This window comes from Lygodium microphyllum, chromosome 18 (assembly GCF_053477565.2).
Source record: "Lygodium microphyllum isolate KBCC chromosome 18, Lygodium_microphyllum_v1.1.10, whole genome shotgun sequence".
Classification (NCBI taxonomy): Eukaryota; Viridiplantae; Streptophyta; class Polypodiopsida; order Schizaeales; family Lygodiaceae; genus Lygodium; species Lygodium microphyllum.
The window spans coordinates 128,445,691-128,589,869 of NC_141152.1; positions in this window are offsets into that span (position 1 = coordinate 128,445,691).

Sequence of the window (144,179 nt, forward strand, 5' to 3'; positions counted from 1 at the left end):
CAACACAGCTCCTACAGTGAATTTCGAAGTGTCAATGTGCTCATGGAACGTGAGTGTCCAATCTGGGGCTCGTAGAATTGGTGCCAGTGTCAGAGTCTTTTTCAGTTCCTCATACTCACATTGGCATTCCTTGGTCCATCCAAATATGATCAACATCATTTATAGAGGTCTAGCAATCAATACATAGTTCAACACAACCCACCAATAATACCAAGTATGGCCTAAGAAGCACAAAATGCCCCTGTAATTAGTTGGGGCTGGATGATTGACAATGACCCTGATATTCAAGAAGTCTATGGCAATGCCATTCTTCAATATACATGCCCCAAGATGCATCTTTACTTTACCCAAAATTGGCACTTCAAGGGGTTTAGCGAGAGACGATATAGTCAACACCATTCAAAGACTTTGTGTAAGTGTTTCCTCCAAGTAGAGTGAACATACAGGTCATCTACAAAGGCCTCTAACTCCTTCCTAAGCATGTCTTTGAAAATAGTGCACATAAGTCGTTGGAAAGTAGCTGGTGTATTAGTCAACCCAAAAGGCATGACTATGTAGGTGAAGACGCCCCACTTAGTGGCGAATGCGGTCTTATGCATGTCATTAGGATGCACTTGCACCTGATTGTATCCAAAAAAAGCCATCCAAAAAATTGTAGGCCTCTATACTAACCACTCTCTCGAGCATGTGCTCGATGTACATCAAAGGTAGTTATCTCTCTTCCTAGCAGCGTTTACCTTCTTGTAATTGATGCACACTCTAATCTTTCCATTCTTTTTCAATACGACGACTATGGGCGAAACCCAGTTTGTGTGCTCAATTCTGTACATGAATCCTACCGTCATTAGCTTGTCAATTTCTTCCTTAACGATATGGGCATTCCTTGGATTCATGGGATATAGTCACTGCTTAATTGGCATTGCATCAAGTGTCATGAGTATGTTGTGAGTCACTACACTTAGGTCTACCCCTTTAAGCTCATCTAGGGACCAAGCAAAGACGTCTATATACCCTTGTTAGGAAGCAATGAGACACTTTCTCTTCCTCAGTCAAGTCATCGGCTATAAAATTAGGTCGGTTTGTCTCCCCTTCCTTGGCTAAATTAACCTCCTTGACCTTGGTGGGCCCTTTGATTGGTTCTCTTGCTTGCCCTTGTCATTTGACTCCCAGCAAAATCACTACCCTATCTCCTTTTTTGAATTTTGTGAATCGCTTTGGCAAGTCTTGCGGTTTTCGCTGCTCCTCTGCATGTGTTTCCTTAGGTAGCTTCCATCGTTCCTCCCTTAGCCATTAGTGCCTTAGGTGGATGGGTAGGTCCCCTTGGTACGTCTAGTCCTGGAAGGTTGAGGAATCTCAAGATCACTATCTAAGCTAACTTCCGACTTAGAATCAAACTCCCTGTCCTTGCTAAAAGAGGGAGTCTCTCCTGGTGGTCATAGTTTAGAAGGCAAAACAGTTTTCAACAGTGGTACGACACTTGGTTGGGCTAGGACTAAGTGCTCGTAGTCAATCATGCCTATATGATCTAACCAGGTTTGATTGCAATCCATGTGCATGACCCCTCTCTCAAAGCTAAAGGCATTCTGCTCGTGTGTTCTGGAGTCAACCTGTATTTGTTTGATTACACGTCCCTCAGTGTCGTATTCTATAGTGTCTATTTCCCTCTCACTCTCATCATTGAAGGAACAATAGTCTTCATATTTGTAGTCAGAGGTATCTTCATCCAACTACTCATCATCTCCCAAGTCGTGACACATCTCTTCTCGTTGGTCGTGTCAAGAATCGCGTGGTGGAAGGGGTTGCTCAAGATGCTGTGCCGAACACACACAGAATGCACAAGGAGAAGCTCACTCAAGAGACAAGAAGAGAGATGGAGGCCAAAACGTTTTCTTGCTGATTTCTTCTTCTTCTTCTTCTTCCACACACTTTACAATGTACACAAAGTATAGATAAGATACAACATAAAAGGAAAGTGGCCTACTAAGTCAAACAACGAATAACCGACTACACTAGTCGACTGGCGCTATAACTATGCCAACTGTAAATAGGTGTAACGACCTGAATATAATAAGTAATGAGTCAATGGCCATGTGAGATGCATAATGACCACCGACGTGCTAAGTGTAGACGTGTGGACCCATCTAACCAGGTGGTCCATCATCAATGTCTGCATGTGTTGAGCTTGTCATCTCAACACTCCCCCTCAAGCTCAACTGCATCTCTGCAACTCCAAGTAAGCTTCAAAACTTTTGAAGCTTCTCTGTACCCAATGCCTTCATGAAGATGTCAGCTATCTGATCTTGTGTGCTGACATACACCAAGTCAATATCACCTGCTAGTACCTTCTCTCTCACAAAGTGGTAGTGTATCTCAATATGTTTTGTCCTGGCATGGAACACAGGGTTCCTAGCCAACTGTATACTGCTCATGTTGTCACAATAAATGACAACTGGACCTTCCACTTGGACATCAAAATCAACCAATAGCTTTTGTAGCCATACTACCTCACATGCTGCAACAGCAGCATCTCTATACTCAGCCTCTGTACTCGACAAAGCAACTGTAGATTGCTTTTTGCTGCTCCATGCAACTGCTGCACTACCAAGAGAGAACATGTATCCGCTGGTAGATCTTCTATCAGACATACTACCAGCCCAATCTGCATCTGTGTATCCAAATACCTGTACATCTGTACCTGCCTCATAGAAAAGTCCATAATGTATTGTGGACTTCACATATCTCAATATGCGTTTGACTGCATCCAAATGTGGCTTTCTAGGTACTTGCATAAACTGACTCACAAGACCAACAACATAGCTCAAGTCTGGCCTTGTAATGGTCATGTAGATCAAACTCCCCACTATGCTCCTGAACATAGTAGGGTCTTCTATCTCATCCCCAACATCAGCACTCAGCTTTACATTCTGCTCCAACGGGACTGAAAGTGGTTTACATGCAGTCATACCATACTTGGACAACATATCCAAGCCATATTGTCTTTGGGACAGCCATATACCATCATCACATCTGATCACCTCAATGCCAAGGAAGTACCTTAGCTCACCTAGATCCTTCATCTCAAACTTCATCTTCAAACAGCCCTTGACTTCAGCAATCCCACTATCACTATCACATGTAATAATCAAGTCATCCACATAGATGACTATGATGACCAAACCTGCATCTGCCTTTCTCACATAAAGTGAGTGATCAGCATCAGAAACATAAAAACCAATATTGACAAGATACTCTCTAATCTTGTCAGACCATGCTCTAGGTGCTTGCTTGAGCCCATAGAGTGCCTTCTTCAACCTGCATGCATACATGGGATGCTCTAAATCTTCATAACCTGCTGGTTGATCCATATACACTTCTTCCTGCAAATCACCATGCAAGAAGGCATTCTTTACATCCATTTGCTACAACCTCCAACCTTTGGCTGCTGCCAAGGCAATCACACATCTAACAGTTGTCATCCTAGCAACTGGACTGAAGGTTTCATCATAATCTATGCCATATATTTGGGCATAGCCTTTTGCAACCAGCCTAGCTTTGTACCTGCTAATAGAACCATCTGCATTGTGCTTAATCTTATAAATCCACTTATATCCAATAGCTTTCTTTCCCTTTGGCAATGATACTAGATCCCAAGTCTTATTGGCCTCTAATGCATCTATCTCCTCATCCATTGCTGCATCCCAATGAGCATGACCAACAGCCTCCTCAAAACATGTGGGCTCAACATCCTCAACTAGTTTCACCATATAAGCATAATGGTGAGCTGCATAACCTTCAAAACGAAATCTTTTAACAGGGTATCTCACCCTGCTAGACCTACGTACCACTGGATCACTCAATGGAGTTTTTTCATTAATGCGTGCTCTCTGCACACCTCGAGTCCTCACTGAAGGAATGCCAAGCTCATCATCCAAGCTCTCTGAGCCACTGGAGTCTCCATCAAGAACTGCATCAATGCCTTCTGACACTTTATTCTTTCCTTTGTCTTTACCTGTAGTGGTACTAGATGCACCTGAAGATGTAGAGATACTCCTTAGTCTCCCAGACCAAGGACTACTAGATGATGTCTCTGGTCCACTAAGAGTCCGTGATTCTTGCTTTTCAGCCTGCACATGAGTATCATGATCATCATCAACATCCAATGCATCACCACTAGATGCATACCAATTGCTCATTTCATCAAAGATGACATTCCTGCTCACTCTGAACTTACATGTGACAGGGTTGTAACAGCGATACCCTTTCTGCTCTAAAGAGTATCCAATAAAGATACACTTTTCAGCCTTTGGATCTAGTTTCCTCCGCAACTCATCTGGCACATGAACATACGCAATGCAGCCAAACACTTTCAAGTGTGAAACATCAGGCTTCTTACCTGTAAAACATTCTTCGGGGGTCATACCATGAACTGCAGCTGTGGGAGTTCTGTTCATAATATAAACAGTAGTATGAACAGCCTTAGACAAAAAATGCTTAGGCATATTCTTTTCAGCCATCAAGGCGCGTGCAACTTTTGCAATATGCCTGTTTTTTCTTTCTGCAACCCCATTTTGCTGTGGGGTATACCTGCATGTGAACTGTCTCTTTATCCCATGAGACCTCAGAAAATCACTGAACTCATTTGAGAGGTACTCTCCCCCTCCATCTGACCTCAAGCACTTTACTTTCAAGCCTGTTTCTCTTTCAACTGCAACGTTGAAAGTTCTAAAGTGCTCAAACGCTTCACTCTTTTCCTTCATAAAATATACCCACAGCTTTCTAGAATAATCATCAATGAATGTGAAAAAGTATGAACTGCCTCCATGAGATACATTTTGTGTAGGCCCCCAAATGTCTGTATGCACAACATCAAGGATATTTCTGCTTACATCTCTATCATGTGAAAAAGGTTGTCTTGCCTGCTTACCAAACTGACATGCTTCATATACCTTCTGAAATTCTGCAACTCTAAATGTAGGCAAACCTATAACCAACCCTTTGGACTGCATTAGTTTCAGCCTTTGTACATTTGCATGTCCAATGCGTTTGTGCCAAATTTCAATGTTTGCAACAACACCTTTTCCTTTGGCATACATAGCAGCATTCATAGTAGGAATTCCAGCGTCCAGAGTAAACATACATCCAACTCTACTTCCCTTTGCTACCAACCTGCACTTGTCATTGAAATCTTCTACAAAGCAGCCCTTTGCATTAAATCTAACTTGCAGCCCTTGCTCTACCATTTGACCGACTGATACCAAGTTCTTTGTAATAGATGGCACATGTAATACATCTGAAAGACTCTTTGTCTTACCATCATGCAAGGACAAGGAAACTTTTCCAATGTGTGAAATTGGGTGGCATGAGTCATCACCCGTCTGCACATAACCTGCATTCTGCAAATTCTGCATCTCTTCAAACCATTCTGCATGGCTGGTCATATGATTGGATGCACTTGAATCAACATAGCAAACATAATTATGTGATCCCTTTCCTGTAACAGCATTCAATATATGCTGCATAATAAACAGACGTTCATTTTTGTCTTCATTCTGTCGTGAAGACGATGCATAGTTTCCTTGCTGCAACTTACCACTACGGATATCATCTTTCTTAGCATAACATTGGGCTGCAATATGACCTGTTTTGCCACAGTAGTGGCACACAATACCAGAGTTGTTAGAACCTCTATTCTGCCATCCACCTCTTTCTCTAAAGCTCCCCCTGCCTCTAAAGTTACCACGACCTCCTGAAACCTGCATATCGCCAAATTGCTGATTCAATCTATTTTGCTGGTTGTCACTACCACGTCCTGTACCACGGCCTCTTGAAGAGAACCTGCCACGTCCCCTTCGTGAACTGGAGTAGAAAGCTTGGACCTGTTCACCGCTTCTTTCAGATGTCTTACTCTGCATGTTGATCTCTTCAGTGATCATAAGGGAGACCAACTCATCGAAATCTGGAAATGGCTTTCTGACATATACGGAAGTTACAAAAGACTTCCAAGCCTTTTCATTGTTAAGTCCACCCAAGGTAGACGACACCAAATCATCATCATCGGGCATTGCATCAATTGCTGCCAAGGCATCTGCAATGCTCCTTACCTTCAATGCATACTCATTGATAGACATCTTCCCTTTCTTCAATGTATTCAACTCTTGCTTGAGTTGAATCTTTCGTGTCTTTGTATTTACAGAAAACATACTTTCAAGTATGGTCCAAGCTGCATATGCATTCTCTGCATTTCTAATGTGTCCCAACATATTATTGTCAATTACTGCAGACAACCAATACATGACGTTCTTGTCTTTTGCATTCCATTCCTTTCATGCCTTTGTCTCTTCTACAGTTGGAGGATCACTCACCTCCGGCTCCTTTTCTTCACCTGAAACGAACTCGTAGAGGCATTTTCCAATAAGAAAGTTCGTGACACGGAACTTCCATGAAGGGTAGTTTTTCTTGTCGAGCTTCTCAATGATGGGGCTTCCACTATTCTCTGCCATTATCACAAGAATAATACCAAACAACAAGCAAATCTTCTGCAACCCTCGACCTATAGTGCACAGCAATACACCAGACAGCCTTTTTCACTGTCTACTCAACAATACATGAAATCTGCAATCTCTTTGCAGATAAACCTTGTGTTTACTCACTGGTAAACACCTTTGAACTTACAGATCTGAAATCTATAACCTGCGCACCCACTTTTGGTCAATACAGTCGAAGTCACAGCGTACCTTGAAACTGCTGTCCGCAACCTTGCGGCTCTAAAACGGGCCCTGAAACGGCCTCAGATGCCCAAAATAACTGTGGGAAAGCCCTAAAGGACACATCTGCACAATACACAGCGCTCTTCGCGCACACCAAATCTCACTGCAATTTGAGATTTTTACTCTGCCCTGCTTCCGGTGCCTCCACAGGCACTATCTAAGAGAAAGAGTTGAAGGATGGGAGAGCTTCTTACTCGTGGCTTGCTTGCTCGAACCTTGCTTCTTCTCCTTTGCTTCAACCTTTGAAATCAGCCTCTCTCAATGGCGCGGCTCTGATACCATGTCAAGAATTGCGTGGTGGAAGGGGTTGCTCAAGATGCTGCAACGAACACACACAGAATGCACAAGGAGAAGCTCACTCAAGAGACAAGAAGAGAGATGGAGGCCAAAACGTTTTCTTGCTGATTTCTTCTTCTTCTTCCACACACTTTACAATGTACACAAAGTATAGATAAGATACAACATAAAAGGAAAATGGCCTACTAAGTCAAACAATGAATAACCGACTACACTAGTCGACTGGCGCTATAACTATGCCAGCTGTAAATAGGTGTAACAACCTGAATATAATAAGTAATGAGTCAGTGGCCATGTGAGATGCATAATGACCACCGACGTGCTAAGTGTAGACGTGTGGACCCATCTAACCAGGCGGTCCATCATCAATGTCCGCATGTGTTGAGCTTGTCATCTCAACAGGTTGGGGACTAAGGCCCAATTGTACATCAAGTTTAAATTGTGCACCTTGAACCATTGCCATTTAGGCTCATCTAGGAGATCATGGAGTGGCTTGAGATTCATTGCTGGATTGTTGGCTAACTCATTAGTCAGATATCCTAGGATCTTAAGGAGCTCTTGTTTATTGCTTGGGACTTGGAATGTGACAAGGTTGGGTCTTCCACGTAGGCTTCTAGCCATCATGCAAAGTGGTACAGAGGGTGTGTCCTTGGGATTTCTAATTGTCTTGATGTCTTGCTTGTACTACTCATTGTCAGAGAATGGCAGGTCAATTGTAGCAAGAACATGCATCAAATCTCGCTCGTCCTTAGGACATGGAACATACTTGGTTAAGGGCCTATAGGATTTCCTAATCTAGCCGTCGTCGCCCTTCAGCATGGTGGAGATGGCATCTAGGTAAACCGGCGTGGTCTTCAAGGTGCCCATCTCTACCCTTACAACCTTTGTTTAATTACCTAGAAAGATGAGACCGTTGTCCCAGTCTTCTATGACTCTCATGCTGCGCATCTAGGTTCGCGGATTAGTAGGATATCATAGTCCACTCCCTTCATGACTATAAACTCAACAGAGAATTGGACTCCTACAATCTTCACTGGACAATTTTTAATACACTGAATGGTTTCATCCTCATTCCGTTGGCCAGCGTGATGTTGAACCTAGCAGTCTCAACTGATGGGTTGCCCCAAGTTTAGAGTATTGCATGGCTTAGCATGCTAACTCCCGCTTCGATGTCTGCGATTCCCTTTCTTGTGACATCTCCCAAAGCTAAGAATGGCAGGACTGCATGCATCTCTGTGCCTTTCCGACATGCAAGGATTTAGGCATAGAGTGCAGTGTCAAACTCGGTATTTGCATTTCAACGTCATGCTTGTGCAAGTCTATGGCAATTGGCTCATTTGATTCTTTGATCCACTATTTCAGCTCTTCCTATAGTGTTGAATGCTGCCTAAGCAGATTGGCTAAGCTTAGAGACACAGGGGTGGTCAACAATGTATTAAGGAGGTTGCTAGCTACTTTTCTCTCTCATAACTTTGCGGTTCTTGGTCAATGGCCTTAACTAGTTTGTTGGCTCATAACGTTTAGACTTTGTCTAAGCGGCACTGCTTGAGGTGCCATCACATCCCTTGATTTTGGTCATGGAGGAGAGACTGGCATGCTTATACTTGAGAAATCATTGTTCTTGCCTTCTAGTATGGGATCATCATCTTTTAGGTGCTCTTGGGCTTTCTTCACCCACTCCTTCACTTTCTTGATGGATTTGAGTTAGCGCTTCGGGTTGGGGTACTCCCCAACCTTAGCACTTCCCTTTTGAGCCGTCCTTGGAGCCAACATTTCTGCCTCCACATCCGTGACTTTTTTTCCAGTAGGCAGTGTTGTGACACTTTCGGTTTTGAGCGTGACCTTAACGTCTGGCCTTTTTTTCCTCCATCTCTAACTCTTCTTTCTGATAAGGTTGCATCGAGATTGCTAGGCCTTGGAAATGATATGTCAGCCTGCTTTGTCTATGTGCGGGTCATGGTATGCAATGGGATAGGCATGGCCTCCCCATTGAGTGTCTTAACACAGAACAACCCCAATGGAATTGATGGCTCATTTGCCAAACTAGAGATGGATTCCATCTAAGGAAATCAACAAAGAGAGGAGTGACTCCACACTTAGCGCATCTTAGGTTAGCGTTATCTCTATTTTCTTGCTCCCTCTCGGGGTAGCATGAAGAAATGTGTCCTGGGTGATAGCAAGTCCAGCTCTTGGGTTTTCCCTCCTAGGCCTCTACCTCTCCCTCTACCTAATGCCATCACCAGTACTAGTCGATAATCCATAAGGACTACATTGCCTTCTTTGCCGTACAAAACATAAGCGTGTACATAAAGCTCATCACCGTTCGGCTCCTCCACATAATGGACTGAAGTGTCACTTAGTGGATGGGTTATGTAGGGTCTAGGTGGTCTAGGGATGCCTCTAGGGTTTTTCTCCATCCTAGGGATGGACAACTTAGTGTCATTAAGTGTTGGGAGGGCCAATGGGGCTCCCCTTCCAAAGAATTTTGGTGGTCTATTTGCAAGGTAGGTTGACTGTAAGGCTACGAGTATGGGAGTCTTCGAGGTAATACAATGCATAGCATCATGGCCAAACCTACCACAGTTAGCGCAAGGTCGTGACCTAAGGTCCTGACACTCGACTCACATGTGGTTTTCGCCACAATACATGCATTGGATGTGTGGGTGCATTGGTCATCTCATCATCCTTGCAATTTGGCTATGCTCATCTTCATCTCTACTAGCTCTTACCGTAAATCAGTGCCCTTCCCTTTATCCTGAGCACTTGAGCTTGATCTCTCGATTGGTGTTGAAGCTCTCTTGGAAATCCTAGCACTGGACTCTTCTTGATTAGAGCTCCTAGAGCTTTTCTCCTTGAGCTAGTCATCCATTCTAATAGCTTCCTCAAAGACCCTTGCCAGCATGTCTCGTTGCAGGCTTGAGTTGCCTACTAAGGCTATAGAGCTCTTCACTTTATATTCCGTTAATGAATACTGTGGAAATCGCTCTTTTGGTTGGTCTCTCGCCCATAGGGATTCTCTTGAAGAGGCTCCTCACATGGGTTACGTAATCTCAAATGCCATTTTTCTCTCTCTGCTTGACATTCATGAGTCGCACTAGCAGGTTGTTGGAGTATCCTAGTTCAGAAAATCTCTTAATGAAGAGATTTTTCAAGCCATTGAAATTGGATCACTCAGCAGCATCTAGACTCATGTACTAGGTCCTACCCTTATCGTCTAAGCAGAGACCAAAATCTTGCAAGTGCTTAGTGAGATCAGTGAGGCCGTTGGCCTCGCAGACCTATGCATACTATTCCATAAAGCTGTATGGGCCATCACTCGCTTGGTATTTGTCCGGCTGCTTTGCTACCACAGGATTTTTTAATTGGCTCTTAGAGCCTTGGTTGACTCCTAACCCTGCTAGTAGCAATGTTGCTAATGTTGTGGTGCTCTGCTCTGCTACCATGTTATCTAGCAGCCACTTTGTCAGAAACTCGCTCAGCGTGAGGTCTCCTTCTAGTGCTCTCTAACTCTTCATCCAATTTTTTCTTGCTAGGGCTAACACTCTCTGGATCTCTTGCATTTCCATGCTCTGGCATAAGCTCCTAGTCTCTACTGATCATGGTTGTACGCGACTATGCCTTGCAGAGCTTTAGGTGCTAGCTTTCTCTACTCCTCAAGATCCACTATGATGTCCTCTGCAGGTCTGCTACCACAGTATTCTAACCAGGTTTGAGCATCATATAACTACTGGATTGCCTCAAGAAAGTTTCCTAGGTCAAGTTCTTCGTTGCTCCTATGGCCTGAGCTACCCTCTTCCATGTCTAAGAGTTTCTATGCCAAGTTATTGATCAGGTTGATGAGGTCGAGTAGATCCACTTCACCATCAATAGTGTCAGTCCTTGCTACGTTATGCTTTTCAGTCGTGTTCTTGGCTTGGTCCTACCTTTGGGGATTCGAGATCTATGTCTTGGGACCTTCTCTTACTAGAGGGTTCCTTCAAGTTTTTATATCTGAGTGAATTCCTTGTTAATTACAAACAGTCCTCAACTTACCCTCACTTTGTGTGTGTGCGTACTCTTTTCCATGCATTATGCGCAATTCAGGCTTTTAGCTTTTCTTAAGCGTGTTTCGAGTGCTAAAATTAGAGTGAGTGAGAAAACTAAGTGTCTAAGCGTCTCTTGCACTTTCATTTATGGGTTTGGCATGATAGGATTGTACGTGTTAGAATATCAAGCTCCCACTACTCTTCAGTTAGTTTTCTTTATGTGTGTGACTGACATTAGCTAGATACAGTTGTACACGTGTGTGACATTCAATAAGTCGATGTAGTCAGTTAGTCTTGGTTAGTCATATCTATGTGTGTAAGTATCCTTTAGTGAGTATGACGGGAGAATATAGATGAAATAGAACATTGAGCTGAGGCTCATATTTTGCTCCACTCTATCTCTCTCCCTCTCTTTCAATATGGTATCAGAGCCATCATGGATGGGATCACTGAAGCATGGAGATGTGGAGGAGCTTAAGGAAAACTAAAGAAAAGGGTTTGCTAGAAACAGGCAGGCAGCTATTATTCTTCAAAGGTATGCATTTGCTTGTGTGAGGTTCTATGCTTCATGGCAGTGGTGGAGAATTGTCAAGGAGCTTTAGGGAGAATTCTTGAGCACATTTGAGTGCTCATCTTCATCAAAATCAACATGACCTACTGCTGCTTGATTAGCCCAGACCTGTGTGATGGCACTTGGCTGTATGTTGATGTCAAATCTTTGCAAATGATTGAAAACTTGGGCTGAAGCGTGTGTGGAGCCTTTGTGGAGTATCCTTGAGCAATACCTTGCTATTGTAAGCATCATTGCTTGACTAAGATCTCATCTAGGAGCTTGAATAATTGATTATAGATCTGAAATAATAGTGGTCTACTGTATACAGATAACCTACAGCATGTATGCACCTGTGATATGAGCTTGGAGCTTTCAAACTTGTTAAGGAGTACCATTGAAATATAGGTATACGCTGTGAAGTCATATGGACTTGATGTCATGCATTGGAGCTGGGATTTTATGTTGAAAAATATTCAGATCTAGAAAATTTTAATGGTTAGAAACTGTCATTGAATGTAGACAACAAGCATTGTCTCTTACTGAAGCATTACATGTCATTTTGGAGCTCCTGTCATTTGTATGACCTGACATATGTATGTTGAATGCTTGGAAGACAAAAGAGGGCATTGGATGCAACTGAAGATTGAAATTTGGAGATGAAACAAATGCCTTGACATCTACTTAGCTGGTCATTTATAGTAAATCCAATCTATGACTTGGATTCATGAAGACAGGATGTCTATAGTTACGTGAATGCTTATGTATTGAACCTATCACTTCAAAGTAAATGTATGACATGCTTTGAGGCTATTTTGGAGCTGGATAGACTTGGTTTTACTAAGCATTTGCTGATTAGAATATGTGAACATGAGGTTTGACACTTATACTTGGTGTCTATGCACTGATTTGTGCCTGTGTAGTCATGTTTGGACTGCTACATGTACTAGCAGATGACTGTAAAGGTTTGGGACATGTATGACATGTATATGACTTAGTGTTTGGCTTTGAATAAGCTATTGGTCATTGACAGTTTACAATGTTCAGATTACATATATGTACCGTGGAAGTAAGGTTGTATGTTACAAATTTGAAGCAACTACATAGCACATGTATTGACAAATGTACCTACAAGTGGGACCACATGTTTATGGATGTTTTTGAGCAGTTAAAGGGCTGAAATACCCTGGTTTTGACAGTCAAATATCATAAATAGTCAATAACTACAGTGAGTTAGGGACACTTGTTGGCTTGTAGGAAGTCAGGCATTTGACAAATATAGTCTACTCAACCATGGCTAATGCATAGGGCACCGACTATATTACCCAGATCGTTGGAGAGAAGTTGGATAATAAGAAATTTTCATTGTGGAAATTCAGGATGAATTTTTTAGTTGGTAGAGGTTATTGGGACTCATGTACATGTGATGAGGCTCAACTTAAAATGCCTGAAAGGAATCCAACAAATGATAAAAAAAGGGCTCGTAAGCTATGGATTGAGAGAGCATGCAAGGCGTTACATTTTTTTTCTTTATGTATATCAAATGCTATGGTTATAACGATTATTGGATGAAGTTTTCCAAAGGATGCATGTTTAGGAATAGCAGAAGCATTCAGGCCTACACTACAGAGATCAAGAACATAGGGGATTAACTTGCCACCATTGAATCTACAGTGTCTGAGGATGATATGATTACAGTGACATTGAATGGACTTGGCAAAGAGTATAAAGCATTTAATATATCTATTTCTGTGAGAGCTGAATCCCCTGATTGGGATGAGCTGATTGCTTTGCTGTTGCATGAGGAGGTTAAGCTTGGGCTGATTACAAGTTCTAGTACGTCTCAAAGCAAAGACACTATTCTTTACTCTAGCCAGTGTGGGAGAGGTGCCAGAGGCCATGGATCTTTTCAAGGTCGAGGAGATACTTGAAACACTTATGGATAGCAATAGCAAAATGCTTGGCATGGCATGAATACATAGGGTCAGCGTGGATTTGGCGGTTTTCGAGACAAGGGGAGATTCCCTAGAGGCGGAGGAGGATCCTAGCAGTCAAATGATCAGTCCAACAGGGACAAGGACTATCATTATTGCAACAGATATAGGCATATAGCCAAAGTTTGTCATAAGAAGCACACTGACATGAAGGCCAAGGGTAGACAACATGAAAATTATGCTTTATCTAGCGGAGTTCCTGATGATCTGGGTGACAAGTTGTTTGCCATGCAGCATGTGTCTAAGAATGCATCTAGGCAGAACAGGGATGAGAGATGGTACATTGATTTAGGAGCTTCAAATCATATGACACCCCATGGAGAATGGTTTGATGAGATGGTTGCAAGTTTGCATGGACATGTGTGTACTGGGGATGACACCCAACATACTATTGAGCATAAAGGAGTTGTACCTTTGTTGATGCTTGATAGCAAGAAAAAGAACCTACATGATGTACTACATATACCTAAAATAACCAAGAATATTTTGTCAGTTGGACAGATGGCAGAACAGACGGGATGTTGAGATATGGCATAAGCGGATTGACCATGTGAATGTACAAAAGATGAAATTTATGCAGCAAAAGGAGATTGTGCTTGGACTACCTAAGTTTAAGTATCATGACTTTGGACATGTATGTGATGCATGTCAGTTTGGAAAGCAGACATAGTTTCCATTTATGAGACATATACAAAATAGCTCACGACCCTTGCAGTTGGTACATTTAGATGTATGAGGTCTGTCTCATAATGCTTCGTTTGGTGGTGCTCATTATTATGTATCTTTCATTGATGATTTCAGCACTGTACACTTGGCTTTACATATAAGGATGATGTGTTTGATGCATTCAAGGACTTCAAGAAGCATGTTGAAAATGAGTTAAGCTATAAAATTTCATGTCTTAGATCAAATGGAAGTCTCTAATTACTTTGACAAGTACCTTGCTAAACATGGGATCAGAAGACAGTTAACTTGCAACTATACACCGCAATAAAATGGTGTAGCAAAAAGGAAAAATAGGGTACTGATGGAATCGGCAAGAGCTATGATGAATGAGAAGAGTTTTCCATTAGGAGAAATATGGACTCTCTTTTTTGCCCCTTAAGGGGTTTCTCTCACCTCTCTCTCTCTAAAAAGAGATTCCAAAATAATATTAGAATAAGAGATCTTCTACAATCAAGCAAATCTTGTATTTGTATTTTCAATAGATTTCACCTATTATTTTATTCTCAAACTATAGGATAAGGTCACTTTTTCTCAAAATCCTCATAACTTAAAAAATAAAATTCTATTTTTTGTAAAAACAAAGCCAATCATTAATATACGACTCTTTAATGCCCTCATGACTTTTCAACATGAAAATATATTAGAATCAGTCATTCTTGATTCTTAAAATGGCGGAAGTTAGAAAACGATATAAAATGATGTACACATCATATTTTAAGATTATTTTTTACCCAGAGAAACCTTATTGACTCGAGAATTTCCTTGTAAATTTTTATTATTTTTACACAAGTATATGTCTATTTCTAGGCATTTCTTCATTCCCTCTCAAAGCTCTAGTTTTGTCCAAAATTTTGTGCACTCTTCTCCTTCCCTCCAGAATATGGTTTCTTGCATATGAATTCTTCTAAAGCAATACTCAGTATATCTACAACACTCTCTACCCTGCTACAAGCAATCTCAGGAGTGGTTTTGATAGCATTTTCTGAAATCAAATAATCTCTATCTACAACACTCTCTACCCTGCTACAAGCAATCTCCCTCTTCAGTACTGTGCTATAAGATATCTTCCTCTTCAACACTCTATACTACAAGCAATCAAGTGATAATGGAGGTATCTTTATTTTTTAAATCTCTGTGATGTTATTATTCTTCATAGTTGTTTAATCCTTAAGTGTCAATTCATATATATATATATATAGAGAGAGAGAGAGAGGAGGGAGAAGAGAGAAGGGAGGGGAGAAGAGAGAGGACTGTGTGAGATGAACTAAGAAAATAAGTGATAGGGTGATAGAGAGGGTAGAAGATAAGATGATGTTATTGTTCTTCACTAGCCAAGCTTCTATATAAATGTGTTTAAATATCTTTGATCAATTCTGAGAGAGAGAAAGACAAAGAGAGAGAGAGAGAGAGAGAGAGAGAGAGAAAGAGAGAGAGAGAGAGAGAGAGAGAGAGAGAGAGAGAGAGAGAGTATTTTGGATAGAATAGCAGATAAGATTGGATGCTGTAACGTGTTCGCTTGTCCACTTGTGGGACACGTCTTAGCAGCCCATCGGGAGAGGAGTCTAGAAAGAGCCACCTGGCACTCACAAGGAATGCCATAGGATTTGTGATCTAGGTCTTCCCAAGTCTACCCCGAAGCGGAAGTATCCCGCCGTTCCCACTTAGGACCGACCTGAAGTCAGGGTTTATTTCCTATCAGCCAAGTCTCTAGGAAGTAGCTAGCATCGAGCTCTAGATGAACCACTTTGCGTAGGAACAGTAGAGTCAAAGCGGAATTATGCTGCACTTGGTTCATGGAGAATGGGAAACGAGAGGGATGTGAAGCTCAACCTCTCTACCCATAAGGCATAGTCCCTTTCCTCTCCCCTAAAACAACATAAATCGGGATTCTAACTCTACTGACTCTAGGTCTTCACAGTTTCGTTATTACGTCTTTTGAGAAAAGTTCCCAACTAACCGGAACCACCCTTCCATAGGATGGGGACCCAAGTCACGTCCACCGCACTTTCCTCGATAGCTTTAGTTGTCTTATTAGGTCCTACCACATTTATGTGTGACATTTAAAATCAGCTTCATTAATTAAGCCTTTTAGGGCACAGAGTTCGTTCACGTAATTTACAACACATGCACAAGAACAAAACAAGTAGTCATTTTATCAAACAAGTTCCTTAACTTATCTTTAAGTTAATCTTTGTCTCCTGCCCCTACAGGAGAATTATGTATCCCTTCTGTCCAACAGAAGTACCCGGTCCAAATCTCATGGCACCAAAATTTCCAACCTTTATCTAGAATAGGATCTTCCAACGTCCGAGACATTGGGCTCACGGGGATCTCCAACTCCATTCTAGATAGGAAAGGGGTGTCCAGAGCTCCACCTGACCCACAAGTGGTCTAGGAGTGAGATGCCATTTCCGTGGTTGGCCTTGTCACCACTCGACCATCGGCCTGTGAATCGAGCAGTGCCCTCTCGGGATAATCTGCGATGTGATCTTGGAGATGATCCACGCATGCAAAATATCCTTCCTTAATTAATCCAATTAAAATTCAAGCACAATCAAAGCAATCAGCCCTAATATCATATTCTAGAAAAGACAATCCTTTATTCCCATGGAAACTTGTCATTATAGACCCCTGCCATGCATTTGCCATCAACACAAGCCTTGGAATATTTATCCAAATCACAATGCAACAATCCCTTGATTGAAAGAAAAACATTTCAATCAACCAACAAAACTAATTGTATTTTTTCCAAACAATACAATAATACAATAATTCCATCGCATATTCACTCTCCCCCTTGGGGCCAAAGAGTAGAATTTACTTAATATTCTCTCCTTTAGCCTAAGGCATGTGCTAAAGGTTCCAATACTATACATGACATAAGTCCTATCATTCCAATGCAAATTAATCAATCTAGCAAGAGCATTTATACCTCTTCTCTAAGTGACAATTATCTTTTAGCATTTTTCTACTATGCAACAAGGTATTGGATATATGTAGGGTTCATATTGCTATGGTCAAGTTCTACAATATGTCTATGTAGGAATGTAGAGGCAAACTTAAGTTTGTCCTCAAACTTGATGAGAGTGAGATTTTTAAGGGCCAAAAATGTAATATTTCCGTATGTATATTAATCGACACTAAACCCCACACACCCTAGGAAAAAATGCAACCCAAATTAATCTCCCACTTCATAAAATGTTGGTTGTTAAGCGCTTACACCGCATGCGTGTCAATAAACTTTTAGCCGCATGGAGCATACGAGCCGAGGCTTGAAACCCATAGTTCCACACGGGAACACCCTTCACGGGAAAATGAAAAATGGATAATGGTTAAATTTTGTGCAATTTTTTTTATTATTAACCCCCTCCCCTCAGCCGATGCATGGCAGGGAGAGGGAGTGTGGGAAGAGCATGCGATGGAGTGGTGGAGTGGAGAAGCATGAGGGAGGGGAAGCATGCAAGCCAGCCACGTGGGAGGCTATTTCCCCCCCCTCTACCTATAAGACCTTCCCCACTAGAGCTTGGGAGGGAGGGAAAAGAGAGAGAGAGGCTGCCGAGCTGCCTGCCATCGCCGTCGTGTTGCCCACGTGCCGCCATCTGCTGCGTCACACAGCTGCCATTGTCCTCACCCCCCATCATCATTATCATCACCATCCTCGTCATCGACGTCCTCATCCTCCCAATTATCTTCTTCTCTCTCCACGTAAGCTTCTGTTCAGAAGCTTAGAAGCTTCTTTGGAAGCTTCCACTAAAGGCTTCCTTAAACCTTGTTTACACGTGCTCCCCTTGGTTTCAAAAACCAAACTCATAAGCCCCAATTTCTGCATGAGGAAAGAAGTATCGGTCTAATAGGCAGTTTCGGAGATCGAGAATAGGGGCAAGGAGAATTCGAGGAGTCCAAGTCCACTACATCATCGATTGCTCCAAAGCTAAAGATGTGAGGCGCACACGCGAGACCCTCCAACCCGAGTTCACGCGTGGACAACGCTCCGAACCTCAATTCCCAGGTTCTTAAAAGATGATTCCGCAGGGAAAGAATGCACTAGGCATGTCCAATTCTCGTAGGCAAGTTTAATCATGTTTGGAAATTTTAATTGGTCGCTGATGTACAAGAATTAGTCGCATGATGTGCATTTGAAATTGCTTGCACTTCCAAGTTGCAATCCTAAACGCATATTGCATAAAAGGTGGATTTGTCTAAATGCATCCTTGATTGCCTCACGAAAAAGAACATCACATAATGCATTTAGGTAATAATTTCCTAGTTGTGACTCATATGAGATAATCATTAGATGTTATCCAAGTGGTTGCAATGCATGAAAAGGATTTAAGTACCTTGCAAATAGCATGCGGTGATAATTACATCCTAGGTTTGGCTGAATGTCGGGGCTGAGTGTCGAAGGACGAATTAAATCGATAATGGTCTCATGGTAGTCATTCATGCATGGAATCTTTCCATCAAAGATTGTATTTAGGAAAGAATGCATATTTCCTATTAAAGCTTGAATTCAATGCATTAGACGAAGGGTTCATAGGCATAGTTCTTGATGTAAATCAACATAGGTTTTATACGAGTTAGCCGTAAATTGTCTATCATTATAGATTAGGCAAGGAAAGAAATTTTCATTTTACATTTTATAGTTGCATAGAAGGAAAAAGTCTATGAATCGCATATTTGCATGGAATGTTATATCTTGCAATTATTTACATCTTTTAGGACAAATATTAGCGTCTCTAAGAAAAGATCGCTTCTTGTTGCAAGACAAGTATATCTATTTAGGTAAATCACTTGTAATGGCATAATCCACATGGGCTTCATAAAAGCATAAATAGTTAGTACGACGAACACCTCAAAAATGCTAGGTAGGGTTAGTTACATTAAAATTTGTGCCTAGTATCACACTTGGGATGCCAAGTCAAGACTTCCAATCCCAAAGATCCTATCCACATTCACGAAATGTTAGGGTTAGTTAAACGCCCATGCAAGAACGATCTAGGGATTTACCCTAAGGATCAATTACCCAAATACTAGATCTCCATATGGAATTAGAAACCCTAGGGCCAAACATTGTCGGCCTACTAGGGTTAGGGTTGGGTTGGGTCAAGAGGACTCCCAAATCCTACATCTTGAGCCAAAGGTATTATTGACCAAGTAATACCATGTGATGGAAAAAATAATCCCCCAAGATAGGTGCAACACCTGTGCAACAAGTTGCAACGTCGCAGGGTTTTGTGTTTAAATCACAAAGTAGAATTGCCACCCCTTAAAACAAGGTTCGCGAGTTCTAAGTGCAAGTCTAACTTGCAAGAGGATGAGTAGTCATCTTGCTACATCATCCTTCCTTGAGGCTGATTTGCCAAGTTAGGGAAGTTATATACTTCCTAGCAAGAAATTGACCAATCAAGTTAGGGCAACAAGGTTGCCCATGATTTACTATCTTAGTTTAAGGAACCTAAGGTGTTTGTTAATTTGGGTCAGCAGGGTATAAACCCTAACCCAAGGATAAAAGGGTAAACAAGCTACAAAACCCTTGGGGATCTTGCCAAGTCACAATTGATCCCAGATCAAATGCTGGATGCATTCGGAGAGAAGGATTCACACCTTAGCAGTTGGCCAAGCAAACGACCATTGGATTGATTGTGTTTGTAAAGTTAGGAGCACTGTTTGTACTCCTTTGCTCAAGGAACTAAAGCTGGAAAAATAATTAATGCTTTAGGTTGAAGGCCTGGAGGGAGAGGCATCATCAAATACCCCCGACTATCTGCCTGACCCTAACCAAGGGGGTTGTTAGCCGCGCCGGGTATGTGGACCGAACCCACCGCGAGAGGTCTCTCCGTGGGTGCTACTTGGAGCAGGAGGACGCTTGGGTGCGAGGGGGGCTCTGCCATAAATCCCTTGCCTCCGGGTCTTGCACAGAAGGCCGACATGACTCGAGATTGGATCTCGAGTCCCACATACTAGTCTATGGGCGGAAACTTGGAATAGCGATCCCTAAGGATTGTTGGATTGCCTTCGGGTGGATTATGGAATTGCCTTCAAGCGGATTATGGAATAGCCTTCAGCTGGATTATATGATGTATTCCAAAGACTGATAAACAAAGATCTATTTTTGAAAAGGAACTTGCTTGATATTGTTTTTCTATGTCAGTGCTTAAGTTATGCGAAGAAACCGGTGATTAATTAGCTAATTAAGAAAGTTGTTTTTACTTGTCAAACTAAATGTGGTAGGTAATTAGATAACTAAAGCAACCTGAGGAAAGTGCAGTGGATGTGACCATGGGTCCGCCCTACGAAAGGGTGGTCCCGGTTGGCCAAGAACTTTTCTTAAGAAAGTTGACGACAAGGTAAACGATGACTTAGAATCTAAGTAGATAGAGTCCCAATTTACGCTATTTTAGGGGAACGGAATGGGACTATGCCTTACGGGCAGAGAGGTCGAGCTTTGCATCCTTCTCATTTCCCATTCTCCTTGAATATCTTGTGAGGTCTCACAGCTATCCACATGGTGGATATAGCTGTCGTCTAGCTCCAGTTTGATAATGGCCTGAGCCTTATCATCGTTCTTTTGCCAAGTGACAGTAAGATCCACATAACGAGGCTTCTTTTCTTTTCCAGTGGTAATGGCCCAGAGGCCCTTCTTCATCAGGATCAATTTGATGCGGGTCTTCCAGGTATGAAACCCGACTCCTTTGAAATGGGCAGTTGGAGAATCTTTGCCCACGTTCGACTTGAGAGACCATTAGCAAATTAGCTTCAAATGACTGAGAATAACTAGGAATGAGTTGATCTTTGTATGTGTCAAAAGACACAAGCAATGGCAGTGAAGTATCAAAATATACTAGTTTGAAATTTGATGTTTGTTGCTTGAGTTTGACTTGATGATCTTCAAAAACTCTTCATAGATTTCCCTCCTTGCTGATTTGATGGTTCAATACTTGCTAAAAACTTCAAATTAGAGTGGCCTTGGCTTGGTTTGTGGCAGGAGAGAGAAAATGAAGGAAAAATGAGCTTAAAGGTAAGTAGCTATGGCTGTCATGTCAAAGCAAGGACCAGCAACTGGTAAATGAGCTCCCATGCACTCCACAGGTTGAATCTGCTCAAACCAAAACTACACCCAGATTTGGAAAAATGCAAATGAAGTTGGAGATAGGGTCTAGTACTCAAACTGAGCTGAGAAGAGATGGAAAGGATTTGAGAGGAGTGAAAGGAGAGTTGAGCCATGCTCAACTGAACTCTGTTACCATGTGAAATACACGGGATCTAGAGCATGGCAGATGCGGAAGCTATGGAGGTTGAAAGAGGAAAAAGAAACTCATGAAGACATTGACCCTGATGACTACGACAAATTGTTACACAAGTGAATTAGGTTCCAAGATTGACACTTAGACTCATAAACACAATCTTGTGTATTGACAGTGACATGACACTTTACTGGAAAGAAAAGAGTACTATCATTACATTAGAAAAAGAGTGCAAGTACAATGCTTTATAGGAATTGAGTGGTGGTACTTTCTCCTACTGTGCATATGGGATTCTAGTCTTGAGCCCTCACTGCTTCTCACAAAGGGACTAAAGTAGGTGTGATTGCAAATATCTCAACAGCAACACATATGTTCCATGCCGGTATCCTCATTAAGTCCATTGTTCACTCTCTCTTGTCAACTAGTGGAATACATAGAAAATTCTTTGATGGACAACCCCAATCCTCTACCAAACAAAGGCCCCTCATATCCACATCTCTCTCATGGCTCTTCCATTTTGTACTCTCCTACTCTCAACTCATCCATCCAAGAATGTTCTTGCTCTTTGAGTCACTTTCAATACTACAATATTTATCCCCACTCTCAGTCTCTCCTCATGCATATTAAAATAGAGGACTCCCATCTTAGTTGAAACAACAATTGGCGAAGGCAATGCCCTTCATACTCTACATCTCAAGGCCCAAAAAGGCATTGTCCATGGCCTCTCTATTGAATTGTATTCTTCAACACATTTGGATGGTACTTTAGTGTCAAGAAAATGGCAAAAACTTGTCACTCTCTCAGTTAACAATGTAGATACACCTACTGTTCCTCTCATCAACTCTTATTGGATATTTCTACCAACCTTCAAGATTGCTTCTGCTTCTCTTACATCTCGATGTTCTATCCTATTTCCTTACATTTGTCACTCAGCATCTAGTCTTTATCTAAACTCTACTTCAATCTCAAGATCACATCCTTGTCCTTATCTCACACTCTCTCTATGGGCTCAATATCCTCATATTATAATGGCCACACACACACTCCACTTCACATGTGTGCCACTATCGCTTGAACAAATGCAATTGCACACACCCTTGGCTTCCTCCTACACATTTGGGATTCTCAAAATGTTTCCAGGTGCACATAAAAATAATATCTCCTTGAGTTTCTCATTTTCACATCACTATTTCTCAATATGCAATCGTGAATCCCTACACATGATGTTATCCTACCATCACATTCCATCCACACTATATTTAGTTATATCCAATCAATCCCAATCTATCAAATCATCATTTCTTTCTATCCTATCCTATCCTATCTTCCTCTTGCAATAATCTTGCTCTAATTGTATACCCAAATCTCAATCATTATTCTATGCTACATGGCAACAACCTCATCAACAATCAAAATTACTATCTCTTCTAATTTTCTCTCAATATCATCATGAAATGGTCTATCTACTGCATTATCCAAATCATTATCTAAAAATTGTATCTTTCTCAAATTGGCCAACTATTTTGGCCTTCCAAAGGAGGGAAAAAGAATGGATAAAGTACAAAGAAATACTTGTACACATTTGCACAAAGTACTTTGTATGGATAAAAGAGCACACTATTGACACTAAGTATGCTATTATTGAAGATGTGATACTCAACTCTTGGAGTCCTCTCAAAGACAATATGCTTGAAATTTCTCATCAACAACTTGCTATTTTACAGTTCCATATTCATCAACAACCTTCCCAAAGATCATGTCACAAGCACCTTATCAATCTCTATCTTACTATGGTATCTAGTGACATTGGGATCATATTTCCATCTAGAAACATGCTCTCACCATTATTTTACTCCAAAACTATCAAGCTCCAATTGAAACACATCATCTATCTACATGATGAACCCAAAGTCTATCATGAAGCAAACTATGGCGATCGGCTCTTCATCAAGGTATCCATTAACCAAAGCCCCAAGATCTTCATCATCAACTTACATTCCTTAAATCATTGCAAGCAAAGATTGATGTATATCTTCAGCAACAACAAGGACAAGGTCTCATGCTATAGTTATCATTGTAATCTTACTTCTCTTCTTGTAGCCAAAATGATTGGCAGAAAGTCTTTGTACTGCAAAAGAAAATCCTATTTTCTTTTGAGAAGGGAGGAAGAATGTTAGAAGATGTTGTTAAAATTTTCTAGAGAGAGGGGGAATTTTAGAATATTAGAATGTACTCATAATATATCTAGGAAGACAATATCTAGATATTTAGGGGAACTAGATAAGATGGATCTAAAACATGCGCATGACACTTCACTAAGAGAACCTACCATATCCACACCTTTATTGTATATATATGTGTACTCTCAAGTATTACAATGTAAGTGTGTAAGCAAGTGTGCAATACAAGTGTGTGGTTCATTCTCTATCTCATTGTCTCATTGTCTCTCTCTCTTTCTCTCACCATCATTTTCACTACAAACTCCTAATCCTGCAAGCAACGAGGCTGCCATTGCAGTGATGCTATGCTTTGCTGTGATGAGTTGTCTTGTAGTTGCTTTGTAAGAAGCTCGCTCAACATGAGATCACCTTTTAGCGCTATTTCCCTCTCTATGTGTCAGGCCCTGTCCTATTTCTACTTGCTAGGTCTTAAATCTTGCGCATTTCTATGTTCTATCGCAAGCTTTTGGCTTGATGTTCCTGATTGTAGGCCACATGTTATGATATCCTTGGATGTCCCACCATGGTGGTCTGTCTGAGTTTGTAGATCGTAATTGGCGTCTAGCTTATTGTAATATTTCCACGCAATAAAAGTTAGTTGGTTAGTTTGAAAGTTAGTTAGTCAATTAATTAGTTAGTAAGATTACTAACCAAAGACTAACTAAGGTAAAAACTAACTAACATTAATAACTAATAATTTTTATTTAATTAAAAATATATTTTAAAATAAACCAAGAGTCATAACCCGAATTTTTTCTCAAATTGACAAGGACCGTAGCCACCCTTCACAGAAGTTACAATGTGAATGAGACTGATGAGCCATATTAATCGCTAGTATTAATGTGTATAGTTTGGATGGTCCAAAAAATATTAGATTTTTGGGAAAAAAACTAGTATATTTTAGATATTATATATATGAAGGAGAGGGATTGGGAGAGAGAAAGAAGAGAGAGAAGACTGTAGAGAAGAAGAAGAAAAAGAACAGAAGAGAGAGAAAGACTAGAAATGGAGAGAGAAAGATAGGAAGAGAGAGAGAGAAGACATGGAAGCTTGGAGAGCAAGGTGAAGGAGAAAGAAGACTTGTATTAATTATCTAATAATGAAAAATTAAGTCTCTCTCACCTTATATACCAGCCAGTGTAGCTAGTATTTCCCCGTTATTAAGTCCCCCTCTCTTACATTCCATCCCCACCCGAAGGTTTTTTCCCTAAAAAACAATTTGGGCACGTGTGGCAATTGGGAGAGGCTGATCAAAGTACTACTCTGCTGCATTATTACAAGGGTATACTGATGAATGAAGAGGTATTATTGTGTATGATAGGTCATGGGGTATGTACGATACATGGGCCTTATTGGGGAGTTATAAACATGAGTTTGACCCAAATATCTGGAGTAAATGCGGGCTGCAGACAGTGGACAGCAAGCTATTTACTACAGGACCCTGCTGTCGTGAATCTATCATAACTTTCTATGGGAGGCTCTTTTCCCTTTGTCCTATGACTTTTTTGGGTATGTATTGAATGATGCCTTCTTCATCTATCGGCGGGAGTTCCTCAACATAGTCCACTGTTGAGCGAAGAAGGGCTTCAACTGACTCACATGGAAGACATTATGGATCTTCATAGATGGGGGTAATGCCAATTGATATGCCAAGTTTCCTACTCTCTTGATAATCCAGTATGGTCTATAGAACCTATGTGCCAACTTATTGCTGGACCCATCTTTAAGGGAGGCATATCTAGACTTAGGCACTTTCAAGAGCACCAAATCCCCTTCTTGGAACTCCACATCCCACCTTTTGTCATCAGCATAAAGCTTCATTTGATCTTGAGCTCTCTTCAAGTTAGCTTTACACTACTGAAGTAAGGCCTGTATTCTATCCAATTCTTTCTTGCTTTGTGGATTTATTTTATCATTGAAGATAACCACAAGAAGGGGCACCTTGTAGCCATACAGGGCCTCAAAAGGTGAAACTCCAATGCTAGCATGTGTAGAGTTATTATAGGCAAACTCAGCCAAATGCAACCATGAGTCCCAAGCATGATGCACATCATGATAGAAATGCCTCAAGTAAGTTTCCAGCCATTTGTTAACCCTTTCTGTCTGACCATCTGTTTGTGGATGGTAAGCAGTGGAAGGGGCTAACTGAGTGCCCATAGAGCTGAAAACTGCCCACCAAAAGTTACTCATAAAATTAGCATCTCGGTCATGCACAATGACCTGTGGTAAGCCATGTAATTTGAAAACATATTCTATGAATTGGCTGGCTACTTGAGAAGCATTATACTGAGCCTTTGTGGGAATGAAATGGGCTGCCTTTGTGAGTCTGTCCACAACTACATAGATGCTGTCCCAACCTTTCTTGGTCACCGGTAGGCCGGTAACGAAGTCCATAGTGATGTGTGTCAACTTGCCTTCAGGCATAGGCAATGGCTGAAGTAAACCAGCTAGTTTTAAGGTGTTGTCCTTGTTTTGCTGACAAGGCATGTAGCCCAAGACAAAGTTTTTCACATATCTCCAAAGGCCCTTCCAGTAAAAGCTTTTAGCAATTTTATCATAGGTCTTAAAGACTCCAAAATGACCAGCTATAGGGGCTAAATGCATCTCCTGCATGATTTTTTGCTTGAATGGGGAAGCGTGAGGGATGGCAATTCAGCCATTATACCATAAAAGCCCATTTTTCAGCTGATACGAAGAGTTTTCCACACATTGTCCTTGCTGTAATTTTTGAAATACATTGCTAAAATCAGCGTCTAACAGGTAAGCCTCCTAAAGCTCATGTATCCAATCACTGTGTAACTCCATGATAGGAGAGACTTTACATGCCCACATCCTTGACAAGGAATCAACCACTACATTGTCCTTCCCACGAGTGTGGGTGATGTCAAAGTCATAGTTCTGTAATGTGGCTACCCATCTTCTCTGCTTCAGAGTCAGATTTGACTGAGACAAGAAGTACTTGAGTACTCTATGGTTGCTTTTCACTCTAAACCGGCTGCCATACAAATAATGATGCCATTTCTTGATGGCATGAAGGATGGACAGCATTTCCTGATCATAGACATTCATAACCCTCTCATTTTCAGCCAGCTTTCGGCTCTCAAAAGCTATGACCCCATGTTCTTGCAGCAAGACTACACCAATTCCTCTCCCACTCGCATCACACTGAATGGTGAAATCCCTAGAAAAATCAGGGCATACCAAGATAGGGGTTGAAGTAAGCAAATCTTTTAGCTAATTAAAGCTTTTATCTGCCAATGCATCCCATAAAAATACTTCTTTTTTTAGCCTATTAGTGGGAGGGGTTGCAATAGTGGCATAGTGCCAAATGAATCCATGGTAAAATGAGGAGAGACCCAAGAATCCTCTCAAAGAGGTAGTATTTGCAGGTGTTGGACAATCTCTGACACGCTGCACTTTCTTTGGGTTAGCTCTAATGCCTGCCTCACTGACAATGTGTCCCAAGTACTCAACCTCAGTCTGCATGAAAGAACACTTTGTCTCCTTAGCAAAGAGTCTATGCTGTCTAAGTATATCAAATATCTGCCTCATGTGCATAAGGTGAGCTTCCTTTGAGGGACTATAAATGAGGATGTCATCGAAAAATACCAATACAAATTGGAATAAGTAAGGCTGAATTATTTTGTTCATGAGGCTCTGACTCTTGGCTGGTGCATTAGTCAAGCCAAAGGGCATGACCAATAAGTGATAGAGCCCACGATCAGTCCTGAATGCAATCTTTATCTCATCCCCTTCACGCATGCGTATCTGATGGTAGCTGGATCTCAAATCAATCTTTGTGAAATATTTAGCTCCCTTCAACTCATCTAACAGGTCGTCCACCCTAGGAAAATGGTATCTATTCTTGATAGTGATCTTATTCAGATCTCTGTAATCTATGCACATCCTGAAAGTACCATCTTTATTTTTGACCAGCAAGACAGGTGATGCAAAAGGGGATGAGTTAGGCTCAATGAATCCCATATCTACTAAATCCTTGACCTGCTTGGCCACTTCTTCTCTTTCACATTTGGACAACCTGTAAGAGGGTTTATTGACTGGCTTGGAGTGGGGCTCCAAATCAATGGGATGATCAACCGCTCTCTTGGGAGGTAATGCTATAGGTAATTGAAACAAGTCACCATACTCTGCAAGTAGAGCCTTAAGGGCTGAATTATCATGCATTTTTTGGGATTGATCTGCATTTTCCTTGTTTAATTGAAACACAAAAATCTAGGAGCATTTCTTGAACTCTTTCTTGAGCTGTTTGGCTGTAATAAGCTGAAATTAACTACTGTTTTTAATTCCCTGCAGGTGAACAAGCTGTCCAGCCCTAAAAAACTGCATATACAACAATGAAAAATCCATGGAAATGGTGCCTAAAGTTTTCAGCCAATCGCAGCCCAACACAATGTCTATCAGCCCCATATTGAGTGTAATCAAATCCACTTTCTGCTCATAATTTTCAGCAAGCTTAATAGGTACAACTGGGCATACGTGAGTACTAATTTCCTCACTCCCATTGGCCACTTGCACCCTCATTGGTTGCTGTAAATTAGAGACAAAACATTTCAGCCTGTCCATGACTGCTCTATTTATGAAACTGTGTGTGCTACCACTATCTACCAAGACAAATACATCTTTCCCATGAATCTTGCCTTGAAGACGAAGAGTGTTGGGGCTCTTAGATCCTTTCCAAGCATCTAGGGAGATAGTACAAATAGTGACAGCACCATGTGAACCATTCTTATCACCCATATTTACATCTACATGACCACTGGGGTCAAATGGAAAGGTGTCAATAGGGTCAAAGAATTCTTCTTGCCCACATTCCTCTTCAACCTCATCATTTTTGGTAGTGATTGCAAAGACACTTGCATCCTTATGATCCTCATCAGATTCATCAAAGACTAACATGCTATGTACCCTTGCTTTTGCATTCCTATAAGCACATTTAGATGCATGCTCGGCTGTATACTTTCCCCGTATTTAAAGTAAAGTCATTTTTCTTTCCTCTCTTTGTAGAGGTCCATTGGGATAGAGCGTTGACCACCAAAAGCTAAAGCATTTTTACCCCTGATGTCCCCTTGTCTATTTTCAGCTCTTCCTTGATTTGCAGTCCTAAAATTACTATTTTGCCTAGAGGCATTAAAGGTGGGGTATGTGGGGATCTTCGGGGTGTTGAATGGCATATTTCCACCACCATAACCTCCCCCAAACTGCCCGTGCCTTACAACACTTCTTTGCTACCCAAAATGTGACTGCATAGGTCCTCTTTGCTACCCAAACAATGGCTGAGACACCCCTCTTTGCTATCCATGTTGAAATGAAGCATCTCGGCAGTACTTACGAGAGTACCTCTCAGCCAGCTCAATATCTTTGAACAAATCTGATGGATTTTGGGCTAAAACATCAGTCGTCGAGAGTTGGGGATCCAAACCATAAATGTACTTGTGAAGCTTTGCATTGTCACTAATGGACTCAACATACATTGTGAGATTGAGGAATTGGTTTGTGTAGTCACGCATCATCATCCCATGTTGCTCTAAGCCATACCATTGCCTTGCAAGCTTCTTCTTCTCAACCGGAGATACAAAGACTTGAATCATAAGAGCTTTGAATGCATCCCAAGTGTCAACAAGCTGCTAATTTTCCCTCTTTATGTACTGCCACCACGTGTGGGCAAAGCCCTCTAAGTGTATCATGGCAAAGTGTATCTTTTGATCATCATTTCTTGGCATTATGTCAAAGTAGTCTTCAAGCTTCGAGAGCCATTCTTCTAATTCAGCCGGGGAGAATGACTGGCCATTGAACTTTGAAAAAATGATTTTGTCTCACAACTCCCTTTCATGGTTGGGGGGCTGTCCCATATACCCAAAGTGGGACTGATCCATTGGACTGCCAAGAAATGACCCATTGTTTGAGTGATTCCTTCCAAAAGATGGCTAAGCACGCATAGGTTGTCAAGATTGTGGGAGAGAAGGAAGGAGTCTCACTTGTAGCTTTCTTGCTTGCACAATGGGGGAATACACACAAAGGTGGAGGTTGAAAATAGTTTTCCTCTTCTTAGTTGTGTAAGCCAAAAAAACTCTAGTACATAGAAATAGAAGAACCCTATATATGGGTCTCAAACAAAACTCAACTAACTAAGGTGGCATACTAACTGAGCCACGAACTAGAGTAGATAAGGATAGCTATCATCTAGCTATTATTCATGGGCGATGTACCAACCGCATCTGCAACTGACAAGTCGGTGACATAAATGCACAACGGTCACCTTGGCATATCACGAGTGGAGCTCGATATCTCAACACTCCCTCAGGTCTCTGAACTTGCGTAGCTTCTCTGCGCCCAATGCATTTGTGAATATGTCAGCTACCTGATCCTCTGTGCTAACATAAACTAGATCAATAAGACCTAGTAAAACCCTCTCCCGCACATAGTGATAATGCACCTCAATGTGCTTTGTTCTAGCATGATAGACTGGGTTATTTGCCAAGTGTATACTACTCATGTTGTCACAATAAATGCCAACTGGCCCATCTATAGGCTGATGCATATCAGATGGGCTGATGCATATCATAAAGTAGCTTATGCAACCAAGCTACCTCACATGCAACCATTGCTACACCCCTGTACTCAGCCTCTGTGCTCGACAAGGAAACTGTAGGCTGTTTCTTGCTGCTCCAAGTGACTGCAACACTCCCAAAAGAGAACACATATCCACTGGTAGATCGTCTATGAGAAATACTACCAGCCCAATCAGCATCAGTGTATCCATGCAACTGTATCTAAACCCTAGTCTCATAAAATAGTCCATACTGCAATGTGGACTTCACATACCTGAGTATGCGTCTAGCCGCATCCAAATGCGATTTCCTTGGAGCCTGCATAAACTGACTTACCAATCCAACATCATAGCTCAAATCTGGCCTGGTAATAGTCATATAAATCAAACTTCCTACTATGCGTCTGTACATAGTAGGGTCTTCTAGAAGCTCACCTGCATCTGCGCTCAACTTCACATTCTGCTCCAAAGGAACTGAAATAGGCTTACAACCTGTCATCCCATATTTGGACAGCATGTCCAATCCATACTGCCTCTGCAAGAGCTGTATCCCACTTGGTGATCTAATCACCTCAATGCCCAAGAAATAACACAGCTCTCCCATATCCTTCATCTCAAACTTTTGCTTCAAAAGCATTTTCACATGAAGGATATCTTCATCACTGTCACCTGTCATAATCAAATCATCAACATAAATGACAAGTAGCATAATATCTTTCTCTGTTTTTCTCACATAAAGTGAGAAATCTGCCTTGGAAATCTGAAAGCCAATAGTGACAAGATACTGTCCTATCTTGTCAAACCATGCTCTAGGTGCTTGCTTCAAGCCATACAAGGCTTTCTTCAACCTGCAAACAAACTCAGGATGAACAGCATGCACATAACCTGGTGGCTGCTCCATATAGACCTCTTCTTGCAAATCACCACGCAAGAAGGCATTCTTTACATCTATATGATGTAAAGACCATCCCTTTGATGCAACCATAGCAATGACTGCTCTTACAGTTGCCATCCTTGCAACCGGATTGAATGTTTCTTCATAGTCAATGCCATATGTTTGTGCATACCCCTTGACTACTAATCTTACCTTGTATCTGTTCACAGAACCATCTACATTGTGCTTCACCTTATAAACCCACTTTACAGCCAATTGCATTTTTATCTTTAGGAAAAGATACCAGCTCCCATGTAGCATTTGCTTCCAAGGCATCCATTTCTTCATCCATGGCTTTCTCCCATTTTTCTTTTCCCATGGCTTGCTCAAAAGAAATGGGTTCTGGTTCATGTATTACTTTGACCATATAGGCATAGTGAATGGCTGTAAATCCATCATATTTTAACCTATCCACAGGATACCTAGCTCTGGTAGACCTGCGCAAAGTAGGTTCACTTCTCCCAGGTGCTCTCAAAACATCCCTGATCTTCCTTACTCCAAGTGTAACAATAGAAGAAATACCCAACTCATCATCAATCCTCTGTTCTGAGCCACTAGATTCACCATCCACATAAGAGTGACCTGCATTCACATCAAACATGGGCTGATCTACCTGCTCTTTTCCTTTTCATGATACCTGCATACCACTATCTACATTGCTTTGAGAAGATTCTCCTGATCTCAATCTGCCTATCCATGGCGAAGAATGTGAACCACTGCTAGAGGACGCTCCAGGTCCACTAATATTTTTTGACTGCTGCTGTAAATTCTGTGCAACATTACCATTTTGTGCATCTACATCATCAATCACATTTACTGGTTTAGACCAGCTACTCATCTCATAAAAAACAACATCTCTGCTCATTGTAAACTTACGAGCAGAAGGGTTATAGCATCTATACCCTTTCGGCTGCAAAGAGTAACCAATAAAGATGCACTTCTCAGCTTTTGGATCCAACTTGGATCTCAACTCATCTGGCACATGAACATAGGCAATGCAACCAAAAATCTTCAAATGAGAAATATCTGGTTTTCTACTAGTATACCTCTCCTCTGGAGTCATCCCATGTATTGCTACAGTGGGAGTCCTATTCATTATGTAGACTGTTGTAGCAACTGCTTCAGCCTGGTAAAAATCTGGCAAGTCTTTTTTATTGAGCATGGCACGAGATACCTCTCCATTATGCCTGTTTTTCCTTTCTGCAATTCCATTTTGTTGTGGGGTATGACTGCATGAATATTGCTGCTTTATGCCATGCTCCTGTAGGAATCTTGCAAACTCATTTGAGAGGTACTCTCCCCCTCCATCTGACCTTAGGCATTTTATTTGCAGACCTGTTTCTTTTTCAACCATAGCTTTAAGAGTTTTGAAATGCCCAAAAACTTCACTTTTCTTTTTCATAAAATACACCCAAACTTTTCTGCTATAGTCATCAATAAAAGTGACAAAATAATGACAGCCTCCAAGAGATGCAGCTTTAGTAGTCCACACATCAGAGTGGATTAATTCCAATGGCTTCTCACTCTCTTGAACATGTCTAAGAAATGGTTTCCTTGCCTGTTTTCCAAACTAACAGGCTTCACATACCTTATGCATTTCTGCAACCTTGACTTTTGGCAATCCTGCAACAATATTTTGGGCCTGCATTGATTTAAGTCGTTGCACATTAACATGACCAATGCGTTTATGCCAGATATCAATATCTACAACTACACCTGTCCCATGTGCAAACATTGCTGCACTCAATTCAGACATGTCTGCATCCAACGTAAACATTCTGCCCTTCTTCTTTCCTTTTGCTATCAAGCGACCTTTATTTTTCATATCCTCAACAAAGCATCCATGAGGATTAAATCTGACCTGCAAGCCCTGCTCAACCATTTGACCAACAGAAACCAGATTCTTGGTGATATTCGGGACATGAAATACATCGGACAGGTATTTCTTTTTCCCATCCTGCATAGACAAATGAATTTTTCCAATCTACACAATAGGATGTGTAGGTTATCATCATCATCTCCACAAATCCTGGTTTTTCCATTTTTGTTGCATCCTCCATCCATTCTACATGACTTGTCATGTGGTTTGATGCACTTGAGTCAACATACCACACATCGTTGCTTTCTTCTGCACTTGTCACAGAATTATTCATGTATTGCACCATAAACAAATGCTCATTTCTGTCATCACCCTGTCTACTAGAAGATGCATAATTTCCTTATTGCAATTTCCCATTCATGATGTCATTCTGCTTTTTATAGCAGTCTTTGGCCATATGACCCATTTTACCACAATAGTAGCATTCAACATTGCGGTTTGCATTTTGGCCTCTTTGCCATCCACCACGACCTCTTTGGCTCCCCCTGCCTCTAGAATTACCACGTCCTCCTCCATAGGACTGGTTTTCTTGAGTCTGCTGCATATTCTAATTTCTACCACGGCCTCCAAATCGGCCTCCTCTACCTCTACCTCTACCTCTTCCAGCATTTGAGCAAAAGACAGTTTCTTTTGAAGTTCCTCCTAAAGAAGATGCACCACCATTTATTTGCTCCTCAGAAATTAGAAGAGCAATCAACTCCTCAAAATCAGGAAATCTTTCACGAACTGAAATGGATGTTCGAAACTGTGCATAATCCTTTCCTAGACCATTCAAGGTCACAGAAACTAAATCATCATCTTCCACTGGCGACCCAATGGAAGCAAGTGCATCTACAATCTTCTTCACCTTTATGTGGTAGTCATTGATGCTCATACTTTCTCTTTGCACATTATGCAACTCTTGCTTGAGCTGCATTTTCTTAGCTTGCGTATTTGTGCTATACATTTTTGACAAAGTATCCCATGCCTCCTTTGGCATACTTGCATCCTGAATATGCACAATCATAGAGTCTGAAATATTGATAGACAACCAGTACATAACTTTCCTGGCTCTCTCATGCCATGCTTTGAATGCCTGCATTTGCTGTTGATTGGGAACATCAGGAAGAACTAGTTCTTCTTCATTTCCTGCAACAAATTCCCAATATCCTTTTCCCATAAGGAAATTCGTCATTCTAAACTTCCATGCTTGGAAGTTGTTCTTGTCAAGCTTTTCAGTTACAATCTGTAAAAGAGAATCAGACGCCATTACAGAATACTGCAAAAAATTCTGTCACTGCAAAAAACACAGCTTTACCCTCACAAGGGCAAATCTGCAAAACTGGCGAAAGTGGTATTTGACCACACAGTCACTTCCTAGTGACGATTTTGCATAAACAGGAAACAAGGATGATTCTATAACTCCCAATGTCTCTGCACACAAGCATACGATGCAATTTCTGTGGTAACTTTTCACCGACTTGTAGAACAGTGGTCGCACGGCATAAAACATGGCCTTTTCCTGAGTGCGTGCAAAAAACTTCCGCCTTCAAAACAGGCCCCGAAATGGCCTCAAATAAAAAAAACAGGGACACCAAGGGCTAAACTCTAGTACATAGAAATAGAAGAACCCTATATATGGGTCTCAAACCAAACTCAACTAACTAAGGTGGCATACTAACTGAGCCACGAACTAGAGTAGATAAGGATAGCTGTCATCTAGCTATTATTCATGGGCGGTGTACCAACCACATCTGCAAAACTGACAAGTCAGTGACATAAATGCACAACGGTCACCCTGGCATATCACGAGTGGAGCTTGATATCTCAACATAGGTGGCATGGGCGTGGGTGGTGGCTGAGATTTACTCCTCATCCTATTGTTTATGGGCTCCTTGTGCCTTTGTGAGGGCTCTCTTTGGTTAAAGCTGATGTTGGGAATGCCCGTTCTTCCCAAAATACTTGGATACTTGCATAGGCTGCATTCACGAATGGGATGGTCACTCTTTCAGCTTTCAGGCTTGGTCTATCCTCTTTTTACTTGCCTTTCATTTGGGAATCCATCCACATTGAGAACTTGGCTGCAAGTGCTTCCATGGTAGAGGTCATTTGGTGCATCTCCGTCACCATTTGAGCTTGACCTTCAATTACTTCCCTATGCCTCTCCGCATGTCTAGTCTCGTGTGAACTGAGGGTATGATTGAGTGCACTAAGACTTCCCATGGTGTGAGGTCTTCCTCTTCAACTTCAAAGTTGGTGTCGTTCCTCAGGGTGCGCGTATCCCTTATCTGTTTGTTGAGCATCTTCATTTGCTTTGTTTTTCCCCTGTTATCCGCCATGTCTAGGTGTAGTCTCGTGAGACCACTTGTCACTGTTTTGGCTATAACTAGAGCTAGACAACTCTGATTGACCTAATTTTTGGTTCAAAATGGAGGCAGCAATGCCCTCTTTGAGATGAGCATAGGCACGCATCCCTTGGTTTTATACCAAAAATTATGTAATCAGAAATGTGGGACTATTCTGTGCAGTCTAGCACCCTATCTACACCTAAGAAAGGCCTATTTTGGGATGTAGGTATTTGGTATGCTCCAAGTGGGTATCCAAAACTCAGTGGGGTTCTTGGCAAGGCTTGAGGGTACTCTCCAAGGTCAGCACCTCAATTCTTGGGAGTGGCAAAACCTCTACAAATGAAAGCAATTTCTCTATAGCACCCTGAAACAATCAAGAGGGCTGAAATTCGGTTCCCCTTCTATTGCACTATGGGATTCATTGTTTGCTTGGTATCATACATCACTTTAGCATCCCTAAGCTTATTTGGCCTCACTTCAGCATTACTGAGCATAAGAGTATGTATTTCCATGACCATATCTAACAAGATATGCTCTCATACATGCATAACCACTGCCCTTACTGCATATATGACTGCATAGGTGTATCCCATGATACATATATCCATCTTCAATCCAAGTAAAGAAATACATTCCCATAAATCACTGCATGCATAGCTGCATGTGTATCTAAAGATACATTTGCTGAAGTACAATCATACATCCCATGCACAAAATAGTATGTCATGCCATGGTCATCAAAAATTCCATCATGCCAAGTCAATTTCTCAATTTCCCAAGAAATACCTGCACCTGTAAATGAGATTTGGGCTTCGGATCACTGGGAGGTGGGCAAAGTTCCCCTGGGCCGGGTTGTGCACCCCTTCAGGGTCTTTGATGGCAAGGGGGGGCTACCCCTCTTTTGTCTTGCCACCTCGCTTGGCATCGGGCTTTTTCTCACCCGAAATATACATGGCAGACATTTATTAATTAAAGACCCAGCGTGAGATGCATTTTAGGAATGGAAATTTTGGCTTTTCATGACGTGCATGGAATTGGAATTGGGAATAGGGATAGAGAGCTTACCAGCAGTGACTCACTACCAACTCACCCTTATACAATGGATTTATTAATCAATTCTTGGCTCAGCCAATTCACAAGAAGCCAAACGAGTTATGGGTAAGCAAAAGTATAATCTCAATGAAGCTTCAATATGAATAAAATCCATTCCAATGCCATAGGATCAAATGAGAATGACTGAGATTAATATTCAGCATGCATACAATGTTTGGGACTCCTATTACCTACTTGGACTCATGCATCCTCTCAAACAAGTGGATAGGATTCAACAAGAGGCTTAATGGGAGAGAATGAGAGCCAAGAATCGGTTACCTTGTGTTGTTTGATGAAGATTGCAGCCACTAATGCCACTTCAGTCCTTCATGAGAGCTCCAATTTGATCCCGCATACTCCATTGCTCCAAAATGGTTGTGCTCCATCAAGAAGAGATGAATTTTAGCTTGGGGTAGAAGGATTCTTCAATGGGGGAAGGGCATTGCTTGCAAAGATAGATCAAGAGAAGGATTCCTTTCGAATGAGCACTCCATAATTCCTTCTTGCTTCCAAGAAGCCTTCAAATCTTGAGAATGAGCTCCAATGTGGATGTAGCTTGGAGATAGGATGGCTCAGGACCTTCCCATGAAGAGCTCTTGCTGAAATTGAAGCTCTACTTCCCTAGCCATGGCTGCCCACAAATGCATGTCTTCAAATCTTGCTTCTAATCTTCTTCCCGTGCTTCTTGATGGCCAAATCTTGAGCTAGGCTTGAAGAGTGAACCCTCGGAACCAAGAAGAGACCAAAATCTTCAAGATTCTTGAGCTCGATGCCAAGCTTTCATGGCTGCCATGGACTGCATATGATTAGGGTTTCTGAGATGGAAGAGAAGTCTAAGAAGATGAGAAAGGAGGCTTCAATCTTGCCCCAATGACTTGCAAGAAGCTGGGAATGAGAGCCAAGAAGGAGAGGAAGCTTGTTGTGCTGCCATTTTGGCCTGGAATCAGCCTGCAATTTGCGCCGTGAAACGTGGGGAGCTGCTTGGAGGGAAGAGGAGGTCTCACACAACACTTCCACCACTTGCCCTGTAGCTCAAAGGCTTAAGGAGCCCCTGGGAAGGAAGGCAAACTCCATGGAAGAGGAAGAGCAAAGTTTGGGGCTGATTACCTCCATGGGAGCTTGCAAGAAGCTTGAGAAAGGGGGAGAGAGAAGAGTCTCCTTGAAAAGTAACCCCAACTAGACTTTCTTCTAACTCCTGTGACCATGGTTACTAAGAGTTTACCTTCAAAACGGGCCAAAAATGACACCAATGAGCTGCCAAAGTCGGTCTTCCTTCCTCCAAACTTGGTCCAAGCCACCATTAATGCTTCTGCCTGCAGTCCTTGTGGTCCAGAAATCTTTGGAAACTCCCCTACTACTCCATATACCTATGTACCCGTGACTCAAAATTCCATGTGACTAGAAAGTTGTAACTGGGTAAAATGAAGGACTAATGGGACCAAGAACCTAAGCTCTGATACCAATTGTCAAGGAGAGGGAGTGGGAGAGATAAAGAAGAGAGAGAAGACTGCAGAGAAGAAGAATAAGAAGAGCAGAAGAGAGAGAAAGACAGGTAGAGGATAGAGAAAGACGAGAAATGGAGAGAGAAAGATAGGAAGAGAGAGAGTGAAGAAACGTAAGCTTGGAGAGCAAGGTGAAGGAGAAAGAAGACTTGTATTAATTATCTGATAATGAAAAATTAAGTCTCTCTCACCTTATATACCAGCCACTGTAGCTAGTATTTCCCCGTTATTAAGTCCTCTCTTACAATTTAAAAAAAAGAACTGAAAGTCATTTAAAAGAAAATACAAGTGATGTTTTAGTTAGTTTTGGAGATTTTATAAAAGAAAAAATAAAGAAAAATGACTGGCAAAATTGCGCGCATCGCGATCACAGTCTATAGGCAGTAGACAGCACTTTGAACAGAGAAAAGAAAAATGAGTGAAATAAGAGCTTTCTAATCAAGTTTCTTGTAGTTTTACCCCCCTTTTGGAGCCAATGCAACCATCAGATTTATGATCTGAGCATTAGATCACTGAGTCTTCCAAGAGCCCCTCCACTCTTGTTCTCAGCCTTATCCCCTCCTCTCTAATTCATTATAAATATGAGGCATGGGGAGGCACAAGGGAGCATAAGGAGACCCCGAGAGGCTGTGAGAGAGAGGTATAGAGAAGGATACCCCTCCGAGAGAGAGAGAGAGAGAGAGAGAGAGAGAGAGAGAGAGAGAGAGAGAGAGAGAGAGAGAGAGAGAGAGAGAGAGAGAGAGAGAAGAGAGAGAGAAGAGTTACCCCGAGAGGCTGCACAATTCCCTCTATCTCGATCCTTGACTTAGCCATCTTCTCTTACACTCTCCCATTTCGAATCTATTTTTCCTTCTTAATATCTTGAGTCTACTTGTGGACGATGGCCTCCAAGCGAAGAATGTTGCGTGCAGATGGCAATCCTACAACCAGTATCGAAGCTTCGGGCGAAGGCATCACTTTCAATCCAATCGTGGTACCGGTCGTAAGTAATGTATTTTCTAAATTTGTTAGATGCTTGCTTTGATTCTTGCATGAGATACATTAGGCCCATGCTATGACATATGAGAATAGGTCATGGTGGGAAGGGATAAACCTCTTCTCACATATTCGGAAGATGGAGTTTGCAAAGTGCATGTATCAAGGGAAGTTAATTGCATTAGTTGAGTATGGCTTATTCGTTTTGATAGAGCAATCAATTAGGGGTTATGAATAGCATAATCGTAAAAAGAATACATTAAGAATTGTGCATGCAAATATTAAGAAAATTTTGCATAGAATCGCTCTTTGATCCCAAGGGGGAGAGCAAATATGCGATGGAATTATTATCGCGTCTATTATTATATTATTTGGAAAAAAATACAATTATTTTTGTTGGTTGATTGAACAATTCTCTAAATGCTTTTTACAGTCAACTGATTGTTGCATTGTGATTTGGATAAATATTCTAAGGCTTGTGTTGATGGAAAATGCATGGTAGGGGTTTGTAGTAATGACAAGTTGCCATGGGAAAAAAAAGAATGTTTTCTTAGAAGATGATATTAGGGCTGATTGCCTTGATTATGCTTGATTCTTAATCAGCCTTTGGATCAAGCCTATTTTATAGCTCATTTAGGATATGAACATATAAAATATAACCAAGCACTTTCAAGTGTGACACTTCGGACTTTTTGTTCATAAAGCATTCTTTGGGGTTCATCCCATAAACAATAGCTGTGGGAGCTATGTTCATAATATATATAGTACTATGAATAACTTCAAACAAATTTTTTTTTTAACAAATTCTTTTCAACCAATGTCCGTGTAACTTTTGCAATATGTCCATTTTTCCTTTCTACAATCCCATTTTGATATGGGGTATACCTGCAAGCAAACTATCTTTATCCCATGAGACCTCAAGAAGTCATTGAATATTAAGACCAAGAATGGGCCCGACAATGGCTCTATTGGCTCTAGTTGGGACTCCTATATCTATTAAACAATTCTCATGGCCTCGCAGCAGCCAGGAGCATCTGGATAATACAAAATGTTTTATCTAACTAGTGCATTTGTAGATATAAGTTTTGTTGAGATGACAAGCTCAACACATGCAGACATTGATGATGAACCGCCTGGTTAGATGTGTCTGCACATCTACACTTAGCACGTCGGTGGTCATCATGACTCTCAAATGGCCACTGACTCATTACTTATTATATTCAGGTTGTTACACCTATTTACAGCTGGCATAGTTATAGCTCCAATCGACTAGTGAAGTCAGTTATGCATTGTTTAACTTAGTAGGCCACTTTCCTTTATGTTGTATCTTATCTATACTTTGTGTACATTGTAAAGTGTGTGGAAGAAGAAGAAGAAACCAGCAAGAAAACGTTTTGGCCTCCATCTCTCTTCTTGTCTCTTGAGTGAGCTTCTCCTTGTATATTCTGTGTGTGTTCGGTGCAGCATCTTGAGCAAGTCCCCCCACCACGCGATTCTTGACATGGTATCAAAGCCGCGCCACTGAGAGAGGCTGATTTTGAAGGCTGAAGTGAAGGAGAAGAAGCAAGGCTCGAGGAAGCAAGCCACGGGTAAGAAGCTCTCCCATCCTTTCACTCTTTCTCTTAGATAGTGCTTGTGGAGGCACCGGAAGCATGGCAGAGCAAAAATCTTAGATTGCAGTGAGATTTGGTGTGCGTAAAGAGTGCTGTGTATTCTACAAATTCACCCTTTAGGGCTTTCCCACAGTTATTTTGGGTATCTGAGGCCGTTTCAGGCCCCTTTTAGAGCCGCAAGGTTGTGGACAGCAGTTTCAGGGTACACTGTGATTTCGGCTGTTTTGATCGAAAGTTGGTGCGCAAGTTACAGATTGTGAATCTGTAATTCTTAAGGTGTTTGCAGGAAGCAAACATAAGGTTTATCTGCAAACATGTTACAGATTACATGTATTATTGAGCAGACAGTGAAAAAGGCTGTCTGGTGTATTGCTGTGCACTACAGGTCGAGGGTTGTAGAAGATTTGCTTGCTATTTGATATTAGTTTTGTGATAATGGCATAGAACAGTGGAAGCCCCATCATCGAGAAGCTCAACAAGAACAACTATCCTTCATGAAAGTTCCGTGTCACAAACTTCCTTATGGGAAAAGGCCTCTACGAGTTTGTTTCAGGTGAAGAAAAGGAGCCGGAGGTGAGTGATCCTCCAACTGCAAAGAGACAAAGGCACAAAAGGAATGGAATGCAAAAGATAAGAAGGTCATGTATTGGCTGTCTGCAGTAATTGACAATAATATACTGGGACATATTAGAAATGTGGAGAATTCATATGCAGCTTGGACCATACTTGAAAGTATGTTTTCCATAAATACAAAGGCACGAAAGATTCAACTCAAGCAAGAGTTGAATACATTGAAGAAAGGGAAGATGTCTATCAATGAGTATGCACTGAAGGTCAGGAGCATTGCAGATGCATTGGCATCGATTGATGCAATGCCCAATGATGATGATTTGGTGTCGTCTACCTTGGGTGGACTTAACAATGAAAAGGCTTGGAAGTCTTTGGTAACTTCCGTATATGTCAGGAAGCCATTTCCAGATTTCGATGAGTTGGTCTCCCTTATGATCACTGAAGAGATCAACATGCAGAGTGAGACATCTGAAAGAAGTGGTGAACAAGTCCAAGCTTTCTACTCTAGTTCAGGAAGGGGACGTGGCAGGTTCTCTTTAAGAGGCCGTGGTACAGGACGTGGTAGTGACAACCAGCAATTTGGCAATATGCAGGTTTCAAGAGGTCGTGGTAACTTTAGAGGTAGGGGGATCTTTAGAGGAAGAGGTGGATGGCAGAATAGAGGTTCTAACAACTCTGGTATTGTGTGTCACTACTGTGGCAAAACAAGTCATATTGCAGCCTAATGTTATGCTAAGAAAGATGATATTCGTAGTGGTAAGTTGCAGCAAGGAAACTATGCATTGTCTTCACGACAGAATGAAGATAAAAATGAACGTCTGTTTGTTATGCAGTATATGTTAAATGCTATTACAGGAAAGGGAACACATGATGATGTTTGGTATGTTGATTCAGGTGCATCCAATCATATGACCAGCCATGCAGAATGGTTTGGAGAGATGCAGGGTTTGCAAAATGTAGGTTATGTGCAGACGGGTGATGATTCATGCCACCCAATTTCACACATTGAAAAAGTTTCCTTGGCCTTGCATGATGGTAAGAAAAAGAGTCTTTTAGATGTATTACATGTGCCATCTATTACAAAGAACTTGGTGTCAATCGGCCAAATGGTAGAGCAAGGGCTGCAAGTCAGATTTAATGCAAAGGGCTGCTTTGTAGAAGACTTCAATGACAAGTGTAGGTTGGTAGCAAAGGAAAGTAGAGTTGGACGTATGTTTACTCTGGATGTTGGAATTCCTACTATGAATGCTGCTATATATGCTAAAGGAAAAGGTGTTGTTGCAGATATTGAAACTTGGCACAAATGCATTGGACATGCAAATGTACAAAGGCTGAAATTAATGCAGTCCAAAGGGTTGGTTACAGGTTTGCCTACATTTAGAGTTGCATGATTTCATAAGGTATGTGAAGCATGTCAGTTTGGTAAGCGGGCAAGGCAACCCTTTTCACATGACAGAGATGTCAGCAGAAATATCCTTGATGTTGTGCATACAGACATTTGGGGGTCTACACAAAATGTATCTCTTGGAGGTAGTTCATACTTTGTCACATTCATTAATGATTGTTCTAGAAAGCTGTGGGTATATTTTATGAAGGAAAAGAGTGACGTATTTGAGCACTTTAGAACTTTCAAGGCTGCAGTTGAAAGAGAAACAGGCTTGAAAGTAAAGTGCTTGAGGTCAGATGGAGGGGGAGAGTACCTCTCGAATGAGTTCAATGATTTTCTGAGGTCTCATGGGATAAAGAGACAGTTCACATGTAGATATACCCCACAACAAAATGGGGCTGCAGAAAGGAAAAACAGGCATATTGCAGAAGTTGCTTGCGCCTTGATGGTGGCTGAAAAGAATATGCCTAAGCATTTTTGGTCTGAGGCTATTTAGACTGCTGTTTATATTATGAACAGAACTCCCACAGCTGCAGTTCATGGGATGACTCTTGAAGAATGCTTTACTGGCACGAAGCATGATGTATCACACTTGAAGGTATTTGGGTGTGTTGCATACATTCATGTGCCAGATGAGCTATGGAAGAAGCTTGATCCAAAGGTAGAAAAATGTGTTTTTATTGGATACTCTTTAGAGTAGAAAGGGTATCACTATTATAACCTTGTCACATGTAAGTTCAGAGTGAGCAGGGATGTCATGTTTGATAAAATGAGTAGTTGGTATGTATCTAGTGGTGATGCATTAGATGATGATGATGATCATGACACTTATGTGCAGGCTGAAAAGCAAGAATCATGGACTCTTAGTGGACCAGAGACATCATCTGGTAGTCCTTGGTCTGGGAGACTAAGGAGTACCTCTAGATCTTCAGGTGCATCTAGTAGCACTACAGGTAAAGACAAAGGAAAGAATAAAGTGTCAGATGGCATTGATGCAGTACTTGATGGAGACTCCAGTGGCTCAGAGAGCTTGGATGATGAGCTTGGTATTCCTTCTGTCAAGACACCACGTGTACAGAGAGCTCATAGTAATGTAAAGGCTCCATTGAGTGATCCGGTGGTACGCAGAACTAGCAGGGTCAGATACCCTGTTAAAAGATTTGTTTTGAAGATTATGCAGCTCACCATTATGCTTATATGGTGAAACTAGTTGAGGATGTTGAGCCCATATGTTTTGAGGAGGCTGTTGGTCATGCTCATTGAGATGCAGCAATGGATGAGGAGATGGCTGCATTACAGGCCAATAAGACTTGGGATCTTGTATCATTGCCGAAGGGCAAGAAAGCTATTGGATGTAAGTGGGTTTATAAGATTAAGCACAATGCAGATGGTTCTATTAGTAGATACAAAGCTAGGCTGGTTGGCAAAAGGCTATGCCCAGACATATAGCATAGATTATGAAGAAACCTTCACTCCAGTTGCTAGGATGGCAACTGTTAGATGTGTGATTGCTTTGACAGCAGCCAAAGGTTGGAGGTTGCAGCAAATGGATGTGAAGAATGCCTTCTTGCATGGTGATTTGCAGGAAGAAGTGTATATGGATCAGCCAGCAGGTTATGAAGATTTAGAGCATCCCATGTATGTGTGCAAGTTGAAAAAGGTGCTCTATGGGCTCAAGCAAGCACCTGGAGCATGGTCTGACAAGATCAGAGAGTATCTTGTCAATATTGGCTTTTATGTTTCTGATGCTGATCACTCACTTTATGTAAGAAAGGGAGATGCAGGTTTGGTCATCATAGTCATCTATGTGGATGATTTGATTATTACAGGTGATAGTGATAGTGGGATTGCTGAAGTCAAGGACTTTTTGAAGAAGAAGTTTGAGATGAAGGATTTAGGTGAGCTAAGGTACTTCCTTGGCATTGAGGTGATCAGATGTGATGATTGTATATGGATGTCCCAAAGATATTATGTCTTGGATATGTTGTCCAAGTATGGTATGACAGCATGCAAACCACTTTCAGTCCCGTTGGAGCAGAATGTAAAGTTGAGTGCTGATGTTGGGGATGAGATAAAAGACCCTACTATGTTTAGGAGGATAGTGGGGAGTTTGATCTACATGACCATTACAAGGCCAGACTTGAGCTACGCTGTTGGTCTTGTTCTCTCTTGGTAGTGCAGCAATTGCTTGGAGCAACAAAAAGCAATCTACAGTTGCTTTGTCGAGTACAGAGGCTGAGTATAGAGGTGCTGCTATTGCAGCATGTGAGATAGTATGGCTACAAAAGTTAATGGTTGATTTGGATGTGCAGGTTGAAGGTCCAGTTGTCATTTACTGTGACAACATGAGCAGTATATAGTTGGCTAGGAACCCTCTGTTCCATGCCAGGACAAAACATATTGAGGTACACTACCACTTTGTGAGAGAGAAGGTACTAGTAGGTGAGATTGAATTGGTGTATGTCTGCACACATGATCAAATAGCTGACATCTTCATGAAGGCATTGGGTATAGAGAAGCTTCAAAAGTTTTGAAGATTACTTGGAGTTGCAGAGATGCAGTTGAGCTTGAGGGGGAGTGTTGAGATGACAAGCTCAACACATGCGGACATTGATGATGGACCACCTGGTTAGATGGATCTGCACGTCTACACTTAGCACGTTGGTAGTCATTATGACTCTCACATGGCCACTGACTCATTACTTATTATATTCAGGTTGTTACACCTATTTACAGCTGGCATAGTTATAGCGCCAGTCGACTAGTGTAGTTGGTTATGCATTGTTTGACTTAGTAGGCCACTTTCCTTTATGTTGTATCTTATCTATACTTTGTGTATATTGTAAAGAGTGTGGAAGAAGAAGAAGAAACCAGCAAGAAAACGTTTTGGCCTCCATCTCTCTTCTTGTCTCTTGAGTGAGCTTCTCCTTGTGCATTCTGTGTGTGTTCGGCGCAGCATCTTGAGCAAGTCCCCCCCACCACGCGATTCTTGACAAGTTTCAAACCATAGTCCAATTGTTTGCCCATCTTGACTCCAAACATAGGGAGCTTCCTATACATAGATGACTGCTTCACCTCAATTTACATGTATATATATGGCTCTTGTAGACCCCAAGGATTGGCCCCATGGTGATGTGCACTCTTAACACATAAAGAATAACAAAAGATAGTCCTCTTTGTTTATTTTTTTGGTCCAGGAGATTTATTATTTCATCACACAAACATTTCCTAAAAATAGATGCTCTAACCAATGGTAAAGGAACCTCTTTCACTCAACATAGGTCAATAATTCGGTAGACAATTGCTATGCATCCCAAGAGTTTTTCTTTGATACCATGCTTTGTGCCTAGCATGTTCAAATAGTTTTAATTAACAATTGTCCACGTGTTGTGCAAAGACATTATTTTCATGTCTTTTTCTAATGCAATGTAGTGTTGAGAAGAGGAAACTAGGCAAGCTCGTGCTTTCTCTCCTTTAGATATTCAATGGATCCTAAATGCTATACTTTATTGCACAATCATTTATTTATTTTTTAAAAACCCCTTGATATTTCAGCCTCATTGCACATTGATTCATTATATAGAATTCTTTATATTCTATGTTGTTTCTCCATAGAAACATCACCTAAACGGATTCAATATGCAAATGGATGTGTGCACTAACGCTAAAACCCATGCCCTATAGCCCACCATATATTCAAATATGTTCTACTATTTTTCTCTACTTTTTTGAATGTAGTAATTATTTTTTTCTTATTTTTCTTAATTATTTCTATTATAAATACTCATTATTTTACAATTTTTGATCACACAGTAGCAAATATCACCAACCATGACAATTAGCATATACTATTTCATCCACATATAATATTTCTTTCTACTATTTCTATCAATTATTATCAAAACTACTTCATCTTATGTGTTTTTTTGTGTCTTGGGTAATTAATATCTCATTAATGTGATGCCAGATTCTTCATTTTCTTTATGAAAGCACTCAAAAATATCACATACTACTCTCACAATCAAATTTCATGCCATACGCACATCATTTTCTTGATGATTAAACATAAAAAAGAACCAAATTTCCATGAAAATGAGACTTACCAAGGATTTTCACCTTTTATATTTTTAAAGTTGCATACATGGCCAACAAATTGGTTCGAATTGGGGGTGTACTCAGTGTTGGTCATCACAACTTAGCATCAATATCATCTCATCTTCATTCATGGATAGCCATATCTTGTCTTCATCTTCGCTTGATTATTGCCATAAGAATAGTCACAAGAGGAGAGGAGAGGGAGGAGAGAGAAAGACTAGAAATGGAGCTTTCAAATCATGCAATTGTTTGTGGAGCTAGAGGCGGCGATAAGAAGTTCAAAACTAGAGAAGAATCATGGCAAAATCGATTACTAGGGGCGTTTGTGAGCTCTCATGACCAACCTCACCCTTCCATCTTCACTGCATCTTGTGCCCTTTCTATCCTTCTTTTTATTTTATGCTATGAACCCCTCCTCCTTCATGTGAAAAATTGCAAATGCGAGGCCTTAAGGGTCACACCCCTTCCTCACTTTCACAAAACCTCTTTCACATTTGGTATTCATTCGGCCTCCCGCTTGAGCACCCGTAACTTCCATGTCCAGCCTCCGAATTGAGGTTTTAGAATTTTTGTCCACCCATCTAGAACTCCCACAATGCCTAGCACTGGACATCATTGGTCTTTCTTGTCACAAATAAGAATTTGGAATGCTATGAGGTTCGCCCTTTGTAGATGTGACGTTAAAACCCATCTTTCACTAACACTTAAAATGATTGGATTTGCCTCTTCCACTTCTAATGGGCTTGCATTTCTGATTTAAAATGATAAATTTTGGCATGCTTTAGCCATTGATCTGGCTTAAAATCCCACTCTTCAAATCATGCCATTGTTTGTGGAGCTAGATGCAATGATAAGAAGCTCAAAAATAGAGAAGAATCATGGTGGAATCGATTACTATGGGTATTTGTAAGCTCTCATGACCATCTCACCCTTCCATCTTCACCTATCGACATCTTGCGCCCTTTCCATCCTTCTTTTCATTTTACACTATGAATCCCCCCACCTCCCTTCACTTGAGAAATTGGGGAGGGGAGGCCTTAAGGGTCACACCCCTTCCCCACTTTCACAAAACCTCTTTCACATTTGGTATTCATTCGGCCTCCCACTCGAGCACCTGTAACTTCCATGTCCAGCCTCTGAATCGAGGTCTGAAAATTTTTGTCTGCCCATATAGAACTCCCAAAATGCCTAGCAGTGCTGGACATCATTAGTCTTGCTTGTCACAAAAAATTATAAGAATTTGGAACTGTTTTGTGAGGTCCCATCTATAGATGTGACTTTAAAACCCGTCTTTCACTGACGCTTAAAATGACTAGATTTGCCTATGTCACTTCCAATGGGCTTGCATTTCTGGTTCAAAACAATTTTTTTTGGCATGCTTTAGCCATTAATTTGGCTTAAAATCCTACTCTTCAAATCATGCCATTGTTTGCGGAGCTTTAGGTAGTGATAAGAAGTTCACAAATAGAGAAGAATCATGGTGGAATCATTTACTATGGGTGTTTGTAAGCTCTCATGACCATCTCGCCCTTCCGTCTTCACCTATTGGCATCTTGCGCCCTTTCCATCCTTGTTTTTATTATACGCTATGAATCCCCCCCCTTTCATGCGAAAAATTGGGGAGGGAAGCCTTAAGGGTCCCACCCCTTCCCCACTTTCACAAAACCTCTTTCACATTTTGTATTCATTCGGCCTCCTGCTTGAGCACTCGTAACTTCCATGTCTAGCCTCCAAATCGAGGTCTGAAAATTTTTGTCTGCCTATCTAGAACTCCCACAATGCCTAGCACTGGACATCATTGGTCTTGCTTGTTGCAAAAAGTTATAAGGTTTTGGAACTACTGCGAGGTTTGTCTTTAGATGTGACTTTAAAACCCGTCTTTCATTTATGCTTAAAATGATTGTGCCTCTGTTGCTTAAAGTGGACTTGCATTTTTATTTAAATTGAATTTTTTTTGTATGCTTTAGCCATTGATCTAGCTTAAAATCCCACTCTCATCAGCAAGCACATGCTAGGGTGACTTAGCCCATTGAACCCATGAACTTATCTACACACAAAGGAAATATAAAAAGCATCAAGTTGCTTTTTAAAAAACACACAACGTAACTCAAAACATAGCTCTCACGCTACCTCCTGACAAAGATCAAGGCATGAATTCCATGAGTGATATGCCAATCATAATTTGATAAATAGATCCAGAGTGAGTTGCAAACCAACTGCTCCAATATAGATTGTCTAAAAGAACTATCAAAGAAGTCACCCAAAGTGGTGGTTTGACTTGCCTACCTGACCTAAGACAATTGGACCAAGAAATCTACTAGGCAAAGACTCCTACAGCTTGGTTCATTTGAATTCATATATTTTTTATATTTTTGCATTCTTTATTCTTCATTAAATTACTCAAATATGTAAAAAGGAGAGAACTAAGAAATTGCAATGTAAGGAGAATAATGCATCAGTCTCACATCTAGTCTTGATACCTAAGAACCTACCAAGATCTCACAAGATGACATTGAAACCTATTTTCTCACTCACTTTTCCTTTTGCTCCAACCATTCTTCTTTTCTTTTAGCTAGGTGCTACCCCCCAGCAAGGACATGATATCAGCTGACTCATCCCCAAGAACCTACCAGGCCTCCGCGAGGCGATAGATATTTGCTCTTTTTATTTATTCATTTTCTCTATTTTCTTATTTTAGGGATTAGAATCCCTTTCTATACACCTCCATAGTATAGGTATCTCAGACACATTTACTATGCTATTCTTTTATTCGTCAGGCTTCCCCAACTACCTCACAATTAACATTAATTCTTAGAAACAATTGCCTAGCAGGCTAGTACGATAGGGCCATTAGGACTACCTCTAAGACTAAGCTTTGTATGCCCGAAAATGTCTTCACATGGGGTAGACAACTACTCAAATCTCTGCATACATACCTAACCTAATCCTAGGACTTTATGCCTTGATTGCTGGTCTCAAACAACATTTCCCAAGTACACTAACACATTTCGCTTAAAGAGAAGAAACTTGGAAAGGAAAGATATCACCTCGACTAGCCACAAGGAGCATCCATACAACAATTGGCTCTCTCTAGGTGCTTCTTTAAACCTGTCTGGTGCAATACTAAAACAAAAACCTATTAAATGCACTTGCACCAACTAGACGCATGGCCCTTTCTCCATAATGAGATAAATCATTTCATTATAGCAAAAGAAGTGGCCCTCTTGGCCTAACATGATAAATCAAGGTAGCAGATATAACCAATCCAAGACCACAGTTGAAAAATATATATTATTCATAAGGATAATTTACTAGTGAGTCAAAAATTTTGTTCCAATGTCACGAAACTGTCAAGATTGTGGGAGAGAAGGAAGGAGTCTCACTTGTAGCTTTCTTGCTTCCACAATGGGGGAATACACACAGAAGTGGAGGCTGAAAACAGTTTTCCTCTTCTTAGTTGTGTAAGCCAAAAAGAACTCACGTACATAGAAATAGAAGAACCCTATATATGGGTCTCAAACCAAACTCAACTAACTAAGGTGGCATACTAATTGAGCCACGAACTAGAGTAGATAAGGATAGCTGTCATCTAGCTATTATTCATGGGCGGTGTACCAACCGCATCTACAGTTGACAAGTCGGTGACATAAATACACAACGGTCACTCTGGCGTATCACGAGTGGAGCTCGATATCTCAACACTCCCCCTCGAGCTCAATCCCAATTCCTGCACACCAAGCAGGTCTCTGAACTTGCGCAGCTTCTCTGCGCCCAATGCCTTCGTGAATATGTCAGCTACCTGATCCTCTGTGCTGACATAAACTAGATCAATAAGACCTAGTAAAACCCTCTCCCGCACATAGTGATAATGCACCTCAATGTGCTTTGTTCTAGCATGATAGACTGGGTTATTTGCCAAGTGTATACTACTCATGTTGTCACAATAAATGACAACTGGCCCATCTGTAGGCTGATGCATATCAGATAGGCTGATGCATATCATAAAGTAGCTTATGCAACCAAGCTACCTCACATGCAGCCATTGTTGCCCCCCTGTACTCAGCCTCTGTGCTGGACAAGGCAACTGTAGGCTGTTTCTTACTACTCCAAGTGACTGCAGCACTCCCAAAAGAGAACATATATCCATTGGTAGATCGTATATCAAAAATGCTACCAGCCCAATCAGCATCAGTGTATCCATGCAACTGTATCTAAACCCTAGTCTCATAAAATAGTCCATACTGCAATGTGGACTTCACATACCTGAGTATGCGTCTAGCCGCATCCAAATGCGGTTTCCTTGGAGCCTGCATAAACTGACTTACCAATCCAACAACATAGCTCAAATCTGGCCTGGTAATAGTCATATAAATCAAACTTCCTACTATGCGTTTGTACATAGTAGGGTCTTCCAGAAGCTCACCTGCATCTGTGCTCAACTTCACATTCTGCTCCAAAGGAACTGAAATAGGCTTACAGCCTGTCATCCCATATTTGGACAGCATGTCTAATCCATACTGCCTCTACAAGAGCTGTATCGCACTTGGTGATCTAATCACCTCAATGCCCAAGAAATAACGCAACTCTCCCAAATCCTTCATCTCAAACTTCTGCTTCAATAGCATTTTCACATGAAGGATATCTTCATCACTGTCACCTGTCATAATCAAATCATCAACATAAATGACAAGTAGCATAATACATTTCTCTGTTTTTCTCACATAAAGTGAGAAATCTGCCTTGGAAATCTGAAAGCCAATAGTGACAAGATACTGTCCTATCTTGTCAGACCATGCTCTAGGTGCTTGCTTCAAGCCATACAAGGCTTTCTTCAACCTGCAAACAAACTCAGGATGAACAGCATGCACATAACCTGGTGGCTGCTCAATATAGACCTCTTCTTGCAAATCACCATGCAAGAAGGCATTCTTTACATCCATCTGATGTAAAGACCATCCCTTTGATGCAGCCATAGCAATGACTGCTCTTACAGTTGCCATCCTTGCAACCGGACTGAATGTTTCTTCATAGTCAATGCCATATGTTTGTGCATACCCCTTGACTACTAATCTTGCCTTGTATCTGTTCACAGAACCATCAGCATTGTGCTTCACCTTATAAACCCACTTACAGCCAATTGCATTCTTACCTTTAGGCAAAGGTACCAATTCCCATGTAGCATTTGCTTCCAAGGCATCCATTTCTTCATCCATGGCTTTTTCCCATTTTTCTTTTCCCATGGCTTGCTCAAAAGAAGTGGGTTCTGGTTCCTGTATCACTTTGACCATATATGCATAGTGAATGGCTGTAAATCCATCATATTTCAGCCTATCCACAGGATACCTAGCTCTCGTAGACCTGCGCAAAATAGGTTCACTCCCAGGTGTTCTCAAAACATCCCTGGTCTTCCTTACTCGAGGTGTAACAATAGAAGGAATACCCAACTCATCATCAATGCTCTGTTCTGAGCCACTGGATTCACCATCCACATAAGAGTGACCTGCATTCACATCAAACGTGGGCTGATCAACCTTCTCTTTTCCTTTTCGTGATACCTGGATACCACTATCTGCATTACTTTGAGAAGATTCTCCTGATCTCAATCTGCCTATCCATGGCGAAGAATGTGAACCACTGCTAGAGGACGCTCCAAGTCCACTAATATTTTGTGACTGCTGCTGTGAATTCTGTGCAGCATTACCATTTTGTGCATTTACATCATCAATCACATTTACTAGTTTATACTAGCTACTCATCTCATAAAAAACAACATCTCTGCTCACTGTAAACTTACGAGTAGAAGGGTTATAGCATCTATACCCTTTTTGCTGCAGAGAGTAACCAATAAAGATGCACTTCTCAGCTTTTGGATCCAACTTGGATCTCAACTCATCTGGCACATGTACATAGGCAATACAACCAAAAAATTTCAAATGAGAAATATCTGGTTTCCTACCAGTATACCTCTCCTCTGGAGTCATCCCATGTATTGCTGCAGTGGGAGTCCTGTTCATTATGTAGACTGCTGTAGCAACTGCTTCAGCCCAATAAAAATCTGGCAGGTCTTTTTCATTGAGCATGGCACGAGATACCTCTCCAATATTCATGTTTTTCCTTTCTACAATTCCATTTTGTTGTGGGGTATGACTGCATGAATATTGCTGCTTTATGCCATGCTCCTGTAGGAACCTTGCAAACTCATTTGAGAGGTACTCTCCCTCTCCATCTGACCTTAGGCATTTTATTTGCAGACCTGTTTCTTTTTCAACCATAGCTTTAAGAGTTTTGAAATGCCCAAAAACTTCACTTTTCTTTTTCATAAAATACACCCAAAATTTTCTGCTATAGTCATCAATAAAAGTGACAAAATAATGATAGCCTCCAAGAGATGCAGCTTTAGTAGTCCACACATCAGAGTGGATTAATTCCAATGGCTTCTTACTCTCTTGAACATGTCTAAGAAATGGTTTCCTTGTCTGTTTTCCAAATTGACAGGCTTCACATACCTTATGCATTTCTGCAACCTTGAATTTTGGCAATCTTGCAACAATATTTTGGGCCTGCATTGATTTAAGTCGTTGTACATTAACATGACCAATGCATTTATGCCAGATATCAATATCTGCAACTACACCGGTCTCATGTGTAAACATTGCTGCACTCAATTCAGGCATGTCTGCATCCAACGTAAACATTCTGCCCTTCTTCTTTCCTTTTGCTATCAAGCGACCTTTATTTTTCATATCCTCAACAAAGCATCCATGAGGATTAAATCTGACCTGCAAGCCCTGCTCAACCATTTGACCAACAGAAACCAGATTCTTGGTGATATTCGGGACATGAAATATATCGGACAGGTATTTCTTTTTCCCATCCTCTGTAGACAAAGGAATTTTTCCAATTTGCACAATAGGATGTGCAGTATCATCACCAGTCTCCACAAATCCTAGTTTTTCCATTTTCCTTGCATTCTCCATCCATTCTGCATGACCTGTCATGTGGTTTGATGCACCTGAGTCAACATACCATACATCGTTGCTTTCTTCTGCACTTATCACAGAATTGTTCATGTGCTGCACCATAAACAAATGCTCATTTCTGTCATCACCCTGTCTACTAGAAGATGCATAATTCCCTTACTGCAATTTCCCATTCATGATGTCATTCTGCTTTTTATAGTAGTCTTTAGCCATATGACCCATTTTACCACAGTAGTAGTATTCAACATTGCTGTTTGCATTTTGGCCTCTTTGCCATCCACCACGATCTCTTTGGCTCCCCCTGCCTCTAGAGTTACCACTTCCTCCTCCATAGGACTGGTTTTCTTGAGTTTGCTGCATATTCTGATTTCTACCACGGCCTCCAAATCGGCCTCCTCTACCTCTTCCAGCATTTGAGTAGAATACAGCTTCTTTTGAAGTTCCTCCAGAAGAAGATGCACCACCATTTCTCTGCTCCTTAGAAATTAGAAGAGCAATCAACTCCTCAAAATCAGGAAATCTTTCACGAACTGAAATGGATGTCCGAAACTGTGCATAATCCTTTCCTAGACCATTCAAGGTCACAGAAACTAAATCATCATCTTCCACTGGCGATCCAATGGAAGCAAGTGCATCTGCAATCTTCTTCACCTTCATGTGGTAGTCGTTGATGCTCATATTTTCTCTTTGCACATTGTGCAACTCTTGCTTGAGCTGCATTTTCCTGGCTTGTGTATTTGTGCTATACATTTTTGACAAAGTATCCCATGCCTCCTTTGGTGTACTTGCATCTTGAATATGCACAATCATAGAGTCTGAAATGCTGATAGACAGCCAGTACATAACTTTCCTGGCTCTCTCATGCCATGCTTTAAATGTCTGCATTTGCTGTTGATTGGGAACATCAGGAAGAACTGGTTCTTCTTCATTTCCTGCAACAAATTCCCAATATCCTTTTTCCATAAGAAAATTCGTCATTCTAAAATTCCATGCTTGGAAGTTGTTCTTGTCAAGCTTTTCAGTGACAATCTGTGAAAGAGAGTCAGACGCCATTACAGAACACTGCAAAAAATTCTGTCACTGCAAAGAACACAGCTTCAGCCTCACAAGGGCAAATCTACAAAACTGGCGAAAGTGGTATTTGACCACACAGTCACTTCCTAGTGACGATTTTGCATATACAGGAACCAAGGATGATTCTGTAACTCCCAATGTCTCTGCACACGAGCATACGATGCAATTTCTGTGGTAACTTTTCACCGACCTGTAGAACAGTGGTCGCACAGCATAAAACATGGATTTTTCCTGAGTGCGTGCAAAAAACTTCCGCCTCCAAAACGGGCCCCGAAATGGCCTCAAATAAAAAAAACAGGGTCGCCGCGAAGGGCGTCTCAACCTGAGACAATGCACTCTTGCAATTTCCGGTTGTGCTGCCTGCAAAGATCTGCTCCCAAAAACAGAAAATGAAAGCAACACTGCTCCTCTTTACCAGAACACCGCGAGCTTGGCTTGCTTTCTTGAGCTCCTTACCACGAACAAGGCTCTGATACCATGTCAAGATTGTGGGAGAGAAGGAAGGAGTCTCACTTGTAGCTTTCTTGCTTGCACAATGGGGGAATACACACAGAGGTGGAGGCTGAAAACAGTTTTTCTCTTCTTAGTTATGTAAGCCAAAAAGAACTCACGTACATAGAAATAGAAGAACCCTATATATGGGTCTCAAACCAAACTCAACTAACTAAGGTGGCATACTAACTGAGCCACGAACTAGAGTAGATAAGGATAGCTGTCATCTAGCTATTATTCATGGGCGGTGTACCAACCGCATCTGCAGCTGACAAGTCGGTGACATAAATACACAACAGTCACCCTGGCGTATCACGAGTGGAGCTCGATATCTCAACAGAAACTAGCTAAAGAGAGACACCCTTTTCGAACTTGTTGATTAGGTCTATATTAGTGCAATAATATATAAAAAGGATGGGATTTCATATAGTTACATCCCATTTAACTGATTCAATACCAATTGGAAATCCCCCTATACTAATAAATGGAAAACACCACCTCTCTTAGCAATGTTTAGTTCCATTATCAAAGATTTATATTTTGCCATAATATTAGCAAAACTTATTGGGACTCCTAGACAATCCATCAAAATACATCGTGTAGGTCCATAAAGGGTTTACATAGCTAGCTATACTCAAATTCCTCTACTTGTAACTATGATTATCAAAGTTGAGCATATTTAGAGGGTGAATGAAAGGCTCCATCCCACCTTCTTTATTGAAACCTACAAGGATACTCATTAGGATGCTCAAATAGCAATGATAGAAGAACTTAATCTCCCAAAAAGAAGTCCTATCTTCTTGTTCAATCACCTTATATCTTTTTCTCAACCAAACAAGCCTTACCTAATCATATCTCTCATCCAAATATGGGTGGTCTAGATAGGAAATTAGCTGCCCCATCAACCAACTGTAACCTCTTTTGTAGGTTTCAGATCAACACTGCATAAACTTGCAAAGCATTTGTCTCAATAGTATGCTTATAAATAATAAGGTTTAATCTTGTTAAGATTAATCTCATCTTTAAATTCCACTCGTTGTAGATCTAGTAATAATGCGGTGGACTTATTTTTACCTATTCTAACTATCTTATAGGAACCATCCCAATCAGGCTCTAATTTTCCAAAAAAAAAAAAGCTCCCTATGCACATCATAATACATAACCAATTATCCTTTTTTAAAGGTATACTTCTTTGCTTTTACATCATGAACTTGTTTCATGTGATGCTTAATCACCTCTCTTGATATAATAAACTCTGAAGTTTAAGCTCATCAAGATGTGTTAAGGTTGCAAAACGTTCAAAAAGGTGCACCTTCATCCCATCATAGTGAATGGTTAATCGTGAATCATATTGTGGGCAACTCAATCTAAAGGGGCAAAAAATACTCTTCTCCATAAACTCATTTTAATGGGGTGTGGTTTGTATCTCACTTAAAGATCGTATTATACGCCCATACAACCACGAATGGTTTCCTGTCCCGATCCCATTTCTTTTTTGAAATGATCATTGAGAGAATTCCCACAAGCTGCTTATTGGTAATCTCAACTTTCCCATTCACTTGTGGATTATAAGGTGTCATTTTGTTACGCTTTATTTTTTAGGTCTCATTTAACCTTATTCAGAAAATAAGTGCCCTCGTTTGACACTAGCTCTTTTGGTGGGCCAAACCAATAGATTATTTGTTCAAGAAGGAAGCTAGTAGTCTCCTTTGCATCATTCTTCCTTATCACCCATGCTTCTGATAATTTTGTAAAATAGTCAGTCATTACTATAATATACCTCTTCTATGTAGAGGATGACAGAGTAATTGAACCTACAAAGTCAATGCTTCACTTCTCGAATGGTAATAAAGCCATAGTAGGTGTAATGTGCCCCCTAATCAACTATCTAGGCACATTTTTAGTGGTCCATCGAGAGATGAATCTAAGAAATGCTGCCTGGAACTCCCGTGGAATGTTACGGGGTTTGTTGCCTAGGGTTTCTTGAGTCCACCTTACAATGGAACGTTCATAGCCGAACCCACTGGGATCGACCTAAAATATGGAATCCTAGCAATCAAGGTCTCTTGACAACATTCTAGCATTGGGTCTTGCACATCCTACTTTACGCAGAGATACCCAAGTTGAAGCCGATCCATGCCGCACTTGATTTAAGGAGAATGGGAAACGAGAGGGATGTGCCGCTCAACCTCTCTACTTGTAGGGCATAGTCCCAGTCCGGTCCCCTAAAATGGCATGAATCGGGGTTCTAACCTAACAATTGCTAAGGTTGGTTGTTGGTAAAACCTTATGAGAAGCCACCCAGTTCTTTGGGACCACCCTGCCATAGGACGAACCCATCAGGGATTTCGCTCACCCACTTCCCTCGATAGGCATTCTGTAGTTATTTAATTAGGCCCTATCACATTTATGTGTGACATTTAAAATGAGCTTTCTTAATTAAGCCTTTTAGGCAACATGGTTTGTTCGCGTAATTTATAGCACATACACGAATACAAAGCAAGTAATCCTTTGACAAAAAAGTTCAAACAAGTTCCTTAACTTATCTTCAAGTTAATCTTTGTCTCCTGCCCATATAGGAGAAATTATGTGTCCCTTCTGCCCTGCAAAAGTAACTGGTCCAAATCAGATGGCACACAATTTCCATCCTTTATCTAGAATAGGATCTTCCAACGCCACAGATGTTGGGGCCACGGAGGTCCTCAACTCTGTTCTAGACTTGGCAAGGGGTGTCTAGAGCTCCACTTGACCCACAAGCTGCCTAGGAGTGAAACACCATTTTTGTGGTTGGCCTTTTTAGCAGTCAATCTTCGGCCTGTGAATTGATCAGTACTCTTCTCGGGTTAATCCACGCTGTGATCTTGGAGGTGATCCACTTGTGCAAAGAAGCTTTCCGTAATTAAATAATTTAGGAATCAATCACAGTCAAGGCAGTTAGTCCTAATATCTTTTTCCAAGAAAACATTCATTTATCCCCATGACAATTTGCCATCACAGACCCTTGCCATGAATTTACCATCAATCACAAGCACTTGGAATAATCATTCAAATGACAATCCAACAATTCGATGAATGTAAAAGCATTTAGGATGTTGTTTGATCAACCAACAAAACCAATTGTATTTTTCCAAACAATGCAAGAATAGATGCGATAAAATTTCCATCCGCATATTCGCTCTCCCCCTTGGGATCTAAGAGGGATGTTATGAAAAATTTTACTTAACACCCCCTTCATTCGGCTATAGCATATGTTAAGGTTTCAAACACTGTACATGATGTAAGTTCTATAGGTCACAGTGGCCCCATTATGGGTCTCCTACACCCCATGGATTGGCCCTAGGATATGTGCCATGTCAATATATAATACATATGCACAAAGGCCACTCTTCACAATATTTGTTCTAGGAGATAGTATATTCCTCACCAAATTAGCCCCCGAGGAACTGATTATACTAAACCTACAACATAGGGAGCCCCACACTCATTGTGGGCCAAGTGACATGCATTTAGGAGATAGTTCTCTTTATTCCATGTTGATGCAATGCAATGCAACGTGAAAGACTTTGAGTGCTCAAACAATTTACTTAAACAAAATCAGCATTATGAATGGGCTCAAACATTCTTTCCATGATTTTCTTTCACTAATGACTTTGCTGCTATGATAAGGTAGTGTTGGACTACTTCGTGCCACTGTACCTCTTAATAATTAAAATGAAATCGAGACCTATATAAAAAATGCAATAAAATAAATAAGATTTTGAATCATATTTAGCACATAAAACCCCCCTCTCCCCTTATTGTTTAGAGTTTTGCTTATGATGGGTAGGTTAAGAGGGGTTTCCATATATGTTTCTTCATAATAAATAAATATATACTAAAACATACAAATAAAGGTAAATTGAGATAAAATTTCATGCTTTACTTACATTATATTTCACAAATATAATTCTAAATTTTTATAAATTTTTAGATGCAAAAACTATATTTTTTCTGTTTTCTTTATCTCAAAATCGTATTCTAAGTATTTTTCTTATTTTCTTTATATAAAATACTACATTTTTTATTTTGTAGATTCAAGAAATTAATTTGAAAAACAAACCATTATTAAATTTAATATCATCCCATATAAACATGATTTAATAATTTGAAATCAATAAATATATCAATTATCACTTAGAATACATATTTTGGATTTTTAACTATTAATAATACACATGCATGGACACGGGTTCTGAATTGATGGGTTATAGCCCTGAAATACATCAAAATCAAGTTTCAAACAAATTTTCATTAATATGAACATAATTTGCACCATAAAATGTAAAAAAGAATCCAAAATTTCATTAAAAAAGAGACTTACTACCATTTTTCATGTTTGAGGTCTCATGAATTGATTTTAAAAATAGCACATAGACCCATTATTGCTCTCCAAATAGTGTTGGTCATTTCACTACTCAACGTCAATATGGTCTCACATCACTTCGGTTCAAGTTGGACAATCAATCTCCATCCTGAACTTCGCACATGAATTCCCACACGAATTGCCTATTTGAGAGAGAAAGGTTGAAATTCTATCTTCTGGATTAGTTTGTCATTCATGGAGGTGGAGGTAGCGATCCTTGAAGTGAAATATTGGAGGAGCAAGCTAGTGTAATCAGATCATATGAGTATTCTTTGACTCCCTAGCTGCCCCTCTTAATTTGCCATCATTGTGTAGGGCCGCCACATTTTTTTTTCACCTCCATTCAAAAAATAGCTTGCCCTTCCTCCACCCCCATCACGTGAAAATTTGGGGGTCTTGGGGGCCCCCAAGGATCACACCCCTTCCCCCTTTAAAAGTCTCTTCACACTTCTTTGGTCCCTTCTTGATGACTGATGAGCACTTGTAACTCCAATTTTTGGCATCGGAATTGTGAACCGAAAATTTTAGCATGATCGTCTCAGAGTCCACACTACTTGGAACTTGTTCCACTTCATTCTAGTGCCTCAAAAGATTACTAAAAATATGAGATTGCTACGAGGTTCACTTTAGAAGTGCTTTTAAATCTCGCCTTCCACAACTACTTAAAATCGTTAGATTTGCAACTGTTGCTTCTAGCAAGCTTCTATTTTTGCCTCAAATTAACAAAAATTGGCACATTTTTGGCTCTTTTTTGGGCTTAAAATCCTACTCTCATTAACTTCAACCAATACTTCTTTTGGCTCCCTGAAGTCGATACGACACTCCATGATGTCTTGCAATCCTGGCAGCTTGCTTCTAATCTCTTAATCAAATTCTTGCAAAGGGATTAACCACTTTGCTAGGTGAGTGAGTGGTTGCAACTTGATCAATAGTAACCTCAGACCTTGTACCTTTGTATAAAATACTACTTTCTCGTATAAGATATAGTGCATGAATTTCTTTGTAGCAAGGACCATTCCTAGGCATAATTTCTCCATATATGTATAATTAATTTCAAACACACCCAATTTGTGACAGGAAAATGCGATCAGGTATATATCATGTCTATCAAAAATACATGGAGCATCTCACATCTTTTGGGTGCTTTCAGGACTAGCACTTTAGCCAATTCCTACTTCACATCCTTGAAGGGCATTTTACATGTATCACTCCAAAAAAATGAATAGTTGTAGGATAATAATATTAGTAATGGCAACCTCCTTTCAGTAAGTGCATTAGTGAATTGTTGGTAATGTTTGACTGATGGTAGAAAACTATGCACTTCCTTGGGGCTTCTCAATGGACTCATAGCAACAATGACTTTGATCTTTTTCGCATCATACTCGTAGCTCCAACCAAACTAACCACATGGCCCAATAGTAATCCATAGAATATCCCAAAGACATATTTCCTTGGGTTTAGAGCAATGGAAAACTACCTATAGTGCTCAAAATATTTTCACAAAATTATCAAATGCCTTTCCCTAGTGGTGGTTGCCCTGAGATCATAAATGAAACTTTTAGCTCTTCTGGGAAATGTCACCAAAGGTCTTCTTGGCCATACATTGTTAAGAATTGGGTGTGTTACATAGCCAAAAGGCCATGATATGATACACAAAGGTTCCAAATACAATGAATAATGTCGTCTTTAGCTTGTCCTCCTTGCAGTGGCCATTTGATTGTAGCCAATGAAACAGTCCATAAAGGAGTATATATCTCTACTTGCTAACTGATCTAATATTTGATCAATGAATGTCAATGCATAATAATCCTTAATTGTTTGTTTGTTGAGCTCTCTAAAATAAATGCAAAGCTAGTTTTTCTTCTTCTTCTTCTTCTTGATAACCATTGGCGAGCACCACTTCATGTGTTGCACATGGAATATTAGGCCAGCCTTATGTAATTTTTGTAAGTCTTCAAATAGCTCATCCCTTAACTCAAAAGGCATGAGTATCACTTTTTGTCAAACAGGTCAATATTCCTATTTTAGGATAATAGTATGCATAGCTAAACTAGGGGTAATACCCCTCCTTATGGTCTCACATGCACTCCACTTCAATTGTATGTTACAATCTCTTAACTAAATTCAATTACACAACTCTTGACTTTCTCTTACACATTTAAGATTCTCACAATCTTTCCAAGTTCATATCAAAATCCCATCCCCTTAAGTTCCTCATTATCACATTACTACTTAATGTGCAATCCTAAATCCCTACACATGACCTTATCCTACCATCACATTCCATCCACATTATGTTTATTTATCTTCCATAACCCACAATCTATCAAATTATCATTTCTTTCTATCCTACCCTATCAAGCCACCCACATAGTTACTTTCCTCCTACAATCCTCTTGCTCTAATTGTATACCCAAATCTCAATCATCATTCTACATTACATACCAATCACCTCATCAACAATCACAAGTCCTTTCTTTTTCACATTTTTCACAATCTCCATATAAGCTCACTTCTTTTTAAAAAAATTGAGTAGTTATACTTCATCCAATTAAGCAAGGTATTGGAAGATGTTTGCTAATTATTTCTTTACACTATGTTATCCCCTCAGGTGGATTTCTCCCTTTTCCCCCTTAGGTTATGGGGTACTAGTAGCCATTTTTGCATCTTCAATCCTCAATATTGTCTCCCTTACTTTTACATTTCCATGGCTATAAATTTCCATATTGAGCTTTAAGTATTCTCTCCATTTCCTAAAAATGTAAGTCTTGAAAACAAATGAATATTATAATCATTGACAATACTATGTTGTTTGGGGGGTTTATAGTGGTATAATGAAAAATTAGTCTTCCTCCTTGTTGATGAACAATACATTGACATGTCTTGGTTCTTATTCTTGGAATGGAAGAAGAGGTTGAAGGGAAAGGGATGTAACGAATTAGCACTACTTGAAGAATATTGCTACTCCTCTTGATCCTCGGGTTGCCTTTGTGTCTCATGCAACTCCTATATGTAAACTCCCCTACATATCCCTATATTCTAGATAGCCCTCTCTTAGGGATCTGGTGTGTCTCTATAATCATAATCAAGTCGTAGTTTTTTATTACTTCCTCCTCCCTGGACAAGTCCAAAGTGAACCGTTTTAATGTTGAGAAATAACAAATAATGTATGCTCTAGGAAGAGATGTCCTAAATCCCATATGCATAGTGAGGAGAGTGGAGAAGCTGAAAAGCTATAAAGAAATGTACTTGCTTCACTTTTCAAGGAATGCTATTTGTACATTGTACTTCATTCTATGTCTCTATCATGGTTAGCCTCCATCTTGGAACCTAATTCACTTGAGCAATAGTTTGTCTTCTTATCTATGTCACTATGAGTCTTGTTATTGACTTCCATCCTCCATAGTCAGTGCTATGCTCTAGATCCATATTTTCTCACACGGTATCAGAGCCTAGTCAAGCATGGCACTACTCCTCCAGCTTCATTTCACTCTTATCTTGCTCAACTTGAGCTCAGACCAAATTCTGGAACCCCAATTCCTACTCTTTCTTCTCACTGCCCTACTTGGCAACCATAGCCAGATTGCACCTACCTTCAATTGAGCACTTTGATCTCATCATACAGGCTATTTTAGCTCTTTTCTTCTTCATCAAAGTTGCTTTTCAGCTTAAGGCGCTCCCTGCTATCACATCAGACGACAACATTACGCCCTGTGGAACATGACATTGAGCATTTATTGAAAATGAAGCAGTTCAAAAAATTGCAACAGTCCGTACGACTATGCACATAGCATGAGGCGAAATCCAGGCGGCCATCATAGGTCAACTGAAGCCAAGTACCTAAGCTTTCTTCTCATAAAAAACCTCTGAAAATGATGGTGTATACAGCCCACAGAGAGTGAAAAACCAAGCCCCTGTCATGGAACCCTAATTGGTCATGGTCAGCTCAAGATTGTGTTTATGAGTCCAAGCCTACATCTTGGAACCTAATTCACTTGAGCAATAGTTTGTCTTCTTGTCTACATCACTACGAGTCTTGTTACCAACTTCCATGCTCCATAGTCAGTGCTATGCTCTAGATCCATATTTTCTCACATTTAATTCCACACTATAATCTGTATCTTTGAGACATTTGTCTCATAGGATGCATGTCCATATTTGACTACCTTACCATTAATGATGACTCGACCATTTTTGTATACTACCTTCTTGCCTCCGTTCCTAGCCTATGTTCTCTTTGGCATATTTGCACACCCTAAATCTTGGTCAAATCATTATCTAGATAGGTGATACCCCTGAGATTCCATGTAGTATGGTATTTTTCTTCATGAAATCTATATTTTCTATCTCATCTTGGAGCCTTAGTATGGGTGTGTGCTTTTGTGGTTCCTTCTTACTTCTCTATGATTTGGTAAAGGGGAGTGGGTCTCCCTCTTTTTATCCCAAGTGTATGCACAACTTTTTACCATTTTCTTAGTGTGTTGAATCTTCTTTCTTAAGATACCATTCACCCTTACATTAAGTTCCTTGCTTGCCTCATTTTTTCATATTCAAGGGTGGTATTGATGATATGTACATCTTCTTTATGATGTTCCTTTTTCGCCTCCATTTTGATATTCTTTTTGATGACCTCAATCCATCCTTGTTGCGTGGCCTCAAGCTTGACATCCATCACTTTGTTGATTTGTTCTTAATGGCAGTAATGGTGTCTTCTTGAATCTCCCTTTCTTGTTGTTTGGTGCTCTTCAATGCTATAATAATTTCTTTTAGTTGCTTGATTTTCATCATCATAGCTACTTTTTCATTTATCTAGTCTTTTGATATACTTTCAAGCTTGGCTATTTTGTCAATGAGATTGCATTGTACTTGGTTTTGTTGTTTTCTAGTTTCTTCTATATTAATGACCAACATCTTCAACACCGTCTTAAGATTATCAAACTTTGCATGAATGATGACCATTTTTCTCACTAATAGAAAAAAAATTCATTATTTTTTATCTTGTTTCTATCACCATGATGGTTGAAAATATGTGGGACTTATAGTAGAAAGAAAGGGGTATTTATGTAAAAAATGGGTTTATCTTAGAAAAAGAAAAACTTTGGGATGGGTGGGGATTGGGGTAGAGGCATGCTAGGACCAGGGGGGACGGAGGGAGGCAGGTTAAACTTGGGGTGGGGGTAGGTAACGTCTGAGGTAGGTGTAGGTAGACCTAAGGAAGAGTGGGTGAGACTTGTGGTGAGGACTAGGGTAGGGGTGGGAAAATAGGGTGGCAATAGTAGGGCAGGTCAAGTCCAATCTGGGTAGGGGTAGTAAGGATACGATAGGAGAGAAGAACAAGTGCAACCATGGTAGTGGTGAGATAGAGTAGGTTAGGGTGGGGTGTAGGTGCATGACAGGGTAGAGAGAGAGAGAGAGAGAGAGAGAGAGAGAGAGAGAGAGAGAGAGAGAGAGAGAGAGGGGGGGGGTGCGTGTGCATGTACACATGCACAATGTGTGTGTGTGTGTGTTGATGAAATAAAGTTCTCTTATAATTGAAAATGAACTAGATTATAAATAGAAATAATAAGAGAACCATACCTAAAATTGAGAAATAATGGTTTCCAAGAAATGAGCTAAGGGACCATAACAATAGGTTGCTTTGAAATGAGGCTCATAATATATGGAATACATGGTCAAAATAAAAAAGATCATGAAACAATGGTTGGTGCACTTAATCACACCAAAACTCATGTATTAGAGCTCACCCTCATGCTAGATGAACATGAAAACACATCTTCATGCTAGGTTTGAGGTCCAAGGTCACCCATTTTTTGAAGTTCAACAAACTCCAAGTTAGCCAAAAGACTTGTTTCCTCAACTTTTGGCAAGGGGATTGACCACCTGATGCTCATCCACAAAACAATTGTGAGTGCTGGACACATTGCAAAGCAACTTATGCAAGAAATGGATGCACCTCCAAAAAATTTTGGTCTCTCTTTTTTGTAATCATTCATAGGTGCATCTTGAAAAATTAGCTATAGTATGTCAATCCCTTCCATTGAGAGATTTTTGTACTAACATGGAATATACGAGACTGACCACATGCTATTACCTCTTAAACAAATTGTGCATCCAAAAATCAACCCTTTTCCATTAGATCTTGAAATTATTTTGTTAGTTTCACTTTCCATTGAAAAAGCTTTCCAACTCTATATTTCAAATAAATTGTAGTTGAAACCTTCATGTTAGATCTGTCAACATGAACTCCTTGTATGTATTTCACCTCCCCATGGTAAATAAACCCATTTTTTGAAGTTCAACAAAATCCTTACCCAAAAGACTTGTTCCCTTAACTTTAGGTAGGGGGATCAACCACTTGATGCTCATCTAGAAAGCAATTGTGAGTGTTAGACACATTGCAAAGTAATTGATGCAAGAAATGGGTGCATGTCCAAAAAAATGTGCTCTCTTTATTTAAATAATTCATAGGTTCATCTCAAAAAACTAGCTATAGTATGTCACATCTTTGTTTGATAACCCTTAGTACTAACATGGAATATATGAGACTCACCACATAATGTTACCTCTTAAACAACTTGTCTATCCAAAATCAACCCTTTTCTATGGGAACTTGCAATTCTTTTGTCATTTTCACCCTCCATTTAACAAGCTTTCCAACTCTATATTTTAAATCAATTCCACTCAAAACCCTCATGCTAGATCTATCAACCTAACCTCCTTGCATGTATTTCAACTCCCCATGGAAAAGAAACCCATTTTTTGAAGTTCAACAATTTCCTAGGCAAAAGACTTTCTTCCTTAGCTTTTGGTAGGAGGATCAATCACTTGACTTTCATTAGCAAAGAAATTGTGAGTGTTAGACACATTGCAAAGCAATTGACGCAATGAATAGATGCAACTCAAAAAATTTCAGGTCTCTCCTTTTTGAAATCATTCATAGGTGCATCTTGAAAAATTAGCTATAGTATGTCACACCCTTCATTTGAGAACCCTTAGTACTAATGTGGAATATTTGAGACTCACCACATGTTATTACCTCTTAAAAAACTTGTGCATCCAACATTCAATCCTTTTTTATGGGATCTTGAAATTCTTTTGTCACTTTCACCATCCATTTAACAAGCTTTCCAAGTCTATATTTTAAATGAATTGCAGTCAAAACCCTCATGGTAGATCTAACGCAGCCTCCTTGAATGTATTTCACCTCACCATGTAAAACAAACCCATTTTCGTGAAGTTTAACAATCTCCTTAGTAGCTAGAAGACTTGTTCCCTTAGCTTTGATAAGGGGATTGACCACTTGACACTCATCTACAAAGCAATTGTGAGTGTTAGACATATTGCAAAGAAATTGATGCAAGAAATGGACACACCTCCAAAAATTCTTGGTCTCTCTTTTTGGAAATCATTCATAGGTGCATGTTGAAAAATCAACTAATATATGTCACACCCTTTGTTTCAGAGCCTTTAGTACTAACACGGAATACATGAGATGTCAAGATTGTGGGAGAGAAGGAAGGGGTCTCGCTTGAAGCTTTCTTGCTTGCACAATGGGGGAAGACACACAAGGGTGGAGGCTGAAAACAGTTTTCCTCTTCTTAGTTGTGTAAGCCAAAAGAACTCTAGTACAAAGAAATAGAAGAACCCTATGTATGGGTCTCAAACCAAACTCAACTAACTAAGGTGGCATACTAACTGAGCCACGAACTAGAGTAGATAAGGATAGCTATCATGTAGCTATTATTCATCGGCGGTGTACCAACCGCGTCTGCAACTGACAAGTCAGTGACATAAGTACTCAACGGTCACCCTGGCGTATCACGAGTGGAGCTCGATATCTCAACACTCCCCCTCGAGCTCAATCCCAATTCCCGCACACCAAGCAGGTCTCTGAACTTGCGCAGCTTCTCTGCGCCCAATGCCTTCATGAATATGTCAGCTACCTGATCCTCTGTGCTGACATAAACTAGATCAATAAGACCTAGTAAAACCCTCTCTCGCACATAGTGATAATGCACCTCAATGTGCTTTGTTCTAGCATGATAGACTGGGTTATTTGCCAAGTGTATACTACTCATGTTGTCACAATAAATGACAACTGGCCCATCTGTAGACTGATGCATATCATAAAGTAGCTTATGCAACCAAGCTACCTCACATGCAGCCATTGCTGCACCCCTGTACTCCGCCTTTGTGCTCGACAAGGCAACTGTAGGCTGTTTCTTGCTGCTCCAAGTGACTGCAGCACTCCCGAAAGAGAACACATATCCACTGGTAGATCATCTATCAGAAATGCTACCAGCCCAATCAGCATCAGTGTATCCATGCAACTGTATCTGAACCCCAGTCTCATAAAATAGTCCATACTGCAATGTGGACTTCACATACCTGAGTATGCATCTAGCCGCATCCAAATGTGGTTTCCTTGGAGCCTGCATAAACTGACTTACCAATCCAACAACATAGCTCAAATCTGGCCTAGTAATAGTCATATAAATCAAACTTCCTACTATGCGTCTGTACATAGTAGGGTCTTCTAGAAGCTCACCTGCATCTGTGCTCAGCTTCACATTCTGCTCCAAAGGAACTGAAATAGGCTTACAGCCTGTCATCCCATATTTGGACAGCATGTCCAATCCATATTGCCTCTGCAAGAGCTGTATCCCACTTGGTGATCTAATCACCTCAATGCCCAAGAAATAACGCAGCTCTCCCAAATCCTTCATCTCAAACTTCTGCTTCAATAGCATTTTCACATGAAGGATATCTTCATCACTGTCACCTGTCATAATCAAATCATCAACATAAATGACAAGTAGCATAATACCTTTCTCTGTTTTTCTCACATAAAGTGAGAAATCTGCCTTGGAAATCTGAAAGCCAATAGTGACAAGATACTGTCCTATCTTGTTAGACCATGCTCTAGGTGCTTGCTTCAAGCCATACAAGGCTTTCTTCAACCTGCAAATAAACTCAGGATGAACAGCATGCACATAACCTGGTGGCTGCTCCATATATACCTCTTCTTGCAAATCACCATGCAAGAAGGCATTCTTTACATCCATCTGATGTAAAGACCATCCCTTTGATGCAGCCATAGCAATGACTGCTCTTATGGTTGCCATCCTTGCAACCGGACTAAATGTTTCTTCATAGTCAATGCCATATGTTTGTGCATACCCCTTGACTACTAATCTTGCCTTGTATCTGTTCACAGAACCATCAGCATTGTGCTTCACCTTATAAACCCACTTACAACCAATTGCATTCTTACCTTTAGGCAAAGGTACTAACTCCCATGTAGCATTTGCTTCCAAGGCATCCATTTCTTCATCCATGGCTTTCTCCCATTTTTCTTTTCCCATGGCTTGCTCAAAAGATGTGGGTTCTGGTTCCTGTATCACTTTGACCATATATGCATAGTGAATGGCTGTAAATCCATCATATTTCAGCCTATCCACAGGATACCTAGCTCTCGTAGACCTGCGCAAAGTAGGTTCACTCCCAGGTGCTCTCAAAACATCCCTGGTCTTCCTTACTCGAGGTGTAACAATAGAAGGAATACCCAACTCATCATCAATGCTCTGTTCTGAGCCACTGGATTCACCATCCACATAAGAGTGACCTGCATTCACATCAAACATGGACTGATCAACCTTCTCTTTTCCTTTTCGTGATACCTGCATACCACTATCTGCATTACTTTGAGAAGATTCTCCTGATCTCAATCTGCCTGTCCATGGTGAAGAATGTGAACCACTACTAGAGGACGCTCCAGGTCCACTAATATTTTGTGACTGCTGCTGTGAATTTTGTGCAGCATTACCATTTTGTGCATCTACATCATCAATCACATTTACTAGTTTATACTAGCTACTCATCTCATCAAAAACAACATCTCTGCTCACTGTAAACTTATGAGTAGAAGGGTTATAACATCTATACCCTTTTTGCTGTAGAGAGTAACCAATAAAGATGCACTTCTCAGCTTTTGGATCCAACTTGGATCTCAACTCATTTGGCACATGTACATAGGCAATGCAACCAAAAATTTTCAAATGAGAAATATCTGGTTTCCTACCACTATACCTCTCCTCTGGAGTCATTCCATGTATTGCTGCAGTGGGAGTCCTGTTCATTATGTAGACTGCTATAGCAACTGCTTCAGCCCAATAAAAATCAGGCAAGTCTTTTTCATTGAGCATGGCACGAGATACCTCTCCAATATGCCTGTTTTTCCTTTCTGCAATTCCATTCTGTTGTGGGGTATAACTGCATGAATATTGCTGCTTTATGCCATGCTCCTGCAGGAACCTTGCAAACTCATTTGAGAGGTACTCTCCCCCTCCATCTGACCTTAGGCATTTTATCTGCAAGCCTGTTTCTTTTTCAACCATAGCTTTAAGAGTTTTGAAATGCCCAAAAACTTCACTTTTCTTTTTCATAAAATACACCCAAACTTTTCTGCTATAGTCATCAATAAAACTGACAAAATAATGACAGCCTCCAAGAGATGCAGCTTTAGTTGTCCACACATCAGAGTGGATTAATTCCAATGGCTTCTCACTCTCTTGAACATGTCTAGGAAATGGTTTTCTTACCTGTTTTCCAAACTGACAGGCTTCACATACCTTATGCATTTCTGCAACCTTTAATTTGGGAAATCCTGCAACAATATTTTGGGCCTGCATTGATTTAAGTCGCTGTACATTAACATGACCAATGCGTTTATGCCAGATATCAATATCTGCAACTACACCGGTCCCATGTGCAAACATTGCTGCACTCAATTCAGACATGTCTGCATCCAATGTAAACATTCTGCCCTTCTTCTTTCCTTTTGCTATCAAGCGACCTTTATTTTTCATATCCTCAACAAAGCATCCATGAGGATTAAATCTGACCTGCAAGCCCTGTTCAACCATTTGACCAACTGAAACCAGATTCTTGGTGATATTCGGGACATGAAATACATCGGACAGGTATTTCTTTTTCCCATCCTGCATAGACAAGGGAATTTTTCCAATCTGCACAATAGGATGTGCAGTATCATCACCAGTCTCCACAAATCCTGGTTTTTCCATTTTCCTTGCATCCTCCATCCATTCTGCATGACCTGTCATGTGGTTTGATGCACCTGAGTCAACATACCATACATCATTGCTTTCTTCTGCACTTGTCACAGAATTGTTCATGTGCTGCACCATGAACAAATGCTCATTTCTGTCATCACCCTGTCTGCTAGAAGATGCATAATTCCCTTGTTGTAGTTTTCCATTCATGATGTCATTCTGCTTTCTATAGCAGTCTTTAGCCATATGACCCATTTTACCACAGTAGTAGCATTCAACATTACTGTTTGCATTTTGACCTCTTTGCCATCCACCACGACCTCTTTGGCTCCCCCTGCCTCTAGAGTTACCACGTCCTCCTCCATAGGACTGTTTTCTTGAGTTTGCTGCATATTCTGATTTCTACCACGGCCTCCAAATCGGCCTCCTCTACCTCTGCCTCTACCTCTTCCAGCATTTGAGTAGAAGACAGCTTCTTTTGAAGTTCCTCCTGAAGAAGATGCACCACCATTTCTCTGTTCCTCAGAAATTAGAAGAGCAATCAACTCCTCAAAATTAGGAAATCTTTCACGAACTGAAATGGATGTCCGAAACTGTGCATAATCCTTTCCTAGACCATTCAAGGTCACGGAAACTAAATCATCATCTTCCACTGGCGACCCAATGGAAGAAAGTGCATCTGCAATCTTCTTCACCTTCATGTGGTAGTCGTTGATGCTCATACTTTCTCTTTGCACATTATGCAACTCTTGCTTGAGCTGCATTTTTCTGGCTTGCGTATTTGTGCTGTACATTTTTGACAAAGTATCCCATGCCTCCTTTGGCGTACTTGCATCCTGAATATGCACAATCATAGAGTCTGAAATACTGATAGACAGCCAATACATAACTTTCCTGGCTCTCTCATGCCATGTTTTGAATGCCTGCATTTGCTGTTGATTGGGAACATCAGGAAGAACTGGTTCTTCTTCATTTCCTGCAACAAATTTCCAATATCCTTTTCCCATAAGGAAATTCATCATTCTAAACTTCCATGCTTGGAAGTTGTTCTTGTCAAGCTTTTCAGTGACAATCTGTGAAAGAGAATCAGACGCCATTACAGAACACTGCAAAAAATTATGTCACTGCAAAAAACACAGCTTCACCCTCACAAGAGCGAATCTGCAAAACTGGCGAAAGTGGTATTTGACCACACAGTCACTTCCTAGTGACGATTTTGCATAAACAGGCAACAGGGATGATTCTGTAACTCCCAATGTCTCTGCGCACAGGCATACAATGCAATTTCTACAGTAACTTTTCACCGACTTGTAGAACAGTGGTTGCACAGCATAAAACTGGGCCTTTTCCTGAGTGCGTGCAGAAAACTTCCGCCTCCAAAACAGGCCCCGAAATGGCCTCAAATCAAAAAAACAGGGTCGCCAAGAGCTAAAGCTCTTACCCGCAGCATATACTGCCCTCTTGCTTCACCGCGAAGGGCGTCTCAACCTGAGACAATGCACTCCTGCAATTTTCGGCTGTGCTACCTGCAGAGATCTGCTCCCAAAACAGAAAATGAAAGCAACACTACTCCTCTTACCAGAACACCACGAGCTTGGTTTGCTTTCTTGAGCTCCTTACCACGAACAAGGCTCTGATACCATGTCAAGATTGTGGGAGAGAAGGAAGGAGTCTCGCTTGAAGCTTTCTTGCTTGCACAATGGGGGAAGACACACAAGGGTGGAGGCTGAAAATAGTTTTCCTCTTCTTAGTTGTGTAAGCCAAAAGAACTCTAGTACAAAGAAATAGAAGAACCCTATGTATGGGTCTCAAACCAAACTCAACTAACTAAGGTGGCATACTAACTGAGCCACGAACTAGAGTAGATAAGGATAGCTATCATGTAGCTATTATTCATCGGCGGTGTACCAACCGCGTCTGCAACTGACAAGTCGGTGACATAAGTACTCAACGGTCACCCTGGCGTATCACGAGTGGAGCTCGATATCTCAACATGAGACTCACCACATGTTATTACCTCTTAATTGTAGGATGGACAAATTTTTAAAGAAGTCATAACATGTGGTCAGTTTGATATATTCCACGTTAGAACTAAAGTCTCTCGAACAAAGGGATTAACATATTGTAGCCAATTTTTTTAGATGCACCTATTAATGATTTAAAAAGAGAGAGATTTTTTTTTTGAGTTGCATACATTTCTTGCATCAATTTCTTTGCAATGTGTCTGATACTCACAACTGCTCTTTGGGGATTAGCGTCAGGTGGTCGATCCCCTACCAAAAGCTAAGGGAAAAAGTCTTTTGGTGAGATTATTGAGCTTCAAAAAATGGGTGTGTTTTCCATGGGGAGATGAAACACATTCAAGGCAGTCAAGTTGGCAGATCTAACATGAGGGTTTTGACTACAATTCATTTAGAATATAGAGTTGGAGAGCTTGTTAAATGGAGGTGAAACTGATAGAAACATTTCAAGATCCCATGGAAAAGTGCTTATTGTTGGATGCACAAGTTGTTTAAAGGGAAATAACATGTGGTGAGTCTCACATATTCCACATTAATACTTAAGGCTCTCAAATGAAGGGTGTGATATACTATAGCTAATTTTTCAAGATGCACTTATGAATGATTTCAAAAAACAGAGACCAAAATTTTCTAGAGTTGCATCCATTTCATGAATCAATTGCTTTGCAATGTGTCTAACACTCACAATTTCTTTATGGTTAAGTGTCAAGTGGTTGACCCCCCTACTAAAAGCTAAGAGAACAAGTCTTTTGGCTAAGAAGTTTTTTGAACTTCAAAAAATGGGTTGTTTTCAATGGGAAGGTGAAATACATTTAAGCAAGTTAGGTTGGCACATCTAACATGACAGTTTTGAGTGCAATCCATTTAAATTATAGAGTTAAAAAGCTTGTTAAATGGAGGGTGAAATGGACAAAAGATTTTCATGATCCCATAGAAAAGGGTTGGTTGGTGGATGAAAAAGTTGTTTAAGACATAATAACATGTGGTGAGTCTCATATATTCCACATTAGTACTAAAGGCTCTTAAATGAAGGGTTTGATGTACTATAGCTAATTTCTCGAGATGCACCTATGAATGATTTCAAAAAAGAGAGACCAAATTTTTTTGGAGGTGCATCCATATTTTGCATCGATCGCTTTGCAATGTATGTAACACTCACAATTGCTTTGTGGATGAGTGTCAGGTGGTCAATTCTCCTACCAAAAGTTGAGGAAACAAGTTATTTGTCTAAGGAGTTTGTTGAACTTCAAAAAATGGATTCATTTTTGATGGGGAGATGAAATACATTGAAGGAGTCTAGGTTGACATATATAACATGAGGGTTTTGAGTGCGATTCATTTAAAATATAGAGTTTGAAAGGTTGTTAAATGGAGGGTGAAATTGACAAAAGAATTTGAAGATCCCTAGAAAAGGGTCGATTCTTAGATGCTCAAGTTTTTAAAGAGGTAATAACATGTGGTGAGTCTCATATATTCCACATTAGTACTAAAGACTCTCAAATGCAGGGTGATACATACTATAGCTAATTTTTTGAGATGCACCTATGAATGATTTGAAAAAAGAGAGACACAATTTTTTTGGAGGTGCATCCATTTCTTGCATCAATTGCTTTGCAATGTATCTAACACTCACAATTGCTTTGTATCTAACACTCACAATTGCTTTGCAGATGAGCGTCAGGTGGTTAATACCCCTACCAAAAGCTAAGGGAATAAGTCTTTTGGCTAAGGAGATTGTTGATATTCAAAAATTGGGTTTTTTCTCCATGGGGAGGTGAAATACATTCAAGGAGGTTAAGCTAGTAGATGTAAAATGATGGGTTTTAGAGCAATTCATTTGAAATATAGAGTTGGAAAGGTTGGTAAATGGAGGGTGAAACTAACAAAAGAATTTAAATATCCTATAGGAAAATGTTGATTATTGGATGCACAAGTTGTTCAAGAGGTAACAATATGCAACGAGTCTCATATATTCATGTTGGTACTAAAGGCTCTCAAATGAAGGGTTTGACATACGATAGCTTATTTCGTGAGATGCACGTATGAATGATTTTAGAAAACTGAGACCAAAATTTTTAGGAGGTGCATCCATTTCTTGCATCAATTGATTTGCATTGCATGTAACACTCACAATTGCTTTGTGGATGAGCATTTGATGGTTGATCCCCTTGTCAAAAGCTGAGGAACAAGTCTTTTGGCTAAGGAGTTTGTTGAACTTCAAAAAATGGGTCTTTTTCCATGGGGAGGTGAAATACATTCAAGGAGTTCAGGTTGGCAGATCTAACATGAGGGTTTTGAGTTCAATTCATTTAACATATAAAGTTGGAAAGCTTGTTAAATGGAGGGTGAAACTAACAAAAAAATTTCAAGATTAAGTAGAAAAGGGCTGATTATTGGATGCACAAGTTGTTTAACAGGTAATATCATGTGGTGAGTCTCATATATTCCACATTAGTACTAAAGGCTCTAAAATGAAGGGTGTGACATACTATAGCTAATTTTTTGAGATTCACCTATGAGTGATTTAAAAAAAAAAGAAATCATAAAATTTTCAAGTTGCATCCATTTCTTGCATCAATTGCTTGGCAATGTATAACACTCACAATTGCTTTGTAGATGAGCATCAAGTGGTCGATCCCCCTCTAAGGCATTTATTCAACTTTAGAAAATGAGTTTGTTTTTCATGGGAAGGTGAAATACATACAAGGAGGTCAGGTTGCCAGATCTAACATGAGGGTTTTGATTGGAATTTATTTAAAATATAGAGTTAGAAAGCTTGTTAAATGGAGGGTGAAAGTGACAAAAGAGTTTCAACATCCCATAGAAAAGGGCTAATTCTTGGATGCATAAGTTGTTTAAGAGGTAATAACATGTAACACAATATTAGTGAGTCTAGGAATCTCCCAATTCCCATTTTTTGAATACTAAAAAGGTGGCACATGGATAACATGCTCATAAGTTTCTCAAAACCATATGATGTGACCTATCATTGGAAAGCACTTGAAAAATGGAATCTATTGAGCTACAGAGCGCTTGATTTGGAGTTATAGTGCTCAAGTTATGACAAATCCAAAGATTTGACCACGTGTCCCAAACTTATGGGAAATTCCCATACTCCCCAATATGGTGTTATGTGGTGACTCTCGTATATTCCACGTTAGTTTTGGCTAAGAAGTTTGTTGGAATTCAAAAAATGGATTTGTTTTCCATGGGGATGTGAGATACATTCAAGGAGTTTAGGTTGAGAGATCTAACATGAGCGTTTTGACTACAATTCATTTAAAATATAGAATTGGAAATATTGTTAAATGGAGGGTGAAATTGACAAAAGAATTTCAAGATCCCATGAAAAAGGACTGATTTTTGGATGCACAAGTTGTTTAAGAGGTAATAGCATGTGGTCAGTGTCATATATTCCATGTTAGTACTAAAGGATCTTAAGTCAAGGGATTGACATACTCTAGCAAATTTTTGGAGATGCAGTGATTAATGATTTAAAAAAAGAGAGACCAATTTTTTTTTGTGGTGATCCATTCCTTGCATTACATTCCTTTGGAATGTGTCTAACCGTTACAATTGCTTTGTAGATAAGCATTAGGTTGTGGATTTTGTAGATAAGCATGATGGTTTTGAGTGCAATTCATTTAAAACATAAAGTTGGAAAGCTTGTTAAATGGAGAGTGAAACTGATAAAAGAATTGCAAGACCCAATGAAAAGGGCTGATTGTTGGATGCACAAGTTGTTTAAGAGGTAATAACATACGGCGAGTCTCATATATTCCACATTAGTACTAAAGGCTCTCAAACAAAGGACGTGACATATTATAGCTAATTTCTCAAGATACAAATATGAATGATTTCAGAAAAGAGAGATTGCATCCATTTCTTGCATCAATTACTTTGTAATGTTTCAAACACTCACAATTGCTTGGATGAACATTAAGCAATCAATCCCCCTACCAAAAGTTAAGGGAACAAGTCTTTTGGCTAAGGGGATTGTTGAGCTTCAAAAAATGGGTTTGTTTTCCATGGGGGGTTGAAATACATTGAAGGAGGTCATGTTGGTAGATCTAGCATGAGGTTTTTGAGTGTGATTCATTTAGATGGAGGGTGAAATTAACAAACGAATTTCAAGATCCTATGGAAAAGGGATGATTGTTGGGATGCACAAGTTGTTAAAGAAGTAAAATTATGTGACTAGTCTCATATATTCCACATTAGTACTAAGGGCTCTCAAACAAAGGGTGTGCACAACACACTATCACTAATTTCTCAAGATGCACCTATGAATGATTTCAAAAAAGAGAGAACCAAATTTTATGAAGGTGCATCCATTTCTTACATCAATTGGCTTGTAATGTGTCTAACACTCATGATTGCTTTGCAAATGAGCATTAGGTGTGCATCCCTCTGTCAAAAGCTGAGGGAAAAAGTCTTTTGGCTAAGAGTTTGTTGAATGGAGGGTGAAACTGAGAACAAGAGAATTTGAAGATCCCATAGGAAAGGGCTGATTGTTGGATGCACAAGTTGTTTGAGAGGTAATAACATGTGGTGAGTTTCATATATTCCATGTTAGTACTAGAGGCTCTCAAATGAAGGATATGACATAATATAGCTAATTTTTCGAGATGCACCTATGAATGATTTCAAAAAAGAGAGACCATAAATTTTTTCAGTTGCATCCTTTTCTTGCATCAATTGATTTGCAATGTGTCTAACACTCACAATTCCTTTGCAGATGCACCGTAGTTGTGGTCCATCCCCCTGCCAAAAAGTGAGGGAAAAGGTCTTTGGGCTTAAGAGATTGTTGACCTTCAAACAATGGGTTTGTTTTCCATGGGGAGTTTAAACACATGCAAGGAGGTTAGGTTGGCAGATCTAACATGATGGTTTTGAGTGAAATTCATTTGAAACATAAAGTTAGAAAGCTTGTTAAATGGAGGGTAAAACTGATAAAAGAATTGCGAGATCCCATAGAAAAGAGCTGATTGTTTGTAATTTGCCCATCTATTGGCTGTCCAAGCACGTTTTTAGCAGTTTGTCGCCTAGGGTTTATTGCCCGGCACTCCCATGGAATGTTCTGAGGTTTGTTGCCTAGGGTTTCCTGAGTCCGCCTCACAACAAAACGTTCATGGCTAAACCCACTAGGATCGACCTGAAATGTGGGCTCCTAGGGGTCAAGATCTCTTGATAGTATTCTAGCATCGGATTTTGGACATCCTACTTAATGTAGGGATACCCGATCTGAAGTAGACCCATGCTGTACTTGGTTCTAAGAGAATGGAAAACGAGAGGGATGAGCCACTCAACCTCTCTACCCGTAGGGCATAGTTCCATTTTGGTCCCCTAAAATGGCATGAATCGGATTCTAACCTAAGAAAACCCAAAGGTCGTACGACTATAGAACCTTGTGAGAAGCCACCCAATTCTCGGGGACCACCCTACCGTAGGACAGACCCGTCAGGGTTCTACCCACCTGCTTCCTTTGATAGCTTTAGTTTTCTAATTAGGTCCTATCACATTTATGTGCGACATTTAAAACCAGTTTCCTTAATTAAGCCTTTAGGGAACATGATTCATTTGCATAATTTATGGCACAGACACGAGTACAGAGCAAGCAGTCTTTTTACAAACAAGTTCAAACAAGTTCCTTAACTTATCTTAAGTTAATCTTTGTCTCCTGCCCATATAAGAGAATTATATATCCCCATTCTCTCCAAAGGAAGTATCGCTTCTGCCTTGTAGAAGTAACTGGTCCAAATCACATGGCAGCACAATTTCCATCCATGATCTAGAATAGGATCTTCCAATGCCCTAGTTGTTGGGCTCATGGCAGTCTTTTAGCTCTGTTCCAGACTCAGCAACAACAAGGGGTGTCTAGAGCTCCATTGACCCCAAGCAACCTAGGAGTGAGACACAACTTCCGTGGTTGGCCTTTTCGCCACTCAACCTTCGGCCCGTGAATTGAGTAGTGCCCTCTCGGGTTGAAACGTGCTGTGACCTTGGAGATGATCCACATGCGTAAAATATCCTTCATTAATTAATCTAATTAAGAATCAAGCATAATCAAGGCAATCAGCCTAATATCATCTTCTAGGAAAACATTCATTTATTCCCCATGGCAACTTGTCATTACTGACTCCTATCATGCATTTACCATCAAACACAAGCACTTGGAATAATCATCCAAATCACATCCCAACAGTCAGTTTAATGCAAAAGCATTTAGGACATTGTTTGATCAATCATAAAAAACAATGGTATCCTTTTTCAAACATTGCAAGAATAGTCGCGATAACCTTTCCATCGTGTATTTTCTCTCCCCCTTGGTATCTAAGCGATCTTATGCAAAATTTACTTATCACTTCCTCCCTTCAGCTAGGGCATACGTCAAAGTTTCAAACATTGCACAAGACATAAGTTCTAATAATCACATTAGAAAAAAAATGAACTCACAAATGGGCATTTTAGCCCCCCCTCTCTCCTCCTTAAAACAAGGAAAAGAGGAGAGAAGAATAGTAAAATAATCCTCTTCTCTCTCCACTTTTGCAATCTCGTTTTACCTTTTTTATATTATCTACAAAGATATACTCAGATTCCTTCTCTCTCCTCATTCAAGAAGTATTTTTCAACCAAATTTTATATTAAAAAAGGATTTATTTATGGGAGTGTGGTGCTTCGTTTTCAATGCAAAATGATTAGTAGATAAGAGGTAATTGATTTTTTAATCAAGAAAAAGGAAAATGAAATTTCAGAAGTTCCTTTTTATATATTTTGAGGATTTTTTATATTCTAGCTTTTGGTCAAAAAACAAACCAACTGGTCAAATTTTGTATTTTTTGGAAATGTTTTTGGAGGTAAAATAGAAATTTCTAAAATATGAAAAGTATTGGACATCCCTACTCTCTGAGCTATTTTCCCCCATGTCTATACTCTCTCAGGGCTCTATTGTGACATCTTCTCTGTGTTCATGCAACCTTCATTAATAGAGTGAATCACTTACACCCTCCTTTTCCTTGGCGCCTTTATGTGCCTCTCTGTGCATCTCCACTCTACCTCCTGTGACAACCAAGTCGGCTCACCTATTCATAGTAAAATGAATACAGAAAAGGAGCTACATATTGAGGTAGAAATTGAATACGACCAATTATTTAAAAGAACCCACCATACCAATGTCAACCCTCAGGTTTTGTAGAGTTACAGGCAAATGGGATTGAAATATGTGGATTTGTGGATTGATAGGGGAGTCTACCCAATTGACCCCTCAAACAATAGACCTCCAATTTTCTCAAGAATCACAAATTTATTGAAGTATGTGTGTGAGGGTGAAAATGGGTTTCTCGGTTACACTAGGGGGCTCAATGATCAGGCATTCAAAGTATTTACAACTTGCCAAGAAACCATAAAAATTCGTCATGATGTGATCGTTGCACATCAACTTCATATACAACAGCTCATAGGACAAGTGGTACAGCTGAATGACACTATAATTCAACAAAACGATCAAATTATTTTAATGTAGGACACTATCTATGACATTGGTATCTCATATGAGGAGGCAAAGGCATAATTGGATGACTTGAAAAAGATCAACAACAAGCTAACACAGGAGCGCAAACAAAAAAAGAAGCCAATCAATGAGTTAATTGTGAATAGTGGCCAGTGGAAGCGGCACATTAAAGCATGTAAGGTAGCTCAGAAAGAGAATCTAGGTGAGGGTGAGGTTAGATTGTGCATTAGTAGATTGCTAAAGGCAAGTACATTGGAAAATGCTTTGAGCAATCCTAAGTTTAAGGCTATGAAGGAAAGGTTTTTGAGTGCACATTAAAAGATAGGTCAAATGAGTTCTCATCTGTGGATTAGCAATCTATTTATGACAGGGCCGGTATTAGCACAACGACTTACTCAAAGATATTCAAAGGTGTGAAGGCTGGGTTTGGTCATGTGCTAAAGAGAAATAGAATCGTGCTTCTTCCTCAACCTTCAAAGTTAATAGAGGCCCAACGACAACTTAATACAAAGGTTTTGGAGCTGATAGGAGATCCCATGCATGTTCAATGTGTGGAAACACTAAAGGTTGGGACCAAAAATGCATATGAGGTGAAGTTCATTGAACTCAACAATTACTATTTAGATTTGTACAAGGTGCAGTCGGCAATGGTAATATACTACAATATGTCTGTTGAGGAATATAATGGTAAATTATAGTTTGTTATAAAATTAGATGAAGGTGAGGTCATCAAAGGAGTAAAGCTTGAAAGAGTTAGTGTAACTCTGATGAATAGAGCTTTACAATTCAACAAGAACAACCCAGGGAACTTTAGTGTTCAATTAGAGCACCATGTGTGGTGGCTTGCTGCATTTGAAGTTCCTAAGGAAACATTTGAGGTGCTACGACTGTTCTTTATGCACACAAGCATTCCAAGTATCATCGATTGCCAGGAACATTGTGAGACGCTCTCGATTGAAAGATATGGTCAATACTTGGTTGAATGGCATCTTGCAAGAGACTTGAAAACTTCAAAATGCATGTGTGGAATCTCCAATGGTGAAAATACAAAGAATCCATGCCTATATTTCTTGACAGAGAGGGTGGAAGGAAAGGACGGAAAGAAGAACTGGCAAAGGGTGACAAGTGCTGCATCGATGCACAATAGAGAAGATCCCACTGGGAAGCCCATCTTCAACATTCCATTGGATTGTATTCACATTTTTTCATTGCATGCTTTTGTTAGAATCATGGAGAAACTTGTATATAAATAAATTTGCTTTGCTTATAGGATGCAACAAGAAAAAGAAGCCATTGCAACGTGTAGGAATGTGGAGCGAGTGCTATTAGAAATTGGGCTACACAAGCATCAAGTGATGATTGAAAAAGATGAGAAGAGATCAGAAAAATCTGGTAACTTGCCAAAAAAGCCTTGCTTTGGAGGAGCAAAGGCTAGGAAGTTTCTCTCAGCACCCATCAATGAGGAAGGGAATGTCATGGTTCGTAGGCCGCATGACTACGATGGGTGGAAAAAGTTACATTTTGCAGTTCCTGATCGAAGTAATGGAGGAAAAACAAGGTTGGCCAAAGCTAAAGTTTGGATAATTCTTAACAAATTGGCTCCCTTACTTTGCGAGATGGTATTTAACAATGAAGATAAGTAATAATTTATCAATGCTGTGCATAGCTTCTACAAAAACATGATGGAAGAATGGGACAAAATTTTCACAAAAATGAGATCTATATGTTTGTGGTCTATGCCTTTCAATTCTATGTGCTACCCTTGCCAATTAAATTCCATTTTCATTTGTTCCAAATCTAAAGTAAACTTGCCAAGGGTTTTCAGCCAATCACAATTGATAATAATGTCCATAGGTCCCATATCCAAATATCATAGAATCATTCATTAGTGGCATCATCTTCTTCATGAATTTCTTTGACCATTGGATAAGCATCAACATGCATTAAATTGCCCTCTTGTTTCTCTTCTGTTTCAACTTCCATATCTTGAGAGATTACCATATTCATTTTAGAATACTATGGTCTTATGACCACTTCTCCCCACATTTGAAACATAATCCTTTGGCATGCATTTCCCTAAGCTTGTTGTGAGAGGAAGGAAGTTGTTGTTAGAACTATTTTGGGATAGTTTAGGAGCATTTTTAGCTCTTGAAAATTTGCCTCTTGTCTTAGCCACATTTTTGAACTTTTTCCCCTATTTCTATGCATGATTTTCACCCTGTTTTTAGAGGCACAAATAGTAGGAAAAGTTGACACTTTGTTGTTATGACTGTTATGGCTATTATAACCCTTGTTTTCTTGCTTAAAAGTATCTCTTGACTGGATGAAAACTTGCCCATATTTTGTAGGTTAATTGAAAAAATTATTGCCCAAACTCCTTTGTTGGAAATTTCTTGCATCTCTCTTATACTTCAAAGAATATCTTTCAGCCGATTGTATGGCCTCATGTAAATTTTTTGGTTGTCAAGATCCCACCTCCAATGATAGGGTAGGGTCAAGAACAAAAATATATTTATTCATGTTAGCAAAATCTATAATGCCTTCAACATACATGGAGAGATTTAAATAGGTGTTGGAGTAGTCTCTAACAGACATCTCTCATTCCTCTTTGAGCACATGCATATCACCTTCTTTGAAGCCTTTCACTTTCTAAAGGAGAGACAAAAACATCAATCATTACTTTCTTGAGCTCCTCCCAAGTGAGAAAATCTTGCCCAATCTTGTGCATGTAATGCCACCAAGTATGGGCATAACCTTCAAGATGAAGAGTCGCAAAATAAATATTGGCTTCTTCACTTTGAGGATAAAGGGTGAAGTACAATTCAGGCTTGTCAATTCCTTTCTCCCATTCTGAAGGTGAGGTGTTATCCCCTTTGAAGTACAATTAAAGCTTGTCAATTCAAGGATAAAGGGAAGAACAATCTTGTCAATTCATTCCTCCCATTCTGAAGGTGAAGCGTTATCCCCTTTAAAATTAGTGATATTGATCTTTTCCTTCTATTCCTTTTCATTGTAAGATGGATATCCATAAGAATGTTGCTTCCAAGAATCTTTCTTTCAAGAGTGTTTCTTAAAAAAAGGTGGCCCAAAACCATGAGATGAGGGTTGACCATTTGAAACATGCTCTTTATTTGAGAGATCACGGGCTAGTCCCATCATTTCTTCCACCTTCATGAACTTGATTGTCAACTGCATTTCCTTTTTGGACATTAGAGGGATGATGGTAAAAAGACTTGTAGAAGGGGTCACATTCATGATAATCATCATCACATCAATTTTTATCTTGTTTTCTTTCATGTCTAATACTATCTTTTCGGCTATTGAACTGAGGCCTTATGGTATGAATGCCATGGATTTGTGAAGGATGATGGTTATCCTCCACTCTTGATGGTTTTTCTCTTTCAAAAGTATCATAGTTGACTGAGAACTTTCTTTTTTTGGATGGGATAAATTGCCAAAAAGAGGGGTTGCATGTGGATCTTCAATAGTTTGAGGTTCCCTTTATGGCTTGCTACCAATTTCTTTTATGGCTAAAATGAGTTCTCGAAATAAAGATTTGTTAAGTTTGCTGCAAATAAGTGATACACTTATTTACTTGTGCCATCCCTTGTAACAAACCTTGATTCATATGTATTAAGTCTTCATTCAAAATTTTCAAATCTTTGGAAAGAGCTTCATTCATATGTCCCAATTCTTTTGACAAAAATAAGTAACCATTCATTGCATGTACTTCATGTGTGTTCTCTCTTTCTTGGTGTGTGCTATAAGAAATTCCAATGCTTAAGTCTTCATCTATTTGCTCAAAATTATTGGCTTCATTTCTATCATTTTGATCCTCTTGGAAGTTTCTGACACCCTCATTCAATGCTTCTGTAATAGGGTCTTTCTTCTTATTCTTGGCCATTAGAAAACAATGTTATAGTAGTAGACAATTTGTCACTAAATTCCTTGTTTCTCTTAGAATATAACACCAATTCTAATTCTTAATAGCTGAATGGGAAGCTTATTATATGGGATTATAAAAAATTTGAAAAGATTTCAACTTGGGTTGGAGACTTTAGGTGAAGCAATGATGAACAATGTCACCTTGTATGTTGTCTGGGTGTTGTCTCACTCTACCAATTATCACTAAATTAGCAATAACTTGAGCTCCTGATATCAAATTGACAAAATTTTAATTCAAGTCAAAGCTTAGGATCCACTCTTTGAATCAAGCTATCAAGTTCTCAATATGGATCATTACAGAATTTTCTATAATAGGATCTTTAGTGTTGAATATAAATTTTTTGCACCCTGTCCACAACCTTAAGTGCCATGTTTGACCCTGTGAGAGTTCCTTGAGTGGGAGTAACTTGTAAATCCATGTAGTAACCTGAAGGCGGTTATGGAAAACTTATAGGGCACAAGAATGATATATAGAATGGTAGGTACTTGATGTATAAACATGTGAAATTGTGACCACCTGTAGGTACCCAAAGAATAAGAGATGCCCTATACCTCTTCCAATATTGTACCAATGGAACTTCAACTGCTTATAGCTCTCTGAATAGGTCTGATCACTACTATGCTACTGTCAAACTCTAACAATAGGTATGTACCTACACCTAAACTTGAAAATTGCACGAGCTTTGAGACTTGAGGGGCATGCAAAGTTCCTCCTCAAGATCGCTTGTGCACCCTTTCAAGGTCATAATCAAGAAGGGAGGGTCACCTCACTATTGTATTTTTTACTCACCTGGCATCCGCTTTTCCTCGTGGGAATCAACATGGCAAGTATATTCTAATGGCTAATCAAACAAGGATGCTATGTATTGAATGAAAAGGCATTTGGATTCTTCAATGAAATGCAAGTGGGTATTAGAAAATGAATTGAAAGGGCTAGGGATAGGACATTACCCTTTTGCACTGATTCACTGCTTTTACAAATATCCCACTTACCATCTTCATCATTATTTTAGTCCCATAGCATCAATGTTCAATCATCCAACCAAATTCCAAGTTAGGTAGGTTGTGACTAGCATTTACACAATCAATTTTGTATCAATATATGAATGGTCAGGAAAGAGAATTCATAAAGCAATCACAATTAGTCCTAGGTTGAATTCTACATACTTAACCTCTGTTTATCAACAAGAATTACATGTTAATGTTAATGAAGAGTAGTAGATGAACTACAATCAATCAATACTCAACACAATCCATCATCAATGGATCAAGATTGAAGAACGTAAGACTAGCTAGTTTGTCCCATGATGATTGCTTCCATGTAACTTCATCTCCCAATCATAAAGATTACTTCAATACATCAAGATAATCCAATACTTGAATAGAAATCCAAAACTATTTATTGGAGAAGATCCTTTGAGCCTTGAAGAATCCAAATTCTTGATAGAATCAAGAATTTCAAGAATATTCAAACATTGCCATATTCAAGAGGCTGAAAATGCCTTCAATCTTGATGGAGTGCTTCAATGTAAGCCAATCCTTGATAGAATAGCTTCAATCTAACCTTCCCCAGGTTGTAGATAAAAAAAATTTGAGAATTAGGCAATTACACCTAGTGTAGCTTGTCAAGAATCACGTGGTGGGGGGACTTGCTCAAGATGTTGCGCCAAACCCACACAGAATGCACAAGGAGAAGCTCACTCAAGAGACAAGAAGAGGAGATGGAGGCCAAAACATTTTCTTGCTGATTTCATCTTCTTCTTTCACACACTTTACAATATACACAAAGTATAGATAAGATACAACATAAAGGAAAATAGCCTACTAAGTCAAACAATGCATAACCGACTACACTAGTCGAGGGTGCTATAACTATGCCAGTTGTAAATAGGTGTAACAACCTAAATATAATAAGTAATGAGTCATTGGCCATGTGAGAGTCATAATGACCACCGACGTGCTAAATGTAGACGTGTGGACCCATCTAACTAGGCGGTCCATCATCAATGTCTGCATGTGTTGAGCTTGTCATCTCAACACTCCCCCTCAAGCTCAACTACATCTCTACAACTCCAAGTAAGCTTCGAAAATTTTGAAGCTTCTCTGTACCCAATGCCTTTGTGAAGATGTCAGCTATCTGATCCTATGTGCTGACATACACCAAGTCAATCTCACCTGCTAGTACCTTCTCTCTCACAAAGTGGTAGTGTACCTCAATATGTTTTGTCCTGGCATGGAACACAAGGTTCCTAGCCAACTGTATACTGCTCATGTTGTCACAATAAATGACAACTAGACCTTCCACCTGCACATCTAAATCAGCCAATAACTTTTGCAGCCATACTACCTCACATGTTGCAACAACAGCACCTCTATACTTAGCCTCTGTACTCAACAAAGCAACTGTAGATTGCTTTTTGCTGCTCCAAGTAACAACTGCACTATCAAGAGAGAACATGTATCCGTTGGTAGATCTTCTATCACACATACTACCAGCCCAATCTACATCTGTGTATCCAAACATCTGTACATTTGTACCTGCCTCATAGAAAATTCCATAATATAATGTGGACTTCACATATCTCAATATGCGTTAGACTGCATCCAAATGTGGCTTTCTAGGTACTTGCATAAAATGACTCACAAGACCAACAACGTAGCTCAAGTCTGGCCTTGTCATGGTCATGTAGATCAAACTCCCCACTATCCTCCTGAACATAGTAGGGTCTTCTATCTCATCCCCAACATTAGCACTCAACTTTACATTCTGCTCCAATGGAACTAAAAGTGGTTTGCATGCAGTCATACCATACTTGGACAACATATCCAAGCCATACTGTCTTTGGGACAACCATATGCCATCATCATATCTGATCACCTCAATGCCAAGGAAGTACCTTAGCTCACCTAAATCCTTTATCTCAACCTTCTTCTTTAAAAAGTCCTTAACTTCAGTAATCCCACTATCACTATCACCTGTAATAATCAAGTCATCCACATACATGACTATGATGACCAAACCTGCATCTCCCTTTCTCACATAAAGTGAGTGATCAACATCAGAAACATAAAAGCCAATATTGACAAGATACTCTCTGATCTTGTCAGACCATGCTCTAGGTGTTGCTTGAGCCGATAGAGCGCCTTCTTCAACCTGCACACATACGTGGGATGCTCTAAATCTTCATAACCTGCTGGCTGATCCATATACACTTCTTCCTGCAAATCACCATGCAAGAAGGCATTCCTCACATCCATTTGCTGCAACCTCCAACCTTTGGCTGCTGCCAAAGCAATCACTCATCTAATTGTTTCCATCCTAGCAACTGGACTGAAGGTTTCTTCATAATCTATGCCATATGTCTGGGCATAGCCTTTTGCAACTAGCCTAGCTTTGTACCTACTAATAGAACCATTTGCATTGTGCTTAATCTTATAAACCCACTTACATCCAATAGCTTTCTCGCCCTTCGGCAATGATACTAGATCCCAAGTCTTATTGGCCTCTAATGCAGCCATCTCCTCATCCATTGTTGTATCCCAATGAGCATGACCAACAGCCTTCTCAAAACATGTGGGCTCAACATCCTCAATAACTTTTACCATATAAGCATAATGGTGAGCTGCATAACCTTCAAAACCAAATCTTTTAATAGGGTATCTGACCTTGCTAGATCTGCGTACCGCCGGATCACTCAATGGAGCCTTTACATTACTATGAGCTCTCTGTACACCTGGTGTCCTGACTGAAGGAATACCAAGCTCATCATCCAAGCTCTTTGAGCCACTGGAGTCTCCATCAAGGACTGCATCAATGCCATCTGACACTTTATTCTTTCCTTTTTCTTTTTTGGTAGTGCTACTAGATGCACCTAACGATGTAGAGCTACTCCTTAGTCTCCCACACCAAGGACTACCAGATGATGTCTCTGGTCCACTAAGAGACCGCGATTCTTCCTTTTCAGCCTACACATGAGTGTCATGATCATCATCATCATCTAATGCATCACCACTAGATACATACCAACTGCTCTTTTCATCAAAGATGACATCCTTGCTCACTCTGAACTTACATGTGACGGGGTTATAACAGTGATACCTTTTCTGCTCTAAAGAGTATCCAATAAAGACACATTTTTCTGCCTTTGGATCAAGCTTCTTCCGTAGCTCATCCGGCACATGAACATATGCAATGCAGCCAAATACCTTCAAGTGAGATACATTAGGCTTCTTGCCAGTAAAGCATTCCTCAGGAGTCATCCCATGAACTGTAGCTGTGGGAGTTCTATTGATAATGTAGATAGCAGTATGGATAGCCTCAGACCAAAAATGTTTGGGTATATTCTTTTCAGCCATTAATGCTCGTGCAACTTCTGCAATATGCCTGTTTTTCTTTCTGCAACCACATTTTGTTCTGGGGTATACCTGCATGTGAACTGTCTCTTTATCCCATGAGACCTCAGAAAATCACTGAACTCATTTGAGAGGTACTCTCCCCCTCCATTTGACCTCAAGCACTTTACTTTCAAGCCTGTTTCTCTTTCAACTGCAGCCTTGAAAGTTCTAAAGTGCTCAAACGCTTTACTCTTTTCCTTCATAAAATATACCTACAGCTTTCTAGAACAATCATCAGTGAATGTGACAAAGTATGAACTGCCTCCAAGAGATACATTTTGTGTCGGCCCCCAAATATCTGTATGCACAACATCAAGGATATTTCTGCTTACATCTCTGTCATGTGGAAAGGGTTGTCTTGCCTGCTTACCAAACTGACATGCTTCGCATACCTTATGAAATTTTGCAACTCTAAATGTAGGCAAAACTTGTAACCAACCCTTTGGACTGCATTAATTTCAGCCTTTGTACATTTGCATGTCCAATGTGTTTGTGTCAAATTTCAATATCTGCAACATCTTTTTCTTTAGCATACAACATTCATAGTAGGAATTCCAACATCCAGAGTAAACATACGTCCAACTCTACTTCCCTTTGCAACCAACCTGCACTTGTCATTGAAGTCTTCTACAAAGCAGCCCTTTGCATTAAATCTGACTTGCAGCCCTTGCTCTACCATCTGACCGACTGACACCAAGTTCTTTGTAATAGATGGCACATGTAATACATTTGAAAGACTCTTTGTCTTACCATCATGCAAGGACAAGGGAACTTTTCCAATGTGTGAAATTGGATGGCATGAATCATCACCCATCTGCACATAACCTGTATTTTGCAAATCCTGCATCTCTCCAAACCATTCTGCATGGCTGGTCATATGATTGGATGCACCTGAATCAACATACCAAACATCATCATGTGTTCCCTTTCCTGTAACAGCATTCAGCATATACTTCATAACAAACAAACGTTCATTTTTATCTTCATTCTGTCGTGAAGACGATACATAGTTTCCTTGCTACAACTTACCACTGCGAATATCATCTTTCTTAGCATAACATTGAGCTGCAATATAACCTGTTTTGCCACAGTAGTGACACACAATACCAAAGTTGTTAGAACCTCTGTTCTGCCATTCACCTCTTCCTCTAAAGCTCCCCCTGCCCTCTAAAGTTACCATGACCTCTTGAAACCTGCATATCGCCAAATTGCTGATTCAATCTGTTTTTCTGGTTGTCACTACCACATCCTGTACCATGACCTCTTGAAGAGGACCTGCCACGTTTCCTTCCTGAACTGGAGTAGAAAGCTTGGACCAGTTTACCACTTTTTTTAGATGTCTCACTCTGCATGTTGATCTCTTCAGTGATCATAAGAGAGACCAACTCATCAAAATCTGGAAATGGCTTTCTGACATATATGGAAGTTACAAAAAACTTCCAAGCCTTTTCATTGTTGAGTCCACCCAAGGTAGACGACACCAAATCATCATCATCGGGCATTGCATCAATCGCTGCCAAGGCATCTGCAATGCTCCTTACCTTCAGTGCATACTCATTGATAGACATATTCCCTTTCTTCAATGTATTCAACTCTTGCTTGAGTTGAATCTTTCATGCCTTTGTATTTACAAAAAACGTACTTTCAAGTATGGTCCAAGCTGCATATGAATTCTCTGCATTTCTAATATGTCCCAGCATATTATTGTCAATTACTGCAGAGATCCAATACATGACCTTCTTGTCTTTTGCATTCCATTCCTTTCGTGCCTTTGTCTCTTCTACAGTTGGAGGATCACTCACCTCCGGCTCCTTTTCTTTACCTGAAACAAACTCGTAGAGGCCTTTTCCAATAAGGAAGTTCGTGACACGGAACTTCCATGAAGGGTAGTTGTTCTTATCAAGCTTCTCAATGATGGGATTTCCACTGTTCTCTATCATTATCACAAAATAATACCAAATAGCAAGCAAATCTTCTACAACCCTCGACTTGTAGTGCACAGCAATACATAGACAGTCTTTTTCACTGTCTGCTCAACAATACATGCAATCTGCAAACCAGTTTGCAGATAAACCTTGTGTTTATTTTCTAGTAAACACCTTTGAACTTACAGATCTGAAATCTGTAACCTGTGCACCTGCATATGACAGACACAACTGAAATTGTAGGGTATCTCGAACTGCTGTCCGCAACCTTGCTGCTCTAAAACGGGGCTTGAAACGGTCTCAGATGCCCAAAATAATTGCGGTGAGCCCTAAAGGACTTATCTGCAAAATACACAGTGCTCTTCGTGCACGCCAAATTTCACTACAATCTGAGATTTTTGCTCTGCCCTGCTTCTGGTGCCTCCACAGGTACTATCCAAGAGAGAGAGTGGAAGGATAGGAGAGCTTCTTACCCGTGGCTTGCTTGCTCGAACCTTGCTTCTTCTCCTTCACTTCAGCCTTCGAAATCAGCCCCTCTCAGTGTCGTAGCTCTGATACCATGTCAAGAATCGCGTGGTGGGGGGACTCAAGATGCTGTGCCGAACCCACACAGAATGCACAAGGAGAAGCTCACTCAAGAGACAAGAAGAGAGATGGAGACCAAAACGTTTTCTTGCTGATTTCATCATCTTCTTTCACACACTTTACAATATACACAAAGTATAGATAAGATACAACATAAAGGAAAGTGGCCTACTAAGTCAAACAATGCATAACCGACTACATTAGTCGACGGGCGCTATAACTATGCCAGCTGTAAATAGGTATAACAACCTGAATATAATAAATAATGAGTGAGTGGCCATGTGAGAGTCATAATGACCACCGACGTGCTAAGTGTAGACGTGTGGACCTATCTAACGAGGTGGTCCATCATTAATGTCCGCATGTGTTGAGCTTGTCATCTCAACATAGCCCCTTTGTATGAAGTAGTTGGGCTAAGGATATGCAAGCTTGCTCAATCTCATAAGCATAGTGGTGGAAAGTGCTATCTATCATGAAGCTATAAAGCATTGTACTTGCCTATCATTTGAATGAAATTTCATAGTACTTTTGTCCTTTCACTCAAGTGACTTTTTTGTTATCTGCATACACAAGATTGTCTTTATGAGTCCAAGATTCAATCTTGGAACCTAATTTATTTGTGTAACAAGTCATTTGTAATGTCTATGTCTTCATGAGTCTTGTATACTATTTCATCCACCATAGCCATTCTCTAGATCCATGCATCTCAACATGGTATCAGAGCCATGGTGAGCATGGCTTAGCTCCTCTTCATCATTGCTCATTTAGCTAATGAGCTCATTTCTCACCTCCATCTGCACTTTACCTTCTTGTTTGCCATAATCATATTGGACTTGTAGCACTTTGAGCTCTCATATCTTTCTCAACAGGCCAAATATTTTAGTGCTTCCTTCTAGAAAAGTGTTTCTTGACTCCCAAATCTTCTCTATACCACTTTGTACTTTAAGATTGCTTTGCCTGTAGACCACCAACATTGCAAAAAATCAACCTTGCTGCTCATTCTACGCCTGTTAATAATCGTATAGCCTAATCTCATTGTGCGCAACATGATCGACCTTGTTACCATAGGGTATTTCAAGTTCTAGGTCTAAGCTTTCTCCTAATAAAATTTGAGCCCAAATGATCCATTATAGCTACTAAAATCTGCAAAAAACTAGTCAACCAAAAACCCTAATTTGAGTCCACTATAGCCATTTCACTTCAGGCTCATCTTTCACTTCACTTTCACACTTTTCTCAACTCAAGGGACCTATTGACACTCTAATTAATTAATTTACTTAGTTTTGAGAAAAAAATTCGCTATCAAATAAAAATGGAGGGGAATATTGAAGAAAGAACAAGAAGATTCAAGGTCAACAAGCATAGTGTCTATTGACACTCATCCGGTGACTCTTGCCACTTGTGTGCTTTGACACAACCAACCCATTTACTGATCTGATTTGAGAATTTTGGTGCCGATTTTCTACTATTCTAGCCACTCCAGCATGGGCAAAGACTTTGTGACATGTTGCTTCAAAGGAGTTGATTTTCATACTTGGCATGCTTGCATAAAGCTTATCCTGATGAAGAAGGGCTTACGGATCACCACTAATGGATAAGAGAAGAAACCCCAAGATGTTGCCCTTGCAGCAATCTAGAAAAAGAATGACAACAAGGCTTAAGGCAGTATATAAAGCTCGAGTTAAATGATAGATATATCCACCATGTGGATGCCTGTGATACATCCCATGACACTTGGGATAGATTGGACGCATTGTTTGGTGCCTAGTCAAAGTCCTCAAAGTATGGTCTATTAGTTGAAATTTTCAAATTGGACATGAAGCCTAATACATCCATGGCATCTCATCTAAAGTATATGGAAATTCTTCTAACCCATCTTTCAGGAATAAATCTGAAAATTGATGAAGATATATGTATTGGTGTCTTGTTAAAACGTTTGTTGTATGTCAGTTAAGGAACAAAAGAAAAAAGGACCAGTTAATTTGTGACTTATGCAAAAGAATCGAACATATTGAGAAGTTTTTTCATGCCAGGAAGAGGTCTTAGAAGGCCTATCTTGTAGCTGTAAAGGAAGAAGAAGACCATGAAGCAAAAGAAGAAGAATAATAATACCATCAAGAGTAGAAGGACAAGCCTTGCCAATCCTTTTATTCCCAATTTTTTGATAGACTTTTTTTAAAGCCTTGAATTACCTTGCCCTAGTGCTTCTATCATAAGCTTTGTATACTCCTCATTTAACTTGGCACTATAGCCTCTATACACTTTTTGAAGCTCTTGTTATAGCCTTTGGATGTCCACCATGTTTTTGGAACCCATACTTAGCTTTTTTTATGACAACCTATGGATGATTACCATGTTTGTGGTGTGCCCACACTTTGCAGGTGGTTGCTCACTAAATCCTCTACACACTTTGTGCCTTTTTGGTTGTGATTGAGGAGGGGTGTTGAGATTTAGGTAGTCACACCTAGTGTAGCCCCTTTGTATGGAGTAGTTGGTTTAAGGATATGCAAGCTTGCTCAATACCATAAGCACAGTTTTGGAAAGTACTACCTATCATGATGCTATAAAGCATTGTACTTGCATGTCATTTGAATGCAATGTCATAGTACTTTTGTCCTTTCACTCAAGTGTCTTTGTCATTGTCTACATACACAAGATTGTCTTTATGAATCCAAGCTTCAATCTTGGAACCTAATTTACTTGTGTAACAAGTCATTTGTAATGCCTATGTCTTCATGAGTCTTGTCTACATATTTTAACCACCATAGCCATGCTCTAAATCCATGCATCTCAACATAAAAGCCCCATGGATTGAAGCCTCAAGAAAGAAAAATTTGATGAAGATTGATGGTTGCCCTATTTTGCCCCAATTTGAGATGGAAAAAATGCTTCCAATATTGCTTTAAAGCTTCAATATATGCACAATGTCAGTTGTGGATGCTTGCCTTTCACTTTTTGAAGATAAAATCACCAAGATTGACTCAAAACTTCAAAGAATTTTTGAAATTTTGATGTTGTCTAGGTTCAACTATAGCTAGGGTTATGATGAGAGCTTCAAGGTTGAAGGAGAGTGAAAGATCAAGTAAGAGATGGCTAGTACTTCAAGTGAGGGTTGCATTTGATCAAGCAAATGAAGGCATAGTTTCCTCATGACCACGTCTGCTCATTTCAAAGGAGAAGAGGCTGCTATAAAAATAGTGCAAACTATCAACACACCTCCTCTTACATCACACATTGACAAATAGTTGAAGATAAGGCATATAGGTAGTCTACCAATTGCTCAAGACCTCAGCAATCATCCTCTATAGGTAGCATGAGAAGTGATGGCAATGGGAGAGAGATATGAGAAGAAAGCTCCATGAAAGCTCTCACAACAAGCTTGGAAAGAGGAAATAGAAGATTACTTCAAAAAGTAACTACAGTTTAACTCTTCCAAACCCTATTTAGACTTTAGTTAAGTCCAAGAATCTTCAAAATGGCCCCAAACTGACCACGATCCACTAAAATAACCTTGAATCCACTATTATTACTTTAGGCCTTCTTCAAGATCCTCAAATGTAGTCATCACGACTTACTACAGAGGACCTTATCTAGTCATGGTTTTAATTGTGTCAAGTCTTGTGAGACTGATTCTTGTCCTCCACAATTACCCTGTGCGTAGTTTTGTAACTAGATTCACCATAAACATGACCTTCTCATTGGATCAAATATTTGCCCTAGTACCAATGTAAAGAGGCTAATTTCCATAGGAAAGAATTAAACTATAAATACAAAGAAATAGAATAATTTACCGAGAAACCATAGCCAAGGTAGCTAGGTTGAAATGAAATTACCATAGCCGAGAATCAATTTATGAGAGGCTACAGCATGGTATGAACCCCAAGCTATGGTGGCCAAGAGTATGCACCCTCTTAGATGGTGAGAGGTTGAGACCTCAAATATGAAATGCTAGAAATAGCAAAAAGATCCTTGGCTAGTTGCAACTTAGCCTTTTATACACCACCCTAGTAGGCTAAATATCGGCTAAGACATCAAGGAATTTTCACTCTATTACATTTTCAAGATGCACCTATGAATGATTTCAAAATAGAGAGATCAGAATTTTTTGCAGGTGCATCCATTCCTTGTATTAGTTGCTTTTCAATGTGTCTAACGCTCACAATTTCTTTGCCCATTAGCGTCAAGTGGTTGATCGCCACTACCAAAAAGTTGAGGGAATAAGTCTTTTGGCTAAGGAGATTTTTGAGCTTCAAAAAATGGATTTCTTTTCCATGGGGAGGTGAAATGCATTTAAGGAGGTTGGGTTGGTACATCTAACGTGAGGGATTTGAGTGCAATTCATTTAAAATATAGAGTTGGAAAGCTTGTTAAATGGAGGGTGAAACTAACAAAAGAATTTAAACATCCCATAGAAAAGGGCCGATTATGGGATGCACAAGTTGTTTAAGAGGTAATAACATGTGGTGAGTCTGATATATTCCACGTTAATACTAAATACTCTCAAACGAAGGGTTTGATATGCTATAGCTAATTTCTCAAAATGCACCTATGAATGATTTCAGAAAAGAGAGAGCGTACATTCTTTGATTTGCATCCATTTCTTGCATCAATTGCTTTGCAAAGTGTCTAACACTTAATTGTAGGGTGAAACTAACAAAAGAATTTCAAGATCCCATAGAAAAGGACTACCTGTTGGATGCAAATGTTGTCTAAGAGGTAATAATATGTGGTGAGTCTCATATATTCCACATTAGTACTAAAGGCTCTCAAATGAAGGGTGTGACATACAATAGTTAATTTCTTGAGATGCACCTATGAATGATTTCAAAAAGAGAGATAAAAAATTTATGGAGATGCATCCATTTCTTGCATCGATTGATTTGCAATGTGTCTAGCATTCACAAGTGCTTTGCATATGAGTGTCAAGTGTCGATCCCCTTTCCAAAAGATGAGTGAACAAGTGTTTTGGCTAAGGAGTTTGTTGAACTTCAAAAAATGGGTTTTTTTTCCGTGGGGAGGTGAAATACATTCAAGGAGGTCAGGTTGGCAGATCTGACATGAGGGTTTTGAGTGCAATTCATTTAAAATATAGAGTTGGAAAGGTTGTTAGATGGAGGGTGAACTTAACAAAAGAATTTCAAGATCCCATAGAAAAGGGCTGATTGTTGGATGCACAAGTTGTTTAAGAGGTAATAACATGTATTGAGTCTCATATATTCCATGTTAGTGCTAAAGGGTCTTAAACGAAGGGTATAATAGGCTATAACTAAATTTTTGAGATGCACATGTGAATGATATTAATAAAGAGAGACAAGAAATTTTTGGAGTTGCATCCATTTCTTACATCAATTACTTTGCAATGTGTTTAACACTCATGATAGTTTTGCTAATGAGCGTCATGTAGTCGATACTGTGGCCAAAAGCTAAAGAACAAGTCTATTGGTTATGTAACAAGTGGGATACACACCGACTAGGTGTTAGACACCTAGTCACACTGACCGGGGTATATAAGGTGTAAGAGTCATAGATTAGGGCAACAAGTTATTATCAAGGACATACTCTTCACCTTCATCTCTAGCTTCTATGGATTCCTCCTTCCTTCTCTCCTCTTTTCTTGCTTTCTCTCTCTTTAGCTCTTCTCCTCTCTCCTCTCAGCTTCATTCACATTTACAAGTGGTATCAGAGCTTTAGGCTTTGGTCCTTTTCTCCTTTCCCCTTTCTTCCTTTTCAAATCCCAAAAACCCTAGTTACTCAGCTTACAGGTACATGTATAGCAAAAATGATTGCATATAACTTCAACTTTTTAGAGCAAGTAGGAGCTATGGCTGGAGACTCAGACATATTTAGAGGTAAAATGGTTAAAATAGCAGATCGTCACTTCTTTTCATGCAAATTTTAGGGGTTTTAGACCAATTTTAGAGTTCCAGGAGTTGGAAGAGGACAAAACCCCAGTTACTTTTTGCTCGAGCCCTCCTCTCTCTTCTTTTGCAAGCTGCCATGGTTGCCAACCCCAAAAACCTCCAAGATCTAGCATGAGGTTGCTCCCTAGCATCAACCAACCCTGGGACATTGTTCCTTACCCCGCTATAGATTAATCAATGGAGTGGGGGGGTTGCTTCCCAGAGGGCCTATAGGGGAGCACTTTGCAATTTGCGGTGCATTTTTTGTTGGTTGCCTTGCCTGCTCAAGCCCTCCTACCCTTTCCCTCCTGCTGCCCTTGGCACTCCTGCCACTCCTAGGCACTGATTCAATACACCTCTCTCTTCCCCCCTGACCCCAGAAATCAACCTCCAAGATGGCCAATAGCTAGACAATTTGGGATAGTTTGGGCAGCCATGGATTCTTCAAGTGAAGCTATCTTAGACCATTGGAACTCAGCCCAATCCTATCCTATCTTTGAAAGTGCAACCCCCACAAGCCCTTCAGCACTTGAATGACCTCTCTTACTCAGATTGAAGACATGGAGCTCAGCGTGCATAGGAGTTTTGTGGGCAGCCATGGAAGCTTCACTTGAAGCTTTCCTTTGTTAAAACTCAAGCTCAAGAACAAGCACAAGAGCCATCATCACCGGAAGCATTCGAATGCTGAACTCTTCTTCCATGGAAATGCCCCAATCAATCAAGCTTGATTGATGGAGAAAATGGGCATCATGATGAGCTATGCGTCAATGGTCTCCCCAAGCATTGAAGAGGTATGTCAATCTGATCTTAATCTCTCAAATTTAGCCACTTGTTGAGCTAATCCCTTGTTAGAGATATTAAATATTGCATAGGCTTAGTAGCTCAATCCCCTTTGCATGCATGCATCATATATAGTCCTGAAATTCATTGTATTGGTTGGCATTAACCCCCATTTTGTCTTGTGACTTTCGATAAGCCTCAAAGTGAATAATAGCCATTGCAAATTGGGTAAGTAGTAGCTAGTGAGTCACTTGTTCATTCCTTGCATCTCATAAAAAGGTCCAATGTCTCCTTTCCAATGCATCTCATTCTGATTGCTTAATGAAAATTTCCACCATGTATACTCGGACTTAGGAAAAAGGTTGATGCTAGGTGAGGTGGTAAGACAAAAGAGAGGTGACCCTCCCTTATCACTTAAGACCCTAAAGGGGTGCACAACCCGGTCCGAGGGGAACTTTGCCCACCTCTCGGTGATCCGGGACCTGATACTTGTATGCAAGTGCAGGTACTCCCCATGATCTCCACTTTCCCTGATGCAATGATCCCCCTTGGACACCTCCTCAATGCTAATGGCACCCATATATGACACTTGAAGTGCATGCAATGAGAAGAGATGTATGGCCATGAATTCAATTATGCATTGATGGTAGCAGAGAAGATGGGTATGCAATGATTCTTGGGATAATGCTCAATATGCTTAGGATGCTATTTATGTTGCTGATCAAACCTCTCTAACTATGCTCAATCCATATAAGGCTTTTTCACAATAAGGGATATGCAGTGTTTTTTGTCATAGTCCTGCAGGACAATAACAAAGATCTTATTGCAAATTTTTTTGTTTTGAATCTAGGAGTGAAACCTGCAGCTCACCTTGAAGAGGCTTTGTTGCCTCCCATTTGAATCAAAAACCTTCCCAATTGGAGCTACGGTTTGGAAGTTATGTCCATTTTTGTGCACTAGGGTAACTGTGGACATGGTGCAAAGCACAGTAATTCCATTGTAGAAAATTTTTATCATTTTCTGTCATAAATATTAATAGCTCATCTCAAAGAGGACTTTGTCCCCTCTGACCTAAGCTAAAAATATTATCAATTGGAGTTTTCTACTAAAAGTTATGCCCCATTTAGTGACAACAAATCTTGTGGACTGCATCCAGATGGCTAGCCAAAAAGGCAAAAGCAAGGCCCAAGAGGAATTCCAGAGGGAGATTAGAGACTCTTGTACCTCCACGAATGAGGAACCAAGCTCAACACAAGATTACCATGGTGATATATATGAGGAAATGCCCAAAATGGACCAATACACCCGGCTCAATCACACCCTATGTTAGCATGAGCTTTATCACATGGAAGGGCATAATGACATGGTCACCAACCATCACCAAATGATGTCCAAGTTTGATGTAATGCTATGTAAAGCCTTTGGATCTCAATTAGGGAGTGGTCCAAGCGTCCTTGGTTTGGGGTCTCTATGACTAGTCTCAGAAAGATGTCACCTCTGAATAGTAGAGTAGTTGAGTTTATGGAGGTAGAGTAGGCAACTACAGATTGACTACATAGATTGGATATGGTTGATTGATTATTAGCTCAAGTTAGAGACATGTCAATGGAGTTTAACAATTTAGTTGAGAAAATGTTGGTTAATGGAGTAAATAAAGAGAAAAATGGAAGAGAGGTAAAAGGAAATGGGGTAGTTGAGTGCGTGAAGGTAGGTTGGATAGACACACAAAGATGTCAATGGAAATGGGATAAGTGAGTGTATAAAGCCAAATTGCATAGACACAAATGGACTACATAGAGTGGATATTGTTGATTGTTTGTGAGGTCAAGTTAGAGATATATCAATGGAGTTAAACAATATAGCTAATTGAATGTTGCTCTATGGAATGAATAGAGAAAGGAATGCAAGAGAGGTCAAAGAAAATAAGATAGTTCAGTATTTGAAGGTAGAACATGGACACATAAAAGAGGATATAGTAGAGCTCTAAGAGAAGTGGAATGGGGTACAAGAGCTTAGAGATAAGGGATGTCCAAGAGTTTTTTTTATTTTAGAAAATTCAAATTCATCTTTGAATTCATAAAAAAATGAAAAGTCAACCTATAGTTTTGTTTTTGACAAAAATCAAGAATTATAGACTCTACATTTGTAGATGTAGTGCTTCTCCCTCTCCAATTGATATAATTTGCAAATCCTCTTGACTTTATGAATGTAGGTTGCTCTACCTGTCTTGATCTCAAGTCCATGAGAAAAGATTGTGATTGACCAATGGCTACTTGCATCTCATGTGCCACTTAATCTAGGTATCTAGGTATCTTAATGAAACCATCTACTATGGTCCCCATGAAGTGGTCCCTATAGTATGATAGCTTTGAGGGGAGAGGTTGCTTGGGTGAGATCCATGTATGTTGTATATAATCAATGCAAGAGAGGTGTATGGAGATAGAGTCAAGGTCATATTGGAAGGGGTAGAGATATTCCATATCAATCCCATGTCATGTGATCCATTGCTCTACTTGTGCATGCCATGAGCTCCCATATCTTGTTTGTTCTAGTAGCTGTCTAGAATCCTCAAAAGTTCTCCTTACGAAATTTGTTTAGTTGCATGCCTCATAATTTGTGTGTAAAGATAATGGTCTAGAAGAGAGTCTCCATCATCATGGGGGGTGTTGCAAACTCTACTCTAAGTATCTCATGTGGTACCGATGGTTTGTTACAAATCATCCATGAGAGCATGAATATATAGGGTCTTCAATCTATCCATGTGTGTGCGTGTGTGTGCGCGTGCGTGTATCAATCTTCAGCCTTCTCTTCACATGAACATTTAGCTTGTTTTGTTTGTTTCTAAATGATTGACATAGAGCATGCTACTTTGCAAACTTGCAATTTGTGTGTTGTGTGATTAATTTATGTGATTTTTGCAATCTACATAACTTGTGTTTGATCGACATGCTTCAAAATAGTCTTGTGTGACCTTTAATGTATCTTGAGACACGTTGTAGAAAGGGTGTATGCATTCTGAATATCTATATGAACATGTGTGGGATAGAGATATCTTATTGGTAGTGCTTATCACTATGGCTGCAATGAATACAACTTTGATTGATCAAGTAGTTGAGGCCTTGGAACCTGACCTGGATGAGTATCTAATGGTCATGAACTTTGATTTTGAACATGTTGAACCAATCATCAAGTGAGCCAAGCATGTTGTGGATGCGTTTGTTGTACAGGGTAGTTTATGCAGTCATATTTTGTTGTTTCGGGCAAGCCAGAACAGGGTGAATAATGACTACCACATGGCATGCAATTGTTTGTTGCAATTCGTGCATTATTTTATTTGTCTTAGTGAAGTGAACCATATTTGGTAGTGGTTGATCAAATGTGGCTGGTTGACTTGGTCAAAATTTTGAATTATTTCTTGCCTATTTAGGTGGCCCTACCCATTGGTCATAGTCACTTTAGTATTCTTGTAACTGAGAGAGAGCTTCAATTGGTGATACTTGGGTAGCCTGTTGTATGTATTTTCCTTCAGCATACATTATATATTCATACTCTAGAATCTTTAGCTTTCCATTGTCTCTTCCTCTCTCTCTCTCTTCTCTCTATGTTTAGTTTCTTTCAATCCACTGATATACTCCACATTCATTGCACTTTGACATGGTATCAAAGCATCATAGAAGGGTTAATTGATCTTGGGTAGATCTAAAGAGTAGGTTTTAGTGTGACACCAAGGTTGCATTTTCAACATTCGAGGGGGAGCGATAGGGCTGCACATCGATGTCAAAGGGATGAAGTGAGCGAAAAGGCATAAGAAAGGAAGAAAGATTATTGTTTTTATGCATGTTTTGCTATCAAAGGAGAAAAATGCATCATTTTTATCTTTCTACAATATTATTTGTGTTTTGAATCACCTTCAATGGTTAAGGTGTGTGAAAGAGGAGCGGCGGAAACATTAGTAGGTTGTCTCTTTAGAGTGAGAGGGGGCTACCATTTTTTTTGTGCAAGTTATTCAGAAGTCACATTGTTAGAAATAGATGTGAAATTTTAGATGATTATAAATCGAAAGTTCCTCGTGTTACCAACTCCTCCATAGGATCAAAAGTTGAGTGGGGAACTACTACATTTGGTGAGTATTGATGCTTGCCAACTTGGAGTCTTATGATTTAGTAGAGCTCGTTATAGAGGCCAATGACCATCTATTGGCCCATGATGGGAGTTGGTGAAGGTACATGCATACTAGGACAAGTTGAATGGCCATATTTGCTCTTTCTTATTTCTTTCATGTACTCTAGCCATGCCAACCCATTTTGAGCATCTTACCAATGCTTGGGAGGTATGGCTCGAACTGGATTGACTCTATGACATGATGACTATCATAAAGAAAGTTTGTTTGGAGGTGTGGATGCAAACTTTGAATCCAAGTAAGTTCACTTCTATGTGAGAGTATGCAAAAAAGCTTTACCAGCTATAGATGCATGTTCAGAATGCAAGCAAGGTGATCACCTTTGAGGATATAATTATTATTATATTATCACAATCACCCCCTATATTCAGTTCATTCTACTTTTCTTTAATTTCTTTGGGGTGGATGGAGACCCTTAAATGGAAGGAGCTAGTTCCCGTGGACTTGGACCTAGAGGAACAACTGAAGGATACCAATTCCCAAAAATTTGATGCTCTAATAGGCTTTCCAAAAGAAGGGGAAGCAAAAGAAAAAGGAGAAAGATGAGAACAAGGACAATGAGTCCACTTGCCACATTTGTGGTAAGAGAGGTCATTGGAAGAAAGATTGTCTTGAAAAAGATAAGGACACCAAGAAGGAGGATAAAAAGATTGCAAAGGACTCAAGAGTGGTAGATACTCCTTCATCAACAAGATTTCTACATTTAGAGTTTATTGAGACTTCTTCATAAGATGAACACTTCAACTAATACTACCTTAGGAAGACAACTCATGTCTAGCTTATGCATGGATCTCCACATGTTGAAGTGAGCCATCTCAACTATGAGTACCTTAGGAAGGTAGCTTGTGCCCAGCTTGTGTGTGAGTTTCTAGATATTGGGGTGAGCCATCTGTAATGTGTATCTTGTATCCATGGTAAAGAATGCAGAGATGTGATCTTTAGCAAGGCTTCAAGAGGTGGGCAAAGGAGCCCATGAAGCTTGTTTCTATAGATTTGTATGACGGAGAGGACAAAGTCCCTCAAGGGGAGCCTTTACTTTATGTTAACTGTGGATGTATCGAGGAAAATTTGAGGTCAAAAAATGGCATTGTGAGGGAATTTGACCAAAATATTTCCTAAAAAATAGGGGCATGGTAAATTTTTTTGCAAATGAACTCCAAACTTGTTAGAGATTAGATTTTTAGATCCTACTTTTTAGAATCTTTTCATTGATATATGGGGCATTAGGGTTTGGAAGTGAAACAATGAGGTTAAATGAGAGATTTCTTTTTGCCTTGGGAATTAAGCTTCTTGAGGAGTGGCAGTCACAAGATGGCCTACAACAATCTCAAAGGAACTAGGTATATTTCATTGAACTTCTTTGTATTAACTATGGTTTTATGACCTATGCCATGCATGATAGGGAGTTGACATTAGTGAAGGAGGCATTACAATTTGATCATCGGCGGAAGGCCATGGAGAGTCTACTGATGAGTGGAATGACACTTGTTATCTTGTGCCTTGGCCTACTCATCATAAGGTGATTGGAGTCAAAGTGGGTTTGTAAGTCCAAGTATCTTAGTAATGGCACACTCGATAAGCACAATGTACTGTTTCAGGACCTAAAACGGGCCCAACACTAGCTATAGGCACTAGTCGGTCCTCTATAACACTTACAAGATAGCCCCACACAGCCTCGCGGCTAGGAGCATTTAAGGGACACACTGCCCTAATTGCTACTATAGATATCATGTTTGTAGTGAAATGAAGTCCAATGATTGCCCTTCCTTACTCTCAGAGGGAGATCCCATACATCTTGGTATAATATACTATGTAATACAAACATAAAGGAGGCACCCCTCCGGCTGAATGCCGTGGCCCCACTGCAGCTCTTCTACACTAAGAGGATTGGCCCCTTGATACACTACTCTAACATAAAGCACATAAAAACACACTCCACTCTTATATATTTTGAACAATCTAGGAGATTTGATCTTTTCTTACCAAGCTTTCCCCAAGAAATTGTTCATCTACCCTATAGCTTGGGTTTCCTTACACATTCCACGTAGGTCATTGTTTAGAAAGCAATTGCAATGTGTCTAGGTTTGATACCATGTCATGTTCAATGAAAATATGGATGACCATTGTGCTCAAGAATTTTATCATTAGAAACCATCTAGGTGAAGTGCAAAACCATCCCTTTAATGCTTTCCCAACTAATCGTATGTGCGGTGTTGATAGAGACTAGCACCAACTTTCTTCATGCTACTAGTCTCCTTAATTCAAATGATAGTCCATCCTATATGTTGTGCATACACAAATAAAGCAAAATTTGCATCATTTTTAGCAACAAACCACTTCACAAACCCTCTTCCCTCTTACTGTTTAGATTTTTCTTTTGTTGGGTTCATTTTTAATGTAATTTTTCATATAAAAATTGATAAAAACATACTATAACATCGAAGCAAGACTTGACCAAGGCCTGTGATCCTCATGATTTAGCCTTGTTATATGTCCACGAACATAAAATGTATTTTGCTTCATTTTTTAGGTGAAAAAACTAAAATTTTTCTTATTTTCCTTAAATTTTTCCATTTATTTGTCCAAAAAATTATGATATTTCAAAGTTATTGGTTTTTTTAATCAATTATACTTAGTATTATTGCCATATTCATTTTCATCTCATATGAACCCAAAACACTCAACAAAACTTCCAAATTTTATTATTTTTGTGAAAACCGCAACTTGCGGGTTTTTTATGTCTTGTGGAAAATTATCATATCATCATATTTTTTGGTTTTCTTTCATATTTCAAAGAGAATGCAACATGAGAAATAAAAAACAAACAAAAGCAAGCACTTTCTTCAATCATTTTTCATAAAACAAAAGAACTGCTCACTTATGCATAGAAACCGCAATTTCGAGGCTCATATCGCATAGACAAGAGGCCACTAACGCTTCTTCTTTGCCACTAATGCACTCTCTCAGTTAGATGTATGCGCTCCATCGCTCCAGCATAATCGTTTTCTCTGGATTCTTCATCAGACCACCCCTCCCCCTTCTCTCTTGAATTGATGCATATGAACAACAACAAAGAGGAGAGAGAAAGACTGAATTTTCAGATTTCTTATTCCTCTATAAAAACTAGCAAGATTATAGCCATCTCCTTCCTCTCTTTGCCTAGATAAGGAATATATATATATATATATATATATATATATCTAGAATATCCATAAACGAAGAGACATCGAACAAATTGTAAGAGGGCGCAAAAAAAATTGTGCCCCCCTCCTATTGTCAGTTTTTTTGAGTTTTGACTTCTTTTAATAAGCCTAAGGTTAATGTTTTTTAAAATAACCAATTCGGGGGCAAACGGACTTGGATTCGAGATCCGTCTAGACAAGTAGCTTTGCAGCATCAAAATCTATAAAACTGGGCTCCATCATGCACTTTCGGCTCTCGGATCTAGTTGTTGCTTTATAACGCCAAACCTTGCGGGGATTAAATGAGAGGTCAAACAACCTTTGATCGACGCACCGAGACTTGCATTGGATTCCTGACATTGAAATGCATCTAAGAAAACTCTAGCTGAGCGATCCTGCCACTATTTGATTTTTCATGGAAATTTGGTCTTTGGCGCTTTCCGGGCACTTTCTGCTCTAAAAACAGCCTTAAATGCTTCAAGCATGACTCAAAATCGGCTCCTAAAATCTAGCTCTCATTATCAACCATGAGATAGGGCAACTCAGCTTGTTGAATCCCACGAACAGATCTGCACATACATAACCATAAAGAGCATCAAGCTGATGCTAGAAATAAACAACAAAACATACCATAACTCTCTCCTTGTAACGTGTCCATTTGTTATCTTCAAGATACGTCCTAGCAGTCCATCGGAAAGGATGTCTAGAAAGCTTTGCCTGGCACTTCCATGGAATGTTACGGGGCTTCCGATCTAAGACTCTCCGCGTCTGCCACGTAGCGAAAATATTCCGGCCGTTCCCACTTAGGACCGACCTGAATTAGTGTTTTCCCTATTGGTCATTTCCTAACGGCAACTAGCATCGAACCTGAGCGAACTACTTTACGCAGAAACGCCAGGTCCGAAGCGGATTCACGCTACACTTGGTTCAAGGAGAATGGGAAACGAGAGGGATACGAAGCTCAACCTCTCTACCATAAGGCATAGTCCCATTCTGTTCCCCTAAAACAGCGTAAATCAGGATCATCTATAACTTAGACTCTAGGTCAATGCTCTTGCTGTTCGTATTCTTTGACAATCTTCTGGCTGTCCATCATAATTTGAGAAAAGTTTCCGGCCAATCGAGACCATCCATCCGTAGGACGACCTATGGGCACATCCTCCACACTTTCCTCAGGTTGTTTTAGTTATTTAATTACCTAACACATTTAGTTGGACATGTGTCAATCAGCTTCCTTAATTAACCAGTTAGGCACTGGTTCCTTTACATAATCATAGCACTTGACATAGAAAAGCAATATCAAACAAGTCCCTTTCAAACAGGTTATCATATTTATCTTTGAAATACATAAAGTCCAGTCCGTAGGCTTATCCACAATCCGCCCGAAGGCTATCCAGCAATCCACAGGGATTACTAATCCAAGATTCTGCCCGTAGACTAATATGCGGGCCTCAAGATCCAATCCCGAGTCATGTTAGCCTCTTGTGCAGGGTCCAAAAGGCGAGGGATTTACGGCCAGAGCCCCCCCTGGCACCCAAGTGTCCTCCTACTCCAAGTAGCACTCAACGGAGAGACCTCTCCCGGCGGCTTCAGTCCACCTTCCCGGCGCGGTTAACAACCCCCTTGGTTAGGGTCAGGCAGGCAGTCAGGGGTAACTGAAGTTGCCTCTCCCTTCAGGCCTTCATCCTAAAGCATTATATATCCATTTATCCTTTAATTCTTTGATCAAACAAAGCAAAACAGTGCTCTTAAATCTGTAACAAGCACAATCATTTCCATTGGTCATTATTGTTGGCCAACTGCTAAGGAGTGAATCCTTCTTTCCGAATGCATCCAGCACTCGATTCGAGATTTAATTTCGACTTGGCAAGATTCCCTATATCCTGGGTTAGGGCGTACCCTATTAACCTGACTTGATCAATACCTTAAGTTCATATGTTATTCCAATTTATTGGTTGGTCTTTTTCTTCCAAGCAATTATCTTTACCCGAAAAAGATACTATATTAGGATGATTATTCATCCTCTTGCAAGATAACTTGCATAAGAATCTACCAAACTGATTCTGAGGAATCGGCCATCCCTTGTGATCCAATCACAAGATCATGCGACTCTGCAACTTGTTGCACAAGTGTCGCATCAAACTATGGGACTATTCTACCCATCAACGGTGTCTTCTAATCACAGTGTCATGATTAGATATAACAATCTGTTCCTGATTGTATTAGGCCGACATTGTCGGTCCTAGGGTTCTGAGTTTCATCTTTTTAGCGAGAGATTCTTAGGAAAAAACCCTAGATCTTTTCTCACAAGTATGTCCTATTGTCCCTACATTCCGTGAAAGTGGGCAAGTATTTAGGGTATAGGAGTTTCAGTTTTGGCAATACGTGCGACTAGGTAAATGTCTTCACCGTGCTAACCCTAGTTAGTTCCTTGGGACACGTTGCATTGAATTAACCCTTTCTTAAACGAGTACTCTGCGGTTTTAGGTGTTTAGGTTTATGCCAATTTAACATGTCTATTGTTGAAGATAATTAGGCTATCATTTCCATAACCACATGATTCATTGTCTATGCGTAAGTTGATTTTCAAACCCTAACTTTTCGGTTTAAGATCAAGCATAGGTTAGATTATAGCCTAATTCCAATTAATCATCCTATAACATGCGAACAAGATTCATGCTAAAACATGCAGCCTTTTACTACTTTCATTTCTGAATGAATTTTTCGTATGCAGAACTTACACACCCTTTCGTTAAATTAAGTTTTTAGACCACTTGCCTAGGTAAATCTTCTTCATGTATTCCTAGCAATTTTCTACGATTGCTAATAACTTTCTTTAAGAATCATTTCAAAAAAAAAAAGATATTCAATAATGCAATATGCGGTTTATTCCTTTCATGCTTAATCGGAGTGTACTTTCATAATTCCGTTTTGTAAATATGGACATTAATCTAATTTCAATTCATTGCAACGCACAAAAACTACTTGCTAGAAATGCATATCAATCTTCTGCTCACTTTATTTTTTTCGTTGACCGAACTCTTCCATCGTGAGCTAATTCTTTTAAATTAACCAAAGTATTTAAGATGAAAAATGCATCCTATCTCCAAAAATCATCCACGCACGATTGAATTTTAACGACAAAAAATACAAATTAGGAAGAAAATCCTGGACTTGTGGTGAAATGTCCACGTGGATGTTAGGAGACGATCCTCCTGCGGTTGGGCCTTGTGCTTTCTTAGGAGCCATCGCGAATGCAGCCTTTCGGTCTTGGATGCGGATTTGCAAACTCCCTTTTGTAATTCCACCATCCTTTATGAATTTTTTTTCCTTCCTTTCGTAGAAGCTCCGGTGCAATTTGATACACGGAAAGGGGTTTAGCACTCTGGCTAATTGGGAGATTGAAGGAAATCCAAGGGAACAAGCTTAATGAACCTTTTTAAAGGCCTCAGATGGGACCCACGGAAAAGGGGTACTAACTGGACTTTTAACGGATTGGAAAGAGGTCCAAAGGGTATAAAATTCCTTAAGAGGGATATCTCCGTGGAGGGGGAAAGAAACCCACGGGAAAAGGTTTAAATCCTAGGAGGGGGGGAAGAAAAAGCTTTTTAGAGCAAGGCTTATCAAGCCACGGGAATGGGGCTTTTCTTGAATCCCGAGAGTAATTTTTAGGATGCTGTAGGTGGGTAAAAAGGGGGAAACATGGGGGGAAAAAGAAGGGGTGTATAAGACCTTTGAAGGGGATTTTGTGTGGGGGGGAAAAAAAAGGGCTTAAGAGAAGTTTTTGAGTGGGGGAAAAAGGGCTTAAGGATGCCACATGAAAGGGGGCTTCTTAGGAGGCTTATTAGAAGCTTCCTAAGAAGCTTCTGAAGCTTCTGAGCAACATGGAAGCCCCACGTGGTGGGAGAAAGGGCGGCAAATGGCGACGTGCCAATGAACAGGGTGGACTGCAGTGACAGGTGACGACTAGGCAGCGTCGGATCTCTCTTCCTGGCGACCTCCTCTCTCACCCCTTCACGGCTGCCAGCAAAGTCACGACTCCTCTCTTTTCTCCCAAGCTCCCATAGCCATGGGTTATATAGGGAGAGGGAGAGGTACCTCCCTCCCCTACGCGGCATCGGGCATGCCTATCTTCCTTCGGCAAGCTCCAGCAAGGAGCTTGCTCACCCCTTGATATTCCCTCCTCCTCCAGCACAACAGTCGGCTGGAGGAGAGAGGGATTTTTTTAAAAAAAATAAAAATTTGCCATTAAACAATTATCCTCACGACTCAAAGAGGCGATTCATGCGTGTTTTCTTGGAAAATCAGAATATTACATTCTCTCCCCCTTGGAGGAATCGAGATGTCATCATCTCGAGATAAACTGGGGATAGTGATGGTTGAGAGAGCTTTCATCTAGCCAAGTGGCATCCTCCTCGGGATAATCTTTCCACTGGACGAGGCATTCTCTCAAGGTTCTGGATCTCATTTGTCTCTCCCTAACATCTAAGATCCTGTCAGGCCTTAGTTCAAGGACTCCTTGACTAGGCATTACAACTTGTTGGTCATCAAGTACATGGTTAGGATTAGATACATATTTTTTCAATAGGCTGATATGGAATACATTATGAACCTTTAGGTTCTCAGGGAGTTGCAGTCTATAAGCATTAGGTCCTAGGCACTTGAGGATTTTGTACGGTCCACAATACCTTGGACTTAGCTTTTTGCAATCTCCTAAGGATAGGGAACTCTTCTTTGGACGTACGCAAATGAAGACCATATCTCCTTCCTCGAAGATTCTATCTTGATGCTTCAAATCCGCGTATGCCTTCTGTCTATCCTTGGTGGCTTGGATGTCCTGTCTTATTGACTTTATTTGATCATCCATCTCTTCCAACATCTGCCTTGAAGCTTCAACCCTCAAGGTTGGATCTGAGAAGTTTAGGGGACTTCGACAGTCATGGCCATACAATGCTTGAAAAGGGGTCATCTGAATGCTTTGTTGGTAAGAATCATTGTAGGAAAATTCGACCAAAGGTAAGTATTGAATCCACCTTTTTGGTTCACGACCGCAATATGCCCTAAGAATATCCTCAATGACTTGATTGACTTGCTCTGTTTGGCCATCTGTTTGGGGATGGTAAGCTATGCTAAAACAGATTTGAGTCCCAATGGCTTCAAAGATAGCTCTCCAGAAGTGTGATGTGAAGAGAGAATCACGATCACTAATGATTCTTCTGGGTAACCCATGTAGCTTGAATATCTCCTTCATAAACAATCTTGCAATGTCTGAGGATTTATAGTTTGTCTTTACTGGAATAAGGTGTGCAACCTTGGTAAGCATGTCAACCACAACCATGATGGAGTTGTATCCCCCCTGAACTTGGGGTAGGCCAACAACAAAATCCATACTGATGAATTCCCATTTCATTTGGGGAATGTCAAGTGGTTGTAACTTCCTTGGCATCTTGAGATGTTCGGCTTTGATACCTTGACAAGACAAACACTCAATGACATATTTGAGAATATCACCTTTAAGCCTCTCCCAATAGTAGCTCTTCCTAACTGCATTGAGAGTCTTGGCATAGCTAGGATGTCCTGAGAAAGGGGAATCATGAGCTTCCCACAATATCTTTTGCTTAAGTGACTGTCTTGCCGGTATACATAGCCTCGTTCTATAGTAGACAATTCCACTATTGATAGAGAATTCATGATACTTAGCCTGTGGATTTTGGTCCTGATCCTTGATAGAGATCTCCCTTAGCATCGTTTGGTAGGCTGGATCATGGCATGCTTCCTCTCTAGCTAACTCAAGTATTGGGTTGTTTGGCATGGATACCTTTGTGGCTAGAGATCTAGCTGTTGATGGATTTTGCAAGATTAGAGAATTAAGGAATGCCTTGCGACTGAGTGCATCGGCAACTACATTCTCTTTTCCTGGTCAGTACTTGATTTCAAAGTCATACTCCTCCAACACTTCAATCCACCGACGTTGCCTCATGTTGAGCTCATTCTGGGTAAAGATCCACTTGAGACTCTTATTATCTAGAGTAAACTTGTTACCCAATAGGTAGTGTCTCCAAAGCTTTAGAGCATGGATGACAGCTAACAATTCTAGATCATGCGTAGCATAATTCTTCTCATGACTCTTCAATTTCCTTGAAGAGTATGCTACAGGATGACCTTCCTGCATGAGCACACATCCTAAGGCAAGTGTGCTAGCATCTGTTACTACCTCGAACTCCTTATTGAGGACTGGAAGTTTTAGGATACGTGCTGATACCATTTCTTCAATCTATCAAAGCTGGTTTGTTCGGGAGTTGACCATGCAATGGATGTTTGCTTTTTCAGTAAGTCCGTCAGAGGTGCTGCAATCAAAGCATAGTTTTTTATGAAGACCCTATACCATCCTGTCAATCCAAGAAAGCCGTGTATTTCTTTGACAGATGTTGGTATTGGCCATTCTAGCACATCTCTGACCTTGGCTGGGTCCACTGAAATTCCTTCCGCTGATAGGATGAATCCCATATATTCAATCTGACGCTTGAAGAATGCACATTTTTTCATCTTAGCATACAGTTTATGTGACCTCATTATCTCAAGGACAATCCAAAGTTGGGTCTCATGATCTTCTTCCTGTTTAGAATAGACTAAAGTGTCGTCGAAGAAGACGAGCACGAAGTCATCAAGATATGGCCTAAAAATATCTTGCATTAACCTGTTGAAGGTGGCAGGCGTATTCGTAAGCCCGAATGACATAACTAGGAACTCAAAGTGCCCATATCTTATGTTGAAGGCCGTCTTTGGAATATCTTCTTCCTTGATCCTTATCTGATAGTAACCAGACCTGAGATCAATCTTGGAGAAGATCTTTGCACCCTGAAGACGATCAAGAAGCTCATCTATTCTAGGAATAGGGTACTTGTTCTTGATAGTTAATTGATTCAACCCTCTGTAATCAATACATAGTCGAAGTGTTTCATCTTTCTTTTTCTGGAACAGTACTGGAGCTCCCCATGGTGAACTGCTAGGATGGATGTAGCCCTGATCTAGCAATTGCTTGAGTTGTTCCTTTAGTTCAATTGCTTTTGGTATGGACATTCTATAGGGTCTTTTTGCAAATGGTGCAGCTCCTGGTACTAGCTTGATCTCATGATCCACCTCTCTTTGAGGCGGAAGTTCTGTCAACTCTTCAGGAAATACATCTGCGTATTCCTTTAGCCAAGAAGGTTCTTCACTAGACTCTTACTTCTGATCTAACTTGTTGAGCTTAATTAAGTAGACAGGTAGTCCTTTTCTGACTCCCTTTATAATCTGAGATGCTTTGGCCAATTGAAATTTTGGCACTCCAGCCTCACCTTGAGTTGTGACCAAATCCCCTTTAGAGTTTCGAAAGGAAATTTGGCCCTTTCCACAATGAATGTGGGCATCATTAGGTTAAAGCCAATCCATTCCGAGTAGACACTCATGGATATCTAAATTCATGACTCTGAATTTTACCGAAGTCGTCTTTCCTCCCAGAAAGAATTCCACCTTAGCAGTTTGCCTGGTACAAGTAACCTCACGACTATTCGGCAATTCCACAAGCAAGATAGGTGCTTCTACTATGGCTATTCCTAATCTTTTTGCACAAGCTGGTGAGATAAGGCAATGTGTACTGCCACAATCAATCAAGGTCTTGAAACTTTTACCTTGATAGTCCGACGGTGTCTGAATCACCGAGAACTGGTGATTCGGCCCTTTCTTGTGAAGAGCGGCATGGACTGTCGCCCTTTCAAACTCTGCTTCCATGGTTAGATCTTCTTCTTCTTAGCACATTTGCCTATTGGCAATGCAGGTGGTTCTTCCTCTGCCTCGGTTGTGGCTCCCTGACCACGGCCCGTTCCTTGGAAAAGTGCTTGGCGATGTCCTCCTCCAAGCTTGGGACATTGCCTCTTGAAATGGCCGGGCTCGTTGCAGTGGAAACAACGGAGGTTTTGGCCATTGCTTTGAGTAGGGACAAAGTTGTTAAAATTGTTAGTTCTTGCTTTCTTTCTTTGTCCCTAATTCTAGCCTTGAACTTTCTTCATCTAAGGCCTGAATACTCCTCTGTTTGGGTCATTATAAGACCAAGTTTTGTTACCCCTTGGTCTAGCCTGCACCTCCTGAATTATAGGCGCAACTCGAATGAGAGCATCCTGAAGATCTAATGGACGCATAGATTCGAGACGGGTATTTACTGGTGGATTTAAACCAGCACAAAATTTTGACACCTGCTGTGTCATGTCCATCTGTGGCGCATACTTAAGAAGTGAGACGAATTTAGAATAGTATGCGTCAAGAGTGAGTCCCAGCTGTTTTAGCTCGTAGAATTTGTTCATTTTCTATGTGCAATAGGCAGGTGGTAAGTATCTTCCCTGCACAGCTTTCTTCAGCTTCTCCCAGGTAATGGATCCTTCCGCAATCCCTTGATCCTTGCACCATTGCTTCCACCAAAGCCTGGCCTTACCGGTGAGCTTTAGCTTGGCGAGCATAGCCTGGTTGGCGGGTGCAGTACCAACAGCTTCAAAGTAATCCTCCATGGATTCAATCCAAATTTCAGCATATGCTTGGATGGACCTGCCTCTCCCATCAAATTCGGGCGGCTTAATCTCCTTGAGAAGAAACTTCTTCTCCTAGATTACAATAGTACTTGATGTAGGAGGCGAATTGGGATTCTGTACCTGGGGTTGTGCCTGGATAAAGGTTTCTTAACGTTATTACACGATAATCGTTATGATTTATATTTCATCTCCATTTACACTATCAACCAAGCAATCTAACCACTTAACTTTTTATCAATTCTCATGCACAATCAGACATTGATAAAAAGAAGTCTTATTTATATTTATATGGGCATAGCCCTTTTGGAATACAACATGTCTTGGGATGATAAGCCAACTGTTTACATTTAGTTTGGGGAGAATAATGTTGTATTACATTTATCTACAGGAACTGTATAATAGTATGATTTTGGGTCATGGATCTTCAGGAATCGGTAAATCATTGGAAGTTCAGGGTATCCTTTCCTTTGGAACCCATTCTTCTCATGGCGCCCCAACACTTTAATCCTGTCGGTGGAGATTACATGGGTCACTTCCTCATATACATATGAGTTCAGCTCAACCCTCCAACCTCGAATATGTAAAGTTGAATTTACGTGAGCCTCCACAAAAATGAACAGCTTCACGACTTTCAGGCCTTCCAACCACTTGATCCTCTTTAGGTTGGTTTGAAGGTATGCAAATCGGTGGGCAGCTATATAGTAGATTCCTGAGGCACCCATCCATCTTCGTTCCATGTACAAAGGTGATGGATTATAGATACCCTCTAGGATGTTCATCATCTCAACCCTTTATCAATAATTCGAGGAATGCATCACAGTCATAAACATGACTTGGAACACTAAGAGCTTGTTCCATGCTTCGTAATTCTGCAGGACAGCATTGAAAGTAAGGAAATCTTCGAAAGAGCAACATTTGCTTTACTTCTTCTTATCAATATTTTATAAAAACAAATCCTTCACTGGTTGCCTTTGATACCAACTGTAACGTGTCCATTTGTTATCTTCAGGACACGTCTTAGCAATCCATCAGAAAGGATGTCTAGAAAGCTCCGCCTGGCACTCCCATGGAATGTTACGGGGTTTGCGATCTAGGACTTTCCGCATCTGCCACGTAGCGGAAGTATTCCGGCCGTTCCCACTTAGGACCGACCTGAATTAGTGTTTTCCCTATTGGTTATTTCCTAACGGCAACTAGCGTCGAACCTGAGTGAGCTACTTTACGCAAAAATGCCAGGTCCGAAGCGGATTCACGTTGCACTTGGTTCAAGGAGAATGGGAAACGAGAGGGATACGAAGCTCAACCTCTCTGCCATAAGGCATAGTCCCATTCCATTCCCCTAAAACAATGTAATCGGGATCATCTATAACTTAGACTCTAGGTCAACGCTGGTGTTGTTCGTATTCTTTGATGATCTTCTGGCTGTCCATCGTGATTTGAGAAAAGTTCCCGGCCAACCGAGACTACCCGTCCGTAGGACGGACCTATGGCCACATCCTCCACACTTTCCTCAGGTTGTTTTAGTTATTTAGTTACCTAATACATTTAGTTGAACATGTGTCAATCAGCTTCCTTAATTAACCCATTAGGCACTGGTTCCTTTACGTAATCATAGCACTTGACATAGAAAAGCAATGTCAAACAAGTCCCTTTTAAATAGGTTATCATATTTATCTTTGAAATATAGAAACTCCAGCCCATAGGCTTATCCACAATCCGCCCAAAGGCTATCCAGCAATCCACAGGGATAACTAATCCAAGATTCCGCCCATAGACTAATATGCGGGCCTCGAGATCCAATCCCGAGTCACGTTAGCTTCTTGTGTAGGGTCGGGAATGCGAGGGATTTACGGCTAGAGCCCCCCTGGCACCCAAGCGTCCTCCTACTCCAAGTAGCACTCAATGGAGAGACCTCTCACGGCGGGTTCGGTCCACCCTCCCGGCGCGGTTAACAACCCCCTTGGTTAGGGTCAGGCAGGCAGTCGAGGGTAACTGAAGCTATCTCTCCCTTGAGGCCTTCATCCTGAAGCATTAGATATCCATTTATCCTTTAATTCTTTGATCAAACAAAGCAAAACAATGCTCTTAAATCTGTAACAAGCACAATCATTTCCCTTGGTCGTTATTGTTCTCCAACTGCTAAGGAGTGAATCCTTCTTTCCGAATGCATCCAGCACTCGATCCGAGATTTAATTTCGACTTGGCAAGATCCCCTATATCCTGGGTTAGGGCATACCCTATTAACCTGACTTGATCAATACCTTAAGTTCATATGTTATTCCAATTTATTGGTTGGTCTTCTGCTTCCAAGCAATTATCTTTACCCGAGAAAGATACTATATTAGGACGATTATTCATCCTCTTGCAAGATAACTTGCATAAGAATCTGCCAACCTCATTCCGAGGAATTGGAAATTCCCTTGTGATCCAATCACAAGATCATGCGACTCTACAACTTGTTACACAAGTGTCACATCAAACTATGGGACTATTCTACCCATCAACGGTGTCTTCTAATCACGGTGTCATGATTAGATATAACAATCCATTCCTGATTGTATTAGGCCGACATTGTCGGTCCTAGGGTTCCGAGTTTCATCTTTTTAGCGAGAGATTCTTAGGAAAAAACCCTAAATCTTTTCTCGCAAGTATGTCCTATTGTCCCTACATTCTGTGAATGTGGGCAAGTATTTAGGGTATAGGAGTTTCAGTTTTGGCAATACGTGCGACTAGGTAAATGTCTTCACCGTGCTAACCCTAGTCAATTCCTTGGGACACGTTGCATTGAATTAACTCTTTCTTAAACAAGTACTCTGCGGTTTTAGGAGTTTAGGTTTATGCCAATTTAACCTGTCTATTCTTGAAGATAATTATGCTATCATTTCCATAACCACATGACACATTGTCTACGCATGAGTTGATTTTCAAACCCTAACTTTTCGATTTAAGATCAAGCATAGGTTAGGTTATAGCCTGATTCCAATTAATCATCCTATAACATGCAAACAAGATTCATGCTAAAACATGCAGCCTTTTACTACTTTCATTTCTGAATGAATTTGTCATATGCAGAACTTACACACCCTTCCGTTAAATTAAGTTTTTAGACCACTTGCCTAGTTAAATCTTCTTCATGTAGTCCTAGCAATTTTCTACGATTGCTAATAACTTTCTTTAAGAATCATTTAAAAAAGAAGAAGATATTCAATAATGCAATATGCGGTTTATTCCTTTCATGCTTAATCGGAGTGTACTTTCATAATTCCGTTTTGTAATATGGACATTAATCTAATTTCAATTCATTGCAATGCACAAAAACTACTTGCTAGAAATGCATATCAATCTTCTACTCACTTTATTTTGTTCGTTTTATTGAAAATACTAATGACTGAACTCTTCCGTCGTGAGCTAATTCTTTTAAATTAACCAAAGTATTTAAGACGAAAAATGCATCCTATCTCCAAAAATTATCCACGCACAATTGAATTTTAACGACGAAAAATAAAAATTAGGAAGAAAGACCTGGACTTGTGGTGAAATGTCCACGTGGATGTTAGGAGACGATCCTCTTACGGTTGCGCCTTGTGCTTTCTTAGGGGCCATAGCAAATGCGGCCTTTCCATCTTGGATGCGGCTTTGCGAACTCCCTTTTGTAATTCCACCGTCCTTTATGAATTTTTTTTCCTTCCTTTCGTAGAAGCTCCGGTGCAATTTGTATACACAAAAAGGGGTTTAGCACTCGGGCTAATTGGGAGATTGAAGGAAATCCAAGGGAACAAGCTTAATGAGCCTTTTTAAAGGCCTTAGATAGGACCCACAGAAAAGTGGTACTAACTGGACTTTTAACGAATTGGAAAGAGGTCCAAAGGGTATAAAAGTCCTTAAGAGGGATATCTCCATGGAGGGGGAAAGAAACCAATGGGAAAAGGTTTAAATCCCGGGAAGGGGGGGTAGAAAAACCTTTTTAGAGCAAGGCTTATCAAGCCACGGGAATGGGGCTTTTCTTGAAGTTTTTGAGTGGGTGAAAAAGGGTTTAAGGATGCCACATGAAAGGGGGCTTCTTAGGAGGCTTATTAGAAGCTTCCTAAGAAGCTTCTGAAGCTTTTGAGCAACGTGGAAGCCCCACGTGGTGGGAGAAAGGTCGGCAGATGGCGACGTGCCGACGGACAGGGCGGACTGCAACGGCAGGTGAGGACTGGGCAACGTCGGATCTCTCTTCCCAGTGACCTCCTCTCTCACCCCTTCACGGCTGCTAGCAAAGTCATGACTCCTCTCTTTTCTCCCAAGCTCCCATAGCCATGGGTTATATAGGGAGAGGGAGAGGTACCTCCCTCCCCTACGCAGCATCGGGCATGCCTATCTTCCTTCAGCAACAGCAAGGAGCTTGCTCACCCCTTGCTATTCCCTCCTCCTCCAGCACGACAGTCAACTAGAGGAGAGAGGGATTTAAAAAATAAAAATAAAAATTTGCCATTAAACAATTATCCTCACGACTCAAAGATGCGGTTCATGCATGTTTTCTTGTGATTCGACATTCAAGTGGATATGCATGCTGGTCGATTGATATTTGGTAGAGATGCCAATCGTGTGGTACTGGATGCATATCCTAAGTCTCCTCAAAGTGAGAGAGCTCCTCTATCCTCTATGGAATCAGAGACATCGGAATATGTATCTGCTAGTGAGACGTCATCGAGTGATGAATCCAAAGAAGAGTCCACTACAAAGGGCATCTATCAAATAACTCTGAATGAGCCAACAGAGCCTCAAGTTAGAATAAGAGACATGGATATGATTGACCTGGATCTTGGTATGCAAAATGATCCAGCTCAATCACATCCACGTCTCTTATTCTAACTTAAGTGCTCAGTGTGGAAGAAAGGGAGGACTATGTGTCCCTTATCCAAGAGTTTTGTGAAATTTTTGCATGGAGTTATGATGAGCTGAGAGGTATTCCTCCCAGCTTGGTTGTTCATACCATCCCTCTAAAGGAAGATAGCCATCTTGTGCGTCAAAAAGTAAGGCGTATGCCTTTTGAACTAAGGGGCAGGCTCTCATTAAAAACTTACAGAGTAAACATGTTTTTAGACGCGTAGATACACGCGTATATAGACGCACCATATGAATTTTATAAATATGATTATATATTTACATAGCGCGTCAATACGCGCGTCTATATGCGCATCTAAGTGTGCATGTAACTCTGATCATAAGCGCCTTTTAGACGCGATATGGTAGACGCAGAAATAGACACGGTAATAAATGCATGCGATATTTAATCAAATCCGGTTTTGTGTAGACTTTAGAGATTTGAATAAGCAAAAATTTAAGGACTACTACTAGTTACCCTTCATTGACTAGATTTTGGACCAGCCAGCGGGTAGGATGGATTGCTTTTCGGGATACAACCAGATGGCAATTGTAGAAGAAGATAAGCTGAAAACAACTTTCATTACTATCTTCGGTACCTTTGCATACCATGTGATGGCCTTTGGTTTATGCAATGCACTTGGTTCATGGCAACAAGGAACAATAGACAAGACCTTTGGTGACCTCTCCCTAGAGGAGTTGAAAGTATTTATCGATGATCTGGGGGCAACCACCATAGTTGCAAGTAATCACTTTATTATGCACATCTACCCAAAGTGCATCCTTTTATTAAGGTAGATGCAATGGCACATTAGCAACATGTGAAAAGTAAATGCATGTTATGATAGATTCAAAGAGGCAACCATTATCTAGCTAGATATCACGAATTTGGCACTTGATCTTGTAGGCCTACCTCTATAACATCTAGATTTTCCACTATTATTTTTGAATTTCTACTAGAAATGATTCTCTTGACCTAATAAAGCCTTGATTGGATATTTCATGTCATTCACATGAACTTAGTGCCAATATCTATGCATCCACATGGTTTGGATTGTGAAAAGGCACTGCATATGGTTCAATACTTATTTGACTATTTTCCTCTTGAAATCTAGATTTTCACAAACCAGTATGGAAAAGTTATTGGGACTTCATTAAACAAGTGCATTTCTTGTATCTCTCTTGGTTTGCACCTACTTAAGAAGGAATCTTCTCTACTTCTTTGAGCTTGAAACTTTTGTTCAAGGATTATTAGCCACCTTTGGAGATAATGATAGAGCTAGAGTTATAGAGACTAAAAAAGAAGACTATAACAAGGATCTAGACCAACATTAATTTATGCATTCAAATTTTGACAACTTACTTTTGATTTGTCTTGGTATGAGGATTATTTTGTTAGCCAATGTCATTGGAAACTAAATGAGGACGTGAAAGATCTTTTATTGATTATACTAAAGGCTCACATATTAAGTGAGTTTATTTCTCAAGCAATAGAAGTGATAATTGGCTATTTGAGAGACATTAAGAAAAGAGCCATGGAGCTTTCTTAAGTCTAAATACCATGAGAAGGATGACCTCCGAATGGAAATCGAAAATGAATGTCATATCTATGTAAAGTAATTCACCATGATTCAAGCCGTTGTTAGCTGATGTGATCTTGGATGATGTTTATATTGTGGAGGACCTATGCATATAATTGCACATTGTTATCCAAATAAGAACAACTTTTGCCTCAAACTTGATTTTTTTATTGTTTTTCATGAAGTTGGCTTCATTAAACGTTTTTGGTGTCTTCTCTCATAGCAAACAATATGCTATGTGGAAAATTTTGCATTCTAATGGTTGGCATGTTTATGTGCTACAAAGCATAAGAGTGATAAAGAAGCAAGAAGAATGTACACTGTCATGGTTTCAAGATCTTTTATATTATTGTTCCTATAGGAACTCATTTTGATGTGTTTTGAATTTCCATAAGAACTTTCAAATTTTATTGATTAAGAGGAATGTGTCGAGTAGATCTCTTCTTGATATTACCTATGATGTGAAGTATTGTAGTTGATTGATGTCTATGTTTCCAACGATGTCTTTAGTAGTCAAGAATTATAGTGACAACTATGATCTTGCCTTCGCCTTGGAAGGCTTCGTCCCATCATGGGCGACTTTAATATATGTGTACATTCATTTCACTCTACCTCCACAAATGGACTAATGGGTGGGCCTGAATGTTAGGATTGGAAATCTTTTGCATTGGTGGTATTGAAATTGGATCTATCATATTGGTTATCTTCACTTGACCATGGTTATACATTTCATTCAATGCGACTATTGGAAATTGCAAGTATTTTGGATCACGTGCACGTTATGCATGATAATTCTTTTTTGCTAGATGTTTTGGAAGTTTAGTTTTTGCAATGTTATGCTCTCTAATCGCTTCCCTTTGGTGTTTGAGATACTTAAGTACCTTGTTCATCATTTTTTATTTTTTTAAAGTAAGTTGCCATTGTGCTTTAATTCTTGCTTCCTTTGATATGTAATTTTTGATTGCGATGTGAGATAGGTATTGCATTAATTCTCATTGGATCTTCTATCTAAAGGGTTTGGCTCTCTAGATATGTTGATCTATAATGCACAAATTATTGGTAGACACTATGGAATACATCATGCTATGCTCCACAGACAAAGATTGTAGGCTATAGATCTCTTAGTCTTGGTGCAATCTCTTTATGGATTCATCACATCTTGCTCTCTATCTTTGTGAAACTCTTACAGCTCATCAAATACAATTTTACCAGAAGCCTCAAATTGTTGCATTATCAAAGCGCTTGCTAGCTAAGAATTGCAAGTCTCATGAATTATTTTTTAGTTTACATGCATCTTTTCCCTCGAAAAATGTGGTCACAGTGAGTGATTTTGTATGTGAATAACTACAAATCCTGAAGCATTTCTACATATGTGTAGGGATTACTTTATGAATTGCCTTGCTTGCAACCATTTGTTTCACACAAAATCTTAGCAGTCCATTCTCTATTTTGTGAATTGGTCAAGGATAAAAATTTTATTGATAGAGCATAGTTGCTCAATATAGTAGGGTTGCTATTTTGTAAATTGGTTAAGGTTTGCCTGATATAGCAATGTTGCTAAATGTGGACATATAAGAAGATGAAGTGATGAAAGTTTTGGTGGCATTGGTCTAAAGACAAAAGTACTAGGTGGGATGGACTCATTAATGAGTTCTTTATGACATGGACAACTAAACTGGCCACACCTTGGACTACTTATGTTAGCAAATTTGGATTATAAGAAAAATGCCAGTTTCTTAGAAGACGAGTATCATAAAAATTATTTTCAAAGTGTTTTCCCATTTTTCTCTAAAGCATTATAGCCCAATTTCCTTGATGGGTAGTGTTTATAATATTTTTAAAGGAAGGAATGTTCTACATGATATCTTGAATGTCTAAATGGTGATAGACCATGCACATTGCACAAATCATGAAGTCATGATAATCCAATTGGATTTGGAAAATGCTTTTGACCATCTGGAATGTTCTTTCTTGGCTCAACTAATGTGGTTGATGGGATTCGGCCCTAAAATGTTTGGATAGATTTACACTTAGTCCAGCTTCTTCTTCTAAAGTTTTTCTTAAAGGCAATGTTGCCAAAGATTTCACTCTTTTTTGATTTGCCTTTTCTTTTTTTTCTCTAGACACTCATCCCATTTTGATGATGTTCTCTAGTCCAGTGGTTAATGATGAGGTGGTTGGGCTTTCTCTCTTTGATGCCAGGAGGCATATTTCATGGTGGATTTCGTGCCACGGTGGATTCCGTGCCACGGTGGATTCTGTGAGGTTTTACGGTGGATTCCGTAAACTTTGATGACCGGGGCTCATACACAAACTGGATTCTTTGTGCGAGAAGTTGATGGGGACGCCTGTCCTTTTCAAGCGTTTCATTAATTTAGCGTGTACATGGGTGATTCCATAGCGGGTGATTCCGCAAAATGCATATTAAATTAATAAACGTTTATGAGTTTAGAGTGCGCACTCGTAATAAATTAAGGTTAGGATTTATTTCTAACCAGTTGATTTATTTATCTAGCTGAAGACTACTAGGTATTCACTTTTGTCGGTTTAATTGTATTATTTTACTAACGATTGGGAATGCTTCAGTTGATGTGTAGAGATAGCAGCAATGGCGGAGGAAAGCATTGGAGGATAGCGAGTATTCGATTTATGGATTACATTTTGATAGGCGCCACGCCTATATTTTGTCATGCCTATTTATTGAGGCATCGATTATTTATTATTATTTTGTATGCGCATGGGCGCAGGGTTATGTTATTTCTATTTGGACATTGTATTGGGCATGCCAGACTCTTTGGGCACCATCCATTAGCTTTATTCCTATTTTTGTGTAAAAGAAAACTCAAAAGCTAAAAGCTTGCTATTTTGTAATTTGGGCTATTATTTGAGCATGAAGATGAAATATACATAAAATACATGCTTTGTGGAGCGCTCACACAAGGCATGGGGGGAGATTGCACCCAATTGGTCTCTTGCTCTTGTCATTCATGCTTTTTACCTTGTAACTTGTGCAAAAAGTAGAGTTCATTGTTCTTGGGGACCTTCCGGCATTCACTACGTGAGCATACATCGTCCAATCTGCGCACCAGTGGTATCAGAGCAGAGCTGAGATCAAGAGCTTCTAATCGCAACCCATCTCGTGCAAAGGTGGAGCTCTTGGAATGATCGAGCTCTATGGTCAATCTCGTCGCGAACCGTCGATACAGGCAGACTTCTGGCAATCAAGAACCCCTGTTTCTGTTATTGGATCGCGAAGGACCGGGCTACAGAGGCGGAGGACCACTTCCAACTTTCCTTCATCAAGTCGTGGAAAAATAGTGAGAAACCCTCCATAGCTAATCTTTTTCATAAGCTTAATAATAAAGCTTATAAGCTTTAAGAAGCTTAAAAAGCTTCGAATTCAACCCGCGAGGTCTCTGAGGACCTCCGATTTTTCCGCGACGTCATAAAAAACGCACCCCCCCATGATTTGCGTCGTTTTCTGCTTATTAAGCTTTAAGCTTAATCAATTAAGCTTAGCCACATAAGTTCTTCAATCCTGCAAGTCACCATTAACTCCAGGTCACACCCAAACAGTCAAGTTCAGCAAGTATCTTCAAGTCAAATTCTGCAAGTCAGTTAAATCGACTAAGTTCTGCAAGTCTGCAACTCTGCAAGTCACATAAGTCTACAACTCTGCAAGTCAGGCAAGTCAACTGGAGTCAGAACTAACTTGTGCTCAAAACTCCTAGAAGGACTATTCCTGCGCAGAAACTTCGAATTGCAAAGTTGTTCATTGGAAGGTACTCTACCCATACGCAGGTTGGCTGAAGCATTTTCAGCATACGCAAAAGGATAAAACGCATATTTTCTGAAGATTGAGAAAGCCATACCCAAAAATACATAAGCCTTGTATTCCCGAACTTGAGCTACGCTCATCCCGCTAACTTGATTTTAAGTGAGAAAGGTCTTTTTAGTTTTGCTGGATGACGGAACCACATATGGATGATCTTATGGCTGAAGGTGACCTACCTGAGCCTACAATGGAGCAAAAGCTAGACTTAATCATGATGCAATTGGAAGAAGAACGAAGGGCTAGGCAAGCATTGCAAGCTCAACTGGAAAATTTACAAAGAGCGTCTACCGACAAAGAAGAACCTCAAGCTGAAGATCTTATTCGACGTACCATCGACGCAACTCTCGAAGCTCAAACTATCTGCAAGGAATCAAATATAAGTAAAAGAAGTTTCAAATTCTGTACTTTCAATGGCATACGAGAAGGAAAAACTGTTCTAGCATTCATTAGTCAGTTTGATGACTATTTCCATGAGGAAACCTATGCAGAAAAAGATAAAATCAAGTGTGTCACTAATCATTTAGTAGACAGAGCATCTCTTTGGTGGACTGTAGTACGCAAGAGCATAGAATGTCCTGATACTTGGGAGAATTTCAAGAAGAAGTTCATGCAGAATTTCCTTCCACCACAATTTCATGAGAAAGCTATTAAGCAATGGGATCTTCTTCAGCAACGGGGTCGTGAGCCTATACCTCAGTAGACAAAGCATTTTTGGAATGCATTACTCTAGCTACGCATGCTTGAAGACGTACCTGAAGCGACACATAAGCGCAAGTATATGTCTGGACTCCTTGGGCATTACTACGCTGAAGTTAACATGTTCAAGCCTGCTACCCTTGAAGACGCCATTTCACTAGCTCACGACACTAAAGATAAGCTACGAGGTAGAGACAGACGTCCACAGCAATTCCAAGCCAATGGTAATTATGGATCTAAGCAATTCAATTCCAACTTTAGAAGATTTAATCCAGGTCGTTTCTCTTCATCATCTTTCCGTAAAAATTGGGCAAAACCACCTGCATTACCATCCAATGTCAATCAAAACCCTAAGCCTATTTCACAGCCAAATCCTAATGTACCTAGACTTCCCGCCATTGCAAACAATGTAACCAAAGCCAAGCCAATAGTATGCTATAAATGCCACCAGCCTGGACATCTAGCAGCAAATTGTCATTCAAAGAAGCCACCTGCCCATATCAACTACCTTGGAGCAATGGACGAAGACGAACATGAAGATATGCCTGACTTCACTGAAGATGAGGACGACACTACTACTACTTCCGATACTTTACCAGGTATGCCTACTCCACATTCTTTATTGACTATGAAATGTTTGGTGCATGGAAAGGAAAATTTTATTTTGCATGATGACGGTAGTACTCATGATTTTATTTCAGCAAAATTGGTAAAGGAATTGAAGTTACAGACTGTACCTACGCATTACCGCATCAAAGCTGCATTCTTAGGCACTAGGTATAATGGTACACAGGAAGTGCATGACTTAGAGATTCAAATTGGTCAATACACAGAAAGAAGAAATTTTCTAGTTGTTCCATTACAGTCGAGTGACATTATTTTAGGAATGCCTTGGCATCATCAGCATAACCCAAATATAGATTATTCCACACATTCAATGCATATTAACTTTCAAGGAAAATCTATTACATTATATGGTATGCATACATCTAATGTTTTTCCACTGCTTTCGCATACTCAAACTAAACGTGCATTACGCAAGAGTAGTAATTCCTATCTCATTTGGGTGAATGAATTGCAAGTAAAAGAAAATCATATGCATCCTAGGCATAAAGAATTTCTTGCACATTTTAAGGACTGTTTTGCAGAAGACCTACCACCTGGTTTACCTCCTTCACATCCAGAAGACCATAAGATAGATTTGATCCCTAGCACACAACCACCTTGCAAAGCACCATATAGGCATAACCAGAAAAAGCAAAAAGAAATTCAGAGTCAAGTTGAGGAATTACTAAATAGAGGATTGATTCGACCTAGCAGTTCTCCATTCGGTGCACCTGTTCTGTTAGTCAAGAAAAAGAATAATACCTATCGTATGCGCATTGACTATCGAGCTTTAAATAAGATCACTGTAAAGAATAGGTATCCTATTCCTAGAGTTGATGACCTTATGGACAAACTGCAAGGATCTGCTATATTTAGTAAAATAGACCTTAAGTCTGGTTATCATCAGGTGAGACTAGATAAGTCTGACATATTCAAGACTACATTTAGAACACAGTTTGGTCATTACGAATTTTTAGTGATGCCATTTGGATTGACTAATGCACCTGCTACGTTTAGTAGAATGATGAACCGTATATTTCTGAAATATCAGTATTGTGTAATTGTCTTCTTTGATGATATTTTGGTATTTAGTCAAAATGAGAAAGAACATTATGAGCATTTATCATTGGTTTTTCAGTTATTGAAAGAAAATCAACTGTATGCAAATCCTAAAAAGAGTGAATTCTTTAAAACAGAAATTGAGTATTTAGGTCATATTGTATCATCTGATGGAATTAAAGTTGATCCTAAGAAAATAGATGCAATATTGAATTGGCATGTACCTAAAAACGTGCATGAGTTACGCTCATTCCTTGATCTTGCTAGTTTCTATAGGAAGTTTGTACGTAATTTTTCATTACTTGCTTTACCATTAACCAAACTTCTGAAGAAAGAAATTGTTTATCATTGGTCCGAAAATCAACAGAAATCCTTTGACTTATTAAAACATGCATTAACCCATGCCCTTGTTCTACAGTTGCCTGATTTTAATAGACCATTCTTTTTAGTAGTGACCGATGCTAGTGGATCAGGAATAGGAGCTGTACTTATGCAAGACAACCATCCCATAGCCTATTCTAGTTGTAAGCTGAAACCTTCTGAACTGAAATATTCCACATATGACAAAGAACTATTAGCAGTTGTACAAGCATTAAGACAGTGGAAACACTACTTAATGGGTTCATAATTTATGATTAAGACCGATCAGCAAAGTATTAGACATTTACTTAGCCAACCCCAAATCTCTGACCGACATATCAAATGGGCCTCCTTTATTCAAATTTTTCATCCTATCATTCAATACCAACCTGGAAAAGAAAATGTAGTGGCTGATGCATTGAGTAGAAGACCTTCCATTCATAATATTTCTGTTATATCTTTTGATTCTTTGATTGCTATGAAAGATACATATCATCAGGATATTACTTTTCATGCTGATTGGAATAAATTAGTTCAAAATAATTTGATTCCTATTGATTCATTGTCATATAATGATGGATTTATGTTTTATGAAAAGAGATTGTGTGTTACAATTCCATTCCGATCTTTTGTTTTGAATGAAATTCATTGTCCCCCATATCAAGGTCATAGAGGTATCATATCTACCTCACGTATATTAACTGAAGATTTTTATTGGCCGCATATGGATGCTGATGTATCTAACTTTGTTTCTGAATGTTTGATTTGTCAAAGAGTTAAGAGACATCATGGTAAACAGTATGGATTACTTATGCCTTTGTCTATTCCATCTAAACCTTGGGAACAAATTTCTATGGATTTCATTACTGGTTTACCTAATACTAAATCTAACCATGATATGATTTGGACAGTCGTAGATAGATTTAGTAAACAAGCATATTTCATTCCATGTAAGAAAACTTTAACAGCATCACAAGCAGCACAATTGTTTTTTAAAACTATTTTTACTAACCATGGATTGCCAAAAGTTATTATTTCAGATCGTGATTCTAGATTTTGTAACAACTTTTGGATTACTCTGTTTGCTAACCTAGGCACCAAGATTGATTTTTCATCTGCATTTCATCCTAAAACTAATGGCCAAATAGAAGCCACTAACAGCACAATTCTAGATCTTTTACGTGCATATACTATCTCAAAACCACAAACATGGGACACACATTTGCATTTATTACAGTTTGCATATAACAATACACCACACACATCTACAAAGAAAGCATCGTTTGAAGTGATTTATGGATATAGATTATCTACACCTGTTGCATCTTTGTCAAATAGAATTCAGAGTGTTGATGATATTGCTAGTATGCATAATACTATTTTTGATGAGGTTAAAGATATGATTGCCAAAGCCCAGCAATCATATACCAAACAAGCCAACAAGAAAAGACAAGCAATGAATTTCAAAGTTGATGACTATGTTTGGTTGAGAATAGAAAAACGTAGACTACAAAGTGTAGATAGACATCCAGTTGTGAAATTAGCCCCCAGTTTCTATGGACCATTTAAGATCATTCATAAAATTAATGACAATGCATTCAAGTTAGAATTACCACCTCATTGGAAAATTCACAACACATTTCACATTAATTTATTGAGACCATTTAGAGGCCAATTACCTGTACACCCTGTTTATGAAAACCCACCTTTATTAGAGGAAGAGACTGAAATACTTGAACCTGAAGCTATCATAGACACTGACTTTATGACCACTAGAACTGGCCGAAGATATTCTAGATATCTAGTTAAATTTAAGAACCATCCTGTAGAGGAAGCACAATGGATGCACGCTAGAGACTTAAATGCTTTCCCCACTCTGTTAGCTCCACATTGAGCTAATAGCAATTGAGGTCAATTGCTATCCCACCCCAGGGGTATGATGCCAGGAGGCATATTTCAGGGTGGATTCCATGCCACTGTGGATTCCGTGAGGTTTTATGGTGGATTCCGTAAACTTTGATGACCAGGGCTCATACACAAAGTGGATTCTTTGTGCGAGAAGTTGATGGGGACGCCTGTCCTTTTCGGGCGTTTCATTAATTTAGTGTGTACATGGGTGATTCCATAGCAGGTGATTCCTCAAAACGCATATTAAATTAATAAACGTTTATGAGTTTAGAGTGCGCACTCGTAATAAATTAAGGTTAGGATTTATTTCTAACCAGTTGATTTATTTATGTAGCTGAAGATTGCTAGGTATTCACTTTTGTCGGTTTAATTGTATTATTTTACTAACGATTGTAAATGCTTCAGTTGATGTGTAGAGATAGTAGCAGTGGCGGAGGAAAGCATTGGAGGATAGCGAGTATTCGATTTATGGATTATATTTTGATAGGCGCCACGCCTATATTTTGTCATGCCTATTTATTGAGGTATCGATTATTTAATTATTATTTTGTATGCGCATGGGCGCACGGTTATGTTATTTCTATTTGGACGTTGTATTGGGCATGCCAGACTCTTTGGGCACCGTCCATTAGCTTTATTCCTATTTTTGTGTAAAAGCAAACTCAAAAGCTAAAAGCTTGCTATTTTGTAATTTGGGCTATTATTTGAGCATGAAGATGAAATATACATAAAATACATGCTTTGTGGAGCGCTCACACAAGGCATGGGGGGAGATTGCACCCAATTGGTCTCTTGCTCTTGTCGTTCATGCTTTTTACCTTGTAACTTGTGCAAAAAGTAGAGTTCGTTGTTCTTGGGGACCTTCCGGCATTCACTACGCGAGCATACAACGTCCGATCTGCGCACCACTCTTGAGTGGAACAATTGATTGGCCAAGCTTTGGTTGATGATATCTTTATGTTTTTGAAGTTTGACAACAATAATGTTCCTAGAGAAATGGAGACATTGGACTTGTTTGTTGTTGCTTTAGGGCTTTGTATTAATTTCTTTAAATTAACTCTTATTAGTTGCAAAGAACTTGGTCTTCAAGACATTGATTGAAAAGGTGACATGGTACTTAAGAATCACTATTTCCATGCATATGGGCTATCCTTTGGGCATAAATGTCTAATCTAAAATTTTTATTGACTAGATTTTCACATGCATTAGATGAGTTTGTGTGCTTGAACTAGCAAGGTTGGCCTTTCCAAGTAAATTTGCAAGTTGGTCAAAATATTATGGTGTCAATGGTTTCATATTATTTACAATTTCTTCCTTGGTCAAAGTCTAGTATGTGGAAATTTACTTAGCCTATTTTGTTTTCATTCTTAAAGAAGGATTCTATATGAGTGGGCATTTCTTAAATCTCTTGAAATAACGTTTGCATTTCAAACTGAATGGGAGGTGGGGCTATTTTGGATATGGAGACATGGAGACACATATGATTACCATTTTTTTATCCTTGTTTTAGGCTTTGTTTGAGGGATAACAGCCATGGTCTTTAATTGCTAGGTTTTTCCTTGATGACAATGGTATCTTCAATGGAAAAAGGTCCAATATTTTGACTTCATGGTGGCATGTGATTAATGCTACATAGCCTATTTGTCTTAAATCTTCCATGCTCTTGAATCACTTGGTTCATCCTTCGAGTTTGATGCTTGCCAAATCTTATTGACATCCCCTCTTTTTCATCAGTAGGAAATTTTTTTATGAATTGAAGTGTTGGTTGTTTGAACACTTTTTTAATGGGAAGGCAAATAGTAAGAAAAAAAGTTTGAACAAAATGGCATGATTGGGTTTGAATATTACTGTTGATCTGATTTTGCCTATGCATGTTTTTGTCATGTCTTTTAGATCAATATAAGATTTCTGTCATATTCCTAGAGGCTATCATCCTTTATGGGAAACCATTTCAACGTCTTTATGTACCTTGTACATATTCCCCCTTTGAATTAGAACACCCTTAGGTATGATTGGATGATTAATGTTGGTTGCATTTTGGTAGTGCATTAGTGAATCAGATATATCACATGCTTATACAATATAAGGATTGGCTAGCTCTGAAGGGAAACTATAGTTGGGGTCTTCATAAAGCCAATACTTCATGGAAATATTTGGTGATGATAGGATAGTTCAATAAAACTCCATTTAAATACAAAGTGTTTACCTAGGTTGGTGCTCTTTTGGTTGCCTGTGCACTATTGAAAAATCATAACTTGAATGATTGCAACTTCTTTTCTACAATAAATAAAGAATTCTCATCATCAATTTCTTTCTTATCCGTCAATGGTAGTAAAATTTTGGTATCTACTACCTAATTATTTGGTCTCTACTATTTGTTGTTTGGTCTCCAGAGATAGTGGTGCACAGATCGGATGCCGTAAGCGCGCATCGTGAGCGTCAGAAGGTCCCCAAGAACAAAAGAACTCTACTTTTTGCACAAAACTCAATGTAGAAAGCATGCATGACATGAACAAGAGACCAATTGGGTGCAATCTCCCCCCATGCCTTGTGTGAGCGCTCCACAAAGCATGTATTTTATGTATTAATCATCTTCAAGCTCAAATAATAGCCCAAATTACAAAATAGCACGATTTTGGCTTTTGAATTTGCTTTAGTGCCAAATAGAAATAAAGCTAATGGGCAGGTGCCCAAGAAATCAGGCATACCCAATACAATGTCCAAATACAAATATCTAAATCGTGCGCCCATGCGCATACAAAAATAATAAATAAATATCCAACACCTTAATAAATAGGCGTGACAAAATATAGGCGTTATGCCTAAGGTATGCACCCATCAAAATATAGATGATAACTCGAATACACGCTATCCTCCAATGCTTTCCACCGCCACTGCTGCTATCTCTACACATCAACTAAAGCATTCACAATCATTAGTAAAATAATACAATAAAACTGATAAAAGTGAATACCTAGCAGTCTTTAGCTACATAAATAAATCAATTGGTTAGAAATCAATCCTAACCTTAATTTATCACGAGTGCGCACTCTAAACTCATAAACGTTTATTAATTTAATATGTATTTTGCGGAATCACCCGCTATGGAATCACCCATGTACACACTAAATTAACGAAATGCCCGAAAAGGATAGGCGTCCCCATCGACTTCTCACACAAAGAATCCACTTTGTGTATGAGCCCCGATAATCAAAGTTTACAAAATCCACCGTAAAACCTCACAGAATCCACCGTGAAATATGTCTCCTGGCATTAGATAGGCATGTGAATGCCTCCAAAGGACTAGATCTTTGGACAACCCAATTTTTTAGATCTTATGCAACCACATATGAGGGTTCTCTTTCACTTCTTATGTTACATGAACTATTGGAACATATGGACTATGTGGAATGCATTCACTTTGGATTTTGATATTGTAGTGAGAGCTCACGCTTGACCGCCAAGACCCATGGACTACTTATTGTTCAAGTGTTTCAAGAGAGCTCTTATGGCTATCTCTTACCTATCGCAGAGTGCTTCTGATCCTATGGGTATAGTGAGCTTACCTTGATGCCCGAATGAGTAGCCTCCTCCCTCAAGCACTCCGATAGCTCCATGATCCTAGATGCGAGCTCAAGCAACCTCAAGCCTCCTCCCTCAAGCTCCATCATCCATAGCCATGCGCGAGATAAGAGAAGAGAAGAGAAAAACAAAAGAGAGAAAAAGATGGAGAGCTTCTCCTCCTTGGTCCCTCACCCTAATACACTCACTCCCTCACACTCTCACACTCCCTCTCTTAATACAAGCACACACAAGCAAGAATGAGAGAAGAAGAGAAAAAGAAGAAGCCGGTTTAGCTGCACACCAAAGAATGAGCTTCTCATTTAGTTTTTTAGTTTATACACAAACCCTAAATCACTTGGGTACCCATCCCCTTTTTACATGATCGGTCATCTTACCAAGGTCCTCTTTTCCTATTTCTTTCTACTTGCCTTATCCTTTCACCTATGCCCATCTAGATTTTACGATTTGCACAGGTGGGAGCCTATCGCTCTTTTACAATTTTTAGTGGCACCTTTGCATTTTATGATGCACCTTTGCCTTCGACTTGACCTTTTGCACATTTGGCCTTTCCTCTCTTATTCATTCACTGGGCTATCTTTTTTCACATTATTCCATATTCACATGGGGATTAACATTACCCCCCTCCTAGTCAAGTGCTAGTGTCATGGCACTTACGGGTCTTTGATGAAGGCTTGGCGATTTGAAGGATGGTCGTGTGAGAGTTGATGATGGGGCCTTGTGGGGATTGATCATGGGTGAGAAGCTTATCAAATGATTGCAGTGGTGGATAAGACAAGTGCACTACTTAGGTGTGTGTCTCCCTCAACGCGTGGTGCATTGTTCTCGTGCTAGTGGAACTGGGAGCTGTGGGCACATGCAAGCTTGGTGTTATCCCACACTTGAGGACCCAATTCGTGGTGTGGAAGGGAGGTGTGGTGGATGCATCTTAGAAAGAGAGGTCTAACCATAGGTGGACCTCCCTAGGTATGTCCTGCCCTTGATGTGCCCTAAGCATGAAGTGTGGAATCAAAATAAACTAGGGGATTAGGGACGGATCCGACCAACCGAAGCCACCGGATGCACCTAACTTGAGGACCCTTAGGTGCATTGTTTGTGGCACTCATGAGTTTCTTGCTTTTTCTTGTGATTTCCTTATGTGTTCTCTTGTTCTTTTCTTTCATTTTTCTCTTTTCTCTTTCTTTTGCCCTCTTTCTTTTTTTAAAAAAAAATTATAACAAAGAGCTAATATTTGTCATTGTGGTCATGAGGGAAGAAGTGGGGGGTTTAAGGGTCTTACTAAGAAATATTTTCCCTTGTATATATCCTTTTATGCTCATTCGAACATTGAGGGGAGTTGTGGATAAAAATGGGTGGTTGTAGCTAGTGAAGCGGCTATCACTCATGTCCTCTAAGAGGGCTACGCAAAAAGATGGTAAGAGGGCAACACGCATAACTAGCCTAGCCGTTGCACAACTATCTATGTCGGCATTGAGATTAAAAAATAGCAGCAGGAGGTAGTATTCTTGGCGAGTAGGATCTTTCCTTAATAATACTCTAAGGAGCCTAAAGTAATTACAAGTTGTGAGAAAAGCAAGGTCTTGGCGAGAACTAAACTCATTAAGAAAATGGTCAATCGAGGCATCTAAGTTGTGCTCAGAAAAGGTGCGCACTTCCTCGGGCTTAGTGGAGTTGACATTATAGATTCTTGGAAAGTCATATCTTAGTGGAGTTGACATTGTAGACTCTTGGAAAGTCATATCGGCCATGGATGTCTGGATTGAAATTCACTCCCACCCTTCTAGGATATGGCATGTAAGTGGGATTATCTCTTTCGAAAGGTAGGGTGTTGCAAAATGACATCTAGGCATCCATGTTTCCATTCCAGATTCTTCTTCTCCACCTTGGCTGGCACTCGTAGCCTTTCATTGTTCTCGGCACTTTCATGACCTTGTTCTCCGAGTAGTCAATCAGGAGCCTCTATTTCCCATAAGGTAGGATTCTTCTCTCTTTTAGCAACCCACCTATCTTCTAGCCTTATTCCTACATTAATCACCTCTTCCATTACCTTGGTTGATAGATCTTTGCTCAATGTGGTGGGGAATAGGAAATTAATGTTAAAGAGTTCACCACCGTTCTCTTTCTGCTCCCATACTATGAACTCCGCATTCCAATCTATTGGGACATAGTATTCTCTTGGAGGGATGGGCACTTTTGGGGCCACTATCGGTTGAGTTCTTAGCCTCCTCCATGGCTAGTCCCAGGATATTCAATCTCTTATTTTTTATTTGTGCTTTTCTTTCAGTAGTGGTGTCTAGCTCTTGTTGTACATTTGGTCCTGGAGAGGGAGGTTGGGGGACTAGCTCCTCGTCTTGCTGCCCCATTTCAAAACTTTTTCTTGCTTCTTCGGTTGGCATTTGCACCTCCTCTCCCCTATGTTCTTATGGCTCTCCTTTTATGACTCCTAGAGAGTCCACTTATCGGATTGTTTAGCCTATCTTTAGCAATTAGCTTCTTTGGTCTTGTAGGCTCATGGTGGCTCCTACTGCTTGTGGTTGGATGTGTAGCCCATGTTTTAGAGCCCTGCGGGTGATCTCCAACTTTTTCTTTAGTAACTCAAGGGCCTCCTCCTCTTCTGATTGTGTAACATCCAATATAGTATTGAGGAAGGCCCATTGTTGGGCTTCCAAACTTGTTTGCGTAGCATCTACCCTACTTTTTGCTAACACCTTGTCATCTTCTGCAAGGGCTAGAGAGCTCACTAGCTCTTTTACTCTTCCTTCACTTCTACCTCCCCATTCATCTGCTCTCCTTTTCATCTCCTCTAATCTTTCACTTTATCTTTGAGATAAGATCCTTATTCTCTGCTCTTGTTCCTCGATTTCTCTTTCTAGCCTCTTCTACTCCTCTAGTTCTAGGACTATCCTCTTCTCCAAAATTTCCACATTTTTATGATATCCTTGGGCCCTCTCTTTTTCTCCTATGCGTTCTAGAAATTTTCCATCTATCCTTGTAGTTCTTCTTGTTGCAGGATCAAGAGCTTGCACTCCCTTTGAATTCCCACCAGCTCCTGATTCTCGTCTTCAAGCCTTTTCTATCAGCTTTCCTCTTGTTTTTCCTTCACCCTCAGCTCCACCTTTAGTGCACTTATTTCTTTTTGGTAATTGGCCAAGTAATTGGCCACTTGGCAGGTTCTCTTGAGTTGGAATGCTGCTAGTGTCTCTCTCTCAGCTTCTAACATGGCAACATCCATCTTCTTTTCCTCCTTTGCTCTCTCTAGCTGCAAAAGGAGTTCTTTGACGTAATCATCATAGTTAAAGGATGACAGCAATGCTGTAGGGATAGTCGTTGTGGATGCTTCTATCCTTAGTCTCTTGGGATCTGTCTTACCTTAGCATCCACAACTGTCGGTCTCTTTGTTCCCATCACTAGGGTTCCTCCACTTGCATCCTAAGCTATCTCTTTATTGATTAGAAACTACACCCAGGCCATAAGATTGTTGGCATCTACTATAATTGAAGTGCCTTGGGTGGGTGCATAGACTACTAGGCACTAGGATAGCTAGAATAAAATCAATCAAGCCCTTTCACTTGCCTTCTGTTACTAGGGGTGGCATGATTTTTGGCACTTGGACACTTGTTCTCTGGTATTCTTCTTTGTACGGGCTAATGGCCCTAGGTGTAAAAGGACTTAGATAGGAAGGGGGTGACCCTTGTGCTCTCCCACCCCCTGAAAATTTGATGAATGGGGGGGGGGGGGGGGGGGGGGCAATTTTCTTTTCATGTGTGGAGGAAAATGGCGACGTGCTGCAGGGGGCGCCGATTTTTTTAGAGGGAGGGGGCTGCTATGGGGCCTAAATGCAACCCACCAAACTGATCATACCAGGAAGATGCTACTTCTCTTCACCGTTCATTGCCACTCTCTATTCCTCCAATGGCTGCCCAGTTGCTAAGTTTATGTTCTAGTATTTCTCTCTCCCTCTCCCCTCTATGGGTTGTTCATGCGCACTACTTTGAAGGAGGAATCGAGAAGGAGATTGAAAAAAATGATGGTGGAGATTAATGGAGATACTAAAGATTGATGTGCAGCATTGAATTGAGGGTGATGGAGGCTCCATCCGCTATTCACGCAGTCATTCAATGCGTCCCGGGGTTTGGTAGAAACACGGTATGACTATTTTTTATGAACGAAATGAAGGTTTTTTTACATTTAATGATGGAAATTATATTCTTATGCAATGAAAATTTGTTTGAGTGCTGATTGCATCATGTTTAATTATTTTTATCAAAAAATTCTGATTTCATAGTGATTTAAATGTGCTATTTAAATCCTATAAAACCCGAAATGTGGTTTTTAACGGTAAAATGATAGTTTTGTCGTTTTGGGTGAGTGAAATGTGTTTCTATGGGAAAAATAGAAAATAAAATTGAATTTCAATATGTTGAAATGATTGGTATAGAAAAAATAAAAAATAATAGTGATTATTGATAAATAAATGCTAACAAATAAGGAAAAATAAGGGGAAAAATAGAAATAGGCTTCATAAAAATAAGAAAAAATATAATGCGTGTTTGTGAATGTATAGTAGTAGCGGAGCATGAGGTTTAGCCTTAGTTTACCCTATATTTTTTTCAAAGTTCGTGACTTATCGCTTTTCATACATCAAAACATGACAAAATGAACCCCTACACCTATGCAACGAAAGCACTACTTAAAAGTAGGGGGTGGGGTGTTTGAACGATGCGATTTGGGTGCTATTTATTGCTGATTTTTTTAATGCATATCATGATATAAGGTTAGTTGTATTTTAATTAAGAGGATAGTAGCATGAGCGCTATCTCGGTGCTATCCTTACATCGTCGCAACGAGTTAGTAAATGAGCATTGGAAAACCTGATTGTGCAGGACACATTTCTGATTGAAAATTATGTTTGAGCACTTTAGGATCATCCACTTTTGAATGTGCATATCAACCATGGTATCAAAATACAAAGAACTGGATGCATAGCACATGTTTTTCATTATGATGACCTATGCATGAGTGTGTGAGACAACCTAAGCTATAGGTTAGTCGATCGTTTCTTGGGAAATTTTTTTGTAAGGACACATGATATCTCCTAGAATACGTTCAAAATGAAAGAGTGGAGCTTGTATCATGTGTACTTTATGTTGGAGCGATGCATCTTGGGGCCAATCCCCGAGGTGTAGGAGAGTCGCAGTGGAGCTGCGACAATCAACTAAGAGGTGCTTCCCCATGTTTGTTGCTACGAGGTATTATGTCTATATGTTATGGGATCTCCCTCTAAGGAGAAGGGATGGTAAACATTGGACTATGACCTAATACAAACGCAGAATCGACATTAGCATCTAGTGGAGAGTGAGTCGTAGACACTTTTGGCCTACGAGGCTGTGTGGTGGGGTTGTATGTTGTGTCTATAAGGTTGGTGGGCTAGTGCCATTTTCAGTGTTGGCCCATTTTAGGTCCCATCAGTGGTACGTTTGTCGAGAGATGCCAATAAGTGGGGGTTCCAAATCTAGGGTCTTCAGGGACCAAATAGTCGATTGATGTTCTTTGACAAGAACCGTCAAGCCGATGTCATGATGCTGCGCATCTGAGTCGTGAACACCTCCATTTTTGTTGTGCATTTGTGTTAATTTCTGCGTGTGATTCATCGTTTGTGTGGTGCATTTTAATAAACTACATTCAATGTATGTATATATTCCCTTAAATGTAATGCATACACGATGCTTGTAATAGGAAGGAAAACTTATCCTACCCTTTGTAGACCGTCCTGTTCGTGGGAGCATCCGAGACTTGGGGCAAGCTTACAATGAGTCCTTCACTGATCCAGATTGTAATCAGGACTCTAGTGATAAGGTCCCTGATTTTGTTGAGACTATGATATACTGTTTAAACGAGGCTGTTCGTATGGTTGATCACTATGCGTCAAAGGAGGAATTTACAAATGGAAAGATAGGAAGCTAAAGATAGAGGAAAAATATTCGTATGGCAAAAAGAGGGGGAAAAGGAGGATTTGAATGGCTAAAAGGGGGGGAAAAAGTTCAGAAAATCCAGGACCTCTCCGTGCTCGAAATGGGAGAGCTATTTTTGAAATGGCGGTTGTTATTCTTGGAAAAGGAGGGCATTCGGGATGACTCTGCGGAGGATAAGAGAGAGGGAATGAAACGCAGTCTCTGGGTTTATTTTTTGTTGGGGAATCGAATTCTGCAGTGATGACGGGAAGGAGACGATGGAGAACTGCACTCGGGATCCGATGTGCGCTTGCTACGCCTTCTCACTCCCAAAGGTCTAATCACTAGTGATGCAGACAGGTCGAACCATGTGCAGTATTCCCTGAGAATATCAGGCTTGTTAGGCCGGACGGCACTTCAGCACCTGGTCTTTAAGTTCTAACCCATTTCTCGCCGATGAAGCTGGTGAGATCGGATTCTCCAAGAGGTTATGGGAGTTGCCGAGAGCAACAGTGAGTCCACCCTTCACTCCTGGTTCGGTGGACCCCTTGCAAGAGCCACCTTCAAGATCCTCGCCGATCTCCCCAAGTCTTTGCCCCTATCCCACCTCTATGTAGCATCATTTATTTATTTTGCCACGAATAATGTCGAATCCTTGTCCTTGATGAAGAAGCATCCATGGAAGTACTAAAGCCCAGTCGATGCGAGGTGTCAGGTCTCATGGTTGGATGCCCGTTTCAGTTTTTTTTTTCCTACCGTTCAGTGTGTAGGCCTTCACAGCACGGCTGGTGGCAGAGTCGCTGCAGCAGCTTCCTCGCATTTGATTCGTGGGTTCTATTTGAAGGAAGGATACTGTTCTGATCTGTTTGTGGACCGCTTTGGGAGGCACTCCCCTTCCTCTCAGGGGTCCGACCTGCTCCTGTCAAGCCTCGCCCCACTTGAGATTCGTTTTGGCTCGTCATAACCACAGGCCACCGACAGTTTGGTCACATCCAACTGTAGGCCCTTTTTCTGTTGTAATCAACTGCAATCAGTTCCTTTAGCAGTGTCCATTCCTATCGCTGCAATTAACGGATTCCTTCCCTGCAGCACCCATCAAATTCTTTCTCTAAAAGCATAATTCTATCTTCAGCAAGTGAGGCAGTCCACATCTTAATCAGTATTATGAATTTTCTTATTTGTTTTGTGGCTGGACAGACCGGTACATCTGTTAATTCTATCCTGGCGGTGTACAGACTGTCTCTACAGAACCCCTCTGATTCAATTGAATAGATATCGTCATCTCCAATTCTGCAAACAGGAGTTCTCTATCAAAAGACCTGCTCAAAACCCCAGACAGGACTCTGTAATTAACGACACTCGTTGCAGCTGTACATACACGTTACAGGATGTCCAAAGTTCACGAAAAATCAAGGACGTGTGATGAAGACTAGGGGATGATTTGCTTTGCATCCTACAGAGACGACCTATTCAAGTTGTTGTTGTTGAAGAATGTCTTTGAAGGAGTATGATCTCCATCATCTAATTTAATTGAGAGATCCAGTCATCTTAGAGTTGGAATTTGCTTCCGAAAAGCTTCCAAAAAGACTCATGATTTTAGTTATCACTGTCTTCTGCATGAACCCTTGACTGGACCTCTCGATCCTGAATTGTGGGAAATCTGGTATCTCTTTATCATCTACAGCATTGACTCAAGCAACAGAGATGGTGCACTTGTTCAAAGAGACATGCTATGCCACACCACTTATGACTGGAATGTTGATGTCAACGAATTGATTGGAGAAAATCTCTCTCTGACAACGTCTATTTCTTTGCTGCCATTACACTTCGTCTCCAACCTCGCTGTTACTCAATTTCCTCATCTCCAAAGTCCTTTCCTAAGTGGATATAAGTTACCTGTGCACTGGTTTATGTTAGGAGTCCCACTGGACGATTGTGTTAAGATGTATGCTCCACATGGATGAAGAATGCTGTTCCAGCCACATGTGAATCAGATGATAAATGAAGCTGGTCACTGATCTTTGTAAGACAGTCAAATTTGAGGCTACCAGTGGATCCATTAACACCCATAATAATGGTTGGACTGGTTTGGCACCTTTCAAGTTCTGATGCGGTAGATACAAGAGTGTGCCCTATATGCCATTATGAATTGTATCTCTCTATCATTTATTTTAACTCTTCTCTCATATAGTACTTGACAAGCATTATAGTGATCTTTGGCGTCAAATATTGAGATTTTCTTGTTAGCCTCATTTCTTGCTGTACCTTAAACCCAGTGTTCTGCAGCTCTTGCACAATCTCTTTGACATTTCTGGTGAACCCGACGTGAAAGTGCTGCGTCATCAGCAAGATGGGAGACTCGCAAGAAGAGATGACAGATGATAATGTCATGAAGAACCTGTTTCAGTCATTTACCATGTATATGCAGCAGCAAGTTCATGCAAAACGAGACAGTGATGCCATGGATGCCTTGAAAGCTGTCCAACAGGAGATGAAGTAGTTTAATGGCCAGCAAGTGTCAACTTACCTGCATTTGTATGAAGAAAAGATGAAGTTTTTTGGAGTTTCTCAAGATGTTTGGAGCCGCTACTTCTTGCGGATCGTGGTGCGTGCTCTTGAAGGTCGAATTGCAGAAATTCAAGAGGCACATGCAGGTTGGGCTGAATTTAAAAAGGCATTAAAAGATGAATATTTTCTGGAGGATACAGGTCTTATGAATCACAGAAATTTTTTAGCATGGGTTTCCATGCCTAATAAGGGACTTTCTGTTACCGCTCTTCTGCGAGAGTTTGAAAGCCGTTATGATCAGTTGGATGGGACTGAACAACAAGCTTTGGAGATGCAGAAAGTGGAATTATTTTTGCAAGCTGCAGATGCTGATTTGCAGGAAAAGTTGGATGATCTTTTGGAAGATCAAGCTACTGATTCAGGTTTAAAGACTGAGTGGAGACATGTTATTGATGCTGTGAATGCTCTTGTCAAGAAGCAGCGCAGGAGAGTCAGATTGCATCGTAATACAGGATTAGTTCCTGAAAAATCCTTGGAGACTTCTTCTTCTACCCCTGCTACTTCTTTGCCTAAGCCTACTCCTCCTGTTGTGAATCCACCAGTACCTGCTGCTCCAGTGCCCTTATCTGTAGATGATGTTATTAAAGGCTTGGCGGATTTGACGATTGAAGCAGTCAAAGCTGAAGTTGGTAAGTTAAAGGAGCAACTTATGTCAGTACCTGCTGTAGCACCTGCTCCAGTGATTGCTTTTCCAGCTGGTCAAAGAAAAGGGCGTCGATGTATTTGGTGTGATAGTACAGAGCACCAACATTGCAGAGATTGTGATGCTTTTCAGGAAGCACGTAAGAAGAATGTAGTGTTTTGGGGACAAGATGGGAAGATATGGCTGACAGAGACTGGCGCTCCTCTTGACACGAACTTTGGTAAGGGAGGTATGAAGAAGCTTGTTGATGATATGGCTGCGCGATCAGCTTATGTGAGTGTTAGAGGAGATGCTTCAGCTTTTGGAGTCCAGCTTGAGCAGAAATCTGATGGAGACTCTGCTTTATGGTCTTCTGCCTTGGAGATAGCGAGAAGAGGAAAAGTTCAAACTTCTACTATGACTTGTGTGGGCTCTAGCATCCGAGGAGAAACAGGATGGGATTCTCCTGTTGACAGGTATTCTATTTTTGCTTATATTGCTAAAACGCAGGGTTTAGATGCCATGGTTGAGGAAAAGAGAAGAAGAGATGAGGAGGGTCCTAGCTCCTCCAAAAAGACTTGAGGGGGTGACTTTGTTTCACCACCTGTTACAGCTCCACCTATGACAAATTCTCCAACTCAAACAGGTTCTGATCAGCCAATGGAAGACAAGCAGAAAGAAAAGAGGCAATCAAGAAAAGAGCCAGGATTCAAGCTCTTGTCAGACCTTGATATGCAAACGGATATGAGTAAGATTTTTCATGAAAGAATTTTGAATAGTGAAATCACTTTTACTGTGGGAGAGGCTCTTGGGATTGCTAGAAGAGAAATACAGGATCAGATGCAGGATCTTTTGCGGAGGAAACGACATGCGATGGAAGGACCTGCTTTACAGGGATTGTGGCATGGAGCTCTTGGGAAAGAGCATGATGATGTAGTGATGGTTGAGAATGCTTCTGTTAATCCGCACTTGGAGAAAATAGTGCAGCCTATGCAGTATGAAGATGATAAGACCCCTATTCTCATTCCTCGCAGCCATTTTTCACGAAGTCATTGGGCTAGAGCAACCACTGAGACAGTGGTAAGGATTGGAGAGAAACAAATTCCCTTGATTGCTTTGGTTGATCATGGTTCTGAAATTAATCTTATTGCTCGAGGTGTTTATGAGAGTGGCAAGTGGCCTATGGATGCAGAGCATGGCTGGCGCATGAGAGCCGCCAATAATACTTCTGGTGATATGTATGCTGCTTGTCCGAGTATCAGAATTTCTATTGGTAATGTTGAGGAGGATTATCATTGCTTTGTTCAGGATTCATGCTCTTATCCGATTATTCTTGGACAGCCTTTCATTACAGAGGCAAGAATGGAAACAAAAGTGATGGATGATGGATCAGCTTATGCGCGGATACGCAGTAAAGATGGTATGCGAGCTGTTCAGTTTATGACTGTTGGGGTAAATCATCCGAGAAACAGGGACTCCTTGCGTGAGGCACCACTACCTGCGAAGGAGTTGGATTTTCATTAGGTACCGCTGTCTTGCGAGACGCCAGTGGTACGGAGCGGAGAAAAGAGGAGATCTCGCCTCCTGGCAGTCAGTCTTTCTCCAATAACTTTGTTGGGTTTACTTCAGATAGTTCAGTGAGTTATCAGAAAATTTCAGATTTGCCTAGAGCTGCCAGGCAGTACATTGGTCGTAAGGAGAAAGAGTTGAAAAATGCAGGTATTTTGCAAGCAGAAGAGCATGTGGATGGATTATATGAAGGGATGTCTTATGCAGATACATTGTTTGAGATGAGAGCAATGCTGAAAACTGATGTATGCAAGGATTCAAAGATCATACCTGTGCAAACCTTGGATATGTTTCAGGAAATTTCTGGTTTTATGCTGCAAACAGAGTTAGAGGCTGAGAAAACTCAGCAAACTGAATTTATGGCTGATCTTGATCAGCTAATAGAATTGCAGAGGGCTGAATCCATTCAGCCAACAGAGTTGAATGCAGAAAAATTTCTGCATACAGAGTTTTAGGATGCGTCTATGCAGTCCATTGAGCCGAGGGCTGAATTTATTCAGCCAACAGAGTTGAATGCAGAAAAATTTCTGCATACAGAGTTTCAGACTGCACCCATGCAGTCCATAGAGCTAAAGGCTGAAATTTTTCAGCCAACAGAGTTGAAAGATGCTGAAAATTTGCAGAAATTGCAGCAAAGGAAAGAATGCTTGAATGATGCCAAGGTTGACACGAAGTATAAAACAGTTGATAAGAAGGTTAAGCCGGTTGCAGGCCCGCTTCCTTCTGATAGTGATGAGCAGATTGAAAAAGCTATGAAGCAGCCTATGTTGAGGGATCCTGCAAATATTGGACATAAGTTTACAGCTGAAACTCTTGCAGAATTGAAGATTGGAAATGATAATTTTTTGCTTCCAGTGGAAAAAGAATGTTTTAGAGAGATGCTTGGACGTCATGGTAAGGCATTTGCTTTCTTTCCACATGAAATTGGCTGCATTAGTCCCGAATTGGTTGCACCTATGGTCATCTTCACTGTTCCTCATGTACCATGGAATATACGTCCTATACCTGTGCCTAAAGCACACTTGCCAAAGCTGATAGAGTTGCTGAATGAGAAGATTAAAATGGGGATTTTGGAGCCCTCTTCAGCACCCTATTCTAACAGGTGGTTTACTGTACCAAAGAAGAATGGTACTTTGAGATTTATTCAGGATATGCAGCCTGTGAACAAGGTGACAATCAGAAATGTGGGTACAGGTCCAGTTGTGGATG